The sequence below is a fragment of the Felis catus genome, chromosome C1, assembly GCF_018350175.1.
Source record: "Felis catus isolate Fca126 chromosome C1, F.catus_Fca126_mat1.0, whole genome shotgun sequence".
NCBI classification, from domain to species: domain Eukaryota; kingdom Metazoa; phylum Chordata; class Mammalia; order Carnivora; family Felidae; genus Felis; species Felis catus.
In genome coordinates, this window is record NC_058375.1 from 75,346,142 (window position 1) to 75,490,320 (window position 144,179).

General features: G+C 38.6%; 3 protein-coding genes across 8 annotated transcripts in view; all 3 read right to left on the bottom strand.

Annotated features, from left to right (window-relative positions):
* Window positions 1-18,045: 18,045 nt before the first annotated feature.
* LOC101093701 (guanylate-binding protein 6-like) lies at window positions 18,046-57,512 on the bottom strand. Of its 5 annotated transcripts, none has more exons than XM_011284884.3 (15): window positions 57,230-57,512; window positions 54,821-54,895; window positions 53,439-53,634; window positions 51,587-51,714; window positions 43,477-43,586; window positions 43,071-43,267; window positions 40,777-41,022; window positions 39,436-39,716; window positions 38,298-38,510; window positions 37,120-37,222; window positions 36,597-36,790; window positions 35,567-35,735; window positions 34,746-34,939; window positions 24,255-24,322; window positions 18,046-19,546 (listed from the first exon to the last, which is right to left on the bottom strand). In XM_011284884.3, exons 2-14 carry the CDS (start codon window positions 54,821-54,823, stop codon window positions 24,275-24,277), a joined length of 2,082 nt encoding a protein of 693 aa, XP_011283186.2. In that variant the 5' UTR covers window positions 54,824-54,895; window positions 57,230-57,512; the 3' UTR covers window positions 18,046-19,546; window positions 24,255-24,274. The 5 variants fall into 5 exon arrangements, with proteins under 5 accessions (XP_011283186.2, XP_006934949.2, XP_044892079.1 ...); XM_006934887.4 differs by having other exon boundaries at window positions 54,821-54,942; XM_045036144.1 differs by having other exon boundaries at window positions 54,821-54,962.
* Window positions 57,513-78,201: 20,689 nt separating this feature from the next.
* Window positions 78,202-95,432, bottom strand: LOC101093951 (guanylate-binding protein 4). The gene is made up of 11 exons (XM_003990323.6): window positions 95,297-95,432; window positions 90,904-91,099; window positions 88,748-88,875; window positions 86,686-86,795; window positions 86,305-86,498; window positions 84,237-84,482; window positions 82,691-82,971; window positions 81,032-81,244; window positions 79,973-80,075; window positions 79,440-79,633; window positions 78,202-78,569 (listed from the first exon to the last, which is right to left on the bottom strand). The coding sequence occupies exons 2-11, from the start codon at window positions 91,091-91,093 to the stop codon at window positions 78,351-78,353; spliced, it is 1,878 nt and encodes a 625-aa protein (XP_003990372.1). The 5' UTR covers window positions 91,094-91,099; window positions 95,297-95,432; the 3' UTR covers window positions 78,202-78,350.
* Window positions 95,433-133,119: 37,687 nt separating this feature from the next.
* Window positions 133,120-144,179, bottom strand: part of GBP5 (guanylate binding protein 5) — a 14,245-nt gene continuing 3,185 nt past the window's right edge. For both annotated transcript variants that reach the window (XM_019837391.2, XM_003990324.4), the window contains exons 3-11: window positions 143,318-143,445; window positions 140,599-140,708; window positions 140,142-140,338; window positions 139,552-139,794; window positions 138,252-138,532; window positions 137,021-137,233; window positions 136,150-136,252; window positions 135,693-135,874; window positions 133,120-134,268 (exon numbers count right to left, since the gene is read on the bottom strand). In XM_019837391.2, coding sequence (XP_019692950.2) covers window positions 134,152-134,268; window positions 135,693-135,874; window positions 136,150-136,252; window positions 137,021-137,233; window positions 138,252-138,532; window positions 139,552-139,794; window positions 140,142-140,338; window positions 140,599-140,708; window positions 143,318-143,445 — 1,574 coding nt within the window. In that variant the 3' untranslated portion in view covers window positions 133,120-134,151. The remainder of the gene's footprint in view (window positions 134,269-135,692; window positions 135,875-136,149; window positions 136,253-137,020; window positions 137,234-138,251; window positions 138,533-139,551; window positions 139,795-140,141; window positions 140,339-140,598; window positions 140,709-143,317; window positions 143,446-144,179) is intronic.

Genomic DNA, 144,179 nt, shown 5'->3' on the forward strand with positions numbered 1-144,179 from the left:
GATTAAAGTAGTCATTCATAATTCACTGAGCTGGGGAAGACTGGAAGGATTACATTTAGGACCACAGAAAACAACCCAAAGTTTTAGTCTGGATATGTTAGGCTTACAATAATTACAGGACAAGATAAGGGGATGCCAAATAGGGAATTGAGTTTATGCGCTTGAAACACATACGTAAAATTAGAGCTGGAAATATAAATTCATGGATTATTTTTATTGATTTACTCCAGCCATGGAAATGGAGGACCAGATTAAAGAAAAGGAAGGTTTCAAACAGAAGAGCCACGCTATTTGGCGATTGAGAAGTAGAGTGAATCCAGAAAGAAAACTTAATAAGACAGTCTGGTGAAATAGAGAAAAACAGAGTATATAATAGAAAAGAAGCCATAAAATTAATCATTTGATGAAGCAACATAGAGGAAGTCTTGAGAGGAGCGGAGAGGAGCTTTGTTCTTACTGTTTGTTGTTTTGTGTTCTTTGGGTGAGGAGGATTAAGGGGCTTAAGAAAGAGAATGGAGGCACTTGGGTGACTCAGTCGGTTAAGCAACTGATTTCGACTCAGGTCATGATCCTGTGGTTCATGGGTTTGAGCCCTGCCTCGGGCTCTGTGCTGACAGCTCAGAGCCTGGAACCTGCTTCAGATTCTGTGTCTCCCTCTCTCTCTGCCCTTCCCCCACTCACACTCTGTCTGTCTCTCTCAAAAATAAATAAACATTAAAATTTGAAAAAAAAAGAAAGAAAGAGAATGAATGATTTGGAAGTCAAAATGAGGAGTAAGAAGGGCATCTAATCTACTTCATTTCCAGCTCTTGTCAAATTAGGAAATGTGGAGAAAAAAACACTAGAGAGCTGCTGGCACACTGAGTATGCAAACCTATACAGCTACTCATCAGCTTCACAAATTCTCTATGCAGTATTTCACTATCTTCTTAGTGGCTTTATAAATACCCAATTCATAATGATTTGTGAAAATTAAAGGAGATAATCTGTATAAAAGTCTTTTCACATCATTATGGTCATTATTAGCATTTAAAAATTAGTACCTCGAGGGGCGCCTGGGTGGCTCAGTCGGTTAAGCATCCGACTTCAGTTCAGGTCATGATCTCACACTCCATGAGTTTGAGCCCTGCGTCAGGCTCTGCGTTGACAGTTCAGAGCCTGGAGCCTGCTTCAGATTCTGTGTCTCCCTCTCTCTCTGCTCCTCCCCTGCTCATGCTCTGTGGTTCTCTGTCTCAAAAATAAATAAAAACATTAAGAAAAATTAAAAAAATAAATAAATAAAAATTAGTACCTCTTTTGGGGCACCTGGGCGGTTCAGTTGGTTGAGCATCTGACTTCAGCTCAGGTCATGACCCCATGGTTTGTGGGTTCAAGCCCTGCATCAGGCTATCAGAGTGGAGCCTGCTTCAGATCCTCTGTCCCCCTCTGTCCATCTCCTCTGCTGTTATTTTAATCAGCAATTAAATAACAAAGACATTTTTCTCAACTTGATATTGAAATATATGCTCCTTCTGGTTAAGTTTTCAGGATAAAAAATTTATAATAATGTATAAATTTATGTGTTATTATTACTTCTTTGCTTAATTTCTCTCTTCGTAATTCATACCCTCTTGTAAAATGTCTAATGAGGATTAAAATACATAGAATGATCTTACTGTGGAGCTTTACTTCTCTGTGACATAAAAATGAGTTACATAAATATTACTAGACCCATGGCTTTATAGGCACCATATTCTAACCAAATGACTTATCTGGCTTTGTCCGATGTTCATACTGTGTGATCAGTGTAGGGACACGGATGGTGAACACTTTAAATGTTGCAATCATCCTATTGGAATTTTATCCTAATACAATGTTGGGTGATCAGTCTGGATTCAGTCAGGAAAACAGAGCCACCACCAAGCATTACAGAGAGAATATGTTTTATGTAGGAATTATGTGAATGAGGACTAACTTTAATGACAAAGGGGTGCTGGGGTCTGAAAGTCTGGAAAGAGGAGAATTGGGGGAGGATAAAGTTATAATTACTAACCACTCAAGCCTGAAGCATTGGTGAGGGTAAAAAGCTGTAGTTTGTGGAGAAGTCTGAATAGCTGAGCCTCTGGTGTCAAGGTGATCCTGGACAGGTCTGCCGAAACATCCTATCTGACCACCACTGTGTATGAGGCCACAACTGCTGAGAATATCTGCATTGTCTTCATTTGCATCTTCCAAATATCCTTTGATACTTTCATCTAGAATATATAAAGACTAGACAGTATTCCAAAGAAGATGTATAAATGCTAATGCACACAAAAATATGCTCAAAATCATTACTCAAGGGGGAAATGTAAATCAAAATCACCATGAGACACCATTTCACACCCACAAAGATTGGTGTGAACAAAATGACAGCTAATAAAAAGTGCCATCAAGGATGGAGAAATCAGAACCCTCCTACACTGCTGGTGGGGATGTAAAATGGTACAGCCACTTTGGAAAACAGTTTGGTAGTTTCTCAAAAGTTTAAACATAAGAGTTACCATATGACCTAGCAATTCTACCCCCAAGTATATACCCGTAAGAAATTAAGCCAGTCACAAGACCTTTTAAATTCTATTAATATGAAATGTCCAAAGAAGGTAAATCCATAGAGACTAAAAGTGGATTAATTTGTTACCTAGGGTCTGGGGATTGAGCAGAAATACTGCTAATGGATACTGGGTTTCTTTTTTGAGTGATGAAAATTTCTATAATTATAGTGATGGTTGCAACAACTCTATGCATATGCTAAAAACCATTGAGTTGTACCTTGTGAGTTTGTGAATTATGTTTATGTGATTTATATCCCAATAAAGTTGTTATATTTTTTAAAAGAAGGTTATGGGGTTGCCTGGCTGGCTCAGTCAGTAGAACATGTAACTCTTGATCTTGGGGTTGTGAGTTTGAGCCCCATTCTGGGTGGAGAGATTACTTTTTAAAAAACTAAAAAGAAAATAGGTTATATAGCCTGCAATCATGTATACTGCTACCTCTTTGCACTTCAGCTCCTCTTGGTTCCATTTTCCTATGTCATATAATATTAAATTGGCTATGGAATTTTTGGGTATTGCTTAGGACAGTTGAGGTTAAGATACATTTAGTTTAGGTCTAGTGGGATATGTATATATTTTGGCTTACAGTTACTCTCATAAATAGTTAATTCTTTTCTACCTGTCACAGTGTAGTAATAACGGCTTGCAGGAATTTTCCTACTGCTGATTATGCATCATGATGTAAAGGTGTCAGTACAGAGGCCACATATGAGATCACATCTTAAGGGCTCCAGCACCAGTGTATGTGAGTAGTGGATACAAAACATGATTTGTAGTGAAAAGCACCAAAGCCATTCTCTGCAAACATTTTCCAATCATGAGTTACATAGCTTTTTAAGTGAGGAATTCAGTTCTTCAGTTCCTATGGCATTTGTCTTTCTCTGACTGGCTTATCATTTTGCTTAGTATTATACTCTACCTCCATTCATGTTGTTGCAAATGACAAGATGCCATTATTTTTTATGGCTGAATAATATTGCATTGTATGTCTATATCACCTCTTCTTTATCCTTTCATCTCTAGATGGACACATGGGCTCCTTCAGTTTGACTATTGTAAATAAGGCTGCAGGAAACATAGGGGTACATATATCCTTTTGAGTTAGTGTTTTTGTATTCTTTGGGTAAATACCTAGCAGTGCGATTACTGGACCATATGGTAGTTCTATTTTTAATTCTTTGAGGAATCTCCATACTGTCTTCCACAGTGGCTGCACCAGTTTGCATTCCCGCCAACAGTGCAAGAGGGTTTCTTTTTCTCCACATCTTTGCAAGCACTTGCTGTTTCTTGAATTTTTGACTTTAGCCCTTCTGACAGCTGTGAGGTGATATTGCATTGTGATTTTGATTTGCATTTCTCTGATAGTGAGTGATGTTGAGCATCTTTTCATGTGTCTGTTTGCCATCTGTAGGTCTTTTTTTTTTTTAAATGTCTGCTTATGTCTTCTGCCCACTTTTTAACTGGATTATTTGTTTCTTTGGGTGTTGAGTTGTATCAGTTCTTTATGTATTTTGGATACTAACCCTTTATCAGATATGTCTTTTGCAAATATCTTCTCCCATCAGTAGGTTGTCATAGTTTTCTTGGTTGTTTTCTTTGCTGTGCGGAAGCTTCTTATTTTGATAAAGTCCCAATAGTTTATTTTTGCATTTTTTCCCTTGCCTCAGGACTCATTATCTAGAAATATGTTACAGCTGGTGTTAGAGAAATTACTGTCTGTGCTCTCTTCTAGGATTTTTATGGTTTCAGGTCTTACATTTAGGTCTTAATCCATTTTGAATTTATTTTTGTGTAAATTTAAAAAAGTGGTCCAGCTTCATTCTTTTGCATGTAGCTTTCCAATTTTCCCAACACTATTTGTTGAAGAGACTTTTTCCTATTGCATATTCTTGCCTCCTTTGTCCAAGATGAATTGACCATATAAGGGTGGTTGATTTCTGGACTCTATTCTGTTCCATTGATCTATGTGTCTATTTTTGTGCCAGTACTATACTGTTTTGATTACTACAGCTCTGTGAAATAACCTGAAATCTGGAACCGTGATACCTCCAGCTTTGTTTTTCTTTTTTTTTTTCAAGATTGTTTTGGCTATATGGGGTCTTTTGTGGTTCCATACAAATTAGGAATTGTTTGTTCTAGTTCTGTGAGAAATGTTATTGGTATCTTGATAGGGATTGAATTAAATGTGTAGACTGCTTTGGGTAGTATAGACATTTTAACAATATATGTTCTTCCAATCCATGAGCATGGAATGTATTTCCATTTCCATTTGTTTGTGTTGTATTCAATTTCTTTCATCAATGTTTTATAGTTTTCAGAATATAGGTCCTTCACTTCTTTGGTTAAATTTATTCCAAGGTATTTTATTACTTTTGATCCAACTGTAAAATGGGATTTTTGAGACTGCAATTATTCAAAGGCCAAGTTCTTCCTCGGGTCAGTTCTCAGTGTAGGTTATAGTTATCATTAGCATGATATACTAAATGTTAAATGCCATTAGAATCACTATGTTATTTGTATATCCAGTCCAGGGGCACATGTTTCAATGATTTCGTTATCCTCTCAATTCATTCATAGCTTGTAAGTATCTTTACCAACAACCTGAAGCCAGCATATGTTGACCTCCAACCCCCTGCTCTTGTCTTCTATTTTAGTGTCCATCTTTAATGATGTTAAAGAAACATGTATGATATCCTTGTTTTTAGTCAGAGACATTACTATTCATTTGATATAAACAAAGCTGCATTCAGACTTGCTACTTTATAGGTTTCCTGATTAGCTAAAATATGGATTGGTTACTATTAATAGCATGCTTATATCATTAACTGTAACTAGTGCTGGTTAAGGCCAGTCCCCCATGTAGTAGATTTGATTATTCAACATGCATTCACTCTTCCCACTGCACTATTTATGTTGAGCTTTACCATGGGACTTTCTTTGCAAATTAAAAATGGGCAGAAGAGACAGTGTGTCATTCCTGGGCAGAGTTTTTAAAAGATATTATAGATTCACACCAGCCCTGTTGTGCACCATTTGCACTCCACAATGGGGACAGCAGACTTCCAGAAAGAACTGCCCCTTCAAGTCACAAGTAAAAACGATACAAGAAATAGTGTTGAACCTAACCCTGGAGGATAACTTATACAGCTAATTTGAGTTACCTGAACAAGAAATATTTTATTTATTTATTCTTATTTCTGAGAGAGAAAGAGAGAGAGAGAGAGAGAGAGAGAGAGAGAGAGAGAGAGAGAGAGAGAGAAAATCCAAAGCAGGCTCCAGGCTCCCAGCTGTCAGCAGAGAACCCGATGTGGGGCTCAAACCCATGAACTGTGAGATCATGACCTGAGCTGAAGTCAGATGCTTAACTGACTCAGCCACCCAGGCGCCCCCACAATAATGCTATTCTAGTTGATCATTACTTGTGCCATGATTTGGCATAGGGGTTATATTGTGACTGCCATTACTTTTTTCTTTTCTTTTCTGGGGATACAGAGAGGAATAAGGTATGGTTTCCGCCTTCAAAGTGCCTTAAGAACAGTAACAACAAGAGTTAGCTTTATTTGTTAGTAACAGAAAAACCTGAGTAGATTGTTGCATAGAGATGATAGAAGTTGCTTTTTTTGTGTGTTTACTTGTTTTCATTTTTAATTCTCACAATAAAAGTCTGTAAAGTCTGAAAGTAATTAATCCAGAATTGGAATTGAGGCTCTGCTCAACAAAGTCAACAGGGGCACAATACTCTTTTTGGAACATGACTAGGGATGATATGATATTATAGTCATCCACTCAATGAACCTGAGGAAGAGAGCAAAATCAAAAGTAAAGGTAATTTTTGGTGTTCTTTACTACTTAGGACAAATATACCTATGTCAGTGGACTAAAGTGAAGAACGTGTGTAAGAGAAGAGTTTGGAAGGTCCACCTTTTCCTCAGGAATCCAAAGACATTTGCTTTCTTATTTCATCGCCACCTCCCTGGAAGGGTTGAACATTTCTTCAAATTACTCTGAACGTTGACTTTAGGGTCCTTGGCACATGTGATAAGTCATGAACTTTATTTCAACAGTGTGTCCCTTAGGATGTATTTCTTGGGTAGCACCATAGTGGGAAAGAAGTTTTCAATTTTTTTCTCTTTTTTTTAAATTGTGGTAAGAAACATAAAATTAACCATTTCAAGTATATGGTTCAGTAATATTATGTATATTCACATTATTATGCAACCATTTGTCCTTTTCTTTCGAGAGAAAGAGAGAGAGAGAGAGAGAGAGAGAGAGAGAGAGAGAGAGATTCCCAAGCAGGCTCTGTGCTGCCAGCACAGAGCCCAAAGTGGGGCTCAATCCCACAAACTGTGAGATTATGACCTGAGCTGAAATCAAGAGTCCAATGTTTAATCAACTGAGTCACCCAGGCGCCCACCCACCATTTGTCCTTTTTAAAAAAGGACTTATTTTGATGAGTAATCAATTTTTTTAACATAATAATTAGAAAATACAGGTAAACAAAGAAAACCAACAAATCCTTTAAAAATTTTACATGTCTGGGACACCTGGGTGGTTCGGTCATTTAAGCGTCCAACTTCAGTTCAGGTCATGATCTCACGGTTCGTGAGTTCAAGCCCCACATCGGGCTCTGTGTTGACAGTTCAGAGCCTGGAGCTTGGTTTGGATTCTGTGTCTCCCTCTCTCTCTGCCCCTCCCCCGCTCATGCTCTGTCTCTCTCTAACAAATAAACATAACAAAATTAAAAATTTTTTTTACACGTCTGTTGATTAGGAGAAATTTCTACAAAATGACTTTATGCCATTCAACAACTTTCTCTCTCCTTTGCCCCTGTGCCTGTGTCTGTCTCCAGACTGGTAGGTCGTATTCATATCTTGATATGACCTTTGGCACTTCTGGGGTCCAGATTGTGGACACTCAAATCAGGGCAGTTAGACAGAGTTTCTCTTTGGAGGTGACTTGTAAGCTGAGAACAGATGGAAAGAGTTGAATTTGTGGAAGGTGGACACTGGAGATTATTCTAAGCAGAGTATACATAATACCAAATTCTGGTCATAAATGTGGGTTTACTAATTAAATTCTCTTTGAGGGAAGGCACTATAAGATAGAAGGATGTGCAGTTGGATATTGGATAGGAAGTCCTCTGCTCTCTGGATTGTAGTGATTGTGAAAATTGAGCAAATCTGCTCTAAATTTGGCCTTCTAACCCGGGAAAGTCAGAAACATACTGCTGAATCTACTTCATGTTTTAAATATCACTAGAATTGACATAGGCAGAACTCCTCAGGAGTTGATGCTGTACCTATCATCTGAGCATGTAACAAACAGCATTATAGCTAGAAGTGACTGTGGCTAGAAAACTGATATAATAAATATATAACCTTTTCTTAAATGGTCCCTTTATATTCCTCCCCAAATGGATAGTTCTTTGTGCTCTTAATATTTCAGTAAAAAGTTTCTTTTTTCTCTCTATGCCTTTCTTTAGTTTTCTACAGGAAATTTAAAATACATATTATTTTTGATTGTCTTAGGTATTAACCTGGAACATACCTATGCTACTTTAAAAAGAGACCTCAAAGGTCTCTTTAAAAGAGAAGACAAAGTCCTATAGCTTAAAAATTCGGAGGATTATTTCATGGTACAGTACAAATTTTTCCAAGTTTGTGGATCAGCTTTTCATCACACATATCTGAATACTTCCCTACCTGGATTACCATGCATTCAAAAAGAAAATACTATATAAATGAGCCCAGATAGCTTCTGTGTATTGGCCCCTAAGTTGTTTATTTCTTTACTGCAGGCTGAGATCTGTTAGCTCAAAAGCTGACTGGCACCAAACTCAAGTTTTACACATGTAATTGTTTTAATTTAGCCCCCTCCCCCAAGTAGATTTTTAGCCATCTAAAACCTGCTTGCTTTATACACCCCATGAAATTTTGCCCAACATTTGCTGGCAATAGATAAACCCTGGGTCATAAAGACACCAAACCACTGCTGGCCTTCAGAGTTTTCTGACATAGAGACCTCATCACTGTGCTGTTGAACACCTGCTAAGTTACATCTCTATCACCTACACACAGAAACTTCCTGTTTGATTCTCCTCTCCTCCAGTTTTCTGGTGCTCCTCCTCTGCTGAGTAGTGATTCCTATGCCTTACTCTCTAGGCAGATTTCTTCTGTGAGGGAATTTTCTTGCTGTAAACCTGTCAAGGCATTGCCCTTACGGAGATGATAGATAGATAGATAGATAGATAGATAATACAGATGATGCAAGGGGAGGGCATTTAACCCAAGTTGGGTTAATCACAGATCATCCAGCTTTCTTAGAAGAACAGAGACTGATTCAGGAGGAGAAATAAACATATGACCCAAATCAGAGTTATCAGAATTCATCCTCTGATCAGAGAGCCTTCTTTTTTGTCCTCTTTAATCATGAGGATGCAAGCATGTGAATCTTGAAATGGAACAGAAGAAGAAAAAAAAATAAATCGGAGACTTTCTTCCAGCTCCCATGATGTGTCATTGCAATGGAATGTAATGTTTTTAAGTACAACATTCAATAAGTCTTATTACAGAAGAGTCCATTGGTAAGAGAAGAGTTACAATCAAAATGTCTTCCTAGACTGACAGCACAAACTCCACAACTAAAGGGAGAGAAGAGGCCACACTGAAGAATGTAGGAAGTGTGGAGACGTGGTTTAGGGGAGAAATGGATTGCAGGTGCTGCAGAAGGGAAGGAGCTGTGATTATGGAGAAGGGCAAGAAAGAGACAGGAGCACACAGGGGAACTCACAATTTCCCCAAAGCCATTGGCCTGGAAAATGAAAAGGGCTGAAATATGTGAGTTCTTGTAACCAGTGGGGATTAAAGTCTACAGTTTTAAAGGTCAGAGAGCATGGCTGGGATGGAGCCCAGAGGGCATTGTGCTGCTCCTGGAGAAAATACAGGCAAACAACCCAGGGGCAGACAGCATGGAAGTGGCTATTTGGGGAATGCTTTGGGCTCACAGTGGTGAGACTGTTCACTCTTTTCTGAGTATGTCCCTGAAAGGCAGAGTTTGCAGAGATGTGTCTTTAGGAACAAAGGAACTGACTGGTATCATTTACCTCCCCCTTCTCTCAGCATAAACACAGAAACAGTGCACTGACACTGGCTGCCTAACTTGCTTACACCAAGCCCCACCCCCATATAGTATGGTAGGATGGCCCTTCTCAGTCATGCTTGCTTCAGTTCCCAGTGTGGTCAGGCCCCTCCCCCAGAAGGCCAGCACAAACCCCTGTCCACACCATGTCTCCCAACCAGAGAGTTCTGCAGGGCATCAGTTCTGGTGGAGTTGGTGTTAGGTCTCATTTTCATAAGCAGACCAGAGCACATCTAGTTAAAAATTGGAACATTCAGGCAGGGACCAAACACTGCTCACAGCAGGCAAGGAGAACTTCTGCATGTGACTGGCCTAATCAATACAGCAGCCAAAACACAACAGCACAGTGCATGTAGCACACACCAGAGATACACCCAGGTCCTGGGCACTACTTGATCTCTTAACTGACATTTCTAACAGAGAAGAAGGCAGAGACTTAGACAAAATCCCAAGATGAAGGGATTTGTCCCAAATGAAAGAACAAGATAATGCCATGGCCAGATATCTAAGAAAAATAGAGATAAGTAACATACCTGAGGGAGAATTTAAAGTAACAATCATAAGGATACTCACTGGGTTTGAGAAAAGAATAGAAGACATCCATGAGACCTTTACCACAAAGAAAAAAGAATTTAAAAGAATCAATCAAAGATAAAGAGTGCAATAACGGAGATTGGAAAAAGGCTTGATGCAATGAACGGCAGGCTGAAAGAAGCAGAGGAACAAATCAGTGGCCTAGAAGACAAAATAATAGAAATAATGAAGCTGAACAAAAGAGAGAAAAAAGAATTATGCAATACAAGAATGGACTTGGGGAACTCAGTGACTCCATCAAAAGTAATAACATTCATATTATAGAGTCCTAGAAGAAGAGAGAAAAAAAGGGGGAAGATAATTTATTTCAAGAAATTATAGCAGAAAGTTTCCCTGATCTGAGGAAGAAAAGAGATATCCAGATCCAGGAGGCACAGAGAACTCCCATCCAAATCAACAAATGCAGGGGTGCCTGGGTGGCTCAGTTGCTTAAGCGTCTGACTTTGGCTCAGGTCATGATCTCACTGCCCATGAGTTCAAGCCCCACATCAGGCTCTGTGCTGACAGCTGACAGCTGACAGCTTGCAGCTCAGAGCCTGGAGCCTGCTTCAGATTCTGTCTCTCTGCCCCTTCCCCACTAGTGCTCTGTCTCTCTCTGTCCCTCAAATATGAATACACATTAAAAAAATTAAAAAATTAACAAAAGCAGGCCAACAGCAAGACACATTGTAATTCAATTTGCAAAATATAGTGATAAAGAAAAAAATCTTAAAAGGAGCAAGACAAAAGAAGTCCTGAACTTATAAGGGAAAACCCATAAGGCTAGCAGGAGATTTCTCAACAGAAACTTGGCAAGCCAGAAGGGAATGGCATGATATATTCAAAGTGCTAACTGGGAAAAATCTGTAGCCAAGAGTACTCTATCCAGTAAGGCTATCATTCAGATAGAAGGAGAGATAAAGAGTTTCCTAGACAAACAAAAACTAAAAGAGTTCGTGACCATTAAACCAGCCCTGTAAGAAATATTAAAGGGGATTCTTTGCATGCAAAGGAGAGACCAAAAGTGTCAAAGATAAGAAATGACCAGAGAAAATCTCCAGAAACAATGACAAAACAAGTAATTAAATGACAATACATATCTATCAATAATTACTTTGAGTTAAATGGACTAAATGTTCCAATCAAAAGACATAGGGTGTTTGAATGGATAAAAAAACAATACCCATCTATGTGTTGCTTACCAGAGACTTATTTTAGACTTAAAGACACCTGCAGGTCAGAAGCGAGGGGGTGGAGAAACATTTATCACACAAATGGATGTCAAAAGAAAGCCACAGTAGCAATACTTATATAAAACAAACTAGACTTTAAAACAAAGTCTGTAACAGGAGACAAAGGTCATTATATAATCATAAAGGGGACAATACAACAAGAAGATATAACAATTGTAAATATTCATGCACCCAACATGAAAGAACCCAAATATATAAAGCAACAAATAACAAACATAAATGAACTAACTGATTATAACACAATAATAATAGGGGACCCCACTTACATCAATGGACAGAGCATCTAAGCAGAAAATCCATAAGGAAACAATGGCTTTGAATGACATACTAGAACAGACTGATTTAACAGATATATACAAAACATTCCATCCTAAAACAGCAGTATACACATTCTTTCTAAGAGCACATGGAACGTTCTCTAGAATAGATCACATATTAGGTCAAAAAACAGGCCTCAACAATACAAAAAGATTAAAATCATACCATGTACCTTTTGTGACCACAACGCTATGAAACTAGACGTCAACCACAAGAAGAAATACAGAAAGAACACAAATACATGAAGGTTAAACAATATGCTACTAAAGAATGAATGCATCAACCAGGAAATCAAAGAAGAAATAAAAAAAAATACATGGAAACAAATGAAAATGAAAACACAATGGTCCAAAACCTTTGGGATGCAGCAAAAGAGGTCATAAGAAGGAAGTATATAGCAATACAGGCCGACTTCAAGAAGCAAGAAAAATCTAAAACAATCTAACCTTATGCTTAATGGAGCTAGAAAAAGAACAACAAATAAAGCCTAAAGTCAGCAGAAGGAAGGAAAAAATAAAGATTAGAGCAGAAATAAATGACAGAGACACTAAAAAAAAAAAAAAAAAAAAAAAAAAACGAAACGAAAAACAAAAAACAAAACCCAATAGAAGAGATCAATGAAACCAGGAGCTGGATCTTTGAAACAATTATTAAAATTGATAATTCCCTAGTTAGACTTACCAAGACAGGGAGAGAGAGAGAACCCAAATAAATTCACAAATGTGAGAAGGGAGATAACAACCTATACCACAGAAATATACACAATTACAAGAGAATATTATGAAAAACTATATGCCAACAAATTGGACAACCTGGAAGAAATTATTAAATTCCTAGAAACATACAAGCCACCAAAATTGAAACAGAAAGAAATAGAAACTTTGAACAGACTGATAATAGGAAAGAAACTGAATCAGTAATCAAAAAACTCCCAACAACAAAAACAAACAAACAAACAAACAAACAAAAAAAACAAAAAACTCCCAACAAACAAAAGCCCAGGACCAAATGGCTTCATAGGTGAATTCTACCAAACATTTAAAGAAGAGTTAAAGGGCGCCTGGGTGGCTCAGTCGGTTAAGCTGCCGACTTCGGCTCAGGTCATGATCTCGTGGTCCGTGGGTTTGAGCCCCGCGTCGGGCTCTGTGCTGACAGCTCAGAGCCTGAAGTCTGTTTTGGATTCTGTGCCTCCCTTTCTCTGACCCTTCCCTGTTCATGCTCTGTCTCTCCCTGTCTCAAAAATAAATAAAATGTTTAAAAAAATAAAGAAGAGTTAATACGTATTCTTTTCAAACTACTCCAGAAAACTGAAAAGGAAAACTTCCAAACTCATTTTATGAGGTCAGGATTACCTTCATTCCAAAAGTAGACAAAGCCTCTGCTAAAAAAGAAAACTACAGGCCAATATTCCTGATTAACATGGAAGCAAAAATTCTCAATAAAATACTAGCAAACCGAATCCAACAATACATTTAAACAATCATTCACCACAATCAAGTGGGGTTTATTCCTGGGTTGCAAGGGTGGTTCAATATTTGCAAATCAATCAACATGATGCACCACATTAATAAAAGAAGAGATAAGAGCCACTAGATAATTTCAGTAGATGCAGAAAAAGCATTTGACAAAGTTCAACATACATTCATGATAAAAACTCTAACAAAGTAGGTTTAGAGGGAACATACCTCAATGTAATAAAGGCTATATATGAAAAACAGCTAATATCATACCTCAACATAATAAAGGCCATATATGAAAAACAGTGAATATCATCCTCAATGGCCAAAAACTGAGAGCTTTTCCTCTACAGTCAGGGACAAGACAGGGATGTCCACTCTCACCACTGTTATTTAACCTAGTACTGGAAGACTAAGCCTCAGCAATTAGACAATAAAAAGAAATAAAAGGCACCCAAAATCAGCAAGAAAGAAGTAAGATTTCACTATTTGCAGATGACATGATACTCTATATAGAAAACCTGAAATACCCCATCAAAAATCTGCTAAAACTGACGCCCAAATTCAGCAAAGTAGCAGGATAGAAAATCAATGTACAGAAACCTGTTGCGTTTCTATACACCAATAATGAAGCAGCAAAAAGAGAAATTAAGGAATCGATCCCATTTACAACTACACTGAAAACAATAAGATACCTAGGAATAAACCTAACCAAAGAGGTGAAAGACCTGTACTGTGAAAACTAAAAAACACTGATGAAAGAAACTGAAGATGACATGACAATATGGAAAGACAGTCCATGCTCACAGATTGGAAGAGCATAAATTGTTAAAATGTCTATGCTACCCAAAGCAATTTATACATTTTATAAAGTCCCTACTGAAATACCAACAGCATTTTTCACTGAACTAGAACAAAGAATCCTAAAATTTGTATGGAACCACAAAAGACTCAGAATACCAAAGCAACCTTGAAAAGTAAAAGCAAAGTTGGAGGCATCACAATTCTGGACTTCCAAGTTACATTACAAAGCTGTAGTAATCAAAACTGCCACAAAACAGACACACAGATCAATAGACCAGAATAGAAAATCCAAAAATGAACCTACAACTATATTGTCAGTTAATATTCAACAAAGCAGAAGGAATATCCAATGGGAAAAAGACCATCTCTTCAACAAATGGTGCTGGGAAAACTGGAAACCTACATGCAAAAGAAGGAAACTGGACCACTTTCTTACACCAATCAGAAAAATAAGTTCAAAATGGATTAAAGACTTAAATGTGAGACTTGAAACCTTAAAAATCCTAGAAGAGAACACAAGAGACAACCTTTCTGACATCAGTTGTAGCACCTTCTTTATAGGTATGTATACTAAGGCAAGGAAAACAAACGCAAAAATAAACTATTGGGACTTCATCAAAATAAGAAGCTTCTGCACAGTGAAGGAAACAGTCAACAAAATTAAAAGGTAGCCTATGGAATGGGAGAAGATATTTGCAAAAGACATATCTGATAAAGTATCCAAAATATATAAAGAACTTATCAAACTGAACACCTAAAAAACAAATTATCCAGTTAAGAAGTGGACAGAAGATATGAATAGACATTTTCCAAAGAAGACATCCAGATGAATAACAGACAAATGAAAAGATGCTCAACATCACTCATCAGGGAAATTCAAATAAAAACTAAAATGAGATATCACCTCACACCTGTCAGAATGGCTAAAATCAACAACACATGAAACAAGTGTTGGCAAGGATGTGGAGAAAGGGGAATTCTCTTGCACTGCTGGTAGGAATGCAAACTGGTGCAGCCACTGTGCAAAACAGTATGGAGTTTCTTTGAAAAGTTAAAAATAGAACAACCCTACAACTGAGCAATTGCACTACTAGGTATTTACCCAAAGGATATAAAAATACTAACTCAAAGAGATACATAGCAGCATTTATACAATATTTATACAGTTTCTATAGCAGCATTACCTACAATAGCCAAACTATGGAAATAGCCCAAGTGTCCATCAACTGATGAATGGATAAAGAAGATATGGGATGTATGTATGTCTACACACACACACACACACACACACACACACACACACACTGGAATATTACTCAGCCATAAAAAAGAATGAAATATTGAGAGAGAGAGAGAAACCATAAGAGACTCTTTACAATAGAGAACAAACAGGGTTGATGGAGGGAAGTGGTTAAATGGGGGACGGGTTAAATGGGTGATGGGTATTAAGAAGCGCACTTGTCATGTTGAGCACTAGGTGATATATGTAAGTGATAAATCACTAAATTCTACTCCTGAAAACAAACAAAATACAATGAAATCTTGCCATTTAAAATGATATGGATGGAACTAAGTGAATGCTAAGTGAAATAAGTTAGATAAAGACATATAGTGTATGATTTCACTCATATGTGGAATTTAAGAAACAAATGAGCAAAGGGATTAAAAGAGAAAGAGAGAGAGAGAGAGAGAGAGAGAGAGAGAGAGAGAGAGAGAGAGAGAGAGGCAAACCAAGAAACAGACCCTTAACTATAGAGAACAAACTGATGGTTACAGAGAGGAGGTGGGTGTGGGGATGGGTTAAATAGATGACAAGGATTAAGGAGTGCAATTGCTGTGATGAGCACAGGGTGATATATGGAAGTGTTATATTACTATATTTTACACTTAAAAGAAATACAATACTGTATGTTAATTAGCTGGAATTAAAACAAAACTTAAAAAATTCCTACCTAATGTAATATAGTGTCAAATTGATTGAATTGAAACTACATTGTTTGTTTTTTAAGATTATGCATTTATTTGAGAGAGAGAGAGAGAGAGAGAGAGAGAGAGAGAGAGAGAGAGAGAATGCATGAGCAGGGGAGAAGTAGAGAGGAAGAAAGAGAATCCCAAGCAGGCTCCATGCTGTCAGTGCAGCACCCAACGTGGGGCTGGATCTCACAAACTGTGAGATCATGACCTGAGCCAAGATCAAGGGTTGGATGTTTAACCGATTGAACCACCCAGATACCTGAAATTACATTCTTTGATGCCCTATGCATTATGTTAAATTAAGACTTTATTTTGTTTAGATCAGTTTTAGGTTTACATAAATAAAGCAAAAAGTAAGAGTTTTCATATATCCCTTAGCCCACTCCACCCCCCAGTTTTCCCCAATTATTTCCATCTTACATTAGCATGTACATTTGTTATGAATGCTGAATCAATGTTGAAAGATTATTAACTAAATTCCATATTAGAGTTCACTTAGTGTGGTACATTTTGTATGTTTTATATGTATGTACATACAGAATAGTTTCATTTCCCAAAAGACCTCCAGCTATTCATACCACGCTTCCTCCCTTTGAGCCTCTAGCAACCACTGGTATTTTTACTGTTTTACCTTTTCAGAATGTCATATAGTTGGATGACAATATGTAGCCTTTCAGATGGGCTTCTGAAATTTTCACTTAGCAAATTGTACTGAAGTTTGCTTACGTCTTTTCGTGCCTTGAGAGCCCATTTCTTTTTAGGATTGAATTAACATTCCATTGACCAGATATATCACAATTTGTTTATCTATTCACCTGCTGAAGCATATGTTGGTTGCTTCTAAGTTTTGGCAATTATATATAAAGCTACTTTCAACATCTGTGTGCAGGTTTTTTGTAAATTAAGTTTTCAACTCATTTTGGTAAATAACTGGAGCACAATCCCTGGATCGGATGGTAAGTGTTAAGCACTGAGAGAAACTACAAAAATGTCTTCCAAAATGGCCAAACCATTTCGCAGTCCCACAGCAATGAATGGGAGTTATTATCACTTTGTATCTTCTACTAGTGTTTGGTGTCGTCAGCATTCTAGGTTTTAGCCATTTTGGTTTGTGTTTAGTGGTATCTTTTGTGCTTTTATTTTTGTAAAATTATTTTTACAATTTTTTCTTTTTTTGACATATGTAAATATTCTCTAGTTTTTTATTTTTTAATTTAATTTTTTAATATATGAAATTTATTGTCAAATTGGCTTCCATACAACACCCTGTGCACATCCCAAAAGATGGAATTTTTCCTTTGTAGGGGCGCCTGGGTGGCGCAGTCGGTTAAGCGTCCGACTTCAGCCAGGTCACGATCTTGCAGTCTGGGAGTTCGAGCCCCGCGTCAGGCTCTGGGCTGATGGCTCAGAGCCTGGAGCCTGTTTCCGATTCTGTGTCTCCCTCTCTCTCTGCCCCTCCCCCGTTCATGCTCTGTCTCTCTCTGTCCCAAAAATAAAAACATTAAAAAAAAAAAAGAATTTTTCCTTTGTAATGTTTGTTTATTTTTGAGAGAGAGCAGGGGAGGGGCAAAGAGATGGAGGGACATAGAATCTGAAGCAGTCTCCAGGATCTGAGCTGTCAGCACAGAGCCCAAAGTGGGTCTTGAACTCACGAACTGCCAAGATCATGATCTGAGCCAAAGTCGGAAGCTTAACTGACTATGCCACCCAGGTGTCCCTCTTATTGTGGTTTTAATGTAGGGTTCTCTAAAGACATATGATGTGGGGCATCCTTTCAGATGCTTGCTTGACATCTGTGAATCTTTGTGAGGTGTCTGTTCAGACCTTTTGCCCATTTTTAAATTGGGTTGTTTTCTTATTCTTGAGTTTTAAGAGTTGCTTGTGTATTTTGGACATCAGTTCTTTATCAGACATGTTTTCTGTAAATTTTCTCTTAATGTGTACGTTGTCATTTCACTCTTTGAATACTGTGTTTTGAACATCAAAAGTTTTCAATTTCAATGAAGTACAACTTACCAATTTTCTTTTCATTGATTGTGATTTTTGGTAGTGTATCTAAAAAGTTATCAATAAACCAAAGGTCGCCTAGGTTTTTCCTCTATGTTATCTTCTAGGAGTTTTATGTTTTACATTTAGATCTATGATCCAACTTGAATTCATTTTTGTCAAAATTGTAAGATCTGTGTCTAGATTCTTTTTCTTTTCCTTCCTTCCTTTTTTTTTTTTTTTGTATATGAATGTGCAGTTGTTCCAGCAGCATTTATTGAAAAGATTATGCTTTATCCACTGATTTGCTCTTCCTCCTTTGTCAGAGATCAGTTAACCATAGTTGTGTGAGTCTATTCCTGGGCCCTCTATTCTGTTCCATTGATCTACTTGTCTATTCTTTTTCCAGTGCCACACAGTCTTGATTACTATAATTTTATAGTAAGTCTTAAAGCTGGGTAGTTTCAGTTTCTGACATTTTCTTCTCCGTCAGTATTTGCTGTATATTCTGGGTCTTTTGCGTCTCCAAATGAACTTCAGAATTAGTTTGTCAATATCCACAAAATAACTTGCTGGCATTTTTACTGGGATTATATTGAATCTATAGAACTGACATCTTGACAATACTGAGTGTTCCCATTTATTTAGATTTTCTTTGTTTTCTTTCAACAGAGTTGTTATTTTCTTCATTAGACCTTACACATATTTTTTTTCAGATGTATAACCTAAGTATTTCTTTCTCAGGAGTGCTAACATAAATGATATTGTGTTATTAATTTCAAATTCTAGGTGTTCATTGCTGATGTATAAGCAAGCAATTGATTTTTGTATGTAAACCTTGTATCCTGCAACCTTGCTATAATCACTTATTAGTGCCAGGAATTTTTTGTTGTTGTTGATGATGTTTTGAGACTTTCTACATAAAAAAATCTATATATCTTTCCTTTTCTTTTCTTGTCTTATTTCATTAGGACTTCCAGTATGATGTTCAATAGAAGTGAAAGCAGACATCATTGCCTTGTTCCTAACCTTACGGGAAAGCATCTAGCTTTTCACCATTAAGTATGCTTGTAGGTTTTTTTCAGCTATTCTTTATCAAGTTGAGGAAATACCCCACTATTCCTAATTTGTGAAAGGTTTCATCACGAGTGAGTGTTAGACTTTTGTCAAATGCTTTTTCTTCATTAATTGATATAATCATATTATTTTTCTTCTACTGTCTTGAGTTTAACCTAACTGTAAAAGCTGATGTGGCACCTTGCTTGGGAATTAGTTATTTGGCACCTAGTGTTCTCAGTCCAGGACACTTAGTGGACCCCTAACAGAAGAGTCCCATTTAGCATCCTGAAACATAAGAAGAAGGAGCCCCAAACTGATGATATCCTAAACCACATCGAGTTCCTGGAAATGCAGACTTTAAGCAGTTTCAGGCCATCAATCTATTTGATGCAATTCTTCAGCTGATAAAAATCTGGGGATAAAAGAATAAATAGTTTTAGAGTCAAGATCTATAGCTTTACAATATTCTTGAATAAGAGCAAGAGGCACTAGCTACTGTGACAGAAAGCTAAACACCACAAAACAAATACTCTGATATTGGTGGGACTGAGGAAATCTATATAAAAAAAAAGAAATAAGAAGAAACTGTTACTGCACAAATCTGAGTCAGTGAATCAGCTTAGTGAGATAGCTGTAATAAATATGTCATCTTGTTCATAATCACAGTGTGGGCTGAGCCAGTGGAAACAAGAGCTGCCCTTAGTTCAGCAGTTAGTATTTTTGAGCGTGGAGAAAAAGAGTGCAAAATTTAGGAGGTTTTTATATTTGTCTGATGGATATCAGAAGGAGAAGCTTCCTCTGTGACCTGGGTTCTAGATGCTAGCATTAAATATTTGCGAATGTGGAAAAGACAAAAGGCTTGCTAATGCCACTCTCTGAGAGGTCATGGTGTCCCTCTGTTCATTTCCCTCAGCCCAGGTTCAGGTGACTGTGACTTTTCCTTCACTCCACCCTGAATTTAGTATAATTTGTTTCATGATACATCTTTGATGGTGACTGTAGGTACTATCGGCATCTCCCATCCTAGTTTCTTGGCCACTCCTCAGTTTGCTCTGACCCTATTACTCCAGGAACAGATTCGATGTCTTGCAGTGAGGCTAACTGGAAAGACCATATTCACCCTTGACCCAAAGATCCAATCTGTGAAATGAAAATAATAGATAGCCAGTTTGGTCTACTTTTATTGTTTGTGATATCTGGTTCAAGATAGTGAACAAGTAAATTTTTTTAATCTCCACTCTATTTTTATTTTTTAGAGAGAAAGAGCACAAGCAGGGAAGAGGGGGAGGGGGAGGGAAGGAAGGGGAGAGAAAGAGGGAGAGAGAGAGAAAGAGGGAGAGGGAGAGGGAGAGGGAGAGGGAGGGGGAGGGGGAGGGGGAGGGGGAGGGGGAGGGAGAGAGAGGGAGAGAGAGAGAGAGAGAGAGAGAGAGAGAGAGAGAAAGAGAATTCCAAGCAGGTGTGGAGTCTGATGCGGAGCTCCATCCCATGATCCTGGGATCACGACCTGAGCTGAAATCAAGAATCAGATGCTTAACTGACTGAGCCACGCAGGCGCCCTTTAATCTCCACTTTTAAAGTATCTTTAGACATGTCATCAAACCTTGCCAGGATAGTTTATTTAAAGTTAAGGAATTTTCAAAATTGAGACTTTGTCATCAGCCCAACTAAAGGCTGCTGATAAAAGCTATTACTTTACGTTTTGCCTATTTGTCATTATTATATACCTCTCAGGCCTTCAAAACTAACATTTCCATGGTTTTTGTGTATTTAAAAACAAAGTTCTTTGGCTAACCTGTATCTTGATGAACATGAATATTTTACCATTAAATGAGAAGTAATAACTGCTAACATAATGTTAAAAATAAAGTGCTTGGTTGTCTAAAAAAGCAACAATTAATTATATTCAGGATTTTAGATGGCTACAAGAAGAGGTGCCATCACTGCTGGATCTCAAAAGATAACTCAGATTGCATCAAAGAAAAATGAGAGGAAATGTATTTTAGACCAAAAGAATGAAATGAGCAAATAAACAATGGTAGTGAACAAATGCTAGGAATCCACTGGAGTTCACCATAGCCCCAGGCTCATTAAGGATGAGGCTGAAAGATCAGGTGGGACCTGAGTAACGGGATTTACTCCAAAGGCGTATAGAGTTCCACATTCTGATGGCAGGAGGAGAGAGAGTACAGTGAGGACACTGGAGATAGAGATCCCTTTAGAGGTTGCTGTCACAGCACCTCTGCTTCTACCACTCCAGGCTTGTGTGGAAGCATTCCTCCAAGGGGTTCTGCAGGGATTCAGGTTCCTTCCATCTAGTTGTTCTGTACCCACTAAGAAAGCCTATTTATCTGCAAGGTCAAAGCTCCACTGCTGTCAAATTTGAACCAGTAGGAGGGAAAAGATGGAACTGGTGGAGTACAGGAGCAAATTTCTGCGGCCTAGACTCTCAAGTGACATACACATACTTCTGTTTCTATCTCCTGAGCAAACATAATCACATTGACCACTGCTAGCTTTAAGAGCAGCTAGAAAAATCTAACATCTAGCAAGGTTGTCAGGAGCTCATTTTGATAACAGAACTTTATAATAATTAGAGCTGACATTTCTTTTATTATTGTAAAAAGATATGGAACAATATCTGAGACAGATAATTTTAAGAGTCCTGAAATTAAACTTGGCCATTTTAAGGGATGGACCCAAGCTGCACTAAGTACAGAGGTCCTGTACTTTCTGAGACACAGATATTGATGTAGGAGAGGGTGAGCACATGACTATCATCCAAATAAAAAGAGTCCTTCCTCACCAACTGGATCAAGGAATCCTCCTCTGTCTCTCTCATTTTTTGTTGCTGTTATTTTTCATTTTATTTATGAAGCTATAAAGATATGATTCTAGAGATGATGAATCTAAGGCTAGTTATATTTGGATGTATAGCAGGATGTTTTTACTATTTAGCAATGAAAAAAAATAAATTTGGCGTCTCTCTTCCAGATTCTGTTATTTGGAAGAAAATTTGCTGACAAGAAAAATAACTTTTTTAAAGGCTTATTTATTTATTTTGAAATAGAGTGTGCATGTGTGAGCAGGGGAGGAGCAGAGAGAAAGAGAGAGAGTGAGAGAGAGAGAGGATATCCCAAGCACGTTCTGTGCTGTCAGCATGGAGCCCAACATTGGGCTTGATCTCACACAACATGAGATCATGACCCAAGCCCAAATCAAGAGTCACATGTTTAACCAACTGGGCCACCCAGGTACCCCAGGAGAAATAACTTTTTATATTTTGCAAGTCTAAGTACCAAGAGTATACTCCTGGTAAAAGAAGAATTGTTAAAATATTCTTAAACTGATGGAAGCTAATGAGATTTAATTTAATAGAAATGACTTTTTTCATGTTTTATCAATTTAACTCCTCCCAAATGCGGTAGCATGTTGTTTTAGAAATTGTGGTTCTTTGGCACCTCGTGCACTCATCTTTAGAGAATGGTGGAAATTCTCAGACAGGAAGAGTCTCGTTTAACATCCTGTTACACAAAGTTTGGTGAAAAACCACAAAGCTGCAAATGTAACAGTCCTTCCAGAAAAGCACAGACATGAAACAATTTCAGTTCAGAAATGTGGTGAGTGCAACTGATCAGTTAAAAAATTAAATGTCTTAAAAAATAATAGCCTTTTAGCGACATAATTCACATGCTTAGGGAATTTTAGAACTGGAGAGTTTAGCAACTGTGATGTAAGAGTAAAAACAATCCAAAACCAAAATCACCTTGCATTTGCTGGATTTTGAAAAACACAGACTAAGCAAAGAGAAATCCAGAACTACATAAAATGTAAGGCAATGGAACTTGCCTAGTGGTTTGGCTGTGATAAATATGGCAACTTGCCTACATGTTGGATTGAAAAATGCATCAGTTCACTTAACTGAACTTAAGTTCAATCTTATTGCACCAAAAATATAGGTCTTAAAGGGAAAACTGAAATCACAGAGGATTTTAATTTGCAGGATGGATATTCAGGAAAGAGTCTCTAATAAGACTTGGACAGTAAAGTGCTAGTATAACATATTTATGAGTTCACAAAAGCATCTTTCAAGCTACTCTCTGTGTCTTTTTTTAAAAAATTTTTTTAATATTTGTTTATTTTTGAGAGACAGAGAGAGACAGAGCACGAGTGGGGAGGGAGCAGAGAGAGGGAGACACAGAATCTGAAGCAGGCTCCAGGCTCCAAGCTGTCAGCACAGAGCCCAACATGGGGCTCGAACCCACGAACCATGAGATCATGACCTGAGCCCAAGTCGGTGTTTAACCGATGGAGTCACCCAGGCACCCCTCTAAGTGTGTCTTTGTGCCCATTCTCCAAAGAGGTTGAGGCCATGTGCCCCGTTTCTTTCATCCACCCTTACACATGCAAGACAGCTTGTGCCATATCTCCTATGGTGACCATAGGTGGAGTCTGACACTTTGCTCATTCTTTTTTCAGGAGGACCCTTCACAGATGCAGATTGCTCTGATTCCCCTATAAAAGGTTCAAGTAAATGTACTAATGTACTAATATGAAAAACCCCCCACCCTTCTTCCAGAAACTGAATCAGAAGAACATCTTAACAAAAGTCAACTGGCGTGACCCCTCTGTAGCCTATGGTTTCCGCTGTGGTATACTGAAGGCATACGTAAGTGCACCCTACCTCAAGTATAGTCCTTTTACACATTTCCAACACCTGTCAGGAATGATCCATTTTAAGTCTAGGAATTGTTAAATTTGTGACTTAAATGTGCGGTCTCATTATTAAGGAGTACACATTCAAAGCCTCTTCGAGTCTGATTTATAAAGGGGAAATCATTATTTTTCTGGCTTAATATTTCCTTTTTACCATTTTTGGGGGGCATCAGAAAGCTCACACAATTAAAGAGGACAGACTTTAATATTTGGGGGCATTAATTATCCATATAAGCTACCCTACAGAAGAAAGGAAGACCTAACATAATATGTGAATTTCTAAGTGTCTCTGCTTTGGTCAGTACACATACACCTTAAACCTATAGCCTTTATATAGTATTGTGCCCCAAAAGGTTTAAACATAGGTTTTAGGAACAAAAGCTGGAAGGATGAGTGGACTTACTCACCATCACACACAATGATATCCTCAGGGAATCTGTGCTTTTTGTCTCTGGAAACCGGAAGCTTCTAGTATCTATTAAAGAAATTGAAATCAGTGTGAATTCTTTACAATAAACCTCAAGACTCAGATGATTTAACTGTGATTTCTACAAACAAACATTTAACAATATTTTTTATATAAATTCTTGTCAGAGGTCGCCTGGGTGGCTCAGTCGGTTAAGCGTCCAACTTCAGCTCCGGTCCTGATTTCATAGTTCATGGGTTCAAGCCTCGCTGACGGGTTCTGTGCTGACAGCTCAGAGCTTGGAGCCTGCTTCAGATTCTGTGTCTCCCTCTCTCTCCCTGCCCCTTTCCTGCTCATGCTCTCTTTCTGCCTCTCCCCTGCTCACACTCTATCTCTGTCTCAAGAATAAACATATATAAAAAAAATTTTTTTAATAAAAAACAAAAAAAAGAAATTCTTGTTGGGCATCAAAAATAAGGCATGTTGGGGTGCCTGGGTGGCTCAATCAGTTAGGTGTGTGACTCTTAGTTTCAAGTCAAGTCATGATCTCATGGTTTGTGAGTTCAAGCTCTACAGTGGGCTCTAGGCTGTCAGTGCAGAGCCTGCTTGGGATTCTCTGTCTCCCTCTCTGTCTGCCCTTCCTGCACTCTCTCTCTCTCAAAAATAATATAAATAAACAAAAAAGTAAGGTATGCTATCTAACTCATTATTCAAGGAAGTCCTTAATACCAAATATGACCACAGTTGTATAGAAAAAGTTTATGACAACTATAAGGAGGCAAAAATTCTAAATCAGATATTAGCAAACAATACAATCCCCATCAAAATTCCAATGACATTTTTCACAGAAATAGAAAAAATAATCCTAAAACTTATATGGAATCACAAAAGATCCCAAATAAAAAAAGTCATCCTAAGAAAGCAGAACAAAACTAGAGGTATCACATTTCCTGATTTCAAACTTTATCATGAAACTACAGTAATCAAAACAGTTATCAAAAAATTAATAATAGAATTACCATATGAGCCAGCAATCCCACTGTGGGTATACTTCTGAATGAAATGGAAGCACTATCTCGAAGAGATATATGAACCCCACGTTTACTGCAGCATGATTCACAGTAGCCAAAATGTGGAAACAACCTAATTTTTATCAATGGATTAATAGACAAAGACGATACATGCATGTGTGTGTGTGTGTGTGTGTGTACACTATTGTATAGACAATGGAATGGAATATTACTGAGTCATGAAAAAGAAGGGAATCCTGTCATTTGCAACCACATGGATGAACACTGAGGGCATTTTGTTAAGTGAAATAAGTCAGACAGAGAAAGATGAATAGTGTATGTTCCCACTTACATATGGAATCTTAAAAAGGTAAGGTCGGAAAAAAAGAGTATAATGGTGGTTGCCAGGGACTAAGGGGTAGGGGAAATGGAGAGATGTTGGTCAAAGAGTACAAATTCTCAGATATAAGATAAGTAAGATATGGGATCTAATTAATGCACAACATGGTGACTATAATTAAAATACTGTATTACATACTTCTAAGTTGTTAAGAGAATAGATCTTAAGTGTTATCACCACACACACAAAAGTAATCACAATTATGTAAAAGGATGGAGGTGTTAACTAATCTTATTGTGGAAATAATTTTACAAAGTATACATGTATCTAGTCATCACACTGCACACATTAAACTTACATATGTTATATGTCAAAAAGATTTCAATAAATCTGGAGAAAAAAAGATCATGTCATCTGCAAAGAGAGATAATTTTACTTCTTCCTTTCTAGTTTGGATGCCTTCTATTTCTTTTTCTTGCTAATTGCTCTGGCTAGGACTTCCAGTACAATGCTGAATAGAATTGGTGAAGGAGTGCATCCTTGTCTTGTTCCCAATCTTAGCAGAAAAGCTTTCAACCTTTCACCATTGAGTGTGAAATTAGCTGTGAGTTTTTTATTTATGGCCTTTGTTTCGTGGAGGTAGTTTCCTTCTACTTCTACTTTGTCGAGGGTTGTTAACATGAAAACATGTTGAATTTTGTCAGATGTTTCTTCCTTATGAATTGAGACTATCATTTTTCTCCCCTCTATTTTGTTAATGTCATGAATTACATTGGTCGATGATCATCCCTTAATCTAGGGGAGTGGGCAATGTGGCTTTTTCTTGATTGGGGTTCACTTGACTGTTGTGTTTACTTTGTTTTCTAGAGGTTCTATAAGATTATTTTAGTCATATTATTATTATTATTATTATTGTTATTATTATTTTAATGTCTCTATGAGGGAACAAGGGCTTGGAGCTTCTAGTCTGCCATTTTGTGGGCATTATCTTCATAGTGAATTCTGTTTTGATCACACATATTATTTGTATTGGGGTCAAGCAAAATGTAATATAATTTTCCTGTGCTGGTATGTTCCCCCCTGCTGTTGGCCATGCAGATACTAGGTAGGCCAAAGGAGACTACTGGCATGGTCATATCAGCTTTCCTAAGCTTCCTTAACCTATTTCCTATATTCCTGGAGAGAGGACTGCTCTATTTTTTCTTTGAATTTCTATACAGCAGCCAACACTGAAGAGTCTTCTTAATAAATACATTTCCAAGGGCTATTCAACTTCAGCTTAAGGGGTGAGAAGGTAGCAACAAATAAGGCAGGCTGTAGACTAAGTTTGAGGAAATAGAGATGGTAATGTAAAAATGGCCAAGCAACTTACATCTTACTTCATTAAAATACCATGTACACAAATGGCTTGAACTTGTCTTCTTACAAGATTGTCCAAGATGTGCTTGAAATCATTCTTTGATTACTTCAATGATTCAACAATTATTTACTATTCACTATTATGTAAGACACCTTTTACTGGGAGGCTTATCTTTGGGTATTTACAACATTTATTACAAAAGGAAGTTTATGACTAAACATGGAAGTGGTGAAGATCCCTTTTACTCTGCCCTATTGTCCTTTACTTCACTCTTAATCCTTTCCAGTTATCATTTCTTGTAAATACTGCTTTGTTGAGTGTTCCTCATTCTTTTTCCCTCTATGGTTATCATTCACTGCAGCTAGTATGTTTCCTAAGGCTTAAGGTGTTACCTGATAAAAAGTATGTCCTGAAAAGAGGCAGCTCATTCAGACAGAAGATAATGTATATGATGTGTGTTGGCCATATGTGTTAGGGAGATTTCATGGGGAAGTAGGGCTTATCCCTGCTTTTCCTTTACCAGAACATGCATATGGACAGTATGAGATGCATTCCTCTGAGTGATATCAATGGGTCACTAGGGACTGATTCAGCTACTGGACTTTCACTCCAATGGCTTTGGTTGGGGAAAGTAGAAGGTTGGGGCGCCTGGGTGGCGCAGTCGGTTAAGCATCCGACTTCAGCCAGGTCACGATCTCGCGGTCCGTGAGTTCGAGCCCCGCGTCAGGCTCTGGGCTGATGGCCCAGAGCCTGGAACCTGTTCCCAATTCTGTGTCTCCCTCTCTCTCTGCCCCTCCCCCGTTCATGCTGTGTCTCTCTCTGTCCCAAAAATAAATAAACATTGAAAAAAAAAATTAAAAAAAAAAAAAAAGTAGAAGGTGGCTAAACTTTGACTCACAACCGTTAAGAAAATAGAACTGTGCCCTAAAGGCTTTAGAGAGAATGAAATCCAGAATCATGATACTTCCAGTTTTGTTTTTCTTTTTCACGACTGCTTTGGCTATCTGGGGTATTTTGTGGTTCCATACAAAGTTCAGGATTGTTTGTTCTAGCTTTGTGAAAAATGTTGGTGGTATTTTGATAGGGATTGCATTAAAATGTGTAGACTGCTTTGGTAGTACAGACATTTTAAGTATGTTTGTTCTTCTAATCCATGAGCATTGAATGCTTTTCCATTAAGAACCATATTACAAAGCTGAGTCATCAAGATACTATGGTGCTGGCATAAAAACAGACACATTGATTAGTGCAACAGAATAGAAAACCCAGAAATGAACCCCAACTATACGGTCAACTAATCTTTGATAAAGCAGGAAAGAATATCCAATGAAAAAAGAGTCTCTTCAACAAACGGGGCTGGGAAAACTGGACAGCAACATGCAGAAGAATAAAAGTGGACCACTTTCCTACACCACACACGAAAATAAATTCAAAATTGATGAAAGACCTAAATGTGAGACAGGAAACCATCAAAATCTTAGAGGAGAACACAAGCAGCAACCTCTTTGACCCTGGAGCAGCTTCTTACTAGACATATCACTGAAGGAAAGGGAAACAAAAGCAAACATGAACTATTGGGACTTCAAGATACAAAGCTTCTGCACAGTGAAGGAAACAATAAACAAAACTAAAATGCAGCCTATGGAATGGGAGAAGATATTTGCAAACGACATATCTGATAAACGGTTAGTATCCAAAATATATAAACAACTTATTTAACTCAACACCCAAAAACCAAATAACCCAGTTAAGAAATGGGCAGAAGACATGACATTTTTCCTAAGAAGACATCCAGATGGCTAATAGACACATAAAAAGATACTCAACATCACTCATCATCAGGGGAATACAAACTAAAACCATAATCAGATACCACCTCACACCTGTCAGCATAGCTAAAATTAACAACTAAGGCAACAACAGGTATTGGTGAGGATGCAAAGAAAGGGGAACCCTCCTGCACTGCTGGTGGGAATGCAACTAGTATAGCCACACTGGAGAACAGTTTGGAGGTTCCTCAAAAAGCTAAAAATAGAACTACCTTTGAAGATCTGGGGTTTATGTGGTGGGCTCTGTGCTGGGAGTTAGATTCACAATGATGTAAAAGTCTGAGCACCTGAGATCAAGAGAGGAGGCGAGATGCCTATAAACAGGCTATTTCAATGTCACAATTAGTAAGAAGTGCTCTGACAGGGGTGATGATAAGGAACACAGAGGAGGAACAGATCAACTGCCTCCTTGGGAAGTCAGGACAGATAGGGGCTAGCAAATAATGAGAATGTAGTATGGTGGCAGGATGTCTGTATGCAATATACAAAGACACAGAATCCAAAGATAACATGTGCAGCTTGCAGAATCACAGGTAGTTCATTCTAGCTATATCACATTCTACAGCACAAGGCAGCTGGAAAAGGAATTCCGGAAAAATCTAGTTGATACTGAAGAACAATTTTTCTAATTCACTCCCTTTATAAGCATGGGGCTGGAACATAGAGGCATTCTAGCAAACTTCCCAAGTGACTATATAGCAAAAGAAATTAGATTTCACATACAGCATGGTGATTATCATTAATAATAGTGTTGTATGTATTTGAAAGTTGCCAGGACAGTAAATCTTAAAAAGTTCTCATCACAAGAAAAAAAGTGCAACTGTGCATGGTGATGGGCGGCAACTAGACTGGGGGTGACCATTTCCCAGTGTATATAAATGCTGGATCAGTATGTTGTACACCCGAAATTAATATAATGTTATATGCCAATTATACCTCAGTAAAAAAAGAAATTAGAGACTGGAACATCGAAAGGTCATAATTAAAGCAAGATTAGGATGCATATCTCATGGTTTTCAGCTCCCTGTTGTAATCAGCAGACTCTTCCTACTGCACTGAGGTATGCTGTTTCAAGAAGCATAACTGCTTCCACCCTATTACTAAATGTTCCCTTTCCATGTATTTTTATTTTAGTTTTAATTTTAGCAGTTTTAAGTCTTTATTTCTGAATATGTAACAGTAATACCATACAAAATGTAAGAGACATGGAGAAGAATATATGACATAAAGTTAGCTACCCTCTCAAGCCTCACATCAACTACACAGGTCCATCCTCAGTCACAACCATAGTTACTAGTTTATTTCATATTTTTCCTGAGACATGTAAAATACATGTGCATATTCATTATATTTAAATTTACTAGTAGCAACTATGCATACTTTCCGGATGTTTTTTTACTTTATGCTAAATCTAGACATCTTCTCATATTAGTACAGAGTTTTCCCTTTCATTGTAGTGACCATAGAATACTCTTGTACAAATGCCCCATGATTTCTATTACCAGCACCTGACAGTTGTTTTCTGCTTTTGTGCCATACACATGTGCTGTAACATATATCCTAGCACGTATGACATTGGCACACGTACAATTAAATCTATAAGATAAATTCCTAAATTTGAACTTGCTGGATCAAAGGTATGTGCATTTAATACCTTAATATAGAATTGTTCCAATCTGTACTTTCTCGAAAATATGGGAAATTTCCTATTTCTCCAAATCTTTGGCAACTTAGTATCCCATCAAATGTGTTTTTCTTTGCTAACCTTAGGGATGAAACAGGAGCCTCAAAACTTTATTTTGCGTATCTCATATTATTAGCAAAGTTGAATATATTTCATTTCTTCTAATTGCCCATTTTGGGGGGACAGGGTGTTCTTTTTCCCACTGCTTTAAAGGGATCATTATGGCTTAAAGAAATTATATTATTTTTTCTGATACATATTAAAATGAATTCCTCATTTTGCCATCTTTACTTTGCTCATGTTTTTCTATGAAGAACTTTTTTTTCTTAGACAAATGAATTCATCAGTATTTTCTTTGATCTACCTCAGTATGACTTATTTCACTTAGCGTAATACCCTCTAGTTCCATCCAGGTTGTCCCAAATGACACAATCTCATCCTTTTTTATGGCCATGTAATACTCCATTGTGTGTGTGTGTGTGTGTGTGTGCGTATGTATATACATACATACATATATATACATATATATACATATATATATATATACACCACATCTTCTTATCTGTTTATCGATGGACACTTAGATTGCTTTCATATCTTGGCTACTGTAAATAATGCTAGAAGAAACATGGGGGAGCACTTTTTGAATTAGTGTTTTTGTTTTCTTTGGGCATATACTCTGTAGTGTAATTACTGGATCCTATGGTATTTCTATTCTTAATTTTTTGAGGAACCCCCATACTGTTTTCATAGTGGTTATATCAATTTACATTCCCATCAACAGTGAATGAGGGTTCCTTTTTCTCCACAACCTTGCCAACACTTGTTATTTCTTGTCTTTTTGATTTTAGTCACTCTGGTGTGAGGTGGTATTTCACTGTAGTTTTTTTTTTTTAACTTTTTTTTCAACGTTTATTTATTTTTGAGAGAAAAAGACAGAGCATGAGTGGGAAAGGGGCAGAGAGAGAGGGAGACACAGAATCCGAAGCAGACTCCAGGCTCTGAGCTGTCAGCATAGAGCCTGACGTGGGGCTCAGACTCACAAGCTGTGAGATCATGATCTGAAGTCAGATGCTTAAGTGACTGAGCCATCCAGGCACCCCTATCTCACTGTAGTTTTGATTTGATTTCACTCATAAGTGGAATCTAAGAAAAACCACAAATGAATAAACAAACAAAAAGTAGTACCAGACAGAGAACAAACTGATGGTTTCCAGAGGGGAAGGAGCTTGGGAAATGAGCAAAATAGATGAAGGGAGTGGGAAAGGCTTCCAGTTATGGAATGAGTAAGTCACAGGAATAAAAATCACAGCATAGGGAATACAGTCAACGATACTGCAACAGCAATGTACAGTGCCAGATGCTGGCTAAACTTGTGGTGAGCATAGCATAATGTATAAACTTGTCAAATCACTATGTTGCACACCTGAAACTAATGTAACATTGTGTGTCAACGGCATTCAAAAATATTTTAAATATATCTTTTTTATCTATTTCCATTATGTCATACTTAGAAAGGTCCTACTGGGGCACCTGGGTGGCTCAGTCGGTTAAGCTTCCAACTTTGGCTCAGGTTATGATCTCACAGTTCGTGAGTTCAAGCCCCGCGTTGGACTCTGTGCTGACAGGTCAGAGCCTGGAGCCTGCTTCAGACTCTGTCTTCCTCTCTCTTGGCCCCTCCCCCACCCACAGTCTGTCTGTCTGTCTGCCTCTCTCTCTCTCTCAAAAATAAACATTAAAAATTTTTTTTTAAAAAAAGAAGGTCCTACCTACTTCCATATTATTTTTTTAACTCCCCCCTATTATTTAATTTTATGCTGTAATTTTTCATGTTTGTATCTTTGAACCATCCGAAATTTACCTGGACCATCTTGAAATTTACATGTAAAAGAGAACCCAACTTTTCTTTTTCAGATGGCTGCCTATAGTTCAAACACCATTGGCTGAATATCCCATATTCCTTCACACAAGAAAATGCCCAAATTATCTGCTGAATTTCTGCATGACTTTGCACACATTTCTTTTCTTTTCTTTTTTAAATTTTTGAGAGAAAGAGAGAGTGCGAGTAGAGGGGGAGAGACAGAAAGAGAATGAAAGAGAATCTCAAGCAGGCTCCATGCTCAATGTGGATGGAGTCCCAGATGGGGCTTGATCCCACAACCATGGGATCATGACCTGAGCTGAAATCAAGAGTCAGATGCTCAACCAACTGAACCACCCAGAAGCTTCATGCACCAATTTCTAAACTTCCAAGTCTGTTTTGTCATTGTTTCAATATTCAGATGTTAGTACCACAATGCTAATTCTTGGGATGTTTTAACATGTGGCTAAAGCTAGTTCCCTTTCATTTGTCTTTTTTCAGGATTGCACTGGATATTTTTGTTTGTGGCTTTTCCATAAAACTTTCAGAATTAATTTATCTACTTCTTGAAAAATTATGTTTGACATATTTTTGGATCACATTAAATGTCCATATTAACTTAAATAATATTGAAATTTTAATTTCTGTCCATTTTTATAAATTGTGTCTTACATAGCATTTAAAAAATTTTGTTCATGTAAATTTTACGTACTTCATGATTTTATTCTGTAGTATCATATTGCTTTTGATGTTACTGGAAATTTGATCTTTTTTTCCACTGTATCTTTTAATTTGCTTCTCATTTCTCCAAATTAATTTCATCAACATCAAGTTTATCTTTTCTGGGTAAGACCTTCATATATTTAGATAATTACTTTTTAAACTTTTGTTAAATGAAACTAACATGACACATATACCTCAAAAACGAGTCACAGCATAACAAGTCTCATTCTATAATTTCCTAACAGGAATTATGAGCTTATTTCATTTGTGATCCCAGAACTTTAAATCCTTCAAAAGCAGTTTTTCTTGGGTTTCTAAAAGGGAGAGTTCACTTTTGAAAGTCCCCAATTATCAAGTTGGGTTTCACTTTTAACACTAGCAGCTAAGCTAAGCATATCCATCTTCATACCTTCTTCTCTAGTGTTCCTTGATGGGGTTTTTCAATATATCCATGTATTTGAAACTGATGGTAAGAGTATCTATGGCATGTAACTTCCTAATTTTCTCAGGATCACCTCACTGAGGGTGGGGAGATGCTGAGTCAAGACTGAGAACTATTACAGAAATGTGTTCCAGTTCTAACGATGCCCTTTGGGAGAGAATGTAGGTTTGGTTCTAACTAATTCTCAGTTCTGCTTGAGGTATGATGGCCAAAACCATCTACAAAAAATGAGAATTGCTGGGGCGCCTGGGTGGCGCAGTCGGTTAAGCGTCCGACTTCAGCCAGGTCACGATCTCGCGGTCCGTGAGTTCGAGCCCCGCGTCGGGCTCTGGGCTGATGGCTCAGAGCCTGGAGCCTGTTTCCGATTCTGTGTCTCCCTCTCTCTCTGCCCCTCCCCCGTTCATGCTCTGTCTCTCTGTGTCCCAAAAATAAATAAACGTTGAAAAAAAAAATAAAAAAATAAAATAAAAAAAAAAATGAGAATTGCTAACACTGTGCAGAAAACAGGCTATCAAGCTGCATACTGGAATAAGGAAGACTATTCCCTTGGGCTTTATAGAGTAACACACAGATCTGGAAACAAATACAGCAAGTTATAGGGCTTTCAGAATTCTGTATTTCATATCAGGAATAATCTGATACTTTCAGAACCCAGTAGATCTATTTTAGATGTATCTGATGGTTACACTAATATCCTAAAGACTATAGTACTGAGGTCCTACCCAATCCAAGCATTAAGAGAACATGCTATAGTCACTACAAACAGCAACCTACCAATCTGCGGATGTTATTTGTTCATTTCAAAGACGAACACTAGAGGGGCACCTGGGTGGCTCAGTCGGTTAAGCATCCACCTTTGGCTCAGGTCATGATCTTGTGGTTCATGAGTTCGAGCCCTGCGTTGCACTCTGGGCTGACAGCTCAGAGACTGGAGCCTGCTTCAGATTCTGTGTGTGTGTGTGTCTCTCTCTGCCTCCCCTCCCTTCCCTACCCTACTGGAGTTCTGTCTCTCTCTTAAAAATAAATAAATATTAAAAAAAAAAAAGACTACCACTACAGAAAGTGTTAGAGTTGCATGGATTTAAGGACCTCAGCAGGATCCAGAAGGATTTGAGGTTCTAATGAATTATATACTTTTTATGATTCTCCCTGGGATCTTGATTTCTATTAGTATTGGCTCTCCCCTTCCTCAGGAACCAGGGCACTGTCCATGGAGCACTGCCCAGCTCTGTGCAAGGCTTACCTTCAGCTTGTGCATCAGCACTTTTTCCTGCTCTCTCAGAAGGCTTTCTATTTCCTCCTCCAACTTCTCTCTCATTTGGGGTATGTTTTCCCTGAAGCTTCTATCTTGAGACTCCATTTTTTGCAGCTGCTCCTTGTGTTTCTGAGTTAGCAGCTCCTGCTCCTTCTCAGTTGCCTGCTTCTTAGCCCGCTCAGCTGTTCCACGAATGGTTTAGAGAGAGAAGAAAGCAATGGTCAGGTCTGATGATTTTATTCTGTGGTATCTCATCTGTTTTGCTGCAATTGCAAATTCAGCTTTTCCTTACATTTATCTGTTATTAAAATTATTATTATTTTTTTTAATATTTATTTTCGACAGAGAGAGAGAGAGAGAGAGAGAGAGAGAGAGAGAGAGAGAAGGAGGATGAGTGGGGGAGGAGCAGAGAGAGGGAGACACAGAATCCAAAGCGGGCTCCAGTATCCGAGCTGTCAGCACAGAGCCCGATGTGGGGCTCGAATTCTTGGACCACAAGTTCATGACCTGAGCCAAAGTCGGACTCTCAACCCACTGAGCCACCCAGGCCCCCTACGTTTATCTTTTAACAATCTTGTTTACCGTTTCTTTTATTTGATCAAAATGAAGTATGTCTTTTGTATGTCAGGCCTTAGTAATCATTAATCACTGTTGATCTTTAAACTTTTGTTAAAAGAAACTAATATGACACGTGCTTCCAAAATAAGTCACAGCATCACAAAAACCCTCATTTTATGAATCCCTGAAAGGAATTCTGAACCTATGTCATTGTGAGCTGAGAATCTTCATCCCCAAACCAGGTAACTCACTATGATCCGGTGTTTCTTTACTGAATACTCCATCAGTCACATCAATAATCCATTGACCCAACAAATATTTATCTTTATTTGCCACAATCTCTTTTTTTAGTAGCTGTATCTCTCTACGCAACTTCTCAGATTTCTTTTCAAATCCCTCATTACGAAGTTCTTCTTGGATCTATAAAAAAGAAGGAGTTCACTTCTGAAAATCCTCTATTATCAAAAGCAAGGGTTTTGAGTCTAACAGTTTCAGCACTGAAAAACCATGTCTACTGCACTATCACCCGAGAGTGCTCTTTGATGAGTCGATCCTGGAGAGTGGGAGTATCCATGGTTTACACCTTCCCACAATTCCCTCAGCACCATCTCACCAAGAGTGGGGTGGGGTCAGGCTAGATCAGACCTAAGAATTATCCTCTTAGTTCCAGCAATGAGGATGTCCTTCAGGGGGATGTAGGATTAATTCTATTTCTCAGTTCCACCAAGGTAGCATGAACACACATGTCTAACAAAAATGGGAAGTACTGATCCCCTCTAGAACACTGGCTGTCAAGCATCAGACTGAGTCGAAGAATTACTTTTCCTCTGTGCTCTGTCGGACGACTCACACAGATCTGGAAACAAATGCAGCAAATTTTAGAGCTTTCAGAATCCTGTATTTCAAGTCTTTCTGATACTTTTAAGATAAGCTGGAGTTCTTTTAGGTCTGTTTGATGGCTGAACCAAGGATCCTAAGGACGAGCAGACTAGGGCCTTATTTAATTTGGGTCCAATGAAACCATCCTAACAATCACCACAAACAACAGCCCAGCACCCTTAGGGATGTTAATTGCATACTACAAATTCTCTAACTACATAAGCCTTTGGAATTTGTGGATTTAAGAGCCCCAGCAGGGTCCAGAAAGATCTGAGGTTTTAATGAATCCTATGTCTTTTATGATTCTCCCTGGGATCATGATTTTTAATAGTTTGGCTCTCCCCTTCCTCAGGAACCGGGGCACTGTCCATGGAGCACTGCCCAGCTCTGTGCAAGGCTTACCTTCAGCTTGTGCATCAGCATTTTTTCCTGTTCTCTCTGAAGGCTTTCTCTTTCCTTCTCCAACTTCTCTCTCAGTTGGGCTATGTTTTCCCTGAAGCCTCTCTCTTGAGCCTCCATTTTTTGCAGCTGCTCCTTGTGTTTCTGAGTTAGCAGCTCCTGCTCCTTCTCAGCTGCCTCCTTCTTAGCCCGCTCAGCTGTTCCACGAATGTTTTAGAGAAGAAAGCAACAGTCAGGTCTGATTCTACTCTCCTTAGCACAGATACCAAACTGACTTTGAAAAGGAAGCCGAGAAGCCCCCAAATTATGTGGGTCACCAAGAGCACATTTCAGAATATGATGGAGATGGCCCTCCTTGTCTGCCTGATATAAAAAGACAACTCTGACTGTTATATGTGTATTTAGCAGTGTTGTTCCACAGTAGGAGAGGAAGCTCTTTGTTTCATGCAGGTTTTGCCCTCATTTCTGTCTGAAGGTAGTGCAGCAACCCACCCACTCTGCTATGAGCTCAGCCCTGCACCTGTACCTGCGAGTGCCTTCTCTTGACAGGTGAGGGCTTTGTCTCCCTGCAGGATGGATTTCTCTATTGCCACTTGGGACTGTAAGAAGTGCTGGAGAACTTCATTTGCCTGAGGAAACAAGGAGAAGAGACATGACATGCAGCACACATCGTGTCTTTTGGGGGGAAATTATTGTTCTACAAAGTCACAAATCTGGCCTTGTAAATTTTTCACTTGCTTAGATATCCCTCACTAACTTTCCTTCTATGCCTCCAATATAAATTCTGAGTTCTTCTGTGAGACCTGAACCCTTCCACTGCAGCCTCCTTTGCAGCCCTCCATCCTTCTTTCCAGTTAAGCTTTCCACTATCCACCCCAGGTGCCGCCCAGCAGACTTCAGTGTGTATATAAACAGGGACTCCTGTTTCCTCAAACATTTGCTCAGTCTATTGCATTTCTCAACTGCATAACTATAGTATCTAAGTTATAATAATATTCTGAGCATTAAATTGACAATCCAACCAAAATACCTGATTATAGGTTATTTACTATATGCATGGCATAGTAAGGGGGTGCTGAACATGTCTACTAGTTTTTTTTGAGAGAGAGAGAGAGAATGCAAATGAGCAGGGGAGGGACAGACGGACAGGGAGAGAGAGAGAATCTTATGCAGGCTCCATGCCCAGCATGGAGCCCAATTCAGGGCTCAATTTTATGACCGTGAGATCATGACCTGAGCTGAAATCAAGAATCGGACACTCACCTACTGAGCCACACAGGGGCCCCATCAGCCAATATCATAATGATTGTTATCATCAATAATCATTACCATTATTTTACTATCTGCTCATCAAAGTATGATAATTACATATTTGCCCATTTTTTTGTCTTCATTTCAGGTAATATCATCATCTTGAGAACAAAGGTTGTGTTTACTCTTTGTATCCTCTATACTTAGCAAAGAAATGGCCACATTGTTTGATAAAGAAAAGTTGTTCTCTTTAACCCAGAAGTCCCGAAATATTGCAAATATATTTCCAGTTCCTTCAACAACATATAACTAATTGTGGATAAAAACTAAAAGTGTGGAGATATTGCCCTGCTCTGCTTTCTCCATAAAAATGGTGCTATGACCTTAGATTTTCAGAAAAAGCAACAAACACCCTTTGGTTCTGACAGCTATCCCTCCCTCTTTATTCCTTACCTTAACCCCTTTCCTGGGCACTAGGTTATAGTCCCATTCAACCTTGTTCTTTGCTTCTAAGTAGAGACTGTGTCCTCCAGGAACACAGAAAGTTCCTGTTGAGATGCTTTTCATCAGGGGCTCTGTAAGTTGCTGAAGCTTTGCCTGGGAATATTTAACAGATGTGTATTCATTCTGCAGCAAGAAATCTTTCTTCTTTTTTTCTATCATGTCCTGCCAGAGAAATAGGGGAGAAATCCAATAGAAGCCGTTAGAAGGGGAAGTCCAATGTCATCCTCTTAGGAAAAGCATTCTGATCACCTATGAGTAGACCGGAACATGGAATGGACCAGAAGTCAAAAGACTTTTAGTCCTAGTTCTAATCAATTCTGTGTTACTTGCGGAAAGCCCCTTAACTCCCTTGGATTCAAGCTTATCAACTATAAAATGATGGTGTTGGAAGACATAAACTCCAATTTTCCTTCTACTGTAGTATGATTAACAGTGACCCAACCATCAATAATAAACAATAGAAAGTTGATTTGTGGCCAGAAGTAGCACTTCCTCAGAGGATTTGGGTTGCTACAAATGGATTTTGTGTACAAAGAAAATCAACCCCCCAGTGCTGACTGAAGAATACTCTGAAGAGAGTTTGGAATCCTTAATGAATTCTTCCAATAGGATTCTAGTATGTGAAGATATAAAAACAGAACTTTGTTCTTTGAACTTGTAAATTGCAATCCAAGGGATTGGATACACCAACAACCTTAATGAACTGGAGGCTCCTCAGAGGCCTGCAGATGAGAACTCAGTCCTGTTGACACCTTGTTCTTAGCCTGTGATACCATGAACAGAGCACAGGACCATTCCACACCAGACTTCTGACCTACAGATTGGTGAGCTTATTCATATTTGTTGTTTTAAACTGGTGAATTCATGGCAATTTTTAGTGCAGCAACAGAAAATTAATGAACTGCCTACATTACAGTAAAAGGGTGAACTGTAGCCCTGTAAAGCCCTGTCTCACAAGAATCCAGGCTCCTTCTATCATTGTAGAGATGAGCTATTTAATAAAAAATATAGGCTCTAAGCATCATTTCAGAAGGGGAGAAATCAGGAGTGATAAATTACCATGAGGTTTTTACTATAAGACAATTACCATGAGATTTTTCTGGAACTCCTGCTTGTCATCCTTAAAGGAATGCTCCATGAAGACTGCAATGGCTTCCCTCTCGCAGTCTGTATGCACATCCAGCAGCTCCTGGAGCGTGTCTGTGGGGAAGCTCACTCGTTGGGCCATCTGCTCGCTGTAGTGGTCGGCTGCTTTCTGCACGGCCACTGAGTTCTCACGCTGGGCAAGAGCTGTCACCACATTCTCCAAGCAAGGAACTTCTCCCGTCTTGATGGCAACCACATAGGCTTTCAACAGAGTCTCCAGCCCTGAATAGGCCAGGAAATTTGAGGATAAATAGTGAGGTCTTAGTCACTGGCTTCCAGTTTTTATGGAGCATCATCCTGAGATCACAAAAAAAAAAAAAACCCCACCTTATTTAGAAGGAAACTTTATTTTCTTCTTTGGGAATCTATTCCTTTCTAACAACATTACTGTTTTCCTGTTCTTTCTTTTATTGTTCTCCATTTCTTCATATTATAATTTAAATTACCAGTTACAACAAATATGCTCATGGGTCACTGGAAAAATAGTTTCCCATTCAATGAGAATAAAAAGGAATAGGTTATATAGGTGAAGTAGTGTATACAAACAAGACCAGATACATAATTTGTGTGGCCCAGTACAAAATAAAAATGTGGGCTCCTAGTTGAAAATGATCAAGAATTCAAAACAGCGATAGACAGATGTCTGGGTGGTATAGCTGGTTAAGCAACTGACTCTTGATTTCCACTCAGATCATGATCTCACGGTTTAAGCTGAAGCCCCACATCGGATTCTGCACTGACAGCCTGGAATACTCTCTCTCAAAATAAATAAATAAACTTAAACAAAACAAAATAAAACAGAGTCAGAGTATGAGCCCATCTCCACTTGGGACTACATAAGTCACATACCCATGAAGCATGCATGCCCTGCATATAAGATTATACATAATCTTCTATCTCAACAGGCTTAAAGGAATTTATAGCTTCCTATTTATGATATGACTCATGTAAGTTTACAAAATATCTACTATATCCTTAAAGACCAGAAGATATCCCATAGGATTTCTCAATCTGCAGATGTCCTCTCTTTAACTCCATCTTGCCTTTTTATAACTAGTGAATTAAGGTTCTGAGATATATTAAGTCTCAGCAAACCCTCACATAGGGAGACTAATTAAGAAACATGTATGAATACTTTTCATGGCATGAATATCTGCTTCTCCATAGTCAGTTGACATCTGACAAACAGATGTCAACAAAATTACTGCCAAAGTCAGAGTATACTCAAAGCTCCACCACGCACACTAATACAGAGACATGCTGTGGGACAAAGGTGACTCACGGTTCCCAGTGACAATGATTCCCTCTCGTAGGGTCTTGGTCTTTGTATGAGTGAAAACATAGGTACGGAATTTGTTTGATTGCTCCCGGAAACTACTGTCCAGCTGGTCTTCTGGCACGTTCTCAATATGGGCTAAGAGATTTTTGTCATTTGTAGGCCGGTCAAAGATGAAGCACTTCCGTTTTGGAAAGAACTGTCTGATACACTCTCTGGGAAGGTTGGAATTTTGGATTTTGGGATTTGTGCCTGCAAAGGTGGAAAAAAGGTGATCACTGAAAGGCAGTCTCCAGGTAAGGGGGTGAGAACTTCATTTCCAGGAATCTTTGCATCACTGCAGCTCTTATGACTGTAAATCTCCTTTATTCTAATCATGTGTTTTACAAATCAATCTTGGGCTAACACACCAAAGTTAAGGAAAATTCCTTGAACAGAGTTAAGAGTCAAGGGAGTACTTCAGGAGAGGAAAGAGAGGCATTCAGCCCAAGAGAAGAACCTTAGGATAGTTTCCTTAGCATTTTTATGGAGTCCCATGGATTAAATACTGAATACATGTTTAGTGATTAAGAAAAGAAGAGTCCGAGGTCCATAAATAGAGAGAACAAACTGGTGGTTGCAGAAAGGGTGGGGGTAGGGGAATGAGCAAAATGGGTGAAGGGGAGTAGGAGGTACAGGCTTCATGTTATGGAATGAAGAAGTCATGGGGATGAAAGACGCAGCAGAGGGAATATAGTCAATGGCACTGTAATAGTATTGTATGGTGATAGATGGTAGCTACTCTTGTCATGAGCATAGCATAATGTATAGAGTTGTCACATCACTATGTTCTACACCTGTAACAATATGTGTCAACTATACTTCAGTTAAAAAAAAGAAAAAAGAAAAAAAAAGGTCAGAGGTACTTTTCTGATCTTATTATTTCCATGGCAAAAATGAAATAATAGGCCTTGGGACACCTGGGTGGCTCGGTTGGTTGAGCATCTGACTTCAGCTCAGGTCATGATCTCACAGTTCATGAGCTCAAACCCCGCAGGAGGCTCTCTTCTGTCAGTGCGGAGTCCAGTTCAGATTCTTTGTCCTCCTCTCTCTCCGCCCCTCCCCTGCTCGCTCACTCTCAAAAATAAATAAACACCAAAAAAAAAAAAAAAACAAAAAAGAAAAAAGAAAAGAGAAAAGAAAAGAAAAGAAAAGAAAAGAAAAGAAAAGAAAAGAAAAGAAAAGAAAAGAAAAGCAAAGCAAAGCAAAGCAAAGCAAAGCAAAGCAAAGCAAAGCAAAGCAAAGCAAAGAAACATGGGCCTTGAAGTGATGCCAGAACAAACGGATAACATTTTGCTGGGGAAATGTGAGGAAGGAAACAGATGATACCCATGTCAGTAAAGAAAACTTTTATAAGCATAAGCCAAAATCAGATCATACCGCAAATATGTTTAGAGAGTCCTGTAACTGAAATCTCTAAAGTATGCATTAATCTCAATGTAATTTGAGACCTCATCATTTCCCTATGTCAGATTAATTTAGACTTCATAGAACAATTAAGAGCAACTCTATGGCACATATCAGCTGTTTAATAAAGAATAAAGTAATGAAAAAATAAAAAGATATTCCCTATAGATGCCTTCTATTATCCACTCTGCTAAATATAATGTGACAAATTCATAATATTAAAATAGCATATTGTTTAAGGCTACAAAATGAAAAGGATGATGTTATAAGAAAGGTGACATGAAGGACTCACAGTTTTACTGGAAAGGTACGTCAACATTTTTTTCTGGACCTGTTAGTGTGGAAAATACCCTTTCTGTGAAGAATATAACTCTCTAGGTACTAGTAAAATATATTTTACTATTAAAATATACTTACTATTTTACTATTCCAATTACCATATTACTATTACTATTATATTTCAAAAATAAGGTAATTAATTCCATTGTGATTTTGTCTAGCAACTTCCAATCTGATTTTTTTTTTAAAGAAAGAACAAGAAGAACACTTAACAAGCTACAGAAATATGTGGGCCTCAAGAAGTTATAGCACTGATTGCAATCTGGGGATCTTTTTTCATGGCATTAATTAGCATTAAGTTATCTGATCCAAAATGGGGCCCTAAATTTCTTTAGTGACCTTAAGCTTCAATTGCTGGAGATTTTAAAGTAATAATAACCCACAAACCCCAATCACCATTAGCACCGGCTTCAATCCAAATTGAAATAAACATATATGTCAAATGCTGATTGACAGGACTCAGCTGATCCCACCCAGTAAAAAAACCTTCTACCATTTAAGCCATACTCTGAGACCTGGAAGCAGCTTCAAGGCATCCTCCAGGTACTCATCTTCAGTTACGGAGTATCCATTTATCTTCATCTCCAATGTGAAATCTCGTAAAGCCCAAATAAAGTCTGGAAAGAAACTCACAAACTTGGCAGAGTCCTCTACCCCAGTGTAGTCTGAGGAGGACTTTGCCCTGACCAGCTGCGTTAGTTCAGTCATATAGCTGTGGGAACTCAGCTAAGGAAAAAGTACTTTACACCACAATTTCCAGATCTCAGATAGAAATACATTCTACAAACACTAATTTTTGTTCTCGGTGTCCCCTCACCCCCTTCTTCAACCATGACAATTAAGTCACAGGAAAGAGGACAGTCTCAGTTGCCATTCCTGTAAACTCAATGAAACTTGGTGGTTTGGTCCCTGGAAGGATACTGCAGCTGCTCCAGAGCCTGGCTGTTGATGGTGCCCATGCTGTTGTAGATCAAGGTGCTGCTCAGAAGCACAGTCAGGGCAAAGATCCATGAGTCATTCTTAGGGTCTTCCTAAAAAGCACATTGGACAAGGGACTTAGAAGGCTGCTCTTTATTCATTAATTCATTTTTCATTCATTCAGCTTTTCATTCATTATTTTGTCACTATATATTGCTGAACAGTATGGCAAAGAATACAAGTTTTGAAGACCATCATAAATTCAACCTCATTTTGAGTATTAATACAATCCCCTCTCAGAGCCTCAGTATCCTAAGCTATTAAAAGAAGTGAATGACATGGTCAATATGCGTAGAATGTTTAATGCAGTGCCTAGAAGATAGTAGGTATACAATGTGAGCAATTATTCCTCTAACAAATTTTTCTTCATGTTGTCTGTATTTGCAACACAAACGTTGTTCAACAACTACTCTTTAGGCACCTACAAATGCCAGACACTGCATTTGGCTGTATGGATGAAAAGATCCACATGAGATTCCCTGAACTCAAGATGACTTTATGAAGGGACAGATAAACATGTCAACATATAAATGTAACCGAGATTATAATCTCTCGCATGGAAACAAGTATTGTACAACTTCAGAGCATATCTGCCAGGGATATGATGGATATATGATGAAATCTGGTGCACTTCAAAGAGTTGATAGAATGTGGACATGTAGATTTGAAGGGATCATGCAGCTTGCCAAGGCAGAATTATTAGAAAGTGCAGATCCTGAAAAACTGTTACAAAGTTACTTCTGTTTGACTGAAACAATGAGTAGGGGTGCAGATATGGAAGACAAAGCTAAAATTAAGATTCAGGGCAAGACCTGAAGTTCTCTGAAGACCAAGAAAACAGGGTCAGATATCTCAAATCACTCCACAATTCTAGCATTAGCCATTGGTTCTGCTGCCATCAGGAGTTTACAGTATGGTATACTTTGTTGCCTTGTACAAATGCAGTATCTGCATTCTATGCTTACCAGACTTGATCTTGAAGACTAGAACACTTTTTCATATTTTTGGGAAAAACTATTTCTTCAAGTCCTTATTTCATTATCCCTAAAACTAACCAAATTTAGATTTTTTTTTTTAAAAGCAGGACTTGAGCCAAAAAACAATCTATTTAAATCTCAGGAAAATCATTTTGGCTTTTTTATTTGTTTGCATTTTCTTTTTTCTTTTTAAAATATATTTTAGTTAGTTAACATACAGTAGAATTTTGGTTTCAGAAGTAAAATTCAGTGATTCATCACTTACATACAACATCCAGTGCTCATCCCAACAAGTGCCCTTCTTAATGCACATCGCCCATTTAGCTCATCTCCCATCCACCTCTTTCCATCAACCCTCAATTTGTTCTCTACCATTAAGAGTCTCTTGTGGATTGTGGGGCACCTGGGAGGCTCAGTTGGTTAAGCACCTGACTTTGGTTCAGGTCATGATCTCATAGTTTGTGGGTTGAGCCCAGTGTTGGGATCTGTCTAGATCCTGGACCCTGCTTCAGATTCTCTTTCCCTCTCTCTCTCTCTCTCTCTCTCTCTCTCTCTCTGTCTCTGTCTCTCCACAGCTCCCACTCTGTTGCTCTCTCTTTCAAAAATAAATAAACATTAAAAAAAAAAGACTTCTGGTTTGTTAACCTTTCTTCTTTCCCCCCACCCTTCCCTTCATCTGTTTTGTTTCTTAAATTCCACATGAGTGAAATCATATATTTGTCTTTCTTGGACTGACTTATTTCCCTTAGCATAATACATTCTAGCTCCATTCACATCATTGCAAATGGGAAGATTTCCCTTTTTTGATGGCCAAGTAATATTCTGTTGTATATACACACCACATCTTCTTTATCCATTCATCTTTCGGTAGACATGTGGGCTTTCCCCCTTGTTTGGCTATTGTTGATAATGCTGCAATAAACACTGGGGTGCATGTACCCCTCTGAATCTGTATTTCTTTATCCTTTCAGTAAACATATAATAGTGCAATTGCTAGATTGTGAGGTAGTTCTATTTTTAGTTTTTTGAGGAACCTCCAAACTGTTCTTCAGAATGGCTGCACCAGTTTGCATTCCCACTAACAGTGCAAGAGGGTTCCCCTTTCTCTGCATCCTCACCAGTACCTGGCATTGTTTCTTGTGTTGTTAATTTTAGTCATTCAGTCAGGTGTGAGGTGGCATCTCACTGTGTTTTTGATTTGTATTTCCCTAATGATGAGTGTTGTTGGGTATCTTTTCATGTGTCTGTTAGCCATCTGGATGTTTTCTTTGGAAAAGTGTCTATTCATGTCTTCTGCCCATTTCTTAACTGGGGTGTTTGTTTCTTGGGTGTTGAGTTTGATAAGTTCTTCATATATTTTGGATACTGTTTATCAGATATGTCATGTGCAAATATTTTCTCCCATTCCGTAGGTTGCCTTTTAGTTTTGCTGATTGTTTCCTTTGCTGTGTAGAAGCTTTTGTATTTGATGAAGTCCCAAGAGTTCATGTTTGCTTTTGTTTCCCTTGCCTTCAGTAATGTGTCTAGTAAGAAGTTGCTCCAGCCAAGGTCAAAGAAGTTGCTGCCTGTTTTCTCCTCTAGGATTTTGAAGGTTTCCTGTCTCACATTTAGATCTTTCATCTATTTTGAACTTATTTTTGTGTACGGTGTAGGAAAGTGGTCCAATTTCATTCTTCTGCATGTTGTCATTCAGTTTCCCCAACACCATTTGTTGAAGAGGCTGTCTTTTTTTCCATTGGATATTCTTTTCTGCTTTGTCAAAGATGAGTTGACTATATAGTAGTGGGTCCATTTCTGAATTTTCTATTCTGTTCCATTGATCTATGTGTCTGTTTTTGTGCCAGTATAGTACTGTCTTGATGACTACAGCTTTGTAATATAGCTTGAAATCCAGAAATGTGATGCCTCCAGTTTTTCAATTTTTCAGGATTACTTTGGCTATTCAGGGTCTTGGTGGTTCCATACAAATTTTAGGATTGTTTGATCTAGCTCTGCAAAGAAAGCTGGTGTTATTTTGATAGGAATTGCATTAAATCTGTAGATTGCTTTGAGAAGTGTAGACTTTTTTTTTTGAGTTGTGTAGACATTTTAACAATGTTTTTTCTTCTAATCCATGAGCATGGAATTGTTTTTCCATTTCTTTGTGTCCTCTTCAATATCTTTCATAAGTCTTCTACACTTTTCTTTTTTTTTTTTATGAAATTTATTGACAAATTGGTTTCCATACAACACCCAGTGCTCATCCCAAAAGGTGCCCTCCTCAATACCCATCACCCACCCTCTCCTCCCTCCCACCCCCCATCAACCCTCAGTTTGTTCTCAGTTTTTAACAGTCTCTTATGCTTTGGCTCTCTCGCACTCTAACCTCTTTTTTTTTTTTTCCTTCCCCTCCCCCATGGGTTCCTGTTAAGTTTCTCAGGATCCACATAAGAGTGAAACCATATGGTATCTGTCTTTCTCTGTATGTATGGCTTATTTCACTTAGCATCACACTCTCCAGTTCCATCCACGTTGCTACAAAAGGCCATATTTCATTTTTTCTCATTGCCACGTAATATTCCATTGTGTATATAAACCACAATTTCTTTATCCATTCATCAGTTGATGGACATTTAGGCTCTTTCCATAACTTGGCTATTGTTGAGAGTGCTGCTATGAACATTGGGGTACAAGTGGCCCTATGCATCAGTACTCCTGTATCCCTTGGATAAATTCCTAGCAGTGCTATTGCTGGGTCATAGGGTAGGTCTATTTTTAATTTTCTGAGGAACCTCCACACTGCTTTCCAGAGCGGCTGTACCAATTTGCATTCCCACCAACAGTGCAAGAGGGTTCCCGTTTCTCCACATCCTCTCCAGCATCTATAGTCTCCTGATTTGTTCATTTTGGCCACTCTGACTGGCGTGAGGTGATACCTGAGTGTGGTTTTGATTTGTATTTCCCTGATAAGGAGCGACGCTGAACATCTTTTCATGTGCCTGTTGGCCATCCGGATGTCTTCTTTAGAGAAGTGTCTATTCATGTTTTCTGCCCATTTCTTCACTGGGTTATTTGTTTTTCGGGTGTGGAGTTTGGTGAGCTCTTTATAGATTTTGGATACTAGCCCTTTGTCTGATATGTCATTTGCAAATATCTTTTCCCATTCCGTTGGTTGCCTTTTAGTTTTGTTGGTTGTTTCCTTTGCTGTGCAGAAGCTTTTTATCTTCATAAGGTCCCAGTAATTCACTTTTGCTTTTAATTCCCTTGCCTTTGGGGATGTGTCGAGTAAGAGATTGCTACGGCTGAGGTCAGAGAGGTCTTTTCCTGCTTTCTCCTCTAAGATTTTGATGGTTTCCTGTCTCACATTTAGGTCCTTTATCCATTTTGAGTTTATTTTTGTGAATGGTGTGAGAAAGTGGTCTAGTTTCAACCTTCTGCATGTTGCTGTCCAGTTCTCCCAGCACCATTTGTTAAAGAGGCTGTCTTTTTTCCATTGGATGTTCTTTCCTGCTTTGTCAAAGATGAGTTGGCCATACGTTTGTGGGTCTAGTTCTGGGGTTTCTATTCTATTCCATTGGTCTATGTGTCTGTTTTTGTGCCATTCTACACTTTTCAAAGTACAGAACTTTTACCTCCTTAGTTAGGTTTATTCCTAGGTTTTTTATTGCTTTTGGTACAATTGTAAATGGGACTGATTCCTTGATTTGTCTGTGTTTCATTATTCGTGCTTCGTTATTTTTGTTCTCTGACTGCTGAGGTTAAGACTTACAGAACTATGTTAAATAGTAATGGTGAGAGTGGACATCTTTGTCTTGTTCCTGACTATAGGTAAAAGGCTCTCAATTTTCCCCCATTGATGATCATTCTTTCATATATGGCCTTTATGATGTTGAGGTTCCCTCTAAACCTACTTTGTTGAGTTTTTGTTTTATCAAGAATTGATGCTTTATTTTATCAAATGCTTTTTATACATTTATTGATAGGTCCATATGGTTCTTATCCTTTATTTTATTAATGTGGTATATCACACTGATTGATTTACAAATATTGAACGAGCCCTTCAGCCCAGGAATAAATCCCATTTGACTGTGGTGAATAACTCTTTTAATGTACTGTTAAATTCAATTTGCTAGTATCTTATTGAGAATTTTTGCATCCATATTCATCAGGGATATTGGCCTGTAATTCTTCCAATTCTCTTTGTCTGGTTTTGGAATTAAGGTAATGCTGCTTCACAGAATGAGTCTGGAAGTTTCTGTTCCAGTTCTACTTTTTGGAACAGTTTGAGAAGAATAGGTATTAACTCTTCTCCCTCTTTCCCTCCCTTACTCCCTCCCTTCATTATATCCTTTTGTATTAACTCTTTTTTAAATGTCTTATAGAATACCCCTGGGAAGCCATCTGGCCCAGGACTCTTGTTTTTTCAGAGCTTTTTTAAAAAAAAAATTTTTTTTAATGTTTATTTATTTTTGAGACAGAGAGAGACAGAGCATGAACAGAGGAGGGTCAGAGAGAGAGGGAGACACAGAATCTGAAACAGGCTCCGGGCTCCGAGCTGTCAGTACAGAGCCCGATGCGGGGCTCGAACCCACGGACCACGAGATCATGACGTGGGCCGAAGTCGGACGCTCAACCGACTGAGGTATCCAGGTGCCCCTGGAAGCTTTTTGATAACTGATTCAATTTCTTTTCTGGTTACGGGTCTGTTCAAATTTCCTATTCCTTCCTATTTTAGCTTTGGTAATTTGTGAGTTTCTAGGTATGTCCATTTCTTCCAGATTGCCCAGTTTGTTGACATATAATTTTTCACAGTATTCTCTTATAATTGTATTTCTGTGGTGTTGGTTGTGATCTCTCCTCTTTCATTTGTGATTTTATCTATTTGGATCCTCTCTCTTTTCTTGTTGAGAAATCTGGCTGGAGGTTTATCAATTTTGTTTATTCTTTCAAAGAACCAGCTCTTAGTTTCATTGATCTGTTATACTGCATTCTTTTGTTTCTGTATCATTTATTTCTGTTTTAATCTTTAATATTTCCCTTTTTCTGCTGGATTTAGGCTTTATTTGCTGTTTCTTTTCTAACTTGTTTAGGTTTAAGTTGAAATTGTATATTTGGTACCTTTCTTGCTTGTTGAGATAGGCCTGAATTGCAGTATACTTTCCTTATAGGACTGCCTTTGCTGCATCCCAAAGGGTTTGGACTGTAATGTTCTCATTCATTCTCTAGTAGGATGTTTTTTACCTTCCATGTATTTAAGGGCTTCCCAAATTTTTACTTGTGGTTGACTTCAAGCTTCATAGCACTGTGATCTGAAAATATGCATGGTATGATTTTGATCTTTTTGTACCTATTGAGGGCTGATTTGTGACCCAGTATGTGATCTATTTTGGAGAATGTTCCATGTGCACTTGAGAAGAATGTGTATTCTGCTGCTTTAGGATGGAATGTTCTGAATATACCCAGTCATCCAGTCCAATCCAGTGTGTCATTCAAAGCCACTGTTTTCTTGTTGATTTTCTGCTTAGGTATCTGTCTATTGTTGTAAGTGGGGTATTAAATTCCCCTACTATTATTGTATTATTATCAATGAGTTTCTTTATGTTTGTAATTAATTGATTTACATATAATGGGTACTCAAGTTTGGGGGCATAAATATTTACAATTGTGAGACGTTCTTGATGGATACACTCCTTAATTATGATATAATGCCCTTCATCTCTTGTTATAGTCTCTGTTTTAAAATCTAGTTTGTTTGATATAAGGATGGCTATTCCAGCTTCCTTTTGACACCTAGTAGTATGATAGATGGCTCTCCATCCCCTCACTTTCAATCTGCAGGTGTCTTTAGGTCTAAAAATGAGTCTCTTATTGGCAGCATATAGATGGATCTTGTTTGTTTGTTTTTTAATCTATTCTGATACCATGTATCTTTTTATTGGAGTATTTGGTCCATTGACATTCAGAGTGATTACTGAAAGATATGAATTTAGTGTCATTGTGTTACACCTATAGAGTTGGTGTTTCTGGTGATGTTCTTTGGTCCTTTGTAGTCTTTATTGCTTTGGTCTTCTTTTCTTTTTTTTTTCCTCCCCTCAAAGAGTCCCCCTTAAAATTTCTTGCAGGGTTGGTTTAGTGGTCACAAAATCCTTCTTTAGTTTTTGTTTGTCTGGGAAACCCTTTATCTCTCCTTCTATTCTGAATGACAGCTTTGCTGGATAAAGAATTCTTGGCTGCATATTTCATTTTGGTTTTATACTGAAGTTATCGAGAACTTTAAAGCTGAGCACAAAAACTCTGAATACTTTTTCCCCACAATTATGGAAAACAGGTATTTACCATTGCTACTTGAATACAGACTCAGAATAATGTAAAATAAAATGGAGAAACAATTTGTTTCACTTAATATTTAAAAACAAAATACTAACATTATCTCAGGTAAAATAATTTCAGTGGGTCAAGGTCATTCTTTTATAGAAGTTAGAGAAGAGGTAATCTCCAAAATCAGAGACTTTAACTAAAACCCTTCATCAATGCTTCTGGTGTAGCTGAAGCTTTGTCTGAAGAGGATTTAAATAAATTATTTTACCAAAACCCTATTTAACAGCTCCTACTTCTAACTCCATCATTCCCACACACTTGAACTGGTAGTTTCCACTGGTCTCACGGGTTACAGTTTAGACATTACTTCTAGGAATCTTTCTCCAAGCCATATGACTGGATTACTGCCTACATCTATGCATAGCACCCTGTACTGGTCACATTGTGTACATGTTGTCTCCCCAGCTAGGCTCTAGCCATTTGCCTTATTTACTGTAGTGTCTGTTGTACTTAGCACAGAGTCCTGAAATTCAGCTGTTTGGTTAAGTATTTATTTAACTGTATGTTTATCCAACTGTTACAGTAAGAAGATGTTGTTCTAATATACCCAAATATTTGAGCTGACCAAGGAATTAAAGGGACTTTTTCCATGGGAAAAATAATTTAGTCTCATATTCATAATTGGATTTATAGCTTGTAGGAATAGGTAACACAATTTGAATTGAGGTAGCAAATGAATTACAGTCAAAAGAGCAGATTCCCTCATGACTTTTCCTTACCTTTTCCAAGTTACTTAGACCCTCAGTGTCCAGAAGGACCAGGGTGTGGTTCAGCTTAGAGGGGTGGGGTACACACCACATCCAAATACCCTTGGTTGTAGACCTCACTGTGGAACCCAGGGGGAAGCCTAAAAGAGAAGAGGGGAAAGCAACATGGATGTATGGGGATCCTTAGAGTTTAGTGGACTGAGGTTCAACACCTAGTGAAGCTGAGCAAAAAAGAAGGTAAGATATTTGGAATGTACTGGCTGCCTGGTCTACACAGAAAGAAATGAGTGATGACTAATGGGACCAGAGGAAGATTCTCCTAAAAATCAGTAAGAACTAAAAAAGACAACTCAATTACAATTTTTAAAAAGACTTGAGTAGGCATTTAATAAAATAAGAAATACAAATGGCAAATAATATGTGAAAGGGTGCTCAACCTTATTTATAGTGAGGCACATGCCATACAATCAAATAGTTATCACAACAGTAAAAGTTAAACATTTTTCTTAGGATGTGGGAATTCTTAATTGCTGCTAATAAATATGTAGCTTGAATAGAGAGTTGAAAAAGCCATTGATATTATCTGGAAATCCTGAAGAAACACATACTCTTTGATACAGAGATTCCACTTCAGGACATATTATTTAAAAGAAATCTGTGTACATGTGTATCAGGATAAAATTATAAGAAATCTAAGACAACTCTGTTCATAAAAGATAAAAGATACTATAATGCAGTGAGATAAGGAAATACAGCTACATGCTAAAAAATGGATAAATCTTATAAAATTCTTGCTGAGCAAAAGAAGCCATCAAAGAATACATAAAACTTAATTCTATTTATATCAACTTTAAAAGCAAGCCAAGATAAAGTGTGCTTTAGAAATGCAAACATAGACTAGAGCGCCTGGGTGGCTCAGTCAGTTAAGTGTCTGACTTTGGCTCAGATCATCATCTTGTGGTTTGTGAACTCGAGCCCTGTGTCAGGCTCTGTGCTGATAGTTCAGAGCCTGGAGCCTGCCTCAGATTCTGTGTCTTCCTCTCTGTCTGCCCTTTTCCTACTCATGCTTTGTCTCTCTCTCAAAAATAAATAAAAACGTTAAAAAAATTTTAAAAATGCAAACATAGACTACAAAACCATTTTTTAAAAGTAAAGAAAGAAGTATCATGAAAATAAAAATATTGTTTAGCGCTAGTGAGAATGTGAGAGCGTATGACTTGTGCCTTTGACAATGATTTATTTTTTTACTCAAGTCACGATTACACAAGTGTTCACTTTATTTACTTTATTGTACATTGTATTTTAGGCACTCTTTTGTATGTGTTATAGTTTACATATTTGTAAAAACTAAAAAGAGAGAGAGAGAGAAGGGGTTATAACATATGAAAATCTGTTATGACATGGAGGAGAAAAATAAAATGGTAGCTCTATGGAGATACAGAATAAAAAAGATTTTTCCCTTTTCCCTTCCTTCCTTTCCTCTACTTTAAAAAGCAGGAAATATTAAACTACATTTGAAGCTTCTTGGAAGCTTCTTCTTGGAATGACATTATAGTTTTGGCAGAAGTGATGCAGGGGAAAGAAATAAAGTAGTAGCAGAGGCCGAACTTCTGAGCAAAAGAGTGGATGGAATCCAGGGGACTAGTGAGGTTGGTCTTTGATAGGGTGTGGAAAACGGTTCTTCATTATTGGAGAAGAGAGGTTTTATGGACAGATGAGGTCAAGGTTATTAATTAGATGGTAAATATTACAAATTTTCTTCATTGGGCAGAGTCAGCCTTTTCCTTAAGATGATATCAGAAGAGGCCAACCTGCAGTCTCACTGGTTCCGAGCAAATGGGCCCCATCCCAAGACAACACTCACCATGGTTCTGTCCTGCCAGGCAGTTCATCAGGTAGGATTTTCCGGTCCGATACAGCCCTACAATGCCCACCACCACCACAGGCTGAGAAATCTTATTAAGAATCTGTAATGCTTCTGGATTCAGGTTCAGCTGCTCTTCCTGGTTTTCCACTAGACAAATGGGTGCCATCATGATGGGTTCAGTTGCCATGGTAACCTGCAACCCAGAAGACCCTCTCAGTGGAATGGAAAATTCCAAAGTCATCTTTAATGGTTATTCAAGGAACATGCATATTTACTTCATACTTTTTGTACATTTCGAAGGGAAAAGTATACAGCCTGGAATTGGCAAATCACAGACCTCTTCCTCTGGCATACCCATAATCCCTAGTGAAATCAATGATGGCACAAACATACTATTTGTCTCCACTGACTCAATTCTCTAAAAATAATATTCTTGTTCATGAATCCCTCTGCAAGAAAAGCCTTGGTAAAAAAACAAAATCCCTGAAATTTAAAGAATTTTATCTTTTCTTATGAGATGAAGTAATGACACTACAGATACTTAAGCTAAAAGATTGGTAGAGGCTTTATGGTCAGTCAGTAGCAAAAGTAGGAGGTAAATAGTAATCTCACTGTACTACCTACTCCAAAAACTTACCTGTCAGAATTAACTTCCTCAAATATACATTTAAAAAATACGTAAGTTTCTTGACGGAGAAAGAGTAAGGGTTCTGAACAGATAGCATGATCTAAACAGACGCTGTTTTTCCTGCGTCATCATCAAGCCACCGATCTATTTCCAGACCAACTCATCTATTTACAGGGTGTGTGTCTCATACGAAACTTCAGTTCATCTCATATCCAGTCTAATTTATTACCTAATTCATTACCTAAACATCTAATCCATTATATATTTGATGAACCTGATGCCGTGCTCAATGCTGGGGATATAAAAATGAATAAGATAGAGTCCCAACCTTCAAAGTGTCTTAGAATCTTATCAGCTAGCCTTTCATTCACCTGTGAACGATAGAAAAGTCCTAGAAAACCATTGCTTAAAAAGCTCAAAGTGTACTACTCTTTCTCACAAGTGTACAAAGATTAAGATTATACTTCACAAAGTCATCAGGGGCACTGGTTCCTTGTATTTCTTGCTTAACCATCTTTACATCTTTCTTTTTTTTTTTTTAGAGGTGGGGAGGGGCAAAGAGAGAGGAAGAGAAAGAATCTCAAGCAGGCTCCATGCCCAGCATGGAACCCAACAGGGGACTCGATCTCCCAACCAGGAGATCATGACCTGAGCCGAAATCAAGAGTCAGGTGCTCAACCGACTGAGTCACCCAGGCACCCCTGCTTAGCCGCCTTTTAACAATGCCACCTCATAGTATAAGCTGACTCACCATCACATGTGCCTTGTATCCAGCGGAAGAAGAAAAGAGGAAGGACTCTGGGTCACCTTCCTTCAAGGATATCTCCTGGATAATTGATCATGCACACATCACTTTAGCTCAGATTCCAGTTCCTGTAATTATATCTCAAGAGCTTATGGTATTTTGGAAAAGATAGACAATAATCACTTATTGCAGCATAAGTAGAAAAGTGCCATAATAGACATCTGCACAGGATGGTGTCCAAGTGAAGGAGGAATGGCATGAGAGAACAGTAAAGAATGGAGCTCTCTCTTAAAGCAGAACAGAAATACCTTTATAGTGACTAGAGAAAGATATAGTTCCAGGATTTATTTAACTGGAAGAAAAGGACATTTCTAGGCTTTATAATGTTTTATTTTTGTTTATAGGCTTACAGAGAAACGAGCCAGTAGTGTGGATGTTTGAGGTTCTGTCCAGATCTGACAGAGTCCCACATGTGGGAAAGTTTGAATATTTCCCTCTCAGTGAGTAGAGTGTTTCATGAGACAAAGAGACAGAGATTAGTCATGGAGCTTTGACTGTCCCTTTATTTTTGTTATGACAGTGTTGAACAATAGTGTTCCATACTGTTTCCAGCTCTCTGTCCAAGGTGGGGTTTCTCTGACAGTCATTCAGGCTGTCCTGAAGTGCACGAAGAAGACACTCTCATGCTCAGGAGAGAGGTATGCATACCATTCCTGTACCATCATTGTGAGTATGTGTAATACTTAAACACAATCCTGTCTCATCTGGGACAGACTAATGCCAACACGTAACAACAACTCTTACCTCATTTGAGACACTAAATGAAATATTAAAGAGCAACTAAGCATAATTTCAGGATAAGGAATACTTTTTTGTATACTTCTCAACATTCTATTTTGCCTCTATATTCTGTGAAATTAGACATTGTCCATTTATTTCTTGCAGTAAACAAAAAATTATTAATTGCACAACAAATAATCATGGACTTTTAGCTTATAAAACAAAGCTGCCTAAAGGCATTGATGACAGAGAAGTACAACTAATATTAGCTCTAACTGGGTGTTGTATGGAAACTAATTTGTCAATAAATTTCATATAAAAAAAATAAATAAAAGATGCTCAATAATATTTTTGGAATAAATAAATGAATAAATGAATGAAAAAAAAATATTAGCTCTAGTACAACTAATATTAGAGCAGGAACAAGAGTGACAACTGAAGAGAGGCACCATGATATATTGTGTTTAGAGCCTGAGTGCCTGGGTTCAAATATTGGATCCATTCTTTATGAGCTGTTGGACCACCAAAAAAATACTTACTCTCTTTGTGCCTATTTCTTTTTTACTAGTATTCTCATAAGATTGGACTACTAATGGTGACTACATCACAGGCCATTGGGAGTATTAAATAATTCATGACATTTAAGGCAACCTAAATCCATAGCTGGTATATTGTAACTCCTATGTAAGTAAAACTAAGTATCTGAGAAGATAGGAAAGGTAGAATTCCAAATTCATGTGAAGGACCATTTTGGACAGACACAGTGACACTTCTCTCATCCAGGAGTTAATGTGAAGCGGACACCGACAGAAAGCAGGACTGAGATGTCCAAGCTAACATGATTTAAAATCCAAATTAAATAAATAGGACGAGATAGTTCTAACAGAAGGAGTTAGATGGTCAATAGTTCCCAAAAGTTACTGTCTATAAGAATCAGCTGAAATAATGGTAAAAATGTCCAAAATCTACATTTTCAACAAATACCATAAGATATTCTGATGCAGTTTGTGCGCGGAACACACATTTATAAACAGTGCAAAATAAACAGTGTTAAACCTTAGAATTATTTTTAACAATTGATTAGCGTAAGTGAGACTGAATTACTCCATACATCTCTGCTGTAGGTATGTATTAAATATGACTAGCACAAACATGAGCAACAGACAAACTTCTGGGATAGAAGCTGTAGGGGAGACAAGGACCAGCCTGCCTGTTTTCCCCGGCGCCCAGCAGGGGGCAGGCAGGACACGGCGGAGGAGGGAGGGGCTGCCCGGAGGGAGCGACCCCACCCGGCGTCCCTGCGAGGAGGGGTCGGAGGTCTGTCCGCCAGCCAGCCGGAGGAAGGCTACGGCCCCCCCTTCCGCAGCCACGGCGGCCCGCACGGGTCCTTTAACCGCGCCAGGCTCCCCGGGACGCCCGAGGGGGAGCGGCGCCTCCCGGGACGGCGGCGCGCGCGCGCGCCGTAGCCCCCCAGGCGCCCGCGTGGACGCGCACTGGCTGAGTGGCAGGAGCAAAGCGCCCCGCGCCGGCCTCCCGCTGCCTTCCCGCGGGCGGCGCGGAGCCTGCGCCTGGGCCTGTGTTGTTAGTTTGGTAGCCGAAGCGCGCGCGGAAAGCCGGGTTTAGGAGCGAACTTACGTGGCGCTGGCGCTGCGGTCAGGGGACGAGTTCTCAGCAGCTCTCGCTCGCCCCTCGCGCGCTCCACCAGCGTCTGGTTCCTCAGGAAACTGTTGCCTTTGGAAGCAGGAGAGCCGCCGGATATTACAGCCATGCAGGCATGGGTGGGGATGGGGAAGATAGAAATCGAAAGCATTTTTCCTCCGGTTCTGACTGCGGGGGTCTTCGCTTGTTTTGCCGAGGCGGGAGAGCGCGCGTGTGAGGGGAGGCGCGGCAGGTGCGTGCGGTTCCTGCGCCAGCGTTTGGAAGCCTATAGGCGCCGCCTGCGCAGTGGGCTCCCCGGCCTCCGCGGGAGGAATGTGGGCGCAGTGGCGGCCCCGCGGCAGCTTTTCTCCGTGCGGGGCCTTGTCAGGGGACAGCTTTGTTTGTTGTTTCGTTCTTTAATTTTTACGTGCTCTTTTCTTCCTCCCCCACTTTAAAAGAACTACTCTTGTTAGTATTATAAGTATTCTTAAAAAAAAAGTATTCTTTTCATAACAAAAGTACGCATATGGTGAACGTGTGTGTGTGTGTGTGTGTGTGTGTGTGTGTGTATCCCCCAAAACTATCATCCCCAAATAATCACAAGTACTTTGTTCCAATTCTTGCAGTTAGTTTTTTCTCTGTTTTTCTACCATGTGGGTAGATTGGGGGTGGGGGCCTTTTGCTTATGTAATTTGGGGTTCTAAATAAAATAGAAAAATACGAAGTCAACAATGAATTCTCATTAAAAGTAAAGCAAAGAAGTCATAACCAACATCACATTTTAAAAATATGGCGAATGAATGCTACAAACATTTTCAGAAATTTCAGGATGGCTTAAAAACATTAATAGTGTTAATTCTATCTTCACCGTTGTATTTGTGTGAAATTGGCTCTTTGACAATAACAGTGGTAAAAGCTAAGTACGGCCCTGATGGTTGTGCATTCACTTTTTATACAATATCAAAAATCTTGTTAAACTAACAAAAGTTAAATTGGTGTTAAATTATCAAAATATAGCACTGATATGGCAATCAAAACTGGTAAATATCAGAAAAATAAAATTTCATATTGAAAATTTTAAATCTCCCTTTTTCCTTTCGTGTGTAATGTGATGCTAACATATTCTTTTTAACCAATCATATTTTTATGGGAAATTTATCTTTCAGTATAAACTTATATATTGTCCTTCCTATTATTGTACAAAAATTTACCCATATTTATATGACGTTGGTGAAATTGGATGTGCTTTTAAAATTTTCCTTCCTTGATATTATTAAAATTGGATGATAATATTTTTTTTCCTCACTTGAGGTACATTTTACTGGTACGTATAATTCAAATGTAGGACCCATTGCTATTGCATATTTAAAGAGAAAATCAAAGTTCTCACTCTTGGTGGATCTTGGGGGCAAATATAACATAAAGTAAGATGTGGTGGGTGTTAAGTAGTGTTACAAATGCACTGTTTGGTTGTCTACAACAGCAACAATTCATTATATTCAGAAGGATTTTAGATGGCCTTAGGAGGTGGCATTACTTTTAGGTCTTGAGGAATGACTCAGATTTCATCAAAGAAAGACTGGACAAAATGCTTTTGTTGTTGTTGCTGAGAGAGAGAGAGCATATATGAGCAGTGGGGAGAGGTAGAGGAAGAGGGAGAAAGAGAGAATCTTAAGCAGGCTCCACACTCAGCATGAAACCAGTCTTGGGATTTGATCTAATGACTCTGAGACCGTGAACTGAGCCAAAATCAAAAGTTGGACACTTAAACTGACTGAGCCACCCAAGCAACCCAAAATGCATTTTAAAACAAAGGAAGGAAATGAACTAATACACAATGGTTATGAGCAATGCTAGGAATGATCCAGGGTTTATTATAGCCAGAGATTGAAAGGTCACTTGGGATCTGGGTCATGATCTTTAATCCAGAGGCAGGTAAAATCTTGAGTGTTATCAGACATGCTTTAGAGTTGTATGTAAATTCCATCATCCATCCCTCTGAGAGAAGGAAAAAGACAATGAAGTGGGAGTACTGGAGACAGAGATCATTTTGGAGGCTGTTGGACTATTTAAAGACATGTTACAACCCTTCCACTGTAAGTTTGTATGGAAACATTGTTCCACAGGATCATTCAGGGATATAGACTCCTTCCTCTACCACTAAGGCGTTGTAGTCATTTGTAAGGTCAAACATTGATGGCTAACATATCTGTGATCCTACAATAGGAGGGAAAAGAGACTGGAGGATTATAAACTCAAAGTTCTCTGGCCCAGACTCTCAAATGACAGACATATACTTCTGCACCTATTTCAGATACAAACATAATCTAATTATAGCTGAAAGAACAGTCAGAAAAGTATAATCTCTAGCTGTACTGTTATGAGATCATCTTATACCATAGAATCTTACAATATTTAAAGCTGTGAAGTCTGTTATAATGCCAAAAGTATATGCAACAATATCAGAAACAGATGTTTTTTAAGTCCTAAAATTAAAGTTGGCCATTTTTTTTAAATTAACGTTTATTTATTTTTGAGACAGAGAGAGACAGAGCATGAATGGAGGGAGGGTCAGAGAGAGAGGGAGACACAGAATCAGAAATAGGCTCCAGGCTCTGAGCCGTCAGCACAGAGCCCGACGCGGGGCTCGAACTCACGGACCGCGAGATCATGACCTGAGCCGAAGTCGGACACTTAACCGACTGAGCCACCCAGGCGCCCTAAAGTTGGCCATTTTGAGAGTGGAACCCAAGCTGAGCTAAGAACATCATTCTTTTTATACCATCCGTGTATGGCGTAATTTCCTCAATGGCACACTGAAACATCCCAACATCCTCCCACTCTCAATCTTACAATATTACGTTTTTTTACAGCAAAATGTTTTTATTAGTATTTAGCAATGAAAGAAAAAATAAATTTAGAGTTTTTCTTGCTTATAATTGTTTCAAGGCAAAAAATCTTTTATAATTGTATTTTGGAGCGTAATACTGGCAAAGGAAGAGTTGTTAAAATTTTCCTGAACTGATGGAGTTTAAATAAGGCTTTGTTTAACATAGATGAAGGGGTTTTTTTTTCATTTTGTATTCATTTGTATCCAAAAAAATAGCTTATCATGTTATTTTAGCTTTTTTTTTTTTTTTTTTTTTTTTTTGGCACGTACTATACCAGCTTTTGAAGTTACTGGAAGTTCTTAGGAAAAGTTTCATTTTAACATCCTGCTACACGTTGTGAAAGAACAAAGAGTTATGGATGTACCAGCCCTTCCGGAGAGCACAGATGTGAAGGAGTTTCAGTTCTGATATCTGCCTAGGGCAATTTTTAGGTGAAAAACACATGTGTGTTGATTGTTCTTACTCTTAAATTTTTTTAAAATTTTTTTTAATGTTTATTTGTTTGTGAGACAGAGAGAGACAGAGCATGAAGGGGAGAGGGTCAGAGAGGGAGACACAGAATCCGAAACAGGCTCCAGGCTCTGAGTTATGAGCACAGAGCCCAACATGGGGTCGAACTCACAAACCGTGAGATCATGACCTGAGCCGAAGTCGGATGCTTAACCAACTGAGCCACCCAGGCGCCCCAACTCTTAAATTTTTTTAATGTTTATTTTTGAGACAGAGAGAGAGAGAGAGAGAGAGAGAGAGAGAGAGAGAGAGAGAGAGAGAATGTGAGCAGCGAAGGGGCAGAGAGAGAGAGAGAGAGAGAGAGAGACAGAATGAATCCAAAGCAGGCTCCAGGCTCTTAGGTGTCAGTGCAGAGCCCAGCTTGGGGCTCGAATCCAGGAACTGTGAGATCATGACCTGAGCCGAAGTCGGATACTTAACCAACTGAGCCACCCAGGTGCCTCGATTTTTCTTATTCTTAATTAACCTAACAGACGACAGTTTGTTCAAAATTACAGTGCCAACAATGTATTTGATTATGTATGCTAATGTATATATCTTGGTATGTATAACATATATATGGGTATAGATATATGCTTATGTATTCTTATATATAAGTGAAATGAGTGACAGCAACAACACAAAGAATGGGAGGGAGGAATTAGGCTTATTTTGTTATTTTAAGGGACTTACACTATCTGTGAGATGGTACAGTACAATATTATTTGAAAGGACATTTGGATTAGTTGTAAATATATATTGTAAACTCTAGAGCAACTGCTAAAAAATGAAAAAGAAAACCCAGCCAATATACTAAGAAGGGAGAGAAAAAGAGAAACATGTAAAAAGCTCAGTTAAAATCACAAAAAGGCAGAAAAAGACTGGAAGACAAAAATAGGAACAAAAAAACAAGAGCAACAAGTAGAAAACAGTAATAAAAATAGTAGATATTTACCCCACTATATCAATAGTCACTCTGTCAATTGTCTACATGAGAGCAGAGAAGAAAGCTAATAGAAATATTATAATGTATGTGTCTCTATGTGTGTTGTATAATAGTACAATATAAACAATATATTAAGAAAAAAAGTATGCCTAGAGATGAAAAGTGATGCAGAAAAAGATGTAAATCCCAGTTTTCAGGGGGTGCCTGGGTGGCTCAGTCAGTTAAGCGTTTGACTTTGGCTCAGGTCATGATCTTGAGGTTCATGAGTTCAAGCCCTGTATTGGGCTCTGTGCTGACAGCTCAGAGGTCCCTCTCTCTCTGCCCTTCTCCTGCTTGCACTCTGTCTCTCTCTCCCTCAAAACAGATAAACATGAAAACATTTTTTTAAAAATTCCAGTTTTCAGGAGGATTTAATGTTGTTAAATTTTCTGTACCCAAAATATAACTTCAAAATAAGCAAAAATGGGAATGACTACAAGAATAGAAAGGACTACAATTATAAAGAAACATTTATAATACTTTAGTGACAATGTGTTGGATCAAAACTACAAAATCTGTGATAATATTGAAGACTTGAACGTCATAATTAAGAAAACTGAACAAAAGGTGATTTACTCTATAGATAATGGTACTAAAAAATGGTAGAGAAAAATTTTCAGGTTTAAAGATTTTCAATGAAGCCAAGTGTGATTTACTTTGATACAATGTTAAGAAACAATAATGAAAGGATACATGGAAATCCCTATAAGCATGTAAATTAAAAATTATACTTCTAAAAAAAACCTATGGGTCTAAGAAGACTTCATAATAAAAGCTAAAATATTTTAACCTGAAAAATATTGATAATCCTTATATCTTATTGTGAAATTCATCATGTTAATCCCATGTATTAGGGAAGAATTAGCTAAATACCAGGCCCAAGAAGTTAGAAAGTAGACAAACCATGGAAGGAAGAAAAGCAAAAAATAAAGTAGAACTTAATGAAATAGACAACAAATATAAAATAGAGTCAAAGTATCCAAAATGTTGGTCTTTGGTAAAGTTTAATAGGTTGGTAAAGCTGTGGTGACAAATAAAGAGAACAAAAGGTACAAATTATTTTCTCCCATCTTTACAAAAAGGACATTCTACGAAATCATCATGTTTTAACCCATCTAAGAACGGAAGACAAAAGGCAAGCAGGTAAACTGATTTCCAAAGGTATCAATCTCTTTTGAAGAGACAGGCCCATAAACTTCATTCATTCATTCATCCATTCATTTATAAATTTACATCCAAGTTAGTTAGCGTATAGTGCAATAATGATTTCAGGAGTAAAATCCAGTGATTCATCCCCTATGTACAACACACAGTGCTCATCCCAACAAGTGTCTTCCTTAATGTCCCTTATCCATTTAGCCCATCCTCCCACCTACAACACCCCAGCAACCCTCAGCTTGTTCTCTATATTTAAATCTCTTATGTTTTGTCCCCCTTCCTGTTTTTATATTATTTTTGGTTCCCTTCACTTATGTTCATCTGTTTTCTATCTTAAAGTCCTCATACGAGTGAAGTCATATCATATTTGTCTTTCTCTGACTGAGTAATTTCACTTAGCATAATACTGTCTAGTTCCATCCATGTTGTTGCAAATGGCAAGATTTCATTCTTTTCGATTGCCAAGTAATACTCCATTGTGTGTGTGTGTGTGTGTGTGTGTGTGTGTGTGTGTGTGTGTGTATACCACATCTTCTTTATCCATTCATCCATCATGGACACTTGGGCTCTTTCCATACTTTGGCTATTGTCGATAGCACTTCTATAAACATTGGGGTGCATGTGTCCCTTCGAAACAGCACATTGGTATCCCTTGGGTTAATACCTAGTAGTGCTATTGCTGGGTCATAGGGTAGTTCTATTTTTTTTTATAAGTTAACTATTTTTTTTATTGCCCCTAGCCCAGAGTTTATAATGTGACCATGAACATGAATCCTAGCCAATCTTGTCTTTCTTTAGGGAGTCTGCCAAGTACTTACACAGTGATTTGTGTCCACATTAGGTTTGGGGTTTTTCTGTCCTCCTTCTATTGATGTGAATACTCTCAGCATAACCTATTGAGGAGCAATTGAGCACTTGCCATGTCTGTTCCACCTCTCTGGCCTTGGCTGTCTGGACATTGAGTAAAGTGTCGGATCCAAGGGAAGTCCAACTATACACGAGTCAATGATCCAAGTGGCCTGATACGATAGCATCAGTACAGCCAATCAGATTCCATTTTGGGAAATGTGGAGTTAGCCAAGAAAGACTGAGGTGGACAGTAGAAGGAGGAAAGAAGTAAGAAAATGCTGTCAAGCTGAAAAGGGACCATGACAAGTCCCTGGCAAGGCAGAGCTAGGAGGGGGAGAAAAGGAGGAGTTAAAGGGGAACAATATAGTGTCATTCACCAACCAGAGCCAGTCTGTTTGATGAAAGTCGTGTGTGTGTGTGTGTGTGTGTGTGTGTGTGTGTGTGTGTGTGTGTGAGAGAGAGAGAGAGAGAGAGAGAGAGAGAGAAAGAGAGAGGGAGGGAGGGAGGGAGGGAGGGAGGGAGGGAGGGAGAAAAAAATATCACAATTGGTAGCCCCACTTCTCCCTCAGTGGCAGACCAAATCAACCAAGTATACTGACTATGCTGAGAGATGTCTTCCAGCCTCTCTGGAGTGGGAAGAAGTCACTCTCTCTTTTGCTCTCCTCTGGCAAGTCAACCAGCACTTTCATGAAAAGAACCCTCCCAAACATATTGGATGTGTTAAGTTTGGGCCATAACAGTATCCTTTTTTTTTCTTTTTAACTTATTTTATTTTTTATTTTTTTTAAAAATTTACATCCAAATTAGCATATAGTGCAACAATGATTTCAGGAGTAGATTCCTTAGTGCCCCTTACCCATTTAGCCCATCCCCCCTCCCACAACCCCTCCAGCAACCCTCAGTTTGTTCTCCATATTTATGAGTCTCTTCTGTTTTGCCCCCTCCCTGTTTTTATATTATTTTTGTTTCCCTTCCCTTATGTTCATCTGTTTTGTCTATTAAAGTCCTCATATGAGTGAAGTCATATGATGTTTGTCTTTCTCTGACTGACTAATTTCACTTAGCATAATAGCCTCCAGTTCCATCCACCTAGTTGCAAATGGCAAGATTTCATTCTTTTTGATTGCCGAGTAATACTCCATTGCATATATATACCACATCTTCTTTATCCATTCATCCATCGATGGACCTTTGGGCTCTTTCCATACTTTGGCTATTGTTGATAGTGCTGCTATAAACATGGGGGTGCATGTGTCCCTTCGAAACATCACACCTGTATCCTGTGGATAAATGCCTAGTAGTGCAATTGCTGGGGCGTAGGGTAGTTCTATTTTTAGTTTTTTTGGGAAACCTCCATACTTTTTTCCAGAGTGGCTGCACCAGCTTGCATTGCCACCAACAATGCAAAAGAGACCCTCTTTCTCCTCATCTTCGCCAACATCTATTGTTGCCTGCGTTGTTAATTTTAGCCATTCTGACAGATGTCAGGTGGTATCTCATTGTAGTTTTGATTTGTATTTCCCTAATGATGAGCGATATTGAGCATTTTTTCATATGTCTGTTAGCCTTCTGCATGTCTTCTCTGGACAAGTGTCTATGCATGTCTTTTGCCCATTTCTTCACTGGATTATTTGTCCTTTGGGTGTTGAGTTTTACAGGCTCTTTATAGATTTTGGATACTAACCCTTTATCCTATATGTCATTTGCAAATATCTTCTCCCATTCTGTCATTAGCCTTTAGCTTTGCTGATTGTTTCCTTTGCTGTACAGAAGCTTTTTAACTTGATGAAGTCCCAGTAGTTCATTTTTGCTTGTGTTTCCTTTGCCTCCAGAGACGTGTTGAGTAAGAAGTTGCTGTGGCCGAAGTCAAAGAGGTTTTTGCCTGCTTCCTCCTCTAGGATTTTATGGCTTCCTGTCTTACATTTAGGTCTTTCATCCATTTTGAGTTTATTTTTGTGTAAGGTGTAAGAAAGTGGTCCAAGTTCATTTTTCTGCATGTCGCTGTCTGGTTTTCCCAGCACCACTTGCTGAAGAGACTGTCTTTATTCCATTGGATATTCTTTCCTGCTTTGTCCAAGATTAGTTGGCCATACGTTTGTGGATCCATTTCTTGGTTCTCTATTCTGTTCCATTGATCTGAATGTCTGTTTTTGTGCCAGTGCCATACTGTCTTGATTACAACTCTGTAATACAGCTTGAAGTCCGGAATTGTGATGCCTCCAGCTTTGGTTTTCTTTTTCAGGATTGCTTTGGCTATTTGGATCTTTTCTGGTACCTTACAAATTTTATTTCTTTATTTTTATTTTTAAATATAACTTATTGGCACAGTGTGCTCTTGGTTTTGGGGGTAGATTCCTATGGTTCATTGCTCTCATACAACACCCAGTGCTCATCCCAACAAGTGCCCTCCTCAATGCCCATCACCCACTTTCCCCTTTCTCCCCTCCCGCCCATCAATCATCAGCTTGTTCTCTGCATTCAAGAGTCTGTTATAGTTTGCCCCCCTCCCTCTCTGTTTGTAACTATTTTTTTCTCCTTCCCTTCCCCCATGGTCTTCTGTTAAGTTTCTCAAGTTCCACATATGAGTGAAAACATGATATCTGTCTTTCTCTGACTGACTTATTTCATTTAGCGTAATACCTTCCAGTGCCATCCACGTTGCTGCAATGGCATGATTTCATTCTTTCTCATTACCAAGTAGTATTCCATTGTATATATAAACATTCATCAGCTGATGTACATTTAGATTCTTTCCATAATTTGGGTATTATTCAAAGTGCTGCTATAAACAATGGGATACATGTGGCCCTATGAATCAGCACTCCTGTATCCTTTGGGTAAATTCCTGGTGCTGTTGCTGGGTCATAGGGTAGTTCTATTTTTAATTTTTTTTAGGAACCTCCACACTGTCTTCCAGAGTGGATGCACCAGTTTGCATTCCCACCAGCAGTGCAAGAGGGTTCCTGTTTCTCCACATCCTCACCAGCATCTGTTGTTTCCTGAGTTATTAATTTTAACCACTGTGACTGGTGTGAGGTGGTATCTCAGTGTGGTTTTGATTTGTATTTTCCTGATGATGAGTGATGTTGAGCATCTTTTCATGTGTCTATTGGCCATGTGGATGTCTTCCTTGGAAAAGTGTCTATTCATGTCTTCTGCTCATTTCTTCACCAGATTATTTATTTTTTTGGATGGTGAGTTTGGTAAGTTCTTTATAGATTTTGGATACTAGCCCTTTATCCAATATGTCATTTGTAAATATCTTCTCCCATTCTGTTGGTTGTCTTTTAGTTTTGTTGATTGTTTCCTTTGCAGTGTGGAAGCTTTTTATCATGATGAGGTCCCAATAGTTCATTTTTGCTTTTAATTCCCTTGCCTTTGGAGATGTGTTGAGCAAGGAATTGCTGTGGCTGAGGTCAAAGAGGTTTGTTGCCTGCTTTCTCCTCTAGAGTTCTGATGGCTTTCTGTCTCACATTTAGGTCTTTCATCCATTTTGACTTTATTTTTGTGTATCGAGTAAGAAAGTGGTCCAGGTTCATTCTTCTGCATGTTGCTGTCCAGTTCTCCAGCACCATTTGCTAAAGAGACTCTTTTTTTCCATTGGATACTCTTTCCTGCTTTGTCAAAGATTAATTACCCATACATTTGTGGGTCCAATTCTGGGTTCTGTATTCTATTCCATTGGTCTCTGTCTGTTTTTGTGCTAGTACCATACTGTTTTGATGATTATAGCTTTGTAGTTGAGGCTAAAGTCTGGGATTGTGATGCCTCCCGCTTAGGTTTTCTTTTTCAATATTACTTTGGCTATTTGGGGTCTTTTGTAGTTACACACAAATTTTAGGATTATTTGTTCTAGCTTTGAGAAGAACACTGGTGCGATGTTGAATGGGATTGCACTGAAAGCAATTGTAGACTGCTTTGGGTAGTATTGACATTTTAATAATATTTGTTCTTCCGATCCATGAGCATGGAATATTTTTCCATTTTTTTGTGTGTCTTCAATTTCTTTCATAAGCCTTATATAGTTTTCAGTGTATAGATATTTCACTTCTTTGGATAGGTTTGTTCCTAGGTATTTTATGGTTCCTGGTGCAATTGTAAATGGGATCGAGTCCTTGTTTTCTCTTTCTGTTGCTTCATTATTGGTGTATAGAAATGCATCCAATTTCGGTGCATTGATTTTATATTCTGCGACTTTGCTGAATTTTCATGGATCAGTTCTGGCAGTTTTTTTGTGGAATCTTTTGGGTTTTCCATATAAAATATCATGTCTTCTCTGGAGAGTGAAAGTTTGACTTCCTCCTTGCCGATTTGGCTTCCTTTTATTCCTTTGTGTTGTCTGATTGCTGAAGCTAAAACTTCCAATACTGTGTTGAATAATAGTGGTGAAAATGGACATCCCTGTCATGCTCCTGACCATAAGGGGAAAGCTCTCAGTTTTTCCTCGTTGAAGATGATATTAGTGGTGGGTCTTTCATCTTTTTATGATCTTGAGATATTATCCTTTATCCTTACTTTCCTGAAGGCTTTTATTAAGAAAGGATGCTGTATTTTGTCAAATGCTTTCTCCGCAACTATTGAGAGGATCATGTGGTTCGTGTCCTTTCTTTTATTGATATGATGTATCACACTGATTGTTTCGTGGATATTGAACCAGCTCTGCATCCCAGGTATAAATCCCACTTGGTTGTGGTGAATAATTCTTTTAATGTACTGTTGGATCCAGTGGGCTAATATCTGGTTGAAAAATTTTGCATCCAGCTCCATCAGGGAAATTGGTTTATAGTTCTCCTTTTTAGTGGGGTCTTTGGTTTTGGAATCAGGGTAATTATGGCCTCATAGAATGTGTTTGGAAGTTTTCCTTCCATTTCTATTTTTTGTAACAGCTTCAAAGAATAGGTGTTAACTCTTCTTTAAATGTTTGGTAGAATTCCTCTGGAAAGTCAGCCAGCCCACTCTTGTTTTGGGGGAGATTTTTTATTACTAATTCGATATCTTTACTAGTATGGGTCTGTTCAAATTTTCCATTTCTTTTTTTTCCAGTTTTGGTACTTTATATGTTTCTATAAAATTTTCTATTATTTGCAGATCGACCAATTTACTGGCATATAATTGTTCATAATATTCTCTTATTATTGTTTGTATTATTACAGTGTTGGTTGTGATCTCTCCTCTTTCATTCTTGATTTTTTTTATTAATTTGAGTACTTTCCTTTTTATTTTTGATCAAACTGGCTAGGGGTTTATCAAGTTTTTAAAATTCTGTCAAAGAACCAGCTCCTGGTTTCTTTGATCTGTTCCACTGTTTTTGTTTGTTTTTTGTTTTTTGATAGTATTGATTTCTGCTCTAATCTTTATGATTTCCTGTCTTCTGCTGGTTTTGGGTTTTAGTGTTGTTATTTTTCCAGCTATTTAAGGTGTAAGGTTAGGTTGTGTATCTGAGATCATTCTTCCTTCTTTAGGAAGGCCTGGATTGCCGTATACTCCCCTCTTATGACCACCTTTGCTGCGTCCTAGAGGTTTGGGGCTGTGGTGTTATCATTTTCATTGACTTCCATGTATTTTTTAATTTCCTCTTTAACTTCTTGGCTAGTGTATTCATTCTTTAGTAGGATGTTCTTTAGTCTCCAAGTATTTGTTGTTCTTGTGGTTGATTTCGAGCTTCATAGTGTTGTGGTCTGAAAATATTCATGGTACGATCTGGATCTCATTGTACTTATTGAGGGCTGATTTGTGTCCCAGTATGTGATCTATTCTGGAGAATGTTCCATGTGAACTTGAGAAGAATTTGTATTCTGTGGCTTTACGATGAAATTTTCTGACTATATCTGTAAGTCCATCTGGTCCAGTACGTTATTCAAAGCCATTGTTTCCTTGTTGCTTTTCTGTTTAGATGATCTGTCCATTGTTGTAAGTGGGATGTTGAGGTCCCCTACTATTATGGTATTATTATCAATGATTTTCTTTATGTTTGTGATTAATTGATTTATATATTTGGTTGTTTCACGTTGGGGGCATAAATGTTTTCAATTACTAGGTGTTCTTGTTGGATGGAGCCCTTAATTATGATATAATGCCTTTCTTCATCTTTTGTTACAGTCTTTATTTTAAAATCTAGTTTTTCTGATATAAGTATAGCTGCTCCAGCTTTCTTTTGGTGACTATTAGCATGATAGATGGTTCTCCATCCCCTTACTTTCAATCTGAAGGTGACTTTAGGTCTAAAATGGATTTCCTGTAAACAACATATAGATGGATCTTATTTTCTTATCCATTCTGTTACCCTAAGTCTTTTGATTGGAGCATTTAATCCACTGACATTTAGAGTGAGCACTAAAGGATATGAATTTATTGCCATTGTGTTGTTGCCTATAGAGTTTGAGTTTCTGGTGGTGTTCTCTGGTCCTTTCTAATCTTCGTTGCTTTTGGTCTTTTTTGTTTTGTTTCATCTTTTCTCCCCTCAGAGAGCCCCCCCTTAAAATTTCTTCAGGGCTGGTTTAGTGGTCACAAACTTCAGTTTTTGTTTGCCTGGGAAACTTTATTTTTCCTTCTATTTTGAATGACAGCCTTGCTGGATAAAGAATTCTTGGCTGTGTATTTTTCCAATTCAGCACGTTGAATATATCCTGCCACTCCTTTCTGGCCTGCCAAGTTTCTGTCAATAGGTCTGCTGCAAACCTGATCTGTCTTTACTTGTAGGTTAAGGACTTTTTTTTTTTTCCCTTGCTGCTTTCATAATTCTTTCCTTTTCTGTGTATTTTGTGAATTTGACTATGATATGCCTTGTTGATGGTCGGTTTTTGTTGAATCTAATGGGAGTTCTCTGTTTCCTGGATTTTATGTCTGTCTTTCCCCAAGTTAGGAAAAGTTTTCCACTATGATTTGCTCACATAAACCTTCTACCTTTTTTTCTCTCTCTTCATCTTCTGGGACCCTACATTTGGTATAGAGATTACTTAAAAGTAAAATCTTTAAAAAAGAAAAAAAGAAGAGAGGACCCAAATACCAAAAATTCCAAATGAGAGTTACAATTGACATCACAGATATAAGAATGTTATGAACAATTACATGCAAACAAAAACCTAAAAGAAGAAATGGATAAATTCTGAGAAATACACAAATTCCAAGGCTGAATCACAAAGAAATAGGAAATTTGAATAGACCAATCACAAGTAATAAAATTGAATCAGTTATTTATAACTCCCCCAAAACAAAAGTCTAGAGCCAGACAGATTCATGGGTGAATTCTACCAAACATTCAAACAAGAGTTAGTATCTATTCCTCTCAAATTATTCCAAAAATCAAAAAGGAGGGAATGCTTCCAAACTCATTTTACAAGGATGGCATTACTCTGACACTGAAACAGAAATAGAAAACATCACACAAAAAAAAGAAAATTAAAGGCCAATATCCCTGATGAACATAGATGCAAAAAACCTTAACAAAATATTATCAAGCCAAGTTCAACAATACATTTAAAATATCATATACCACAATCAAGTGGGATTTATTCCAGGGAGTAAGGATGATTCAACATCTGCAATTTAATCAATGTGATATGCCATATTAACAAAACAAAAGAAAAAATCATGTTGTCATCTCAATAGACGTACAAAACACATCTGACACAATTAAACATCTATTTATGGTTTAAAAATCTCTCAACAAAGTAGGTATAGAAGGAATATACCTCAATATGAAAAGCCATATATGACAATCATATTGTCACCTCTAACATCATACTAACCCATGAAAAACTAAAAGCTTTTTCTCTAAAATTAGGAAAAAGACAAGGATGCCCACTTGTGCACTTTTATTCAAAAAGGATTGGGAGTCTTAACTACAGCAGTTAGGTATGGAAAATGGGGAAAAAGGGCATCGGAATTGGAAAGGAAGAAGGAAACTGTTCTTATTTGTAGATGGCATGATACTATACAGAGAAAACCCTAAAGACTCCACCAAAAAGTTATTAGAATTAATAAATAAATTCAGTAAAATTTCAAAATACAAAATTAACATACACAAATCAGTTCTGTTTCTATACACTAATAATGAACTATCAGAAAGAGAAATTAGGGGGACAAATCCCATTTACAATTGGATTAAAAAGAATACAATATCTAGGAAGAAATTTAACCAGGGAGGTGAAAGACCTTTATTCTGAAAACTAGGACAGTGATGAAAGAAATTGAAAATGACGCAAATAAATAGAAAGTTATTCTTTGCTCATGGATTTGAGGAATTAATATTGATAAAATGTCCATACCACCCAAAGCATCTATAGATTATTTGCATCCTCCTCAAAAAACCAATGGCATTTTTCATAGAACTAAAACAAAGAATCCTGAAATTTGTATGGAAGCACAAAAGACCTCAAATGGTCAAAGCAATCTTGAGAAAGATGGACAAAGCTGGAGGTTTCTCACTCCCCCATTTCAAAGTATACTACAAAGTTATAGTAATTAAAACAGTGAGGTACTGGCATAAAACCAGACACATAGGTCAATGGAACAGAATAGAAAGTCTAGAGGTAAACCCACACATATGCAGTCAATGATAAAGGATGCAAGAGTATAGAATGGGGAAAAATCAGTCTCTTCAATAAGTGGTATTAGGAAAAATGGATGGCTACATGCCAAAGAACGAAACTGGACCATTATCTTACACCATATATGAAGAATAAATTCAGAATGGATTAAAAATTTAAACGTAAGACCTGAAATCATAAAACTCCTGTAAGAAAACACAGGAAGTAAGCTCTTTGACATCAGTCTTAGCAATATTTGTTTTGAACCAGTGTCCTCAGGCAAAGGCAACAAAAGCTGAAATAAACAAATGGGATTACTTCAAACTAAAAAGCTTTTGCACGGTGATAGAAACCATCAGCAAAACAAAAAGGAAGCCTACTGAACGGGAGAAGATATTTGCAAATCATACATCTGATAAATGTTCAATTCCACGTGTGAGTATATACACAAAATAATTGAATGCAGAATCCCAAAGAGGTATTTGTACACCTATGTTCATAGCAGCACTATTCACAATAATCCAAAGGTAGAAGCAACCTGAGTGTCCATCTATAGAAAAGAGGGTAAAGAAAATGTGGTATGTATACACATACAATATAATATTTTTCAACCTTAGAAAGGAAGGAAATTCTGACACCTGCTCTAACATGAATGAGTCTTGAGGAAATGATACCAAGTGAAATAAGTCAGTAAAAAAAGACAAATAGTGTATGATTCTTCTTATAAGAGGTATTAAAAGAGGCAGTCAAATTCACAAAGACAGAAAGTAGCCTGGTGGTTGCCAGGAGCTGCGGCATAGGAAAGAATGGAATTGTTGCAAGGTGAAAGTCCAGGCGATTGTTTGCATGATAATGTGAAAGACTTAACACTGCTGATTTGTACACTTTAAAATGGTTAAAATGGTGAATGTTATGTTGTGTGTAGTTCACCAAAATTAAAAATTAGAAAAAAAGGTCAGAAAAATGGGCATCATTGAACAGGAGAGGAGGGTATGATGGGAAAGGGGCACAGGTAAAACTCCTAGGGCTTTGTTAGTGCTCTTTTCCTTTTTTTGACTTGGGTATTAATTACAGGAATGTTTTAATTCTGTGGCGTTTCACTGGTTGTACATCTTTTTTTTTTTTTAATGCTTATTTATTTTTTGAGAGAAAAACAGAGCATGAGCAGGGGAGGGGCAGAGAGAGAGGGAGACACAGAATCCAAAGCAGGCTCCTGCTTTGAGCTGTCAGCACAGAGCCCAATGTGGGGCTCAAATCCGTGAACCATGAGATCATCACCAGAGCTGAAGTCGGATGTTTAACTAACTGAGCCACCCAGGCGCTCCTACTGGTTGTACATCTTGAAGCTGAACACTGTTTTGTTCCTATTTTATAGTTTAATTAAAATGCAAAAATAAAATTTCTGGTATAAGTCTTTATCATAATAAAAAAACACTTGGGTCCTTTTTTTTTTTTTTTTTAGAAATAACTTTTAAAAAATGTTTATTTATTTATTTTGAGAGAGACAGAGAGAGAGAGAGAGAGAGAGAGAGAGAGAGAGAGAGTATGAGTGAGGGATGGGCAGAGAGAGAGGGAGAGAGAGAATCCCAAGCAAGCTCCGCACTATCAGCACAGAGCCTGATGTGGGGCTGGATCCCACGAAGTGTAAAATCATGACCTGAGCTGAAATGAAGAGTTGAGCACTTAACCGAGTGAGACACCAAGGTGTCCCTTGGGTCCTTTAATTATAAATGCTTTGTGTCAAAACAAACAAACGTGCTCAGAACTTTTGCCTCTTTTCTGTCACAGGCAACTAATAGAATTTGGGCTCTTGCAGAATCACAGCACTGAAAAATAGTTCATGATACTTGTTAAAATGGTCCTAAAGACGTTTTTCAAGGAAGACTAGGTAGAGGGACCACTACAATGGGATTTTTCAGTAGGAAGAGAGATAGGGTTCAACTCCAAATGTAAGGAAAAGTGGGAATTTACAGCCAGGAAGTAGCATAGGGGGTGGTCAGTGGATAGAAAATTACTAAGAAGACTAAGGGAGAATTTTGTTTAAACTGACACTACAGGGTTCTTGGTAAAGGCAGGTCAACGTGATCAAACATCACCTGGGGGATAAAGAACCCAATCAGATATTGAGGGTAATCAGATATCAGGAGTGGGCAATTCTGGCTAACCTGACTTAGCAGGATTCTTGCTAAAATTGGACAATGCAGAGACAAACATGAAGCCCCAAAGTCAAGGCCTACTTGAGAAGAGAATTCAGAGGAGTCTGTCTAAAGTTTGGTCAAAGAGAGAATCTTTGTCACTGGACAGTTTTATGCTTGATCCAGAATTCAGGTTCTTACCCAAACCACCAGCAATATAAGCTTAGAACCTAAAATGACCACTGTATCAGTAGAACTGGGGCTATGTTCAACTCTAGTCTGGGAAAAGTAGGGCCAGGGTTCATTGATTGGGCTTGTCTCTCCTGTTGCCTCTCCTATCTTTCTCAGTTTGTGATTAAGGAATTGTAATGACTAAGTCTATAGTTTATCTCCATCTTTTTTAAGTTCTGGTGTCCATTTTAGGACAAAATTTGAAACTTTGTTTCTCTTTATAAGTGAGTTTGAAAAGGAAAATAAGGGCACGGCTACTTGGAAATAGGACTAATGCTAAGAAATCACTTGCTTTTTCTTCTGATAAATTAAGTCTATTTTTTTTTTAATGTTTAGTTATTTATGGGGGGGGGGCTTGGACAGAGAGAGAGAGGGAGACAGAGGATCTGAAGCAAGCTCTGCTTATACAGCAGAGAGCCTGGCGTGGGACTCCAACTCACGAACCATGAGATCATGACCTGAGGTGCAACCAAGAGTCAGACACTTAACCAACTGAGCCACCCAGGTGCCCAAGTCTACTGTTTATAAGGAGCAATCAAACAGTTATAGGAACAGTTGAATCTTCCTGTGAATTTTGCTTATAAAGGGACTGAATTTCCTGCCTACCCTCCCAAGCCCTTTCTGGGAAAAGGAAATTACTTTCTGTGGAAAATTTTCGAAATATTGGCTGAGTAATTTAATTCCTGGCACATATAGTATATAGTGTGATTCTATTTGGAAAAACACTTATAAATCAATGATCCACAGATAAAACTCTAAAAGCATATATATTCTGAAATTTAGTAGCTCATTGAAGGAATTAGCTTTTTAAAGAGTTGTCTACGAATTATGAATTTCTTTTCAATGAATGTGATGTATTTTTATAATATACATACACACATAATTACAAGGTGTTTTCTATTTTCAAAAGAATGCCAATTTTTTGCAAGAAACATTTTCTGAGTACCTTCCATGTACTAGTTTAGTGCCTTTAGATTAGACATTTATTTGTTAGACAATTATTTAATAAGCAATGACTATACATAAAACTTTGTCATATATTAGGGTTCAACTGGACACATTTGAGCTACTTATAGTATGATAGTTCTGATCGCAAAGGTTGCTAGGGATGAACGGTTGTACCAGTCTCTGGTTTGAACAGATACCAGCAGCTTTTGATATAGTTGCTGGGTAAAAAGAATGCTTTTTCCTGGTGAACAAATAGAGGAGACAAACTATGAGAGCAGTAGATTGGAACTGGGGTAAATTACCTTATTAATGTGATAATTTACTTTTAAATACTCCAGAATAAGCAGTGTGATGTATGTGTTTATATGCTAACTCCAATTTCTGCCCTTGGAGTGATTAGTGAGCATGTGAATTGCCCTGGTCTGTAATGATCATCTTAACAGCTGGTGATTTAACACAGGAAGCACTCTTTTCTGTGGCATAACGTTTGGCTAAATAATGAAGTCTGTAGAGTTTAAACTATGCGATGGATTAGGAGAAGGGAAAGGATCTGATACCCTTGTATGAATACGACATATCATATGGCAGGGCCAGTAGCTCATGTCAGCTGTGCCTTGAAACTGCTACATCTTTTATGTTTAGACCCCAGAGATCAGATAATGTAGTTAGAACATGGTAAATTGGAGTCCTTTTGGATGGCAGCTCATATAATTATTCAATCAACATTTTTTGAACGCTGGGTGATTATATGGTGGGCCTGTTGGGAACTAAAGATAAGATGATGAAGAAGACTGAGTACCTGAGATCAAGAGACAGTAGGAGAGACAGTGGTAAATAGGTCAGTTTCATTTTACAATTATATAAAAAGTGCTATGGTAGGAGTGACAAGGCACAATGGCAGCATAGAGAAGGGTCACCTCATCTAGTCTCAGGAAGTCAGGAAATAGGAGACCAGAAAGAGGAACAGAGGCTAACATATAAAGAATATCAAGCAGGGTTATTTAAATAAGTATATGTATTGTGCAAAAGCCCAGAGTCCAGATAAAACACATGAAGCTTGGAGAATCAGAAGGAATTCATTCTAGCCAGAGCAGAATTTACAGAATCTACAGAGACATGGAAAGGAATTCCATAAAAGTTGAATTGACCTCAAAGAAAAATTTCCTTTTCTTTTACCCATGTTATCAATTTGAATTGGAACTCAGAGGCTACTCCAGAAGACTTCCTAAGTGAATTTTTATCTAAAAAGAAATGAGAGGCTGGATTTTTCAGGCTTTATTGAAAAGTCCTAATGAAAACAAGATTTGGGAGCATCTCTGTGTCTTTCTAGTTCCTTGCTCTACTGAGCAGACTCTTCCTGCTTCTCCATATTTTTACAACCTAGTCTTCTGTCAAATGTGTTCTTCCTTGCAAATCATAGAGGTGAAACGGGTAGCTGACAGTTTTACTTTACATAGCTCTTATTATCAGCAGAATTGACCAACTATATTTTCTACTTACCGTTCTGCACATTTTTAATGGGGTTGTTTATCTTTTCTCACTGATTTATAAGGGCTCCTATAGCTTCATGAAATATACTCGTTGTGATAGAAGTTGTTAATTTATATTCATATTGGTATTTGTCTTCTTGCCTTGCTTTTTCTTTTCTATGAATAATTTCGTTATTTTTATGTAGTTGAATGTATTAATCTTTTCTTTTTTTTTTAAAATTTTTTTTCCAATGTTTTTATTTATTTTTGGGACAGAGAGAGACAGAGCATGAACGGGGGAGGGGCAGAGAGAGAGGGAGACACAGAATCGGAAACAGGCTCCAGGTCCGAGCCATCAGCCCAGAGCCTGACGCGGGGCTCGAACTCCCGGACCGCGAGATCGTGACCTGGCTGAAGTCGGACGCTTAACCGACTGCGCCGCCCAGGCGCCCCTAATCTTTTCTTTTTAATCATCATATTCACACTGAAAAAGGACTTTTCTACCACAAAACTACTTTTTAATCTTTTACAATTTAATTTTCATTTAAAAATCTTTGATACATCTGAAATTTGCTTTGGTATGAAGTGAAAGGAAGACTTGAAATTTTTTTTCCAGATGGGTATGTAGAGTCCAAATTACACTTACAGAATATTCCTTATCCCTTCACTAATGTGAAGTGCCAAACTTACTGTATAATAAATTTCTATCTGAATTTTTACTGATGTCCAAACTTTCAACACTATTTTACTGATGTTTAAATATTCAGGTGCCAGCACCATTGTGCTATTCATTCAATATTCATTGTGCTACTTGTTGGGATGTTTTAACATACAGTTAAAGATAACTGTCTCTCATTATTTTTCTTTTTATAGAATTGCATTGGATATTTTTGCTTACAGTTTTTCAATGTATACTGTAAAACAAATTTGTCTACTTTCAAAACATTTTTGACATATTTGTTGGAATCATGTACATATATGTGTACATGTACATACATACATATACACATATGTATACATATATGTATATATGTACAGACACACATACGCCATGTATGTCTTATCTACTTTGGTTCATTTTATAAATTTTTGTGTTCTTCAGTAACACTTAAAGTATGTCTCTATGTAAATTTTACAAATGTCTTTATAATCTTATTCAGAATTATTTTGTTACAATGGCATTGAAAATTTAGCCTTTTCTTCCATTGTATTTTTCAACTTGGTTCCCATTTCACTAAATTATTTCATTCAGTCAAAATTAAGTTTATCTTGTATATGCCATGAGCTGATGTTTTTTGCAATCACTTTTTATTTTTAAACTTTTGTTGTATTAAAGTGGCATGACACATGTATTTCAAAAATAAACACAGTATTACACTACTAAAACAAAAGAAGCCTCATTTTATAGTATCCTTAACAAGACATCTAAGCTTATTTAATTGTTTTCATTGAGAATTTTCCTCCCTTGACGGACTAGCCTAAAAATTTCAGGTAGTGCCACAATTAATACATTCCCAGCTACATCAATCGCCTTTGAAATCAATAACGGATCAGTTTTTTTGTTTCTTTCAATTTCTTCTTGTAGTCGATTTATCTCCTTATTCAACTCCTCGGATTTCTTTCCAAATCTTTCATTAAGCAATTCTTCTTGGACCTATAAAATGAAAAGAGTTCACTTGTGAAAATCACCATTATCAGGATTCAGCCAGCAGCAAACGTAGGTATCTATTTTTCTGACACTTTAGACTGCTGTTTGGAGGATATCCAATGTGTCCATACATTTTGACCTGGATAATGAGAGTATCCATGGTTTATAACATCCTAAGATGTCCTCAGCATCATCTCTCTGGGGGTGGGTAGGTGTTGGGCCTAGATCAGGCATGAGAACTTTCCCCATAACGCATTCTAGCCCAAACAATGCTCTTTGGGTAGGAATACAGTTTTAATTCTAATTAATTCTAATTAATTCTAATTGCATGGCCACAATCATCTAATAAAACATGGTAACTACTGACTCTGTACAGAATATTGCTTATCAAGCTGCAGGTTGGACCAAGGAAAGATTTTCCTCTATGTTTTATAATAATCCCAGGATATTCAGACAGATCTGGAAAAAAATGCAGCAAGTTTTGGAGCCTTTTCATTTCATATCAGACCTAATTGGATACTTTCAAGACAAAAAAAAATCTATTTCTGATCTCTCTGATGGTGGTATCAAGAATCCTAAGGACTATAGGACTAGAAGACAAAGACCCTACTCAATTGGGGTTCACAAGACCATTCCATAACCACTCCAAATAGCAAACCATTCCTCAAGGGGTGTTATTTGTATACTCGAAAGTCTAGCACTATGGAAGGGGCAGATGTATTATGGCTTTAAGGGTTACAGCAGGATCCACATGGACTGAGGCAGTTAGCAAATCACATGCCATTTGTGTTTCACTCTTGGATCATGACTTTGCTTAAAATTTTGTCCTTCTCTTCCTGAGGAGTGAGGATCTGCCCAAATCCAGGCCAGACTTACCTTCAGATAATGTGTCAACATCCTTTCCAGCATTTCCTGAGTGTTTTCTTTTTCCTTCTTTATCTTCTCTTCCAGCTGGCTTAGGTTTTCCTTGAGGCTCCTCTCTTGAGCCTCCATTTTTTGCTTTCGTTCATTTTCTTTCTGTTTTAGCTGCTCCTGTTCCTTCTCAGAGGCCTCCCTTTTGGCCTGCTCCACTGCCCCATGCAAGTTTTTAAAGGGAATAAAATAACAGGTCAGGTCTGACCCTCCTGAGCTTAGAGGCTAAACTGACTTTGCAAAGGTGACTGGGAAATGTGTAATTTCACCAGATGGCCACACCATTGACAGGTTTCTCATTTTGAAGTTAGAGACTCTGCCTGGCTGGCTGATGTACAACTACCACTTGTCTTGTTATTTTCAGAATTGATTGAACAGAGCATGTTTTCTGTGGTAGAAGAGGAAACTCCTTGTTGCAAGAAGGTCTTTGGTCAGATCTGTCAGTGGGCACTGCAGGAATCTACCCATCCCGCTATGAGTTGAGCCCTCCCCTGTACCTGCTTTGGCCATGTCCCCAGCAGTGAGGGCTTTGTCTAAATGCATGATGGATTCCTCTACTGCTGCCTGTGACTGTAGGAAGTTCTGGAGGATCTCATTTGCCTGAGGAACCAACCAACAAGGAGCAAATACATGTCAGACAACAAAGATCTTGTCTCTGGTTGCAGAAATAATTGTTCAACAAAACCTCAAATGTGGCCCAGTAAATTGTGTATCCCTGAGTGATTCCCTTCCTTCTATGTCCACAGCATAAATTCTAATCTATTGATGAGAATGGAAAAACTCCATCATAGTCTTCTTAGTTCTTGAGACCCTTTTCTAACTGATGCCCACCCCCAAGCCCCACCATGGGTTACAGCCAACCAGACTCCTGATTCTACCAACATATTAAAACTTTGTTTATATGTATTTGGACATTCTTCTTCCTGGAAGCTCTTCTAGCTTTTCTTAATAAAGCTAACATCTATGAATACTTCATCTTAAACTTCTAGGAGCAACCTTCTGTAATGTTTCCTAAGCTGCCATCTGAGCTTTGAATGGCCACCAAGATACTGATTTGCCCTACCAGCTCTACCACTTACTGTGGCATGGGCTTAGGCAATTTATTAACTTCTCTGTGCATCACATTTCTCAAGTGTATAATGTAGATAGTAGTGTACCTAATTCACAATATTACTCTGATGATTAAATTAATAACCCAACAAAAGCACCTAAAGACCATGTGTGGTAGAGAGAGTCAGTGTTCAATGTGTTAACCATTATTATCATCATTACCATTATCATTAGTCTATTAGCATACCAGTATAACCTTTATCATACCCTATCCTGTTCACTATTTGTATCTCTGGTAAAATCAGCATCGTGGGAGCAAAGTTGTGTCTCTAATATTTGTATTCCCCAGGGACTTAGCACAAATATTATCATATGCTCCATAGGGAATTATTGCCTTGCTCTTGTTTTTCCCCATAATTGGTACTAGGGTCTTAGATATTCAGAAGGTGCAACAAAGGCCACCTGACTCCACTCTACTGTTCAACCTCTTTCCCTTTATTCCTTACCTTAACTCCTTTCCTGTGCACCTCTTTATAACCAAGTTCAACATTTCTCTTTGCTTTTAAGTACAGATCATATCCTCCAGAAACAGAGAAAGTTCCTTTTGAAATGCTTTCCTTCAGAGGCTCTGAAAGCTGCTCCATTGCAGCCTGACAATATTTGAAAGATACATCTTCATTTTGCATCAAGAAATCATCCTTCTTTTTCTCTATGGTGTCCTGCCAGGGAAATGTAGAGAAATCCAATGGGAAGAAGCTGTTAGGAGGGAAAGTTCAACTGTCATCCTTTTAGAAAAAGCATCCTGATTACCTAAGAGTACAATGAAATATGGAACAGACCAGGAGTCAAGAGACTTTTAGCCCTAGTTCTGACCAATTCTCTGTGTGACCTGTGGAAAGTCCCTTTACTTCCCTGGGGTTGGAAGACATGAACTCCATGGTTCCTTCTGCTGTAGTATGATTAACAGTGACCCAATCATCAACAATGAGCAATAGGAAGTTGAATTGTGGCTAGAAGTACAGTTTCCTCAGAGAGTTTGGGTTGTTATGGATGAAAATGTACATCCCCCTGCCCCCCAAACAATCATCTGGTAATGACTAAAGTGTATTCTGAGCAGACTTTGGAACTCTCTATGAATTCTTTTAACAAGAATTTGAGTGTGTAAAGAGGAAAAAATAAACATTTCCCCTGCTCTTGAAAATTACAATACAGCTGACTTTCTGGCATTTTCTCAATACGAACAAAGAGATTTTTTTCACTGTAGGGTGGTCATAGACTGAAAGACAAACTTCCAGAAAGATGCCAATGGTAATTAATTGTCCCCAGGAATTAAACTCTCCTCCAAGATTTCCTTCTTCTGATGTATACCCCTTGCATGGTCCTGGAGCCTATGAATTTGCTGAATTTTATTCCAGTGGTTAGATATTACATGGTACAAGTTAACTTTAAGAAATGGAGATTACCAGAGGGTAGGATTGGAGAAGGCTTAGATAAGACCATATATTCTTTTAAAGCAGAGAGTTCTCCCAAGCTCTTGGTAGAAGAGGAAGTAAAAAAAACTAAAATATGAAAAGAATTTTATGTGTCATTGTTGTCCTAAAGATGAAAGGAGAACATGGAGATATACAAAAAATGCTTCTAGGAGCTGGAGGCACCCCCTGTCTGAAAGCCAACAAAAAAGGGAACATGAACCCTACAACCAAAAGGAAGGGGATTCAGTCAGCAGCCTGAATGAACTTGGAGTCACTCCAGAGCCTGCAGCTGAGAACTCATTTTGGCCAACATCTTGTTTTTAGTCTGTGACACTCTGAGCAGAGGATGGCGCCATCCTATGCCTATGTTCTGACCTACAGAATGGTAAGCTTATGCATGTATATTATATATGTATTATATATATTATATATGCATAATATATATACAAATATATATTTATTATTACAATGTGCTAAATTAATGGTAATTTTCAAATGTAGCAATAGAAAATTAATAGAATGCCCATCTTTTAGTAAAAAGGTGACTAGTAACCCTGTAGTGCCCTGTCACTCACAAGAACCCAGGTTCCATCCACCATGAGAGGTAGAAGAGCTGCGGAGTCAAAAAAATGTACTGTAACCATTCATCCAGAAGGGTAGGAATTAGGAAGGATAAATGCTAAGACACACTACCACAAGCTTTTTCTGGAAAGACCGCTTGTCATCCTTAAAGGAATGCTCCATGAAGACTGCAATGGCTTCCCTCTCGCAGTCTGTATGCACATCCAGCAGCTCCTGGAGCGTGTCTGTGGGGAAGCTCACTCGTTGGGCCATCTGCTCGCTGTAGTGGTCGGCTGCCTTCTGCACGGCCACTGAGTTCTCACGCTGGGCAAGAGCTGTCACCACGTTCTCCAAGCAAGGAACTTCTCCCGTCTTGATGGCATCCACATAGGCTTTCAACAGAGTCCCCAGCCCTGAATAAGGCAGGAAATTTGAGGATAAATAGTGAGGTCTTAGTCACTGGCTTCCAGTTTTTATGGAGCATCATCCTGAGATCACAAAAACCCCACCTTATTTAGAAACAAACTTTATTTTCTTCTTTGGGAATCTATTTCTTTCTAACAACATTGTTTTCCTATTCTTTCTTTTATTGTTCTCCATTTCTTCATATTATAATTTAAATGATCAATTACAGGAGCGCCTGTGTGGCTCAGTCATTTGAGCATCCAATTTTGGCTGAGGACATGATCTTGTAGCTCATGGGTTCAAGCTCTGGGCAGGGTTCTGTGCTGACAGCTTGGAGCCTGGAACCTGCTTCGGATTCTGTATCTCCATCTCTCTCTGCCCCTTCCCCGCTCGCGCTCTCTCTCTCTCTCTCTCAAAAATAAACATTAAAACAATTTTTTTAATAATTGATTAATTGCAATTAATATGCTCATGGGTCACTGGAAAAATAGTTTCCCATTCAATGAGAATAAAAAGGAATAGATTATACAGGTGAAGTAGTATACACAAACAAGACCAGCTACATAATTTGTGTGGCCCAGGACAAAATGAAAACGTGGGCTCCTAGTTGAAAATGATCAAGAATTCAAAACATGGATAGATGGGTGCCTGGGTGGCTCAGCTGGTGAAGCAATCGACTCTTGATTTCCACTCAGATCATGATCTCATGGTTTGAGTTGAAGCCCCAGATCAGACTCTGCGCTGACAGCTTAGAATTCTCTCTCCCAAAATAAATAAGGAAACTTAAAACAAAACACACAGAGAGTATTGGCTCATCTCTGCACAAGGTATTACCGGACTGTATAAGTCACGTGCCCATGAAGCCTGCCCTGCATATAAGACTATACATAATTTTCTTTGTCAATGGGCTTGCCGGAACTTATAGCTTCCTATTCATGATCTGACTCATGTAAGTTTACAAAATATCTACTATATCCTTAAAGACCAGAAGATATCCTATAGGATTTCTCAATGTGCAGATGTCCTCTCTTTAACTCTGTCTTGCCTTTTTATAATTAGTGAATTAGGGTCTTGAGATATATTAAGTCTCAGCAAACCCTCACATAGGGAGACTGATTAAGAAACATGTATGGATACCTTTTCATGGCATGAATATCTGCTTCCCCATCATTACACACAGATATCAACAAAATTACTGCCAAAGTCAGAGTATACTCAAAGCTCCCCCACGCACACTGATACAGAGACATGCTGTGGGACAAAGGTGACTCACGGTTCCCAGTGACAATGATTCCCTCTCGTAGGGTCTTGGTCTTTGTATGAGTGAAAATATAGGTGCAGAATTTGTTTGATTGCTCCCGGAAACTACTGTCCAGCTGGTCTTCTGGCACGTTCTCAATATGGGCTAAGAGATTTTTGTCATTTGTAGGCCGGTCAAAGATGAAGCACTTCCGTTTTGGAAAGAACTGTCTGATACACTCTCTGGGAATGTTGGAATTTTGGATTTTGGGATTTGTGCCTGCAAAGGTGGAAAAAAGGTGATCACTGAAAGGCAGCCTTCAGGTAGAGGAGTGAGGACTTCATTTCCAGGAATTTTCCCATCATTGCAGCTCCTGTGTCTGTAAATCTCCTTTCATCCAGTCATTTCTAACCAACCTGGGCCATCACCACAGGTATGGAAAATCCATTTCTGCATGGAGCAGAGTCAAGAAAATACTATGGGAGAAGAAAGAAAGGCATCAGGCTCAACTGAACAAACTTATAATTGGTTTCCTTAGCATTGGTATGGAGTTTAGTGGTTTAAGTATTTATAAAATGTTTATCAAATGACTGATGAATGAACAAAAGTAGTGAAAATTCCTAAAATAAAGTAATGCCAGAAAGAAGAGTAAGACATTGTTTGTGAAAATAACAGGAGATGGAGAAATAATACCAAGGGAAGAAAAAAATTTCTAAAATTCAGAGTAAAAAAAAAATCGCACTAAAAAAATATGTTTGGAGCTCTTTTAGCGGAAGTGTCCACGTGGTAAGGTTAACCTGCAGGTAATTTGGAGGTCTTAACACTATCTATATCAGGCTAGATCTGACTTGGAAGTACTTCATAGAATGATTTTGGGGGATATATAAGATGTTCAATAAAATTTTTTTTGGAAAAATGAATACATGAATGATTAAATAAAAACTTGTATTATTTCCAGGTGCCATCAATTATTCACTCTGCTAAAATAAAGTAAAAATAAAATGCAAGTAAAATTAACATGCAGTGAATTAATGATATTAAAATGGTAACATAATGTACAAGACCGTAAGAAAGAAGAAAGTGAAATCATATGACAGATAGATGTGGATCTGAAAGTCTTACTAGAAGGACATCTTTTTTTTTTTTTTCTGGACTCTTAATGTGTAAATATCCTTTCTCTGAAATTTGTAACTGTCCAGGCACTAGTAAAGTATTCATAGAATATTTCATAGAAACATGAAATATATTTTTAAAATACGGTCATTTAAATATGGTATATACATAGTAGAATACTATTTAGTCTCAGAGAGGAAGAAATTCTAACACCTGCTACAGCATGAATGAATCTTGAGGACATTATGGTTACTGAAATAAGCCAGTCACAAAAAGATAAGTAGTGTTATGATTCCATTTCTATGAGGTACCTAGATGGAGACAGAGAGTAGAATGGTGGCTGCCAAGGGCTGTGGGTAGGGGGTATTAGGGAGTTAGTGTTTAGCAGGTACAACTTTGGATGGGGAAGATAAAAAGTTTTCGGAGTTGGTGGGTGGTGATGCTTGCACAACAATGTGAATGCATTTATTGCCACAGAAGTATAAGCTCAAAAATGGTTGAGATGGTAAATTTTATGTTTTGTATATTTTTCCATAACAATTTATGTCCGTTTATTTCTTGTGATTCAATATTCACCAACTTCTAATCTGATGAGCTATTTTTGTCAGTATGAAACAAGAGGAGCACATAAAAGGAACACGAGTATGTGGGCCTTAGGAAGCTGCAGCACTGTAACCTAGAAAAATGTTTCACAACACCCATTTGGTCTAAAATCATTTGGTTCCACAGTGGTCTTTAAATTTCCTCAGCGAGCTTACTCCAGCAGCTGGAGTTTTGCAGCTAATAACCTATGAAAAACAATCATTCACCAATCACCATTGATTGCACCAATAACCTATGAAAAACACATCATTCACCAATCACCCCTCACTAATAGACTATATCTCGAACCAAGGGCAAACAAAATTTGATTTCAAGTCCTGAAGGACAGGGCTTAGTTGCTCCCACTCCCTCTGGAACCTCCATCACCCATGCCATGCTCTGAGACCTGGAATTAGCTTCAAGGCATCCTCCAGGTACTCATCTTCAGTGATTGAGGATTCATCTATCTTCAACTCCAGAGTGAAATCCCGGACAGTCCAAACGAAGTCTGGAAAGAAACTCACAAACTCGGTGGAGTCCTCTACTTCATCAGGTGTTGAGGATTTTGCCCTGATGAGCTGCGTTAGTTCAGCCACGTAGCTGAGAATTCAGCTAAGGAAGGAGAAATGATTTATACCACAATTTCCGGGTCTTATAAAAACAAATTTTATAAACATTAACTTATTTCCCATGTCCCTTCTCCTCAACCAGACAATTAAGATGACAGTCTCAGTTGCCATTCCTGTAAACTCAATAAAACGTGGTGGTTTGGTCCCTGGAAGGATACTGCAGCTGCTCCAGGGCCTGGTGGTTGATGGTGCCTATGCTGTTATAGATCAAGGTGCTGCTCAGAAGCACAGTCAGGGCAAAGATCCATGAGTCATTCTTAGGGTTGACCTGGAAAGCACATTAGAGCAAAAGACTAAAGAGTCTCCCCTTCATTTACTTGTTAACATTTCCATTCATTAACACAGTGAATAGAACACAGTAGATATATGCCAATAAGCAGGAAATTATTCCTACAGCAAACTTTATGCGTCATGGACAACATTAAAAACACAATGTCATTCAGTTAAATTCAACAACTATTCATCGGTTGTCTTCTAAATGTCAGGCAATACATTTGGTTGTGTGGACACAACCACCCATATGATAGTCGTTGCCCTCAAGAAGTTGACTTTCTGGGCTGGTCAACCAATGAGTAAACATACAACCAAGAAACATTAACCAAGTTAATGATCTCTGCCAGGAGTAGAACCAGAAGCCTAAAATGTAGAAGGAAAAGGGGTAAAAACCAAAAACGTAAAAAAGAAAAGTGCCCTGCGAATTCTGAGCAAGAGATTACATCTGACTGTGAAATGATGGCAGTGGGTAAGAAAAAATAGGTGGGTTTTAAAGAAATGATGCAGTGTGGATTTGTGGAAATGAAAAGATCATGGGAGGACCAACACAAGCCAAGTCGGAATTAAAAAGCACAATCATATAAATGTATTATTGAATGACTCCATTTGGCTGAAGCAATGTATAAATGTGTGAGAGTAGATGATGACAAGACTGGGAAGGAGATTCAAGACAAGATGGGAGGGGCATTGAAGGCCAGGAAAACAGAATTAGACACTACCTAAATCTAAATTTAGTGAGTTGTTCTCTATTGCCACCAGTTATTAATAATATGGTATGTTTGGGTCCCTTAAACAAGTGTAATTAGATAAAAAGAAACAAGTTTTGGCCAAAATATAATATATTTCACCATCAAGAGTCCCTCTTCATTTTTTGGGTGGGGGGTGGTAATTAGAGTAGATCTAACTCACTAGGAATTAAGTTGCAGGGCCCTTGAATGGTAAGTAACAAGTTGGTACTTATGTTCTTTTTTCTTAGTTTGAGAAGTTGCTGGTACATTCAAAGAAGGGATAAACTTGTTAAAATCCAAACATATGGTGAGATGAATTCATGAGGCCTGATAGGTTTTGTTTTAGTTTCTCTTCTGTTTTTATTTTACACTTTATTTTATACTGAGGACTTTAAAACTTAAAGTTTTAAAACAAAAAATTTTAATTCAGAATTTCTAAGTCTCTCCTTTATTTTTTGAGGGGCAGTATCAGAATCAACCCATCTTCTGCTGCTACAATGTAGACTCAGACTTATATGAAGTAAGGAGAAACTACTGATTGTGCCTAATACTGTGAAGACAACACGCCTACAAGTATCCTGTTTACAATATTTTCTATTGGTCAAGATCATGCTTTTTAGAAGTCAGTGAAGAAACTTAGACTAAAATCATTATGGATGTTCTTGGAACAGCCAAAGCTTTTCTGGAGTTTATTTAAATATATTACTTTGTTCAAACCTATTTTTGAGGCTACTATATTCAAACTTACCAATCCATACAATTTAACTGGTAGTCCCATTGACCTGATGGGTTACACTTCAGTCAGTTTTCGTGTTACTTCACCAGGAAAGTTGAAATCTAATCCCTACCCACTATGAGGTTGCATCCATGGCACCTTGTACTGATTGTACTAAGTACTTGAGGTCTCCCCGCTAACCTCTGGGTCTTTACTTTCTTCCCTGCTGTGTCTGTAGTACTTAGCAGAGAGGCCTGGATGTAGCTACTCAAAAGTGTTTATTAAATTGTGTCATTAACCCTGGTGTTAAAAGTAAGATGAATATCTTAACTCATCTTACTTGAGATGAGTTTGTGCTCTCAAGGAAAAAAGTTCAAGATAAGAGAATTTAACCTCATTATCTATAATTTGCACTTGCTATTTGTAGGAATAGTCACAGAAGTGGAATTGAGGTAGTGAATTAACAGGCAAGAGCAAGGAAGTTTACTCAACTTTCTTCCTTACCTTTTTCACATCCCCCAGGCCCTCAGTGTCCAGAAGGACAAGGATGTGGTTCTTCTTGGAGGAGTGGGGCACACACCACATCCAGATGCCCTTGGTTTCAGATCTCACTGTGGCGTTCATGCGGAAACCTGCAAGGGAGGAGTTAACAACATACAGGGACAGTAGATAGTCCAGGTTCCCCAGGAGCTACAGTGGTGAAACTTATAAATGTCTTCCATTTCAGGGTCCAGCAAGGAAAGGAGTTTCTTCCATTTCAGTGACAATCTACTGTTTACAGACATTAAGGATTTTCTGAGGAAACACTCTGGGCCCCCTATTCATCTTGTACCTGTATAGGCTCAAATAGGTCATAGGACAGATTAATGTAAACTCTACTAACCTGTGTAGTTTTAGCTGACCCTTAAAAGGAAAAAAAAACTTTATTGCACTGAAAAAAATAAGAAATACAAGCAGCAAATAAATATATGAAAAGGTTCTCAAACTGATTCATAGTGAGACATAGACTATGTGACTATATAGTCACAAGGTTAGCAAAAGCCAAAATGTCTAACATTACCAAATGGTGATAAGGATGTGGGAAAATCTCAGTGACTGCTAACAGTCATGTAAATTGTACATAAAAGTTAAAAAGCTGTTTGAGACTGTCCAGAATGGCTGAAAACACAGATACCCTGTCACCCTGTGGGTCCAATTCTGGGTATAATCAACGGGGGAAGGTTGAGTAAGTGTGTACTGGAATTTAAGCACAAAACCATTTATGATAGTTGAGTTCATAAACAAGAAAATCTGGGACCAATCTCAACATTCATTAATAATAAATGGAGAAACAAATTCTGATATCTTCATACGATTGTACACTATGCAGCAGTTAACAGAAATAAATTACAAATACATACAAGAAAAACAACACACAAAAGAATACACATGGTACAATTTCATTTATATAAACTTTAAAAGCAGACCAAATTAAAATTTTTTGAAATGCATAGACTATAAAAACATTTCTTTCTTTCTTTTTTTTTTTTTTTTAGAGAGAGAGCGTGCGCACACACGAACAGGATAGAGGGGCAGAGAGAGAGAGAGGGTTCAGCACACAGCCTGACGCAGTGCTCTATCTCATGACCATGGTATCATGACCTGAGCCAAAATCAGTAGTTGGACAGTCAACTGACCAAGCCACCCAGGTGCCCCTGAAACCATCTTTAAAAAGCAAAGAAGTGCCATCAAAATTAAAAATACTGGTGAGCACAGATAAGAGTGTGAGAGGGTGTGATTTGGGCTTTGAGTGTTGGTAATATTAAATTTCTTTACCTGATCAGGTGACCATCTTACATTTAATAACTTTATAGTACATGTATGTTTTACAAACTTTTCTGGGCATATTACAGTTTTCACATTAGAAAACACTGAATACAGAAAGAGAGGGAGCACAATTTATCAAACTTTTGTTATGAAATGGAAGAAAAAATTTAATCTTAGCTCCCTTGAGATTTGGGAATAACAGGTTCTTCCTCCCTCCCTCCTTCATTCCTTCCTTCCTCTTTTTTTCTATCTCTTTTATTTAAAAAAATTTTTTTTAAACAATTTAACGTTTTTTTATTTTTATTTTTGAGACAGGGAGAGACAGAGCATGAACAGGGGAGGGTCAGAGAGAGGGAGACACAGAATCTGAAACAGGCTCCAGGCTCTGAGCTGTCAGCACAGAGCCTGACGCGGGGCTCGAACTCACGGACCGCGAGATCATGACCTGAGCCGAAGTCGGCCGCTCAACCGACTGAGCCACCCAGGCGCCCCTTTTTCTATCTCTTTTAAACATAAGACAAAATAAACTAAAATTTTATGCTGCTGGGAATGGCCCTGTAATTTGGGCAAAAGTGACACAAAAGAAAGAAAGGGAATCACGACAGGAGCTGAGCTGATGAGAGTGGATGGGTTCCAGAGAACAAGCAGGGTTAGAGACTCTTCTTTTTTACTAGATACAAGAGTAAGATTCTGTGGATAGATAGGGTTAGGTTGTAAATTTGATGATGAGAATCAGAATTTTTCTTCAGTGGGAGGGGTTAGGCTCTTCCTTGAGATGACACTAGAGGAGGCCTGAACAGCCTGTTATATTGATGGTTCCAAGCAAATGGCCCTGGTCCCAGGACAACACTCACCATGGTTCTGTCCTGCCAGGCGGTTCATCAGGTAGGATTTTCCTGTCCGAGACAGCCCTGCAATGCCCACCACCACCACAGGCTGAGATATCTCGTCAAGAATCTCTAGTGCTTCTGGATTCACCACCAGCTCCTCTTCCTTGTTTTTTATCAGGCAAATGGGGGCTTCCATGGTGAGTCCAGATGCCATGGTAACCTGTAATCCAGAAGAACTGTTCAATATAACACAAGATCCTGAAGATCACCTCTAAATCACCTCTATTTAGAGGTGATCTAGATCACCTCTAAAAACACAAGATCACCTCTAAAAAATTTTTTTTTGTTTAACGTTTATTTATTTTTGAGACAGAGAGAGACAGAACATGAACGAGGGAGCATCAGAGAGACAGAGACACACAGATTCTGAAACAGGCTCCAAGCTGTCAGCACAGCACCCAACGTGGGGCTCGAACTCACGGACCACGAGATCATGACCTGAGCCGAAGTGGGATGCTAAACCGACTGAGCCACCTAGGCGCCCCGTGAAGTCACCTCTAATGGTTGTACAAATTACACACATATCAGCTTTCTGCTTATGGAATATAGACATCATTCCTAAGGGAAAATTGTGTACCCTAGTTAGTGCCTTAAGGATTGGTACAGAAAACCTGTATCTATTATCTTAATTGTTCTTAAAGTGAATCCTAAAATAATCATATCCAAGAGATGCATAAAATGAACAGAATGAAGAAAGCAAAGGACTGATGATAGAGTCCTGAGAAAACCAACATTTTGGGGGTAAGGAAGAATGAGACACGAAGGAAATGAGAAGAGTGGTCATAGAGTTTCTAAGAATTCCAGGACAATATAGTGGCTCATCAATTCTGCAAATATTTATTCAGTATCTACTGTATGCTGCACTGTTCTAGGTGCTCAGTATCCAGAAATGAACAAAATGGATAAGATTCTTGCCTCATGGAGCTCCAGTCTAATAGGGGCAGTCAGGTAATTAACAAAACAAATGAGAAAAGATCTACATGTGTTAGATGATGGTAAGTGGTCTGGAGAAAAGTAAGCAGGAGATGAAATACACGGCAATAGATAGGGTTATTGGGGGTTGAATTATACACAAAATATTCTGAGAAAGAGAAAATGAAGGTGAACAGTGCCCGTGATAAGGATAGATTTAGTGAAAGGAAGAGGACAGGAGGTGGATTGGTTGGGGGAGTGAGCGTAGAAGGGAAAAGAAATAATGCAGCTTGTCTCAATATCCAAAACCTTTATACACAGTGCTTAAAGAAATATATGGGTCCAGGGGTTCCTGGGTGGCTCTGTTGGTTATAAGAGTCAGACTCAATATCCAAAACCTTTATACACAGTGCTTAAAGAAATATATGGGTCCAGGGGTTCCTGGGTGGCTCTATTGGTTATAAGTGTCAGACTCTTAGGACTTGTGAGATCGAGACCTATGTTGGGCTCTGAGCTGACAGCGAGAAGCCTGCTTGGGATTCTCAATCTCTCTCTCTGCCCCTCTCCTGCTCATTCTCGAAAGAAAGAAAGAAAGAAAGAAAGAAAGAAAGAAAGAAAGAAAGAGAGAGAGAGAGAGAGAAAGAAAGAAAGAAAGAAAGAAAGAAAGAAAGAAAGAAAGAAAGAAAGAAAGAAAAAGAAAGGAAAGAAAGAAAGAAAGAAAGAAAGAAAGAAAGAAAGAAAGAAAGAAAGAAAGAAAGAAAGAAAGAAAGATTAAAAAAGGAAATATATGGGGCCAGGATTCATTCATGTACTGAAAAACATTTCTCGTTTATAAGTTTACAGCAAAGAGAGCCAGTTGTGAGGATGTTTGAGGATCTTCCCGGATCTGACAGAGCTCCACATCTGAGCTAGACTCTGCTTTGATTGTTGTCATTTAAATGAATGGAACATTTCATCATACCAAAAGATAGAGACCATCCAAAGAACATTTACTGTGTCTTTATTCTAAGATAACGCTAAGCAACATTCACAAGTCCCCACACTGGTTCCAGTCCTCTGCCTAAGGTGGGGTTACTTGAATAGTCATTTAGGCAGTACGGGACCCAAAATGGTAGGCGGTCTCATGCAAAAAGGTGCCCCTACAAGGGCATGCCCTCAAGTAAGTAAATGCTCATTGGGCACAATTGGGCACCTCCTTCAGGAGACAGAAGTGAGCTCACCACTCCTGTATCATTATAGGTGAGTCTGGATAATATGATCCAGTATAGTTTGGGACAGGTGGTAACACGCAATTACAACTTTCTTAGCTAATTCGAGATATTAATTGAAATAGCAGTCTGCAACTAAGAATAATTTCTGGATAAAGAATGCATCCTTACATAACTTTTCAATATTATATTTACTCTCCACATTTGGGGGGAATAGAAAATATTGTCCATTTGTTTCTTATGAGAAACAAAAATGATTAATTACATGGCAGATATCCATGAATTTTCAGGCCCATAAAAGGGATTTGTCAAAGGTGTTGATGGCAGAGGGGGAGATGTAGAGTAGAGCTAAAATTAGAGCAAGAGCAAGGAGATAAAGATTGAGACAGACAGACAGACAGAGAAAGAGAGATTGTTTGAAGATCCTGGAAAGAAATGGATGGCTGATAAGTTAAAGAGAGACAGCATCATACTGTTTGTTTGGGGCTCAACTGCCTGGGCTCAAACACTGGATCCATACTTTCCAAGCTGCGTAATTACTGGAAAGATGTCTCTCTGTCTCCTTTTTTTCATCTGTGAAATGGGAATTCTTATAATAACTAAATTGTAGGGCCACTAGAATAAAAAGTATCCCAGACTGCATACATATGAACCACTTAAAATTATATTTGATACGTAATAAATGCTATGTAAGTATTGCTTAAATAGTAAGTATTGAAGGAGGCAGGAAGGGTGAAATTCCAAAAGAAGGCAAAGAATTGGTTTGGGTAGAAATGGTGACAACTCCTTCCCACAAGTTAAAGCTGGTATGAAGGAAGGAAGGATTACCACAAACAAACTGTCCCATGAGAAGTATGAGCTGGCAGAATCAGACCCCAAGGGAACCACAGACAAGGAGGGCACTGTGGAGAGTGTTAGGCAGGGGCAACCCAGAGACACCTGGGATGTCACAGTACAGATTCTGGAGGGAGACTGCTATGAATTAACACCTAGAGTTCTAGTCATCTATTGCCTGGATGACCTTGAAAAAGGAACTCGCTTCGGTAAATTACAACTTTCTTATCAGTGTTATGGGTAAAACGGTAATTCCTGGTTAATTCATTACTGTCTGGATCAATGACAAAACCTCTCAATACATTGCATTTTCCACAATTAATGTACTGTTTCAATAATGAGCCTGTGAAGCCACAGAATAGTGAGACAAGTTCTGTGTCAATAGGATTCTGTAAACTGGAAATTACCAAGGAGTAAGAGGGTAACTATAATATTTTTTGGTTAAAAAATTCAACCTGATTTTCATGAGACTTCTATGGTTGTTCAAGGAGAAATTAGAAGTAAAACATGAGCCTTTGTAATGCCGTGTTAGGAGGAAGCAAGGCAAGAAGCCTTTCTCTCCAAAATAAAAAGTAGAATGAGATAGCTGTATTCTATACTGATAAATGATCATTATTTTCCAAAGTTACTGCCTGTAAGAGTTATCTAGAGTGATGGTTAAAAATGCTTCAAACCTGTATTTTTGAAACAGTGCGTGATTCTTTTGGGATGAGCACTGGGTGTTGTATGGAAACCAATTTGACAATAAATTTCATATATTGAAAAAAAAAAAAGAAACAGTGCGTGATGAGCAAACCATATAGTTCGGTCATAACGGTTATTTTTTAACAGTTGATTAATAATCGATTAGGAAGAATGTTGAATTATTTCATGTAATATAGCTTTGTAGCAACTTCAGAATATTGAGTGTAATTAATGAAAGAACAACCAACAGTCCAAAATTTAGATTTACACGGTCCCTAAGGTAAGGATCATCTTTTCTCTCTGTTTTCCCAATGCCCAGCAGGGGCGCAGGCAGGACCTGTCTGAAAAAGGGCGTTGGGAAGGGAGGGGGCGAGTCTACGCCGCACCTCTGTGACTGGGTCGGGGTTTGGTCCCTCAGTCTAAGAAAGGACTTCAATCCCCCTTTCTAAAGATGCAGTCGGATGCAGTCCTTCCGTGCAGGGCTTTTGGTGCAAACCCGGGTGGGTGCCAGAAGAGGGGCAACGCATCCCGGGGACACGGTGCAGGCGCTGTCGCTTTTCAGGCAGAGCAAACCATCCCAAGGGCCACACACCGCGGAGCACCCTCGCCGTTCCTACGCTGTCTTTGCCGCCTGCCCGCGTGGGGTCTGCGCTTGGGAATTTGTTGCTGGTTAGTTAATGGATTTGTGCATGGAAGACCAGGTTTAGGAGCGAACTTACCTAGGGCGGGCGCTGCGGTCAGGGACAAGTTCTCAGCTGCCCTCGCCTATCCTTTCGCGCTCCTGCAGCGTCTGCCTTCTACGGATATGGACCGTTCTCTTTAGAAGTGAAAAGCAAACCGGATATTACAGCCATTCTTTGCAGGTTCGGGATGAAGGAGACCTGAAATCGAAACGACATGCTTAGTCGTGTTTCAACTGCGGTGGATTTTCACTTTTAGCTAAGTCAGGACTCTGGAGCGTGTGGATGAGGCGAAGCAGGAAATCCTAGAAGTAGAAGCTTCCACACCGGTCCCTCCTGTACAGTTGGCTTGGGCTTCCCTGGTCCCCCAGTAAATACAGAGCAGTAGGAGCGAATGTGACCCAAGTAACAGTAGGTTGTGACTATTTCAACAGCCGGTTTTCGCAGCGGTACTTTGTCAGGGAACAAGTTTTTGTTTGTCTGTTTTAAGTTTTTACTTGGTTATTTCTTATCCCACTGCTTTAAAAAAAAAAAGTCTTTTTGGTATTAATGTAAGTACTTTAAAAATAATAATAAAATATGTATGCGTATGTATAAAATTGGGGGATATGTACATGTAGTTTAGAAATAATTATTTTATAGTTCAGAAATAATCACTATTATTTTAAGTCATATTTTTCCAATTTTTTTCCCCTAGGTAAATGCAGATTTTGGGAAACTGGAGCTTATATATTTGGGAGGGGGGGGTCACTCAAATATCAGGAAAATTTCAGAAGCAGGTATTTATTTAAAACGAACAAAGAAATAAGAACAAAAAAAAGTTAAATCTAACGAATGCTGCATTCCCCCCCCCCCCCCCCCCCCCCCCCCGTTTTCAGTGTTTCTTCTATTAGGGTACTCCCTATCATATTTGAACTTTAGTATGAGCAAGAATTCTGGAAAAATAACAAAATACGTTAATTTAAGGCATTCCATAGTATGGAGCTACAGAACTGGACTGTGTAACAGATTACTCTGTTATTACAATGTGTTGCCTTCTGGATGAATATAGACAGGAGCTGTGCCATGGAATCTGTGCGGTTTGGTTCACTGACGGCTTTCCTCTGCCTAAAACGTTCTGAGTGAATTGAAAAGATGTTAAGAGTATTAATTACGTTTTTGCTAATATGTTTGTGTGAAATCGGCTCTTTGAAAATAACATGGTAAAAACGAAGTACTAAGAGATGTTAGAGATTCATTGTTTATAACGCTATCAAAAATGGCTTCTTAAAATCACAGACTTGAATCAAGAAAGTACATGCAGTATCAGAAAACAAATTTTTAATTGTCAATTTTGAATAGACCCATTTCCTGTGATATTTGATGGAATGCAGCCAATCACATTTCTTTTTAATTGTGGTAAAAATATGTATAACATAACTATCTTAACTATTTTTTAAGCGTAAAGTTTAATAGTGCTAAAGATCAGTTTCCAGAACTCTTTTCATCGTGCAAAACTATACCCATTAAACAGTAATTCCGAATTTCCCTCTCCCTCAGTCCCTGGCAACCACCATTCTACATTCTCTTTCTGTGAATTTGATTATTCTAGATACCCCATATAAATCTTGGGATTGGTTTATTTCCCTAGCATAATTTCCACATATTGTAGCATGTGAATTACCTTCCTTTTTTAGGCTGAATAATATTTTATTTCATGTATAATGCCACATTATGTTTGTCTTTTCATCCATTGATGGACATTTGGGTTGCTTACATCTCTTGGCTATTTTGAATAATGTTGTGAACATGGGTGTGCAAGTCTCTTTAAGATCCTACTTTACAGAGCCTGCTTGGGATTCTCTCTCTCTCTCTCTCTCTCTCTCTCTCTCTCTCTCTGTGTACCCTCCTTTCCCAAAATGAATAAATAAATAAATAAATAAATAAACAAACAAACATTGAAAAAAAAAAGATCCTTCTTTCAAGACTTTTGTATGTATACCCAGAAATGGTATTGCTAGGTCATATAGTAATTCTTTTTTAAGGCACTACCATACTGTTTTCCATAGTAGCTGCACCATTTTACATTCTCACCAACAGTGCACGAGGGTTCTAATTTTCCTAAATCCTTGCTAACACTTGTCATAGTCTTTTTCCCCCTGATACTAGCCATCCTAACGGTGTGAGGTAAAATTGTGGTTTTGATTTGCATTTCTCTAATGATTAGGGATGTTGAGCATCCGTTCATATGCTTGTTGGCAATTTGTGTATCATCTATGGAAAAATGTGTACTCAAATCCTTTCCCCATTTTTAAAATTGGGTTGTTTTTTGTTGCTGAGTTGTAGGAATTCTTTATATATTCTAAATGTTAACCCCTTATCAAAAATATGGTTCGCAAATATTTTCTCCCATTCTGAAAGTTGTGTTTCACTCTGTTGATTGTGTCCTTTGATGCACAGATGTTTGACTTTTTAATTTTCATATGCTATTTTTTGTCTTTGCTTTTTGTGCATTTTCAAGAAATCTTTGCCAAAGCCAATGTCATGAGGCATTTTGCTTATGTTTTCTTTTAAGAGTGTTACACTTTTAGGTTTTATGTTTATGTTTAGGTCTTTGATTCATTTTAAATTATTTTTTGTATATGGTATATGGTAAGGGTCTAATTTCATTCTTTTACATGTGGAAATGCAGTTTTCACAACATCATTTATTGAAAAGACTGCTCTTTTCCCATTAAATGGTATTGGCACCATTGGTGAAAATCATTTGACCATATAAGCCGGGTTTCTCTCTAGGCTCCCTCTTCTTTTCCATTGGTCTATATGTCATTATGCCAGTATCACACTGTTTTGATTACGGTGGTTTTAAAATAAATTTTGAAATCAGGAACTGTGAGACCTCCAACTTCATTGTTTCTTTTCAAGATTGTTTTGGATATTCTGGGTTCCTTGAGATTCCATGCAAATTTTAGGATGTTTATTATGCTTTGTTGTTTGTGTTTCTAATTTTGCAAAAAGTGACATTGCGATTGTGATGGGAATTGCCCTGAATGTATACATCTCTTTGGATGGTCTTGACAGTTTAACAATCCTAACTCTTGCAATCAATCCTTGTACACAAGATGTGTTTCCATTTATTGTTGTCTTCTTTAATTTCTTTCAGCAATGTTTTGTAGTTTTTGAGTGTATACATCTTCAGCTTTCTTATTTAAGTTTATTCCTAAGAATTTATTGGTTTTGGGTGCTATTATAAATGGAACTGTTTTCCTAACTCCCTTTACGATTTGTTCGTTATAAACTTATAAAAATGCCACTGGTTTTGAGTGTTAATATTGTATCCTGAAACTTTGCGGAATGAATTAATTCCAACATCTTTTTTTGTGTGTGTGGAATATTTGGGGTTTTCTAGATATAAGATTATATTGTCTTCAAACAGGGATAATTTTGTCTCCTCCTTTTCAATTTTAGCAGCTATTATTTGTTTTGTTTGCCTAATTGTTTGGCTAAGATTTCCAGTACTATGCTGAACAGAAGTGGCAAAAGTGAGGGTCCTTGTCTTTTTCCTGATCTTAGAGGAAAATCAGTTTTTCACCTTTGAGTATGATATTACCTGTGGGCTTTTCATATGTGGGCTTTAGTATGTTGAGGTAGTTTTCTTCTATTCCCAGTTTGTTGTGTGTTTTTATCACGAAAGGCTGTCAAATTTTGGCAAATGCTTTTTGCATTAATTGATATTTTTAGGTGGTTTTCTTCCTCTTTTTGTTTATGTGGTATGTTACATTGCTTGATTTTCAAATGTGAACCATCTGTGCATTGCAGGAGTCAATCCCACTTGGCATATATTCCTCCTAATGTGCTTTTGAATTTTGTTTGATGGTATTTTGTTGAAGACCTTTGTATAAATATTCATCAGGGATATTGGTCTTTTCGAGAATAGTTGACACAAAATGTTATGTTACTTTCAGATGTATAACAGAGTGATTCAATTTCTCTGTATGTTTGCTGTTTGGTTTTAATATCAGAATAATGTTAGACTTATAGAATGAGCTTGGAGATGTTCCCTCCTAATTTTTTGGAAGAGTTTGAAGAGGTTTGGTTTTACTTCTTTAAAGAATGTAATGGTATTTGGTAATGGCCACCAGTGAAGCCATCTGGTCCTAGGCTTTTCTTTGTTGGGAGGTTTTTGTTTAATGATTCAATCTCCTTGCAAATTAGAGGTCTGTTCAGATTTTCTATTTCTTCATGATTCAGCCTTGGTGGGCCTTGTGTTTCTAGGAACTTATCCATTTCATGTGGGCTATTTAATTTGTTGGCATACAATTTTTTCATTCTTTATAATCCTTCTTATTTCTATAAAATTGGTTGTAATGTCTTCTCCTCCATTTCTGATTTTAATTGAGTCTTCTCTCCTTTTTTCTTATCTGGTTACTTTACCTAAACATTTGTCAAATTTGTTGATATTTTTGAAACCCAACTCTTGATTTTGTTGATTTTCTGTGTTTTCTATTCTCTATCTCATTTGTCTTTGCTCCCATCTTTATTACTTCCTTCTGCTAGCTTTAGATTTAGTTTGTTCTTCTTTTTATAGTTTCTCAAAGTGTACAGGTAGGTGGTTAATTTGAGATCTTCTTTATTTCTTAAAAAAATTTTTTTTCAACATTTATTTATTTTTGGGACAGAGAGAGACAGAGCATGAACGGGGGAGGGGCAGAGAGAGAGGGAGACACAGAATAGGAAACAGGCTCCAGGCTCTGAGCCATCAGCCCAGAGCCCAACGCGGGGCTCGAACTCACGGACCGCGAGATCGTGACCTGGCTGAAGTCGGACGCTTAACCGACTGCGCCACCCAGGCACCCCGAGATCTTCTTTATTTCTTAATGTAAGCATTTATAGCCATAACTTTCCCTTGTTACACTTATTTTGCTGTATCTATAAGCATTGGTATGTTATGTTTTATTATTTATTTATGTGTTTATTTATGTATTTATGTATTTATGTATTTATTTATTTATTGGTATGTTATGTTTTATTTTTCATTTGTCTCTAATTTCTCTCGTGATTTCATCTTAGGCCATTTGTTGTTTAGGTATGTGTTGTATAGTTTCCACATGTTTGTGAATTTTCCGATTTTCCCTCAGCTGTTTATTTCTAGTTCCGTTCCACTATGATCAGGACGGGTGGTATGATTTCAATAATTTTAAATGTTTTAAGATTTATTTTGTGTCCTAATATAAGGTCTACCCTGACAATGTTCCATATGCACTTGAGAAAAATGTGCATTCTGTTGTTGGGTGTAGCGTTTTATAAATGTTTGTTAGGTGCAATTGGCCTCTAATGTTGCTCAGGTCCTTCTTTCCTTATTGATCTTCTGTCTGATTATTCTATTCATTCTTGAAAGGGAGGTATTGATTCTCCTATTATTATGTAAATGTTTCTTCCTTCAATTCTGTCAATGTTTGCTTCATATATTTAGGAGCTGGGATGTTGCGTACATACATATTCATAATTGTTATATCTTCTTGGTGAATTGATACTTTCATTATTATTTAATGTCCTTCTTTGTCTTTTGCAGTCTATTAAAGTCTTCTTTGTACATTAGTATTTACCCTGTTTTCTTGTCTCTGCCCATCTACAAAGAAGTATTAATGGAATTTCCACAAGTGCCTTAGACATCCTCATCTAGCACAATAAATCTAGAGAACCAGGTGTGAATGTGAACAAAATAGTGGCAGGTTGAGAAGATTTCTATAGCGTCGCTCTTGAGAGTATTTTTTGTTAGTGAGAAGGCATTTTTTTAAAAAGATTTTACCTAGTAATTTCTTTTCTCTTCCCCCCTTTTCAGAAGTACTCTTATTTTAATACTGCTTTTTTCCCATATGTAACAAAAAAATACATGTGTGTATATATAAGATCCCTAATTTTATACTCCAGAGATATTCATCAATATTTTGTTTCATTGTCTTCCAGTTTTCTTCTCAGCTTATATTAGGATGGATTCAGGTTTTTTGCTGGGGGCGGGATACTTGGTAAAATAGAAAAATACAAAATTTAGAATTTACTGGTCGGTTATCATTCAAAAGTCTATGCAAAAATATCACAGACAGATGTTTTTAAGTTGTGAAATTGAACATGGCAGCTTCAAAACTTGAACCCTAGCTGAGCTAAGTACAACGACCATGTATATCTTGAGAAACGGAGGTTTGTGTTGGAGGAGGGGTGGGCACATGAGCCAAGTCCCATGAATACAATCCTTCAGCCAACTTGATTAAAAGCTTCTCTCTGTCTCTTTTGTTTTTGCTCATGAGGCTATAAAAATGCAAATCTAGAGATGAAGAATTTCAAGCTAGTTATTTTTGCCTAAAAGATCTAAAAAGTTATTTTATTATTTCATATCTTTTAAATTTGATGTTTATATTTTATATATTTAAGTAAAATATATATTTACTTTAAAAATTATAATAATAAGGTAATAATAATTATTATTTAGCAATGGAAGAAAATTAATTTTGAGTCTTTCTTCCAGCTTTCCAGGTTTGTAATTACTGCAAAAAAAAAAAAAAATCTCTGAAGGTTTAAATTTAAAATTATAGTCCAAGTAATAATGAGAGTATAATGTTAGTAATGAAAGAATGGTTGAATAGTTTCCTAAACTTATGGAAGTTAATGAAACAGGTTAGCTAAAGTGAAAAATTTTTCATGTTATACTACTTTAACTCCAAAAATAATGGGGGTGTTTTAGGAACTGTTTATTTGATGGAAATTCTCAGACAGGAAGAGTTTCATTGTAACATCCTGCTACACCAAGCTTGGTGATAAATCTACGGATGTCCTAGCCCTTCCGAAGGAACACAAGCTTATAGTAGTTTTTGTTTAGAATTCTGTTTAATGCAATTCTGTTGCTGAGAAAAATGTGTGTGCAAAGGAATGTGGGTCCTTTAGAGACAAGATGCACAGGGCTTAAAGAATTCTAGAATCATAAAGGGTAGGCACTGTGATATTACTATAAAAATCAACTGCAAACTAAGCATGTTGGGTGTTTTTGAGCATTAAAAACCACAGCGTTTAAGCCTTTAATCCATGTTGAGTTTATTTTTGCATCTGATGTAAGGTAAGGGTCCAATTTCATTCTTCTGCATATGAATATCCAGTTTTCACACCATCATTTTATTTTATTATTTTCTTTTTAAAAAATATTTATTTTGGGGGAGATCCCAAGTGGGGGAAGAGCAGAGAGATGGGTACAGAAGATCTGAAGTGGGCTCTGTGCTGACAGGCTGACATCAGTGAGCTCAATGTGGGGCTTGAACTCAGGAACCACGAGATCATGACCTAAGCCAAAATCAGATGCTCAACCAACTGAGCCACCCAGGTGCCCCCAAAACGTCATTTTAAAGGAGACTATCCTTTTCATATTGTGTGTTTTTGGTACCTTCGTAAAAGATTAGTTGGCCTTAAATATGTGTGTTTCTTTCTGGCCTCTATATTCTGTTACATTAGTCTATATGTCTGCTTTTATGTCAGTATATACTCTTTTTATTACTGTTAGATTTAAAATATATTTTGAAACCATGAGATGTGATGCTTCTAGCTTAGTTCTTCTTGCTCAAGATTGCTTTGGCTATTCAGAGTCTTTTGTGACTCTACACAAATTTTAGGATAATTTTTCTATTTCTTCACAGAATGCCACTGGGATTTGAATAGGAATTGCTTTGACTATGTAGATCACTTTGGGTAGTACAGACCTTTTAACAATATTAATTCTTCCAATCCACGAATGTAGTATATATTTCCATTTATATGTGTTTTCTTTATTTTCCTTCAGTAATGTTTTATAAGTTTCAGTGTACAAATATTCCCCCTCTTTGGTAAAGTTTATTTCTCAGTATTTTATTATTTTCATTGCTATTATGAATTGGAGGTTCCTCAGAATATTAAAAACAGAACTACTATATTACCCACCAATCCAGCTTCTGGATATATGTCCAAAGGAAATGAAATCAGGATCTCAAAGACATATCTGCACCCCCATGTTCACTGCAGCATTATTCACAATAGCCAAGATATGAAAACAGTTTAAATGCCCATTACTCAATAAATGGATAAAGAAAATGTGGCATATAAACGAAATGGAATATTATTCATTTAAAAAAAAGAAGGAAATCCTGCCATTTGTGACAACATGGAATGAACTAGAGGACAAATCTTAAATAAAATAAGCTAGATGCAGAAATACAAATACTGCATGATCTCACTTATATGTGTAAAGTCGAAAATAATAATATCATAGAAGCAGAGAGTAGAATGGAGGTTGCTGGGAGCTGGGGGAGGGGAAATGGGGAGATATTGGTCAAGGAGTACAACATTTCAGCCGTGCAAGATAAGTTCTGGAGATCTAATTTACCACAATGTGACTATAGCTAACAATACTGTATTCTATTGTTGAAATTTGCTTAAAGGATAGATGGTATTTTTGCCACACACACACAAAAAGAAAAACACAATAAAAGAAGAGAATTCAGAACTATGCAAATTGTAAGGCAATGGATCTTGCTTGGGTGTTGATTATAATAAATATGTCGCCTTGCCAGGAAGCTAGAGCAACGGTTACATCACTAGAGGGAAGGATACATATTCAATTCAGTGATGATGTTTTTGGAACACATGGACACTAAAATTACAGAGAATTTTAATTAGTAGGATAGATATTTAGAAGAAGAAAGAGCCATGAGGAATGTCTGGACACTGGAAAGCTATTATTACATATTTATGAGTTTATCAAAGTCCAAAGTACCTCTCATGTCACTCTCTGAGAGGCCTTGGGAGATCCCCTGTTCCCTTTTTCCACACTAGTTCAGTCCAGTGTGTTCCCTTCATTCATTCACCTTTAAATGATGTGAGACTTAGTCTGGTGCCATATCACTGCACTCCCTGGGCTATAGCTCCAAGTACCTGGTTATTCTTGCTTCAGGGTCACCCTTCAGAGACACTGCCCTGACTCCCCCAGAGAACAATTCAGTGACTATAAGTGGGCCTGAAGTGAAAAAAACATTTCTTCCTTGTCCCAGAGACCCAATCTGGAAAATACCTTTATAACAGTCAGCTGTGTGGCCCCACCATGGCCCAGCACATCTGTTTTGCTGTGAAGACATATGTAAGTGCACTGTTGTTGGGCCACACCTCAAGAAGTACTCCCCCTTACATGTTTGCAACACTTTTCAGGGCTGGTTCACTTTAAGTTGAGAAATTTTGAAATTTTTGACTTTGGTTTCAGGTCTCACTGTTAGGCAGTACTCACTCTAAAGCCTCTTTACGCCCAACTTATAAGGGAGAAAATGTTATCCCTGGATTAATGTTACCATTTCTTGAGTATCAGAGAGTTCACATAATAAAAGTTGATAGACTTTGGAAAGGTTGTATTTAGAACCACCCCAGAGGAAAAAGCAGGATCTAATAAAAGGAGGTAACAGGGAGTTGCTGCTTAACACACATAAAGTCTCAGTTTTACAAAATGAATCAGTTCTAGAGATCTGATGTGTAACTACATGCCTATGGCTGACAGTAATGTACTGTGCACTTAAAGATTTGTTAAGAGGGTAAGGGTTGTTCTGCGTCCACTTTAAAAACTGACTGGTTCCAGTGCCAGAGTGGATCTGGTGTGAGGCCTCCAGTGAGTCTTTTGTTGGAAGGCTGAAATAAAAGGTTAACCCTACCAAAGACAATCTTGAGTTACAGCAGCCATGGTGGAGAACTTCTGTCCTAGATAAGCTCATGCATCTATGAGGTGCCCTACAGGAAAAGGTGTCTCAGCCAAGCACTCACCATTAAGGGCAGAGGGAAAATTTTTGTTCCTTTTCTAAAGTATCTGGGGACCAGGATGAAAATGCAGGGGTATCCTGCTCCCTCCACGGCCGGCAGAAGGTATTCTGGGAAAACTGGCCGAGGCCACCAAAGGGCTAATCATTCACCTGTGCATCCTTTTTGGAGCACCTGGATCTGGTTCCGTGATTATGACTGGAAATACAAAGGGCTCCCTTCAATGAACAAATCAAAGCACACCTGGTGGAGAGCCCAAAACATCACTACAAGAAGGGAGATAAAGCAACCAGAGTCACAACAACAGAGAGCAAGTAACACACTCCAAAAACCACCTCCTGAAGGGCCAGGCTGTGGACACTGTATGACCCCTCTTTAATATAGTAGTGCTTGGAAGTGCAGGACACATAACAAGCTTTTAAAACACACAAGGGACATGGGGCACCTGGGTGGCTCAGTCGGTTGAGCGTCCAACTTTGGCTCAGGTCATGATCTCATGGTTGATGAGTTCAAGTCCCGCATCAGGCTTTGTGCTGATAGCTCAGAGCCTGGAGCCTGCTTCGGATTCTGTGTCTCCCTCTCTCTTTGCCCCTCCCCTGCTCATGCTCTGTCTCTCTCTGTCTCAAAAATAAGTAAACATTAAAAAAAAATTAAAAAAACATATAAGGGACAGAAAACTAGCCAAAATGATGAAATGGAAGAATTCTCCTCAAAAGAAATTCCAGGAAAAAATGACAGCTAAAGAATTGCTCAAATAAGATATAAACAATATATCTGATCAAGCATTTAAAATAATAGTCATAAGATTAATTGTGGGGCTTGAAAAAAGCACAGAAGACAGCAGGGAATCTATTGCTGCAGAGATCAAGGAACTAAAAAATAATCATGACAAATTAAGAAATGCTGTAAATGAGGTGCAAAAAAACTAGATGTGGTGACAGTGAGGATTGAAGAGGCAGAGGGGAGAATAAGTGAAATAGAAGATAAAATTATGGAAAAGATGAAGCTGAGCAAAAGAAAGATAAAAAAAATTCTAGACCATGAGGGAAGAATTAGAGAACTTAGTGATTCAATGAAACATAATAATAAACGTATCGTAGGAATTCCAGGAGAAGAAGAAGGAGAGAAAGGGGCAGAAGGTGTACTTGAACAAATTATAGCTGAGAACTTCCCCAATCTGGGGAAGGAAAAAGATATTGAAATCCAGGAGGCACAGAGAACTCCCTTCAGACATAACAGGAATCGATCTTCTGCACGACATAGCATAGTGAAACTGGCAAAATACAAAGATAAGGAGAGAATTCTGAAAGCAGCATGGGACAAACGGGTCTTAATGTACAAGGGTAGACACATAAGACTAGTAGTAGACCTATCATCTGAAACTTAGCAGGCCAGAAGGGAGTGGCAGGAAATATTCAATGTGCTGAATAGGAAAAATATGCAGTCAAGAATCCTTTATCCAGCAAAGCTGTCATTCAGAATAGAAGGAGAAATAAAGGTTTTCCTAGACAAACAAAAACTGAAGGAATTCATTACCACTAAACCAGCCCTATAAGAGATCCTAAGGGGGACTCTGTGAGTGAAATGTTGCAAAGACTACAAAGGACCAGAAACATCACCACAAGCATGAAACCTACAGATAGCATAAGGACACTAAATCCATATCTTTCATTAATAACTCTGAATGTAAATGGACTAAATGCTCCAATCAAAAGACATAGGGTATCAGAATGGATAAAAAACAAGACCCATCTATATGTTGTCTATAAGAGACTCATTTTAGAAGTGAGGACACCTTCAGATTGAAAGTGAGGGATGGAGAACTATCTTTCATGCTACTGGAAGTCAAAAGAAAGCCGGAGTAGCCATACTTATATAAGACAAACTATTTTAAACTAAAGGCTGTAACAAGAGATGAAGAAAGGCATTATATTATAATTATGGGGTCTACCCATCAAGAAGAACTAACAATTATAAACGTTTATGCACCCAATTCGGAAATACCCAAATATATAAAACAATTAATCACAAACATGAGGAATCTTGTTGATAAGAATATGGTAACTGCAGGGGACTTTAATACTCCACTTACAACAATGGACAGATTATCTGGGCAGAAAATCAATAAAGAAACAATGGCCCTGAATGACACACTGGACCAGATGGACTTAACAGACATATTTATAACATTTCATCCAAAAGCAGCTGAATACACATTCTTCTCAAATGAACATGGAACATTCTCCAAGAAGAATGCATACTGGGTCACAAAAGAGCCCTCAGTAACTATAAAAGAATTGAGATCATACCATGTGCATTTTCAGATCACAATGCTATGAAACTTGAAATCAACAACAGGAAAAAGTTTGGAAAACCTCCAAGGAGGTTAAAGAACATCCTACTACTGGGGTGCCTGGGTGGCGCAGTCGGTTAAGCGTCCGACTTCAGCCAGGTCACAATCTCGCACTCCGTGAGTTCGAGCCCCGCATCAGGCTCTGGGCTGATGGCTCAGGGCCTGGAGCCTGTTTCTGATTCTGTGTCTCTCTTTCTCTCTGCCCCTCCCCCGTTCATGCTCTGTCTCTCTCTGTCCCAAAAATAAATAAACGTTGAAAAAAAATTTTTTTTTAAAAAAAGAACATCCTACTAAAGAATGAATGGGTTAACAAGGCAATTAAAGATGAAATTTAAAAATATATGGAAACAAATGAAAATGAAAACACAAAAATCCAAATCCTTTGGGATATAACAAAGGCAGTCCTAAGAGGAAAATACATTGCAATACAGGCCTATCTCAAGAAACAAGAAAAATTCCAAATACAAAATCTAACAGCACACCTAAAGGAACTAGAAGCAGAACAACAAAGATACCCCCAACCCAGCAGAAGAAGAGAAATAATAAAGATCAGAGCAGAAATAAACAATATAGATTTCCCAAAAACCAGTATAACAGATCAATGAAACTAAGAGCTAGCTTTTCAAAAAAAAAAAACAAAATTGATAAACCTCTAGCCAGGCTTCTCAAAAAGAAAAGAGAGAGGACCCAAATAGATAAAATCATTGAATGAAAATGGATTTATCACAACCAAGCCTTCAGAAATACAAGCAATTATCAGAGAATACTATGAAAAATTACATGCCAACAGACTAGACAACCTGGAAGAAATGAACAAATTCCTAGACACCCACACACTACCAAAACTCAAACGGGAAGAAATAGAAAATTTGAACAGACCCACAACTATGAAGAAATTGAATCCGTTATTAAAAATCTCCCAACAAATAACAGTCTTGGGCCAGATGGTTTCCCAGGGGAATTCTACCAGATATTTAAAGCAGAGTTAATACCTATCCTTCTCAAGCTGTTCCAAAAAATAGAACCAGAAGGAAAAATTCTGGACACATTCTATGAAGCCAGCATTACCTTGATTCCCAAACCAGACAGAGACCCCACAAAAAAAGAGAATTACAGGCCCATATTCCTGATGAACATAGATGCAGAACTTCTCAACAAGATATTAGCAAGTCGAATTCAACAGCAGATAAAAAGAATTATTCACCATGATCAGGTGGGATTCATTCCTGGGCTACAGGGCTGGTTCAATATTCACTAATCAATTAATGTGATACATCACATTAATAAAAGCAAGGACAAGAACTATATGATCCTGTCAATAGATGCAGAAAAAGTATTTGACAAAATACAGCACCTTTCTTGATAAACACCCTCAAGAAAGTAGGAATAGAAGGATCATACCTCAAGATCATAAAAGCCATATAGGAAAGACCCACTGCTAATATCCTCAATGGGGAAAAACTGAGAGTCCCCCCCACCCCAGATCAGGAACATGACAAGGATGTCATCTCTCACCACTATTGTTTAACATAGTTTTGGAAGTCTTAGCATCAGCAATCAGACAACAAAATGAAATAAAAGGCATCCAAATTGGCAAAGAAGAAGTCAAACTTTCACTTTTTGCAGATAACATGATACTCTACGTGGAAAACCCAAAAGACTCCACCAAAAAGCTGCTAGAACTGATACATGAATTCAGCAGAGTTGCAGGATACAAAATCAATGTACCAAAATTGGTTGCATTTCTATACACCAATAATGAAGCAACAGAAAGAGAAATCAAGAAATTGATCCCATTTACAATTGCACCAAGAACCATAAAATACCTAGGAATAAACTTAACCAAAGATGTAAAAGATCTGTGTGCTGAAAACTGTAGAAAACTTATGAAGGAAATTGAAGAAGACACAAAGAAATGGAAAAATATTCCATGCTCATGGATTAGAAGGACAAATATTGTTAAAATGCCAATACTACCCAAAGCAATCTACACATTCAATGCAATTTCAATGAAAAGAACACCAGAATTCTTCTCAAAGCTAGAACAAACAGTCCTAAAATTTGTATGGAACCACAGAAGACCCGAATAGCCAAAGTAATGTCAAAAAAGAAAATGAAAAAAGGAGGCATCACAATTCCAGACTTTAGCCTCAACTACAAAGCTGTAATCATCAAGACAGTATGGTATTGGCACAAAAACAGACACATAGACCAATGGAATAGAATACAGAACATGTGATTGTTGGCCACATGTATATCTTCCAGAATTGGACCACAAATGTATGGCCAACTAATCTTTGACAAAGCAGGAAAGAGTATCCAATGGAAAAAAGACAGTCTCTTTAGCAAATGGTGCTGGGAGAACTGGACAGCAACATGCAGAAAAATGAAACTAGACCACTTTCTTACACCATGCACAAAAATAAACTCAAAATGGATGAAGGACCTGAATGTGAGATAGGACACCATCAAAACCCTAGAGGAGAAAGCAGGAAAAAACCTCTCTGACCTCGGCCACAGCAATTTCTTACTTGACACATCTCCAAAGGGAATTAAAAGCAAAAATGAAGTATTGGGACCTCATCATGATAAAAAGCTTCTGCACTGCAAAGGAAACAATCAACAAAACTAAAAGGCAACTGACGGAATTGGAAAAGATATTTGCAAATGACATATTGGATAAAGGGTTAGTATCCAAAATCTCTAAAGAACTCACCAAACTCAACACTGGAAAAACAAATAATCCAGTGAAGAAATGCGCAGAAGACATGAACAGACACTTTTCCAAAGAAGACATCCATATGGCCAACAGACACATGAAAAGATGCTCAACACCACTCATCATCAGGGAAATAGAAATCAAAATCACACTGAGATACCACCTCACACCAGTCACAGTGGCTAAAATTAATAACTCAGGAAACAACAGATGCTGGTGAGGATGTGGAGAAACAGGAATCTTCTTGCACTGTTGGTGGGAATGCAAACTGGTGCAGCCTCTCTGGAAAACAGTGTGGAGGTTCCTCAAAAAATTAAAAATAGAACTACCCTATGACCAGCAATAGCACTACTAGGAATTTATCCGAAGGACACAGGAATGCTGATTCATAAGTGCACATGTACCCCAATGTTTATAGCAGTGCTTTCAACAATAGCCAAAGTATAGAAAGAGCCTAAATGTCCATTAACTGACGAATGGACAAAGAAGATGTGGCTTATATATACAATGGAATACTACTTGACAATGAGAAAGAAAGAAATCCTGCCATTTGCAGCAATGTGGATGGAACTGGAGGGTATTATTCTAAGTGAAATAAGTCAGTCAGAGAAAGATATCATATGTTTTCACTCATATGTGGAACTTGAGAAACTTAACAGAAGACCATGGAGAGGGAGAAGGGGAAAAAATAGTTACAAACAGAGAGGGAGGGAGGCAAACCATAAGAGGCTTTTAAATACAGAGAACAAATTGAGGGCTCATGGGGGGCGCAGGGGAGAGGGGAAAGTGGGTGATGGGCATTGAGGAAGGCACTTGTTGGGATGAGCACTGGGTGTTATATGTAAGCAATGAGTCATGGGAATCTACCCCCAAAACCCAAGACCACACTGTATACACTGTATGTTAGCCAACTTGACAATAAATTAAAAAAAAAAAAAAAAAGATTTGTTAAGAGGGTATATTTCATATTGAGTGTTCCTACCACAATAATGATGATAAAACAAATCTAATACAAAACCTGAAGACCTAAGTGTCTCTGTCCTCTTCACCATAAAGAGCTCATAATGTAATGGAAATTTCACATTCAGTTCCATGGGTTCCATTAAGCCTCCTAGCTCAAGACACACACCAGCAGGAGTGTCTGCTTTCTTACTCATCTCCACTACTCTTTCAAAATACTGTTTCTAACAATCACGTCACAAATATAGAAGTAGAGTGCAGCACTTAGACTACATTTTACCATTTCACACAATTGCTTCAGTGGGAGGAAATTAGAGACATCACTAAACCCAAGCTCCTTTGTCTTGGTTGTTACATTTCCTAGAGTATGAAAAAAACAGAAACTGCACTAATGACCTGCCAGAGGTCTACTTTGATTAGGAATCAGATAGTTTTATTTTCAGCACCCCCAACTCTTCAATATTTTCAGCATGTTCAATTCTTCAATATTATCAATATTATCTTCAACTTATATTGACTATTTTTTCCTCCGCACATGTACTAGCACATCAAAATGATAAGAAAATAAAAGTAGCTCATTCTTAAAAGTCATCTTATTAATTTGCTGTTAAAGCCATAGCTCTTTGGCTAGCTCCTTTTCTACACTGGATACCAGGAGGACAACATAACATCAATGGCTTCCTCTCAAGGTGTGCTTCTCTTCAATTCTTGCAGATGAACTTGGGTACTGACACAATACAGAATGAGTTTAAATTCATGTGACCATGGATTCAATGGATTCTACCATAAAACAGACCATTTAGGTGTTGCTGGCCCAATAAAGCTGTAAACAGATTCTTTAATTTTCCATTGTGGTAAAATACATGTAACATTAAGCTTACCATTTTAACCATTTTTAAATATATAGTTCAGTGGCATTCAGTACATTCACATTGTCATGCAACCATCATCACTATCCATCTCCAGAACTTTTTCATCATCCCAAACTGAAACCAAATTAAATGTATCTCAACCTTAACTTCACATAAATGGAATTATACAATATGAGGTTTTGTGTGCCTGACTTAATTACTCTTAGTATACAGCTAGAATTGGAATTGCTGGGTCATATGGGAATTGTACATCTCATCTTTTGAGAAGATGCCAGTCTGTTTTCCAAAGTGACTGTCCCACTTTGCGTTCTCACTAGGAATGTATGAAGGTCACAATTGCTCTGCATCCTCACCAACACATGTTACTCTCTGTCTTTTTGGTTATTACCGTCCTAGTGAGTGTGAGGTGGTATCGCATTGTGGTTTGGATTTAATCTTCCTAATGGCTAATGATGTTGAGCATTTTTTCATGTGTTTGTTGGCCACATGTATACCTTCTTCTTTGGAGAAATGTTTATGCAGATTTTTTGCCCATGGGTTCTTTGGGTAATTTCTCTTTTTATTATTGACTTGTAAGAGCTCTTCATACATTCTAGATACAAGTTTCAAGGGTTATTTGGAAGGCAGATGTGGAGCCAACACCATTATTCTAGAGCAATTTTGGTTTCTTCATTCACAGTGCTGGTCAGATGCAACTGTTCAGAAGATCTCTCCAGTGTTATGTCGATAGTCAGATGGGCACAGGTTTTTGGACTTTCTTACAAACTCCACTTTTTATAGCTGCACAAAAGCTTCGGGCAGAAGTGCTTAGTAACTCTTTATCCCACCATGTCTCCCCTATACAGACCTTCACACCCCAGATCTCCTGCATCATTTAGTCCTATATTGACATAATTCCCTAACTCTCTAATGCATGGTGGTAGCCCTTTTTTCCTGACCAAATCCATACTGATGAACCAACATCATAGGAGGATAAACTTCCAATAGAGAAGGATTCCAACATTTTTTATTAAAGATTTTATTTTATTTTTTAAGTAGGTTTCACACCCAGCACAGAGCCCAATGTAGGGCTTGCACTCATGACCCTGAGATCAAGACCCAGGCTGAGATCAAGACTGGGATGTGCAACTAACTGAGCCACTCTGGCACCCCTAAAGATTTTATTTTTAAGTAATTTCTCCACCCAACATGGGACTTGAACTTACAACCCCAAGATCAAGAGTCACATTCTCTATCAGCTGAGCCTGTCAGTGAACATTTTTGAGTGTTCACTGTGCTGTTCCCCTGTGCTGTTTTCACCTATGACCATTGGACAAAAACAGGAAAGTCATTTAATTAGAATATGGTGTCTATAAATCCATGGTTCTAACAACTTGTATTTAGAAGATTATTATTTTACAAAGAAGAAAACTCTGCAATAAGGTCTGCAATAAAGTCGAATAGACTTTACAAATGTGTATTAAATATAAAAAGAGAAATTAAGCAAAATGCTGATAATATTAATAATTATAATATACTAATATTTTTTGTTACAATTTCTTTATTTTTGAACTCTTGTTGAATGAAAGTCGCAGGACGTACAGACTTCAAAAATGAGCTACAGTATTATGTTATTAAAACAAAAGACACTTCATTTTATAATATCCGTGCCAGGAAATATACACCTGTTTTGTTAGTGAACTGAAAATTTTTATCCCAACACCAAATAGTAAAACAATTATAACACTGCCAGACATATCAATGACCTTTGAAATCAATAACCACTTATTTTTTTAGTTGTTTCAATTTCTTCTTTTAGTCAATGTATCTCTAAATGCAACTCCTCAGTTTTTATTATTTTTTTAGACTTTTTAAAATGCTTGTTTGTTTTTGAGAGAAGGAGCATGCACACATGCAAGCTGGGGAGGAGCAGAGAGAGAGGGAGACAGAGGATCTGCAGCAGGCTCTGTGCTGACAGCAGAAAGCCTGATGCGGGTCTTGAACTCACAAACCACAAACTGTGAGATCATGACCTGAGCTGAAGTCAGAGGCTTAACCAACTGAGCCACCCAGGCACCCCTACTGCTCAGTTTTTTAAATCTTTCATTAAGCAGTTCTTCATTAAGCAGTTCTATAAAAGAGAAAGGGTCCACTTTTGAAAACCCCTAGTTATGAAGAGTCAAGATTTCATATTTAACAATTTCAACAAGTACTATGTCTATTTCTCTACCACTTTAGGGTGCTCTTTGATGAGTTTGTCCAATATTTGCATATGACTGCACATGAAAAGTGGGAGTGTCCAGGGTTTATACCTTCCCATGATACCGTCGGTACCATCCCACCGAGAGTGGGGAGGAGCTGGGTCTGGGTCAGGCCTAAGTACCATCCCCTTAATATGTTATTCCTGTTGGGGAGGCACTGTAAGTTTGATCCTAATTGAGTCTCAATTCCACTGAGGTAGCATAAGCTCATGCATATAACAAATAATAAGAACGGTTGATCCTGTATAGAACACTAGTTATCAAGCTCCAGGTTAAGTCAAAGAAAGCATTTGCATCATCCCTGGGAATTTGTTGGATTTTCAACCCATGATTAGGTTACACGATACAAATCGACTTTCAGAAATGGAAGTTACCCAGGTTGCCGTTACCTACTCCCATGAGAATATGCCCATCAAGGCATACAGGTGTCTCCTTTTGAAGGTTACTATAGCCAGTCCACTCAACTCCCTGGCAAGACACTCAAGTAAACTCCTCTTTCACCTTCATAGGTAACATTATCCACTGGGTATGTTAGAGCTTATGAATGGCAGATGCCTTGTTCCCTCAAACACAGTACATATTCCACCCTATGGCCTTGGGAATCCAGGGTCCCTAGGCCTGTGGAACTCAGGCGCATGATTAACTATCTGTATAGACTCCAGGATGGAGAGCCTGCTAAAAATTATTTTGAGGCAACAGTTTTAAACTGGCAACAGTCAGTCTTTATTTGGACTTGCTGTCTTTTTTTTTTTAATATTTATTTGGGGAGAGCTCAAGCAGAGGAAGGGCAGAAAGAGGGGAACAGAGGATCTGTAGTGAGCTCTGCGCTGACAGGCTGACAGCAGCAAACCTGATGTGGGGCTTGAACTCAAGAACCACTAGATCATGACCCGAGCCGAAGTCAAATGCTCAACCGACTGAGCCACCCAGGCGCCAATGGACTTGCTGTCTGGTTGTGTCCCAGGCTTCTCCCATAATCCCAGGTATTTCTTGTTGGAGGAAGCCAGGATGAACCAGCCAAGCACCTCCATGCCAGTAACCTCACATTTTGCCTTCAGGGGGAATATTAACCAGTAGGTAGTTTGGGGCTTATGATTAGGCAGATGCCTTACTTGGCCAAGATTCTGCTCCTAGTGATCAACCTCTCCCAACCCTTGCTATATTCCACATCACTGACAATACTGAAATGAGCTGCAAGTGTATGTACAGTACACACCCCTTTAGTAAACTGGGCAGCTGGGACTTACTAGAACTGGGAATCTAGGGCCTGGGCCCAAACATTTGTATTGCTTCCCAGGATGTAAGGAGCCCACATCTCAAAAGGTGCTACTCTTGAGGTGGCAGCTGCAAGCGGGCTACAGTCATTTTCCATTTAGACTTGCTGTTGATTGCAGACCAGACTTTCCCCACGAGCTCCAAGGTATAATTTATTGGAATAGACTGGAAAGCCAGCCACGTCTTCCCTGGCAAGTCAGCAGCATAGTATCCTCCAGTATTGCCTTCAGGTGGGGGAATATGCTCATTTGTTTAAGTGAGAGGTTGGAATTAGGCCGATGCCCGGAACCCCTAAGACCTGTTCCCGTGACCCAGCCTTTTTCTACACTTGCTTGATCCATGTCCCTGGCTACTCTGACCTTCTGGCCCATGTCTGAACAGTACACACTCTGTCAACCAGCCTTGGGCAGCTGAGAGACTCAGGCCTGTCCCCAATCACCTGCATAACCTCAAATGTGGAAGAAACTGGGTCACTAAAAATCTTTCTGAGGCGGGAGCCTTAAACTGGTGACAGTCAGTCTCTATTTGGATTTTCTGCCTGATGGAGTTCTGGGCTTTTCCACCAGTCAAGAGTCCCAGGTGTCTCTTATTAGAGGATATCATGACAAGTCTGCCTGGCAAGGCAGCCCAGATTCCTCCAGGTCTGCCTTCAGAGAGAATATGCACGTTTGTGTAGTTTAATATTTGGAATGAGGCAGATGCCTAGTATCCCAAAGAGCCCATTTCTGTGACCTGGCCTATCCTGACACCCTTATCCAGACCCCTGACTACCCTGTTCTGCAAGGGCACATGCATGTGAACTATGCAATCCATAGGCTGGCTTCGGATAGCTTGTCCCTTTCATGCTTGTGTGGCTCAAACTGATCCCCAAACACTTGCATAGTCTCAGGGTGGAGAAAGTTGACCACAAGAAAATTTTTCTGAGGGAGGAGCTTTCAACTGGCAACAGTCAGTCCCCATGTGGCCTTCCCACCTGATGGAGACCCAGGCTTCTCCTGGAACCAGGACTCCCAGGTTTTTCCTAACGGAGGATACCCTATCCTGCCTGCCCGGCCCCTCCCTGGCAAGGCAGCTGTGAAAAATCTCCAGTTTGCCTTCAGAAATATTCCCTATTGGGTACCTAGTGCGTAGGATTAGACAGATGCCTTGAACCTCCAAAAGCCTGTTCTTGAGACCGGACACCTGCCTACACTTGCACTATTCCAAGGCCCAGGGCTATGCGACCCTGCAAAGCCTGCGCAGGCGCAGTAAGCCTCCCATCAGCCACCCTTAGGTAGCCGGGGTCCTCCGTACCTGTAGAACTTCCGCCAGGCCCAGCCACCTGCGTAGCTTCCAGGGCAGAAAGAGTCCATATCCTGAAACCTTTTTGAGGCAGTAGCTTTAAACTGGCCACAGTGAATTCTCATTTAGACTGGCTGCCTGATACGATCCAAGGATTCTCCAGCAATCAAGGTTTGCAGGAGTCTGTCACGGGAGGAATCTCAGCCAGGCAGCGCCGCCCGAACCTGGGAAGGCAATGGAGATTGCCCCAGCTCTGGCTTCAAAGAAACTATGCCCCATTGGGTAGGTAGAGTTTGTGATATGCACATGCTTAGTTGGCCAATTGCCGGCTGCTGGTTCTTGGCTCCTTGCAGACTGCGCACGCGCATAAAGCACCCAATTAGCTGGCCTGGGGTGCCTAGGCTCTCCCGACCTGTAGAGCTCAACTCTCCGTGACTACTGGTGTACCCTCCGCGGTGGAAGCAGCCCATCTCCTGAAAATCCTGAGGTTTCAGGTGCTACCGGGCGACAGGTTCCGTTTGAACCTGCTGCATAATGGAGTCCTGGCTTTTCCAAGATTCAGGTCTCCCAGGTATATCTTAATGGAAGGTCAGCGCACTAGCCAGTCCATCCAGAACCAGGTAAGGCAATCCAGATTCCTCCAGCTCTGCTTTCAGGGGGAATGTGCACATTTGTGTAATTTAGGGCTTGGAATTAGGCAGATGACTTGTACTTCCAAGAGTGTGCGCTGTGAGTCAGCCTCTGCCCGCACTAACCCTGCTCCAGGTGCCTGGCTACCCTGCCCCGCTCAGACCACACATAGGTAGTAGACACTTCATCAGCTGGCTTGGGGCAGCCTAAGCCCTCCTTGTCTGTGGGGCTTGGGCCAGTCTCTAGCCCCCTCAGAGACTCCAGGGTGGAGGAAGTTCACTTGGTGAAAATCATTCTGAGGGGTGGCTTTAAACTGGCAACAGCCAATCCCCATTTGGATTTGTGCACTAGAGAGGTCACAGGCTTCTCCAGCAGCCAGGGCCCCCAGGTGTCACTTATTAGAGGGTCACCTGGCCAGCAGGCCCTGGCACCTCCCTGGCAAGGCCACTGACTCCAATTCTGCCTTCAGGGGCAATATTCCCCACTGGGTAGCCAGGGTTTGTGATCAGTGGGAGGCCTTGTTCCCACCGCCTTGCTCCCAGGGGTCCTTCATGCCTGTGACATTCCAGCATGGCCCCAACCACCAGCATGGATTCAGGGAGGGAGGCCACTCCCCAAAAGTTGTTCTGAAAGGGCTGCTGCAAATGGGTTACAGTTGTCCCCCTTTTGGACCTTTCTGATTAGCTTGTTTTACTGGATAAAACCCCTTGTCAGCTCCCCCTGCCTTATACTGGGATTGAGCTCTGATTCCTTCTGCTTTGCCTTCATGGAGAATATGGGCTTTTCTGTAGGTCATGTCTTGGAATTAGGTTGATACTTTATAGCCCGAAGAGCTTGCTCCTGTGATTAGGCTTTGTTGACACTCATCCTGTTCCTGGTCCCTGGCTCCCCTTACTTTAGAGTCCAATGCATGTGCAGTCCGCACCCATTCAGCTGGCCTCGGTGGCCTAATGTGTGTGTATGTGTTTTTTTTTCTCCCCCTCTCTTATAAGAATTAAACATCCCTGGTTCCTTTCATATGCTGCCTTAGCTGTTTAACATGCCACATCATGGTCAAAATTTTCTTATCTTCACATGTACCTTCAACTCAGCAGAAGAATATAGGGAAAAAGAGGCAATGTTGCCTCCCTTTAATACATTTCTTAAATGATTATGTGTAATAACATCTCCTTACAATTATTTACTAGAATTACATCTCATGGCAAGATTATCTGCAAAGAAGCCTGGGGAGTTTAATCTCTCTAGTTGTAATTTCTTATTCTACTTAAATTAGAAATTCTAATTTCTCATTGTCATTGCAACCTATGTGTCATGTGCCCAGGTAAAAATCGGGTGTTGTTTATTAATTTTATTTTTTATTATTATTTTAAAAATATAATTTATTGTCAAATTGGTTTCCATACAACACACATTGCTTATCCCAACAAGTGCCCTCCTCCCTGCCCATCACCTACTTTCCCCTCACCATTACCCCCCATCTACCCTTAGCTTGTTCTCAGTCCTTAAGAGTCTCTTACGGTTTGCCTCCCTCCCTCTCTGTAACTTTTTTTTTCCCCTTCCCCTCCTCCATGGTCTTCTGTTAAGTTTCTCAAGATCCACATAAGATCCGCACTGCAAAGGAAACAACAAAACTAAAAGGCAACCGGTGGTATGGGAAAAGATATTTGCAAATGACATATCAGACAAAGGGCTAGTATCCAAAATCTATAAAGAACTCACCAAACTCCACACCTGAAAAATTAATTTTATTTTTTAAATTTACTTATTTACTTTTAAATGTACATCCAAGTTAGTTAGCATATAGTACTATAATTCCTGATTATAATATACTATTTCAGGAATAGATTCCAGTGATTCATCCCTGTATATAACAACCAGTGCTCATCCCAACAAGTGTCCTCCCTAATGACCCTTACCCATTTAGCCCAACCCCCCACAACCCCTCCAGTAACCCTCTGTTTGTTCTCTGTATTTAAGAGCCTCTTATGTTTTGTCCCCCTCCTTGTTTTTATATTATTTTTGCTTCCCTTCCCTTATGTTCATCTGTTTTGTATCTTAAATTCCTTATATAAGTGAAGTCATACAATATTTGTCTTTCTCTGGCTAAGTTCACTTAGCATAATACCCTCAGTTCCATCCATGTAGTTGCAAATGGCAAGACTTCATTCTTTTTGATTGCCAAGTAATACTCCATTATGTGTGTGTGTATACACACACACACACATACACATATATATGTGTATATATATATATATATATATATATATGTACATATATACATACATACCACATCTTTTTTATCCATTCATCCATCAATGGACATTTGGGATCTTTCTGTACTTTGGCTATTGTCAATAGCACTGCTATAAACATTGGGGTGTATGTGCCCCTTCGAAACAGCACACCTGTATCCCTTGGATACATACCTAGTGGTGTAATTGCTGCATCATAGGGTAGTTCTATGTTTAATTTTTTTTTTTAATTTTTTTTTCAACGTTTATTTATTTTTTGGGGACAGAGAGAGACAGAGCATGACCGGGGGAGGGGCAGAGAGAGAGGGAGACACAGAACCGGAAACAGGCTCCAGGCTCTGAGCCATCAGCCCAGAGCCTGACGCGGGGCTCGAACTCACAGACCGCGAGATTGTGACCTGGCTGAAGTCGGACGCTCAACCGACTGCGCCACCCAGGCGCCCCTATGTTTAATTTTTTGAGGAAATCTCCCTCCATACTGTTTTCCAGAATGGCTGCACCAGTTATATTCTCACCAGCAGTGCAAAAGAGATCCTCTTTCTCTATATCCTCGCTAACATCTGTTATTGCCCAAGTTGTTAATTTTAGCCATTCTTACTGGTGTGAGGTGGTATCTCATTGTAGTTTTGATTTTATTCCCCTGATGATGAGTGATGTTGAGCATTTTTTCATGTGTCTGTTAGCCCTCTGGATGTCTTCTTTGGAAGAGTGTCTATTCATGTCTTCTCATTTCTTCACTGGATTATTTGTTATTTAGGTGTTGAGTTTGATAAATTCTTTATAGATATTGGATACTAACCCTTTATCTGCTTTGTCATTTGCAAATATCTTCTCCCATTCTGTCAGTTGCCTTTTAGTTTTGCCGATTGTTTCCTTCCCTGTGTAGAAGCTTTTTATCTTGATGAGGTCCCAATAGTTCATATTTGCTTTTGTCTCCCTTGACTTGAGAGACGTGTTGAGTAAGAAGTTGTTGTGGCTGAGGTCAAAGAGGTTTTTGCCTGCTTTCTCTTCTAGGATTTTGATGGCTTCCTGTCTTATGTTTAGGTCTTTCATCCATTTTGAGTTTATTTTTGTGTTATGGTGTCAGAAAGTGGTCCACGTTCATTTTTCTGCATGTTGCTGTCCAGTTTCCCCAGCACCATTTGCTGGAGAGACTGTATTCCACTGGATGTTCTTTCCTGCTTTGTCAAAGATTAGTTGGCCATATGTTTGTGGGTCCATTTCTGGGTTCTCTATTCTGTTACATTGATCTAGGAGTCTGTTTTTATGCCAGTACCATACTGTCTTGATGATTACAACTTTGTAATACAGCTTGAAGTCCAGAGTTGTGATGCATCCAGCTTTGGTTTTTTTTTTTTCAGGATTGCTTTGTCTATTCGGGTCTTTTGTGGTTCCATACAAATTTTAGGATTGTTTGTTCTAGCTCTGTAAAGAATTCTGGTGTTATTTTGATAAGGATTGCATTGAATATGTAGATTGCTTTGGGTAGTATCAACATTTTAACAATATTTGTTCTAATCCATGAGCATGGAATGTTTTTCCATTTTTTTGTGTGTCTTCTTCAGTTTCTTTCATAGGCTTTCTATAGTTTTCAGTGTATAGATTTTTCACCTCTTTGGTTAGGTTTATTCCTAGGTATTTTATATTTGTGTGTGTGTGTGTGTGCAATTGTAAATGGGATCGATTCCTTGATTTCTCTTTCTGTTGCTTCATTATTGATGTATATGAATGCAACTGATTTCGGTGCATTGATTTTCTATCCTGAGACTTTGCTCTTTGCTGAATTCATGGATTTGTTCTAGCAGTTTTATAGTGTAATCTTCTGGGTTTTCCATATAGAGTATTATGTCATCTGTGAGGAGTGAAAGTTTGACTTTCTTCTTGCCAATTTGGCTGCCTTTTCTTTGTGTTGTCTGATTGCTGAGGCTAGGACTTCCACTTATGTTGAATAATAGTGGTGAGAATGGACATCCCTGTCGTGTTCCTGACCTTACGGGGAAAGTTCTGTTTTTCCCTATTGAGGATGATATTAGCAGTGGGTGTTTCATATATGGCTTTTATGATCCTGAGGCATGATCCTTCTATCCCTACATTCTAGAGGGTTTTTATCAAGAAAGGATGCTGTATTTTGTCAAATATTTTCTCTGCATCTATTGAGGATCATGTGGTTCATATTCTTTCTTTTATTGATGTGATGTATCACAATGATTGTTTTGCAGATATTGAACCAGACTTGCATCACAGGCATAAATCCCACTTGGTCGTGGTGAATACTTCTTTTAATGTATTTTTGAATCCAGTGGGCTAGTTAGTATCTTGTTGAGGATTTTTGCATCCATGTTCATCAGAGAAATTGGTCTGTAGTTCTCCTTTTTAGTGGGGTCTTTGTCTGGTTTTGGAATCAAGGTAATCCTGGCTTCATAGAATGAGTTTGGAAGTTTTCTTTGCATATCTGTTTTTTTGGAACAGCTTCAAAAGAAGCCATCAATGATACTGTAATAGCAATGTAGCAGGACAGATGGTGGCTGCACTTGTGATGAACATAGCAGAACATATAAACTTGCCAAATCAGTAAGTTGTACACCCAAAACTAACATTGTGTGACAACTATACTCAAAAAAGAAGGATAATCTAATATCACTGAAGGAAAACTGAGCAAAAAAAAGTTTCTAGAAGTAGCAAGTTAGTAAAGATGAAGAGAGTTAAAATTGAAAAGTAACAGAATATAGAATGATTTAAAGGATTAAGATGATTAGAAGGTATCTAAATGACTCCTAGGTTTTTAGCTTGAATAAGTAGATGTCAAAAAGTAACAAAAATAAAATTCAGTCGATGTTGAATTTTTTCTAGAAATGTTTAATTTCTTGTATATTCATAGAACATTCAAATGGAATTGCATAACCCTGAATACAAGTATCTCCTGATAGAAAAGCATTTATTCACAGTTTATCATACTTATCTGTATCTCCTGATAGAAAAGCATTTATTCACAGTTTATCATACTTATCTGTATCTCCTGATAGTTCAAGGGGTAAGAGGCTATATGTATTGTTCTTTGATGTGAAGCCAATTCTCAGTTCATACAGGATACTAGGTAAACATTGCTACCATGAACTAATGTGTGGCTTAGGAGAAAGTTCTCCCTGGGAAGTTAGATACACATGCATTCTATATCTGTAAGACTCTAGTGTATGCATGGAAACAGTAGGAATATCCTTATAACACTTTGCCCAGAGGATGCGTAAGGTTGGAATGAGAAAAGCAAAGGAATGGTGATGGAGCCCTGAGAACACTAATATTTTGGGTGTTACTACAGACAGAATAAGACATGAGGGAAACTGAGAAGGAGTGGTCAGAAATGGTCTTATGAGTTCCAGGAGAACATGCCTCAGAAGCCTTGTTGGAGCAGATGTCCCAAAGGAGGCAGTGACCAATAGCATTAAATATTATTGGAGGGCTGAGATATCCAAGCAAAGAAGCGTTTAACGCCAAATTATGCAAGTAGAATGAGATAATTCTATTAGGTCTGTAGCCAATCAACAGTTCCAAAAGAAACTTTTCATAAGAGTAATCTAGAGTGATTAAAAATGTCCCATCCATGAGGCACCTGGGTGGCTGAGTTGGTTAGGCTTTCTGACTTCGGCTCAGGTCGTGATCTCACGGTTCTTGGTTCGAGCCCCCTGTCTGGGTCTGTGCTGACAGCTCGGAGCCTGGAGCCTGCTTCGGGTTTTGGGTATCCCTCTCTCTCTGCCCTCCCCCACTCGTGATCTCTGTCTCTTAAAAATGAATCAATGTTAAAAAAAAAATTTAAAAGTGTTCCATCCGTATTTGCAACCACTTAATTCTGATGTAGTTTGTGCATGGACCATGTATTTAAAAAGTACATGATACATAAACATGAATAAACTTTATCTTTTTAACAGTTGATCAGTGTAAACGAGACTGAATTGTTCCAAATAACACAGCTTTGTAGCCTCTATGGAATTCAATATAGTTAATACAAAGTAAATTGGGATTGAAGTTGTTGGGGAGCTGAGGACCCTCATGGCGGCCTGAGGAGGGAGGGGCTGCCCGGAGGGAGCGACCCCACGCGGCGTCCCTGCGAGGAGAGGTCGGGGGTCTGTCCGCCAGCCAGCCGGAGGAAGGCTACGGCCCCCCCTTCCGCAGCCACGGCGGCCCGCACGGGTCCTTTAACCGCTCCAGGCTCCCCGGGACGCCCGAGGGGGAGCGGAGCCTCCCGGGACGGCGGCGCGCGCGCGCCGTAGCCCCCCAGGCGCCCGCGTGGGCGCGCACTGGCTGAGTGGCAGGAGCAAAGCGCCCCGCGCCGGCCTCCCGCTGCCTTCCCGCGGGCGGCGCGGAGCCTGCGCCTGGGCCTGTGTTGTTAGTCTGGTAGCCGAAGCGCGCGCGGAAAGCCGGGTTTAGGAGCGAACTTACGTGGCGCTGGCGCTGCGGTCAGGGGACGAGTTCTCAGCAGCTCTCGCTCGCCCCTCGCGCGCTCCGCCAGCGTCTGGCTCCTCAGGAAGCCGCCGGTTTCCCGGGATGCCTTGCGGCTGGTTTCCTTGAATGGGCTTGGGGTGGGGGTGGGGGTGGGGGTTGTAATATTTACTTACTCACTTCTTATTTTTCTCTCTTCTCACGCTTACCTTAAAAAGTACGCTTGTAGTTAACGTGAGTATTGTTTTCATAATAAAATACATATATGCACGTGCGTGTATAAAACACCCAGTATTAACAGTCCAGAGGTAATCACTATGATTTTGTTGCATATTTTTCTTGAATTTTACTCTACGTGTTCATGTGAGTTTTGGTATCGTGAAGCTTATATAATTTCGGGTTCTGCTTTAAAGAAAATAACGAATAAAAACTCTAAATATTTAAAACGAGCAAAGGAATCATAAGCAACTTTTTTTTTTTTTTTAAGCTGACAAATGCTACAAACATTTTATCTTCGTTTCCAGTTTTTAGTTCTGTTAGGGTGCTTCCTTCCTATTTGAATTTCAGTTTGAGCAATAATTCTGGCATATAAAGTTGAGGCATACAGGTGAACTATTTGAATGCATCTTAAAATTGTATTCCCTTATACTGAGCAACAGAACAGGAACTGAAATTAGTCTTTCACGACATTATGTTGTCTTCTGCATGGATATACGTAGGAGCTGTTTTAATAGACCCATGTGGTCTCTGGTTCATCTGCTGCTTTTTTATGTCCAGAATGTTCTGAGTGAATTGAGAAGATACTAAGGATTTACCCAATTTCACCAGTATATTTTTGTGAAATTGACTGACAATAATGAGGTAGAAACTAAGTACCAACATTTAGATATTAGAGATTCACTTTCATAGCTTTTTAAAGTTCCTAATGTGACAAACTTGTATCATAACAGTGTAACCCACCACATAAAAAGAATTTCAATATGAAATTTCATATTGTTTTAAAATCTCTTTTTCTTTGATGTATTATGTAATGCTATTAATCACATTTTTATTGGAAAGTTGACCTCAACGAGCCTGTATACCGTACTTCCTCATATTAAATATTAAAGTGTACTCTTCTTAGGTAGTATCATGGTGAAAGTAAATTCTTATTTTTTTCAGTTGTCTTTATTTGGGATTATTCAAATTGGGCAATGAGGTTTTTTTGTTTGTTTGTTTTGTTTTTGTTGTTTTTTTTTTTTTCCTTCTGCAACACTCCAGGGCACATTTTACTAATGTGTGTAACTCAAGATGGAACTCATTGTTAATGGATATTTAAAAACGACCAAAGCAGAGTTCTTACTCTTGGTGAAACCATACCTCGAAGGGGCAGATACTGTAAATTAAATAAGAAGTGATCAGTGCTAATATGTTACAAATGAAACATTTGAGTCTTTTTCAGAGCAACAATTGTACTTGGAAAAATTGTATGTAGATGGCTTCACAAGAAGGTACCATTTCTGCTGGATCTTGGAGGACGACTCTGATTTCATCAAACAGAGATTGGAAAGCAAAGGAAAGGAATGAGCAAATATGTAAAGCTAGTTGAGTAAATGCTAGGAATCAGCCGGAGTCTATTGTAGCCAGTGGGCTCTTTGAGGTTGAGGTTGAAAGATCAATTGCTGGGGTGCCTGGGTGGCTCAGTCAGTTAAATGTTCAACTTTGGCTCAGGTCATGATCTCACGGTTCATGAGTTCCAGCTCCATGTTGGGTTCTGTGCTGACAGAGCCTGGAGCTTGTTTCCGATTCCGTGTCTCCCTCTCTCTCTACTCCTCCCCTGCTTTGCGCGCTCTGTCAAAAATAAATAAACATTAAAAAAATTAAAAAATATATCAATTGCTACCTGGATCATACACTTTATTCCAGGGCAGGTAGTCTTTGAAGATTGTTAGACACGTTCAGAGCTGTGCTTGAGTTCCATCACCTTGATGGGAGGAGAAGAGGGAGGGGGAATAGAGAGGGGACACCGGAGAGAGAGCTCATTCAGGAGGCTTTGGTACAGCTTAGAAAGCATTTTCTGGTCCTTCTACTCAGCAATACCAAGACAAACCTTCCTCTATGACCTAGGATTCCACTTCTGAGTTTATTATGCAAGGGAGTTTTATACCTGTGTTCAACAAATCTTTACTATTTCATAAAAAATAAACCTGAAAATCCAAATACTTATTGATAGTAGAATGAATAAATTATCTTCGTACAGCTCAATGTTTGCAGCTTACAATTCACACGATGAACTAGGAGACTTTTACAAATAGCTTATTGAACAAATGAAGCAAGATACAATACATACAATGTAATTCTAGTTATGTGAAGCCTGAAAGCAGGCCAAAGTAAATAATGTTATTTAGGGCTCAGATGTACATGATCAGATCCTAGAAAGGGATTGTGAAATGTGTGATGTTAGTTGGCCCTTAGCAGGGCTGTCAGAAGTTGAAATGTGTGCCTTTAGAATTTTAGAAATGTTCAATTTCTATACCTAGTGGTATTTAGGTGTTTGTTTTAAAATTATATTTATATTGTATATTTTACATTTATGTTCTATGCACTCTTACGTATGTGTCATATTTCAAAATCTTCAAAAACGGGGATGCCATTTGTTGAAATATTGCTTTGAAAAGGAGCAAAAGATTGTGTTGTGATTGAAGTACAGGTCAAGAGAGGATTTCTTTTCTCCTGCCCCTTTTCCTTTTTATCTTCCCCACTATTTTTACCCTAAGTTAAAAATATTCAGTGTTGAGGAGAAGACTTCTGTTTCCAGAAAGATAAAGGAGAAATGCTTTCCCTATTCCCCCCACTAATTACCACTAACTGTCCTGGATATTGTTGGCATAACAAACCTTAGAAGATTCTGGAAGGGGAGGAGAAGGCAAATTAGCTGTGTACCAGTTTTAGTGCTGGAAAAGCTGATAACCCATAAATATCAGTAGGCTCCCAAACAAAAAACCTCAGCAAAGCACATTTTCTTTATCCAGAGGCCTACAAAAGAGGCAACTTGGCAAGACAAAGAAAATTCTAGACAAAGCACTTTGTTCCAGCCCAACAGCGCAGTAAAATCTGTGGACCAACCTCCAGACTCCCATACAGCAAGGAAAGGCCTAGACTTTGCCTCACCTAGGAGTAAAAAGGTACCATTATCCACTGCCTAAATGGTGTCAGAAAATCCACTAGGAATATAGACTCTCATTCTTTTTTTTTTTTTTAAGTTTCTATTTATACTGAAAGAGAGAGAGAGAGAGTAGAGGGCGGAGGGAGTCAGAGAGAGAATCCCAAGCTCAAACTTAGAAACAGTGAGATCATGACCTGTGGGATGTCTAACCAACCCCGCCACCCAGGCTCCCCTAGGCTCTCATTCTTTTTGTGTGATCATGAGGCACCCTTCCCCCTTCTCACTGGGTGGTGTCAGAGAAGGTATAGTGGACAGGCAAGACTTTCAGGAGTAAGGAGGCCACCGAACTGTGAGTAACAGCAGGGGCCGTATTGGAAGCAGTAATGAGAACTCCTGCTGTCCTCAGCCAAGGTTTCATCAGCAGCAACCTTAAGGGAAATGAATGGCAGACCACTAAGATGAAAATTTAGGAAGATTTCCTGTTTGTAGGATGAATGGTTAGAGAACAAAAATAGCTTCCTTCCAAATATGGTACCACCTATTTGTAAATATGAAAAAGATCTTTTATGTCACCCTCTGAGAGACACTTGGGTTCCTTGTTCCTTGGCACAGGTTCAGCTGACTGTACCTTTTTTTCCTCTTTTACACCTACCTCCTTCTATTCATTTCATGCCACATCGTCGATGGTGACCACAGGTACTACCTGCAGGGACTGCCCAGACTCTTGGTCTTTCCTTTGCTTGCGTTGGCCTCTTTCCCCAAGAACAGATTTAGTGATTTGTAAGTGAGGCCAGTTGGAAAGAACATCTTCACCTTTGGTCTCAAGATCCAAACTGTGAAATTAAAACAGTAACTGTTTGGACTTGACATTGGTTTCCAGATGGTGAATATTACATGTGAGTAGATTCTTGTAAAATTGCACGTGTCTGTTATACATTTTTAAAACTTTTCAAGGATAGTTCATTTAAGGTTAAGGAAGTTTCAAATTTATGAATTTGGTATCATGTCAGTCAAAATCCACTGTTAAAAGCAATTGACTTGCATTTTGCCTATTTGTCATTATTATAGCTCCAAGGATCTCAAAACCAGCATTTGTGTTGATAAAACAGAATTAATAGATACAGCATAATCTAAGAAAAAGGCTCATACTAGGAAGTGTACAAGGCTCTGAATTCTCTGATCTAGGTCCCCTGAGTGCTCTTTGAAGGGTTCAAGGTCTAAGGACATCCTGGAGTCTGGTAGTTAGAGAGGATTCCCAATATTACTTGAGATGTGCCAGCCAGAACCTAAACACCAGAGTTAGATCACTAATTGGACCAGCTACTTAGGAAAAAATCCTTCTCCAATATGGGAATCCTTCCCACTGTGGGAGCAATGAGCAAATGTGAAGGAGAGTATCAACCCCTTGCAACTGAGGAGAGCTGTTATTGTTACAGTGATGCCACTTTTTGCTGAGGTGGTGTGCCCAGCATGTTTCAGAGAGGTTTGGCAGAATCAGCGTCCGTTCCTTCTTTCCCTCCTCTTTTCCTCCTTCTCTGAAGCCAAACAGCTCCTCCCCTTTATAGGGTGTTATGCACAGCCTGTTGAATCAGAAATGTGTATTTATTACAAAATGTATTCTTCACATTATTTGGCTATTTTGCAGGAGTGTATCATTTGTAAACCGATATATCTACTATGAATAGGCTAATTAAACACACACATGGGTATGGTAGTAAAAAAGCTACTCCTGAAAATCTGCTTCTGTTTTAGAAATCATTACAATTTTGAGGATGATTTGAAGTCATTTTTTTTATTTGAAGTCATTTAAAAATTTTTTTTTAATATTTGTTTATTTTTGAGAGACAGAGAGACAGAAAGAGCATGAGCAGGGGAGGGGCAGAGAGAGGGAGACATAGAATCTGAAGCAGGCTCCAGGTTCTGAGCTGTCAGCACAGAGCCCAACGCAGGGCTTGAATCCACAAACCACGGATCATGACTTGAGTGGAAGTTGGAAACTTAATTGACTGAACCACCCAGGCACCCCCAAAGCCATAAACCCTAAAGTTGAGCGTAAGTAGCCAATTGCCTGCCTATTTCCCTCCTAATTATATAGTCAACAGGTACATATACACATGCCCTCCAAAGCAGAATAATCATAGAAGTGTTTATTTATAATATAGCTACTTTAGTATCTTTTTAAATATTTATTTTTGAAAGAGAAAGACATTAGCAGGGAAGAGGCAGAGGGAGAGGCAGGGGGTGGCGGTGGGGGGGGAAGACACAGAATACTGAAGCAGGCACCAGGCTCCAAGCTGATGCTCAAACCCACAAATTGTGAGATTATGACCTGAGCTGAAGTCGCATGCTTACCCGACCGAGCCACCCAGGCACCCCTAGCTAGTGTAATATCTTAAGTGCTCATCCATACTGGAACAGTGTGATAGGTTTAAAAAAAATGACCTATCAAAGGCATACCCATGTCCTAATTCCCATAACCTGTGAATGTTACTTTTCTTAGAAAAAAAAAGGTCTTTGTTTTCTTGATCCGGGTAATAATTATAGGCATATGTACATTTTGTGATATTTCACCGACTGTATACTTTTCACCTGAGCATTCTATAGTCCCTATGTTATAGTTTAATTGAAAAGTTAAAAAAATTTCTCTTAGAAGTCCTTATATTAATACAAAGGCTGCTTGAGACCTTTAGTTACCAATATTTGTCTTAATCACAAAGAAAAAAAAAAAGAAAAGAAAGACAAAAAGAAACATGCTCCAAACTTCTACCTCTTCTATGTCAAAGTTATCTAATAAAGTCAGGATGCTGGAGGATTACTGGATAATATAAAGTCTGATATAAATTAGGATTCTTACCCAAGCCGTAAGAAAATAGTTTCAGATCTTAAAATGGTCATTGCATCAAAAGAGTTTGGAGTTATATTCCACAATAATTTGAGTGATATTAGTCAAGGACTCATTGATTCTGTCTTTCCTGTTGTCTCCCTAAGTTTCTGTCTGGTAATTTTTTTGCAATTGGTAATTTCCAAAGTTCCTTGTCTCTCCATAAATGTGTGGTCCCAATTTCAAGACAAAGTTTAAAACTTTATTTTCTATTAATATAGTTGAGGCTGAAAGTGACAGTAGGGCAGGGCTACTTTGAAATTGGTCTAATGCTGAGAAATCAGCTGCTTTTTCCTATTCATTACAATCTACTGTTTATTCCAGAGAACTAAAAAGAATTCCAGGGACAATTGAATGTTTTGTGAATTTTGTGTGTAGAAGAGCTGAATTTCTTGTGCACCCTTCAAACTGCTTTCTGATAAACATATTGTCTGTAGACAAATTTGGAAATGTTGATGAAGAATAATTCATCAACAGGTGGGGGCACCTGGATGGCTCAGTTAGTTAAGTGTCTGACTCTTGATTTTGGCTCAGGTCATGATCTCACAGTTCGCAAGATGGAGCCCTGAGTTGGACTCTGCATGATAGTACGGAACCTGCTTGGGATTCCGTTTGTCTCTCTCTCTCTGCCCCTCCATAGCTCATGCTCTCTCTTTCTTAAACATTTTTTTTTTTAAAGAATAATTCATGGGGCGCCTGGATGGCTCAGTCGGTTAAGCATCCGACTTCAGCTCAAGTCATGATCTCATGGTTCGTGAGTTGGAGCCCCACATCGGGCTCTGTGCTGACAGCTCAGAGCCTGGAGCCTGCTTCAGATTCTGTGTCTCCCTCTCCTCTGCCCCTGCCCTGCTCATACTCTGTCTGTCTCTCAAGAAGTGAATAAACATTATAAAAATAAATAAGTGCATAAATAAATACATAAATAATAAAAAGAATAATTTATGGTGTGTATAAGATCATTCTGTCCCTGAAAAAAAAAAGCCCTATAAATCAATAATATATAAATATATATTCCTAGAAGAATATATAGTCCAAAATTAACAGTATTTCTAGTTCAGCAATATGTTTTATAACAAAGTATATCCCCTGCATTTTTTGCTAGTTTCAAAGGATTAGAGGGTATATTTTGTTTTTATACTTTTCTGTATATTATGAATTTCTTTTCAATGATTGAATTATTTTTATAATCATAGAAATATATATGTATATATACTTTTTCCACTTTTGTTAAAGTAAAGCACTTCTGGAAAGCTATTTCTGTTTCAAAATCATTATAGTTTTGAAGATTATCTAATGTATCACCTAATGTATTTCAGCTTGAACCATTGCTACTCAGCATATAGATACATATATATATATATATATGTATATATGTGCATGCTTGAAACAGTATGTGTATGTAGCTACACAGTATGTATATGTATATGTGTGTGTATATATATGTATACATATGAATATACATATGTGTGTATATATAGACTTGACACAGTGTTTATGTATAAGTACACAGTGTATATATACCTGCTAATGAGAGGCATTGTGAAACTCTTGAAAACTGTATGTATACTTACCCCTCTAATACCATGAAAACCTTTGGTCTGGATTTCTCATTGTGAAGACTTAACCAGTTCAATGATAGTTTAGTCAATGTATAAATGCTTGGATGTAACGAATGTGGGCATAGAGACTTTACCATACCACACAACTGTAAGCAGCCTAAAATTAGAGTTTTTACAAAAGGAACAGAAACCACTTTTCGACACATAGCAAGTGAGTGAAAATGGGGAAAATTTCAAGGAATATAGATAAGTGGTTAAGTCGAAAGCAAAGTAGTCGTTGTAATGCCAGCCTAATAGCAGTTCCTCTCGTGTGACCTCTACTTTAGTCGAGTGTAAACAAGTTGAGGCCTATGTCTTTACATAGAATCTCAATTAAAATTCCACGTAAATAAAACAGGACTCAGAACGTCCAGCTGGCATTCTATCTTAGGCAAAATTCTTCAGGTGATGAGAAGGTTATCTGCAGGTTCTCTCTCTGCCTGCCCGATCTGAGGCATGCATGTGGCATGCTGAGCACTTGGGAAGCAACTATGGCCAGTACGCCAATGTGACATACGTAAGGACAACCTGCTTCAGCCGCTGCTGCCTTCTTTTTTTTTTTTTTAATGTTCATCTATTTTTGAGAGAGAGAGAGACAGAGAGAAAGTGTGTGTGAATGAGGGGAAGGGTAGAGAGAGAGGGAGACACAGAATCTGAAGCAGGCTCCAGGTTCTGAGCTGTCAGCACAGAGACTGATGCGGGGCTCAAACTCACGAGCTGTGAGATCATGACCTGAGCCAATATGGGACGCTTAACCGACTGAGCCACCCAGGCGCCCCTTGCTGCTGCTGCTGCTGCTTCTTTTCCTTCTTCTCAGTTCAAGCCTTGCTGCTGCTAGGACAGCAGACAAGACTGTCATTATAGCAGTTTGCTATGGATTGGCAGAAGCTAAGGAGTGGCCTTTACTTCCTTGGGTCTGTGAACCAGCTTTCCATTGTGAATCTGAGTAGTAAGAAATCCCTCAACAATGCAGTTGTGTCTGTACATAGTCAGTATTCCAAATAGCCCATCAGCTTCAGTCTTACTTAATTTTTGAATGCTGAGATCAATGTACCACCTTTGCTCTGTACATAAATCAGTGATGGATTAAAAATGGCTGCAAATATATTGCCATACTTCACAGAGTGAGGTAGATTTCATTTCTCCTGCCTTGGGCTGTCCCTAGGAACTATCCTGATCAACAGAAGGCAGCGAAAGGGCTGTTGAGTTCACTGGGTCTTAAGAGATCTTTAATTTCTTATTTTGTTCTTTGGAGCACTCTGTCTTGGAAGCTAGCCACGTGAGAGTGTCCTGCTGTTCAGAGGCCATGTTTGGTGCATGTAGAGAGAGAGAGAGAGAGCAGTGGGTGCAAGTGGATAACCTTGTGTCTGAAACATTTAGGACCTTCCAAATTTTTCCAATTTTGGAGAAAATAGAAACAAAGGAGTACAGTTACGTTTTTGAAAAATTTAATCATTATTTACAGTTAAAAATATATACGAACAAATATGTTTACACAATCCATAATTTTAGAGAAAAATCAGTAGGCTTTTATATGTTATTGCAAAAAATTATGATGATTTAACTTAAGCACTAAGGTAAGGATAAAATTAAATGATCCCCATCAGATTTTTTGACGCCTTATCTAGCATTCCATATACCTTTTATTTATAGGCCTTAAAGGATTATAAACATGTGACACACAGTCATTAAGTCTAATATAAATTGCCTCATGATATAAACTGTCCCATGTAAGTTATGCCCTTTGTGAGGAGGAACAAAGAAAAGTCTTATTTAGCCCCCAGCTTATGGCATAGTTTCTATGCTGGTAGTTCTTTCCATCTTCTGGAGTACCCCTATTTTATTACCATGTGGGATTTTTTTTCAGCTTAAAATCTAAGCAGACTGTTTACTAACTGTACCTAGGATTCACATCATTGCCCCTAGAGCCTACACGCACTTGAGAACCATACATTATTTCCCTAAGAAGCGAGGTTAGTTGTCCTCACCATTGGTGCCTCCCTCTGATGACATCCAGCATAAGACCACTTGGCAGGGGTGATACTCAACTCAGCCCATGACTTTGGCCAAATTCTACTTGACTTAGCTCATTGTGAATAACACCCCTTAGGCCACTTCTAATCCCCCCAATGCAAAAATGGAAAATTGGAGGGAAGAATTTGAGTTATAAGACAAAGTTTTCCCTGATGGAACCAACCCAATATCACCCCAAATAGAGACATTGATAAAATTCCCTTATTACACAATTCACAGTCTCTTTAAGGAAGCGATAATCAACTAAACTATGGAATTATTGAAATGTACATTTTACTAATTACAAGCCTTGCAGCTATATAACTGTACAAAAGTTTGATACAATAATTATGAAGTTTATTTAAGTGGTGATTGTCCCAAGTTCTATAGTTTCTCATTCTTTTTTCTCTTTAGTGAAAGTGAATGAGGAAAGTTCTGATGTTTAGCTCTTTAAAGTAAGATGCATGTATCATCTTGTGAGACAATATTCCTCTGGAGATCCTGGATTTCGTTGTGAAGTCTTCTGCGTTCATCTTCGATTTCCCTATTGAGATTTACGGTCTGTTCCTAAAGAGTGATAAGTAAAACAATTGAGTTTAGCAGGCGCTCATGTCCAGATCACTTGAGGGGAAAAAGCCCGAATCATTGATTTTTCTTTGTTTATTTTAATCCATCAGTAAATAACCGAAGACAGTCCCTGAATTCTTTCCCATTCTTGGTCTCCTATTGTCTAATCCCTCTCCCATACCTCTCTCTCTAGTTCCAGGAACATCATCTCCCGATCCCTGAAATATTGGTGTCCCAAGAAATATACTCTGAGGCCCCCTCCTCCTTCTCCCCTTATTTTATACATCCTCCTCAGGTGATCTTTGTCACACCTCAACTTTAATTCTCATCTATACAGAGAGGAATGTCAGCTCTAGCTTGCAGAGGAGGGTGTGTAGGTGTGTAGGAGGGTGTGTAGGTGATCTCTACAATCACGCGAGGAGTCTGAGTCTCTTGATGAGGCAATTTTTTCTAGGTCTTTACAGTTATGGGGCAGAAGTACAAGGAGAGCGAGGGGACCAAGAGCCTCGGGTTGACTATACCGCCCTTCAGTGCAGAGCTGTAATCTCAAAAGGTCTTGGAGCTTGTGCCTGGGAAACTGGGACCTGCTGGTCGATGGGCCACACTGGGGAAGTGTTGTCTCAGAAGAGTATTCACCTAAGATTTTTCCACCAGGTTTGCAGAAACAAACCATTGCAGATCCTCCTCTCTGGGAAGGCAGTTTAGGTAACTTGCTGAGTCGATATTGACATTGTGTTCTCTCTCTTTGGAACTTCATTTTTCTCATTGCAGAAATAGGGACCTAATACTTGTGCTTCGCAATGAACAGGATAGGTGAGAGCATGAATGCAAAGTGCTTTGTATAGTGCGAAATAAATAGGAGCTACTGCTTTGTGAGCAATGATAATAGTAAAGGACTGAATGAAACAAACTGCAAGTAAAGGCCTTCAGAACCAGTGATGATTAAGGCAAGGACAGGGCATAGACACAAAAAGATGAATTAATTTAATAAGGTAATCACAACCAAAGAAGACTGTCTAGAGCAATGACCAAGATACCAACAGCAACAAAAACAAACAAGTGCTAATTACCAGGGGTTAGAAAGCTCCTGGGCGTTTCACACATATTAGTGCTTATTCTGGGCCATGCACAGTTCAAAACGCAAATGTTCTCACTTAATTATCAAAATAACCCTATCAAGTGGGTATTATTACTGTCTCTGTTTTCCACAAGAGGAAACCGAGGCACAGAGAGGATAGATAGCTTACAAGAACCATATATTTAGGAGGTGGGAGCTGGGCTTCATACCGGGATGTTTAACTCCAGAGTCCTTGTCCTGAGCCATAATACTGTGCTGCCCCTCCCCCTTGTCACTGCTTCCTGCTCTCATCAATATAGGGAGGGGAGATGTGAGAAAACCCTGAGATGCAATAATTGATGAATACCTGGAATCGAAGTTGCAGGACCCTCTGCTGTTGTCTTAACTGGTACTCTTGGAACATTTCCATTTGTCTCACTTGTTCCAGATGGAGTCGCTGCCTTTGCTCCATCACTTGCTGGTTATACCTTTGAATTGCCTCCAACCTTTGTGCTTCAATCCTTGCAGCCTCTGCTTTCACACGTGCCTCTGAGGAAAAAAGAAAATGGCAACACTCTCTAGGATTAAAGGGTTTCTTCCTTCTGCTTCCCACTCTTGTTATTGCTACCACATCGTAAAGAAAATTCCCTGGAACTGTTTCCCTTCCAGGAAACCATATTGCAGCTGACTGTATGTGCCCTGTTCATATTTAGGAATCATCTTTGGCATTCTTGCTCCAGTTTACTGATCGCAGGTGAACCAGGCGAAATTAAGTTAACATCTGTAGAAATGTCTGTCTTGCCTCTCCTTTGTTTTCGTCTCACCTTCTATCACCTTTTGCCTCACTGTGAGAGCCAGGTCTGTCTGTAGGATGGTATCACTTGTAGACTGTTTGGACTGCAAATATTTCTGCAGAGCTTTCTCAGCCTAAGAACCCCAAAAACATACAGTTAGAAGTAGGAAACCGTGACAAGGAATGTTACAAGCCTTTATTTCTTTTTTGTCCCAGGATCTTTTCCTTCACGTAAGTGCTCAGCCCCATACTTGGTAAAACTGCCAATCAAGTCTCTTCTGTCACAGGGATGGGTACAAGCCCTGGGCTGGCCAATCAGAGCATCCAAGGCCACTAGGTGCAAAGAATTTGGGTACAGGTGGTGAAATAACACGAGGATGTGTTAGAGGCGGGTACGGATGCTGGGCAAATATACTCTCTCCTGAGACTGAGGGCACGAAAGACTAGTTATGCTTGGAACTGTTGGTGTCACCCTGATGCCATGTGAGGTGAGCCTGCCTGAGAATGAAACCAATAGTAGGGAAAACAGAACAAAAAAACTGAAGTGGATATTGAAAAGAAAGAAGGAAGGGGGGAAATCTATGACATTGTTTCGACTCCTGAACATAGCTATACTTGCAATGACATTTAAATATCTTGCTTTTAGTTTAAGTGAGCCAAGGAATTACCATTTTTTCTCAGGCTAGCTTCGATTATTGGGATTCTGTGCCATGTAACCAAGACAGTCCCTTCATTACAGTGAATGTTCATGGTTGCAATAAAAGTCTGGTGAGTATGGTGACATACTTCAGTTTAATTCCACAGCTATGATTAGGGTGTAAATACTTCCTTCCTGTCCTCATTGATTTTTGAAAGAAGCCCCTTAACACTTTCCTGCAATTGATAGATAGAACTCAGAATACCTGCATTCCTTTCCTGGGCTGCTGATAGTACCTTGCTTTCAGCTCTTCTGTCTTCTGAATGAAGAGAAAATGTCCTCCTGGCTTTGAATAAATCCCCTGCGTCACCTCATTTTCTAGAGGACCAAATATAGCCTGAAGTAAAGCTGAGCAACGGTTCGATGATGCCTCCATGTTCTGGTTACAAAAGTCATCCTTTCTGGCTTCTAGCAGAGTCTTCAAAGGGATAAGCGGCCATGGAAAAACTGTTAGCAGGACTTCAGCATTTCTAGAAATGGTTCTCAAGAAGAATCTTTATATTTTTTCTAGAAACTGGAGGACTACAAGTAAGACTATATCCTTCCCACCAAAACCTAGAAAAGTTCCAAAGATGATACACTGTAGAAAAATTACTTTGCTTTTGTGTATGGAATCCCCTAAAACCTCTTTCTTTTGCTATTTCTGCTTTGGATGTTGTCTTTAGACTACAGATCTCTAGCCTCAAGCCTTAATTTTATTTTATTATTTTATTTATTTATTTATTTATTTAAAAAAAATTTTTTTTCAACGTTTATTTATTTTTGGGACAGAGAGAGAGACAGAGCATGAACGGGGGAGGGGCAGAGAGAGATGGAGACACAGAATCGGAAACAGGCTCCAGGCTCTGAGCCATCAGCCCAGAGCCTGACGCGGGGCTCGAACTCACGGACCGTGAGATCGTGACCTGGCTGAAGTCGGACGCTTAACCGACTGCGCCACCCAGGCGCCCCCAGCCTTAATTTTAAATGCAACCTACTATTTGACAACATTTCTGGGGTTACCAGTGAGTAAGGGGAATGCAATACCTGGCTGGAATGATATAGTATGTGCTATTAAACCTGGAGACATAATCTTTTAGTAGGCCCATTTGGCAATTCTGTATGCTTATTTAATAAAAAAAGGAAAGCTGATGAATACCTTATGCATAAAATGTTTTAAGGGAAAAGATGACTCTACATAGGTGTAACGTGGTAAGGTAGGTTGTGTGTATGTGGAAGCTTCAGAATCTGTAGGGCCCAGAGTAGTCACATGTTTGTTTGTTTTCAGAATAACAGTGATAAGTTGATCACAGAAGTGGTAATCATTATTTTTTCAGTCTAGTGAGGATTGGTTTTCATCATTCATTCCCTGTTTGCCTTTCATAGCAATAAAAATCAACTTTGCCTCTTATGGCTCATAAGTCCCATGAACTAGAGGGGGGGGGGAAGATAATTACCTCTAATTGCTTCTGGAACTTTTGGTTCACATCCTTGAAAGAGTTCTTCATGAAGATTTCTATGGCCTCCCTTTCACAGGCCCCGTGCAGGTCCAGGAGCTCAGAGAGAGTTTCTGTGGGCAGCTGCACCTTCTGGTCCATCTGCTGGTCATAGTGGACAATGGCCTTTTTCACTGCTGCTGAGTTCTTGATCTGGGCCAAGGCCACAACTGAGTTCTCCATGCAGGGCAGATCCCCACGGCTGATGGCATTAACACAGGTCTGCACTAGGCTCTTCAGATCTTCACAGGGGGAAGAGATGCTTATATTATTTGCAAGAAAGAGGGCATGTGGCACACTGGGTAATTCTGTGCATGTTAATTTCCCAACGCATTGCCTGCATTTTCTTAGCATTCTGCACACTGTTCGTGTGGCCCAAATAAGTTCCTTTGGGAAATTATGTGACCAAGAAGCAAGATTGTTCTTTTTAAGATTCAAAAGAAAGTATTCAAAGGGGAAGACTCAAGATGTGTGTGATCATCCACGTTTCATCTTTTTCCCATTGTGGAATGAGAAAACGGTTATATAAAGTTAGGCATTTTCATTTGATTAGAAGGCTATGGGCCTTTTGCCTCTTTACTCTTCCCTTTATTTCCCTCTTCCTCAGGTTTCTATTCTCTTCAGAATTACCTTCAGTCTTTCACTTCAGTATGTAAAGCTGGCATTAGTGTTATCCTGCTCTAGAAAAGCACAAAGTAAGCACATTAGATTACGTCTCCTCTACCCTTTGTTGGAACTTTCCTGTTTGTCTCCCTTGTCCTTTGCATACTTTTGTTTGCACTCAATGTCCTTCCAGGGTGCAGTAATAATTTACAGACTTCTGAGACTACAGATTGTAGGAGACACTGGACCTAGAATTCTGCTTAGATTTCTTTTAGGGTTCTAGACAACCTGGGCCTCTGTTTAATGTTTATGTGAGCTTACTTCATTTCTACAGAGAATATATCCTCATCTTGTGTCTCCCAAAGGCTGTGATATATAATGTGCTCTATTGGTGAAACAAATGATGCCAACCCATGTGGGTTAGTCTAGTTCAATGGTGGACCACTTATGGGGAGAACTTCTTTACCTTGACCTTTTTTTCAAGGTATGTTTCTATTTTGTTCTACTTTGGAGGCATTACTAAAAACGGACTAGAAATATTTTTGGTACCCACTGGAATTTCGTGAAATGCATTTTCAACATTGACAATAGGAGAAACTTTTAACAGTACCCTATTCTTTATGTTGAATTGAAGGAAAAACCTAAAAAAGGTACTCACGGGGTCCATTGACCTTGATGCCTCCTGAAAGAGTCTTAGTCTTGGAACGGTTGAAGATGTAGGAACAGAATGCTGCCACTTGTTGCACAAAATCAGGATCCAGCTCATCATTACGCAGTGTCTCAAGCTGGGCAAACTTCTTCCAGTGAGCAGGAGAGTCGAAGATAAAGCATTTCCTTATTGGAAAGAATTCTTTTATACATAGACGGGGCAAATTGAAATTTTGAAGGCTTTTATCAGTGCCTGGGGAAGAAAAAATAGGATTCATTTAGTATAATATTAACATTTGTGTTAATTTATTCTCTTCAATTAAATGTGCCTTCCACCTGATTATTTATTTCAATACATGTTCACAGAACCTAGGCAAAAAGCTAAAAGGTAACTAATCAGGGAAAGGAAAAGAAAATTTGCTCCAAGAACAGGGGAGTAATACAGTTTAATATTGATGAGTCTATTAGTTCACTATAAATTAATATTTATTTGGTAATTTAGCCAGGTGACAATGAATTTAAGTGCCTGTACATGAGAGGTAATTTCTTGTATTAATTCTCTCTCTCTCTCTCTCTTCCCAAAACTGAAGTCCCTGTTACCTTCCTTTAGCTTCAGTGATTTCTCCAGGTATTCATCTGCTGTGATAAGTTGCCCGTCTATTTCTAGGTCTAGGTAGAAATCTCTCAGAGTCCACACTAAGTCTGGGTAGAAGTTAGCAAAGTTAGTTGTATCTTCAACCCCATCAAGATCAGGTGAGGATACTGTCCAGAGCAGATTTGACAGTTCTGTCACATAGCTGGGATGCAGTTAAGGAAAACTCATGGATATAGGACTACATCTAAGCCCATATTTAATTCCAGGTCTCCCTATACTTTTATTTCCCCTTTGAGTCTTAACCAACTCCTCATTTCATTTGTAAATATAAGGACGCTTTTTCTTGTACCTTAACACTTATTATGTTTTCATTTTTGTGTTTGATTCACAAAGACTCACAAACACAACTGGTGAATAGAGTTCTCTCTGGCTTTGGTGCCATCTTGGACCACAAAAGGATACTGCAACAAGTCCATAGCCCTCTGGTCAATTTTGTTCATAGTATTGTATACAAAGGTACTACTCAGTAGTATTGCCAGTGCAAATATCTGGGTATCATTCTTCTTGTCACCCTAGAAGAACAAATTTAAGTCATGTCTCATGGTATTCCCAGATGAACAATCATTAAAAATAGTCCCTTGACCTACAAATGTTAAACAAGACCAACAAAAATGATCGTGAGAAACATATGAACTTTGAATAGAATAGTTCTATTCACATTGATAATTTTTATACAGAACTATATATTTTTAATTCATCAGTTCCTTTTATAACTAGTTAGGTATTTGAAAAATGGATAGTCAAAGTTTGTGGAGTAACTAGAATACTTAAAATCAAGATTTACATCAAAAACACAAAAACAAGTATTGGTGAGGATGTGGAGAAAAAGGAACCCTTGTACACTGTTGATGGGAATGCAAACTGGTGCAACTATTGTGGAAAAAAGTATGGAGGTTCCTTAAAAAGTTAAAAATAGGGGAGCCTGGGTGACTTAGTTGGTTAAGCATTGGACTTCGGCTCAGGTCATGATCTCACAGTTTGTGAGTTCAAGCCCCGTGTCGGGCTCTGTGCTGACAGCTCAGGGCCTGGAGCCTGCTTCAAATTCTGTGTCTCCCTCTCTCTGCTCTTCCCCTGCTCACGCTCTGTCTCTCTGTCTCTCTGTCTCTCAAAAATAAATAAACATTAAAAAAAATTTTTTTTAAGTTAAAAATAGAGGAATGCCTGGGTGGCTCATTGGTTAAGCGTTTGACTTCGGCTCCAGTCATAATCTCATGGTTTGTGAGTCTGAGCCTCACGTCGGGCTCTGTGCTGACAGCTCAGAGCCTGGAGCCAGCTTCAAATTCTGTGTCTCCCTCTCTCTGCCCTTCCCCTGCTCATGCTGCGTCTCTCTGTCTCTATCTCAAAAACAAATAAACATTAAAAAAAAAAAAATAGAATTACCATATGATCTAGTGATTCTATTATTGGGTATTTACCCAAATAATACAAAAGAAACTAATTTGAAAAGATATATGCACCCCTATGTTTAGTGTGACATTATTTACAGTAGCCAAAATATGGAAGCTCCTCAAGTGTTGATAGATGAATGGATAAAGAATATGTGGAATTTATATACAACGGAACATTACTCATCTGTAAAAAAAGAATGAATTCTTGCCATTTGCAACAACATGGATCTAGAGGATATAATGCTAAGTGAAATAAGTCAGTCAGAGAAAGACAAGTAATTTCTTAAATAATTTCATAAAGACATATGATTTCACTCATGTGGAATTTAAGAAATAAAACAAAGAAAAAAGAGACAAAAATAAAAACCAGACTCTTAACTATAGAGAACAAACAGAAGGTTACCAGAGGGGAGGTGGGTGGGTGGGTAGATGGATGAAATAGCTGAAGAGGACTAAGAGTACACTTATAGTGATGAGCACTGAGTAATGTATAGAATTGTTGAATCTCTATATGATACACCTGAAACTAATATAACAGTATACATTAATTATACTTGCATTAAAAAAATCAAGATTTTCAATTGTGTAAAACAAATTTGGCCTGTACACACATGCATGTATCTATTTTATTGACTAGTTATTTATCTTATTGACTAGTTATTACAGTACAATGCACAGTAACTCAGGAATGCCTGGGTGACTCAGTCAGTTGAGTGTCCCAACTCTTGATTTTGGCTCAGATCATGATCTCACAGTTCATGAGTTCGAGCTCCACATCAGGCTTCATGTTGACAGTGTGGCCCCGCTTGGGATTCTCTGTCTTCCTCTGTCTCTGCTCCTCCCCTGTGTGTGCTATCTCTCTCATATGAATAAATATTTTTTAAAAAAGAATTTAAAACACACACACTAATTCATATTACTGATCTTATCCAATACTCAAAACAGTGCCATAAGATAGCTTTATAACTACTATCTCCAATTGTTATAGATGAGAAAAACTAAAGCACAAAAAGAGGTGACTGTTTTGATTTTGTGATAAATCAAAAGCAAAATGAAAACATAAAAGACTAGGGAAGTTCAAGGGAAAGATTCAGTTATGTGCTAGAGCCAGCTCTTACTAGGTCACAGGAGCTAACTGTATACATCTATTCTGAACCCACAGTTTGTTGGAATCAGCCATGATGGGAGTATTTAGAAAACTGGCAGGTGCTACCAGTCAAGGCTTCCCCCACCCCCACTCAGTGGGCTGGTTGTTAAATACCAGCATAGAAGTGGAAAAAAGTCCATGTGTCTACTGTTCAAATGTTAAGTTGGATAAGACCAAAGAGGAAATAAAAGATTTGGGAGAGTTTTGCTTGTCAAAGTCAGAGAGCTACAAGTGCCAGAACCCTGATTTGAATCCAAGATCCTCTGACCCAGAGCTCACTCCTAATCACTCTTCTCTGCAGGATCAGACTTAGGACAGTGGTTTTATTTGTATCATCTTTTCCGTATTTCAGTTAACTTCCTAACTCCATATTTTAGTGTCTTGTCCCAGTCATGATTCTGGCTTATAAATATATTTTTCTCATCTCAGATTTCCAAGTCTTGACTATTAAAAATAGAAAAGGAAAAAAAGGTATACTCTGTCAAGTAGAAGTACAAATTTAGAAAAACAAAACAAAACATAAAACCTCCCTGTGTAAAGAATGTTCAGAGGTGGGGAGGAATCAAAAGGGATTTCTGTTCCTTACCTTCTCTACATCTCCTAGACCCTCTGTGTCCAGAAGAACTAGGGTGTGGTCTGGCTTCTTGGGATGAGGCATACACCACATCCAGATTCCTTTGGTGTGAGACTGCACTGTAGATCCAATAGAGAAGCCTGCAAGGGGTAGGGAAGAGGTTGTAATAGAGGAGGGAATCTGCAAATTGGAGACCTTCTTGACAACTGAACTTGGGTTTAAGAAATTCAAGATGAGGACACATCAAAAACTATAACCAATATTGATCTGAATTAGAATAGAGGAATGGAAAAATTAAAATATCAAATATCGTAGGTTGGAAATTTGATGTTTTTCCTTTTTACAAGAATGTCATGCTGCTAAAATTTTAATGGTTTATAATTGCATATATAGAAATTATTTTATTGGGGCACCTGGATGTCTCAGTTGGTTGAATGTTCAACTCTTGATTTCCGCTCAGGTCATGATCTCAGTGTTGTGGGATTGAGCCCCACATTGGGCTCTGTGCTGCGTGTGGAGCCTGCTTAAGATTCTCTCCCTCTCCCTCTCCCTCTCTCCCTCCCCCCTTCCTTTGCCCCTCTCCCCTGTTTGTGCTCTCTCTCTCCCTCTCCCAAAAACTAAAATTTAAAAAACAATAAAAAATTATTTTATTGACATCTTACTCCTTAAGATTGGAAAGTATGCTTTTCCCAAGGCAATACTAAGGGGAAAAATAGAGGTGATATGTCAGGAAAAGACCTCTGCCTTTTTTTCTCTGAACATAATTAGCCAGCTATGACCCAAACATCAGTTTTCAATATTCCTCCGCGTTCTCTAACTTCCTGTCCTTGCATCACCACGTTCAATGCAGGCAGTATAGGTGGACAGAAGGGAC

Bases quoted from the DNA above. Each gene is read 5' to 3' on its own strand.
- LOC101093701 (XM_011284884.3), bottom strand. The intron at 39,717-40,776 runs GTGAGTCACCTT...TGGCCTATTCAG, and splicing joins AATCATTGTCACTGGGAACC to GGCTGGAGACTCTGTTGAAA. The intron at 34,940-35,566 runs GTGAGTTACCTG...TTCGTGGAACAG, and splicing joins TAAAGAAACACCGGATCATA to CTGAGCGGGCTAAGAAGCAG.
- LOC101093951 (XM_003990323.6), bottom strand. From the start codon at position 91,093: ATGGCATCTGGACTCACCATGGAAGCCCCCATTTGCCTGATAAAAAAC. The intron at 86,796-88,747 runs GTAAGGAAGAAA...TGTGCTTTCCAG, and splicing joins GCCTGGGGGATGTGAAAAAG to GTCAACCCTAAGAATGACTC. The intron at 82,972-84,236 runs GTGAGTCACCTT...TGCCTTATTCAG, and splicing joins AATCATTGTCACTGGGAACC to GGCTGGGGACTCTGTTGAAA.